Below are 141,794 nucleotides of genomic sequence, written 5' to 3' on the forward strand. Positions count from 1 at the left end.
CCCCTCAGAGAAATCGTGTGAAGAACCCTGACGTTGTACCTGAGGAAAACCTTTTCGCAGGTTCTGAAATACCATAATTGTCCGTCCCAGTAGAGTAGTGGTCCAGGGGGCATTATACCACGTCATCACGCCGCCACTGGTTCAGTTCTACCTGAGTGCCTCTGTTGCACATCACCCCCCATGTCTGTCTCAACTGTAGAGCTGTTAAAATCTAGTTAAAACAGTTCAATTATATCATAATTTGTGACAAAATGTAGAAAACACACACTGTTGCCCCTCTACTCGTGTTATTTTAAATATTTAAATGATCTATTTAAGGTTCTGTGTGAGAAGATGTGATAGTTTGAAACGTTTAAAAACTTTCGAAGCAGAGAGCAGTGTTCACGTTCTGCTTTTCGTTGATATAGTTTGTGTTTGGTTGAGCAGAGTTCTTGTTTTTTTCGATGTGCTTGTTTTGTTTCTTTCTAATAATCAGCCTTTCCACAGATATATAAAAAAAAAAGGCAGGATGGGAACGTTGACTCGAGAAATCTCATTTATAAATTTCCACTTACTTGCTTGTTCTGGAGCCTTCGACCGTCTCTCACGGTCTGCATCATCAGAAGATTGACTTGTTGGTTTGGTTCTGTTTTCAGAAATGTTGAGTATGTTACTTTTAAAAGAAGAAATAACATGATGGTCTTATAAATGAAAAGCTGAATTTCTGAACATTCAACTCCTGCTACGGCCTAACTTGGTCTGGAACAACCAGCAGCGTACAGTGGATAACGTCTTACTCAAATATTACTGCGTCAGTGACCTTTCTAGTAGTGTGACGTAGGATTTAATATTTATAGCCTCACTTTAAGCCAGTGCGGAGGAGACGCAGAGGCGCTCAGAATCTCCATTCAGCTGAGCGAACCCAATCTGCCGATAAAGACTGTGCTTCAGCAGAGATCTCCAGAACAACTGACGACTGTTTGTGGACATTTTAGTTCAGATTGTTTTGTCCAAGGTCAAGAATAAACTGTCTCAGGATTGTGAATGTTTAGTGGCTTCTGATAACTCAGACAGTGTTGTCTGACTTTACTTTATCCACTAAGACAGGGAACCAATGACTCAGTTAATGTTAAAACTGAAAGCAGCAATCTTCTGCAGGTTTATCTGAAGATAAAGACAAAGATAACTTAGCTGGCTTCTCTTGTGAGCTCCGGCGATTTTACCTTTTCAAGACAACATCAAGGGTTTCCTTTAAAGTGGATTTCCAGCATATTTGTATCCCACGGTCTTTCGGCATGAATATACATCAAATAAGCCATCGAGACAGTTTTCCCCGTTGATCACCTATTAACAGAGAAATCCTGGAGAGTCGCTAACAGCCAGACGTGGCTAACACTGATTAGCTCAGGGCGGAGCGCTGAACCATCCAAAACGTCTTTTTTAACCACTAATACAGCTCAAAATAACACCACACCTCTGACTTTTATCAACTGCCTCTCAATATGAACAAAGCCGGCTGCTTAAGCTTGCAGAATTGTAAAACCGTCTTTTTTAATAAACTCCGGGTTCTCTAACTACGTTGTTGAGGCTTTGTTCTATGTGTGAGGGACTCTTATCATGATGCTGCAGAGGTGTGGTGTTATTTTGAGCTGTATTAGTCGTTAAAAGAGACGTTTTGGATGGTTCAGTGCTCCGCCCAGAGCTAATCAGTGTTAGCCACGTCTGGCTGTTAGCAACTCTCCAGGATTTCTCTGTTAATAGGTGATCAACGGCAAAAACTGTCTCGATGGCTTATTTGGTGTATATTCATGCCGAAAATGGCCGTGGGATGCAAATACGCCGTAATCACACTTCAGTAATACGTGGAATTAATTTCCACTGTTACGCTGATGATACTCCGCGGTTTGTGCCTGTAAAGATCAATCTCAAATTATTAAATAAGAAGCCTAAAAAACTGGATGTCAAGTAAATCCAGATATAACTGAGATGGCTGTCATTGGTCCTGCTCGACATAGACACTCAACATTTTTACGTTACGTGAAAGCCACAGTGGGTTCTTTTGTATATTGCTGGTAAAGGGAGAGGTGAGGGAGTGGGCGTTCAGTCGGCTGCAATGCGCACCCTCACCGCTAGATGCCACTTACTGCTACTCACTGGTGCTTTAATGCAAGCCGAAGTGTCACACACTTAGATCAGAAACACAAAGACAACGTTTTAGTTCTTCCAAACTGTTCTACCTTCAGCTTGTAAGTGCTGCTGTTGAGACACGATGGAGCCTTGTGCAGTGAAGTCACAGAGCCAGATATCAGGAGGTGGCATCATGTGAGACATGTTAGGACTTCTATTGCGTCTGCAGCTGTTGGAGTCCGCCCTCAGTGACTCAATGCACAAACATTTCTCATCCACATTACAACTGAATGTAACAGTATTACCCATACATCTGTTTAAGCAACGGTATTTTTTTTTTTTAGAAGAATAGCACGAATAATTAAGTCAAAGTGCCATTCCTTCACATTTATTGATCTGGTTTTACTTTTGAAGCTAAATAACATTGCTAAGAAAAGTCTTTAACACATGGATTCAATTAAGGAATGCAAATCAAAAATACTCTAATCAGAAAAGGCATTTTTCTCCTAATGATGCCACTTCTATTCACTGTAATTCAAGGCTTTAGTCTGTGTGATGCCTCAGTGTGAATGTGAAGTGTTTTATTGTACCGGGGCGTGACATACCAGCCGTATCCCCTCGCAGGGCCTCATGGTACAGATGGTCCTACCCACAGTGTGACCTGTGAGGTTACTCGAGTTCAGTCAGGGCTTTATCTCACTCCACTGTGATAGCACATGGCTGCTGCCAGATTTGAGACATCTATATCTCTAATGACATACGAAGAATGTGTCCTACCTAACACAAAAAAAAAAAAACATTTTAAAAAGTGTGTTGCTCAGGCTTCAGAGTTCGGTTTTTGTTTTTGTCTTGTGTTGAACTTTATCCAGACGGTTCGAGCTATTTCAAGAGGAGGGATCGTGTTTCTGGGAGTTTTAGGGGTCTTGTGAAAGCTTGACTCTCTGTAAATCAAACCTTATTACATCATACATGCAGTTGAGCTCTCGGGGGGCCGCCCCCTTCACCGAGCCCCTGCCGTACCTCGCCGCTCATTGGCCACCTGTCGTGGGGCAGCAGCGTCTGATTGGATGAAAACGAGGGCAAGTCTGCACAAGACCTACTGACAGACTGACATGGAAAGAGGAAGGGAGGCCAGTTATGGAGACACAAAGGGATTAGCATGCATTCTGTACAACTGCACATTACATACATCAAGCTGAGTGTGTGTGTGTGTGTGTGTGTGTGTGAGCGAGGGGGTCGGTTGATCTTGTGTTTCATTTAACTCGATCTTCCAATATGTAAAAGTAAATTATTTCTTTTTTAAAATCACATCTTAACCCAAACCCTGGCTTTTGAATCCAGTCCAAGCAACATTCAAAAGGCTTTTTCACGTTGTCAAGGTTTCTTTTCTGCCTTTCGGTATTTTATTTGTCATGAAAATGAGTTCCTCTTTTAACACCTCGGGTTCACTGAGGACATCTGTTGGATCGGGTTATGCAAGTCCTCTTTTAACACACACTGTAGCTTGCATCTAAAGCTCAGCCAGGATACTTCCCCTTTCTCTCAGTCCCCGCTGAAAACAGCTCGCCGACCAGAATCTTAAACATACAAGAATAAAAGTTGTAATCTGTCTGAATTGTCCTTTGGAGACGTTCGGGGAATGTTTTAGTGCCTGAGACAGATCAAACTAGCTTCCATCCCGGGAGACTACACAGGGCTCTTTTGTTACGATCAGCAGATGAATGAGTTCTCTCTCTGCACATTTAGGAGTCTGCTGAACGTCTGTGGCATTTAAACACATTGGTAAATCACACAAGCTGCAGCACTGCTTTGAAATAACAGTCTAAATCCGATGTTGAATGTCCTTTGTTAGAGTTTATATCAAGAGATCTAATTGGGTTTGATCCGTTGCTATCTCTGGCTCCGTGTTTTCACCCCCTCAGCTGTAAATATAACCCAGGCGGGGAAAATATCACTGTCAGGCATCGGCCGTCGCTATGCTGCAGGAAGGTTGACCTCGTCACGACTTCTGAGTCAGTTTTGGTATTTATCCAACATTTCAGCCGGCCTGCATGAACCTGAGAAACCCAGTCACCCAGACACAGAAATAAAATATGAAATAAACTATTTGCATATGTTTTTTTTACAGCCACATTAAATAAACCAGAAGAGGCCGACGCTGGAAAATGCAGGTGCAGATATCGTAAAAGATAGAATATTATAAAGAAGATTTAAATGTGTTTGAATTATTATTTGCATGAGAAATAGAGAGTTGAAACGTGTTGCTGAAAGCAAACTGTCAGCTGAAGTGTAAGACATGAACGCAACGGAAACTTTGACGTCGAGTTGACGTGAAAGCAGTCGAGTCGTCAGTTGAATGATGAATATTGTCGTTACAGGAGTTGAATCATTGGCTGAAGATGAAACACTTAAATAGTTTTAAGTGTCAGTTGATGTTGAATGTTACAGGTGAAAGCAGTTGAAGCGCAACGACTGAAAGATCGTGAAGTTGTTATTTAAACGCAGTAGGAAGTCGAGTTGCCAGTTTGTAGGTAAACACCGAAACACACTGAAGAAGAGTGAGAGCTGAAAGTGTCAGTCGATAAATCTCAGCCATAAATGAACCGGAGGCTAAATGTGTGCACAAGTGTGATTATGTACGCAGAATTTCCAGGAGCAAATACTGAAACGATATGAAAATGTTAATATATTGCTCCTGAAAGATTGTAGTTAGTTGTAGTTTAAAGTGTAATTCCGGTGCAATGGTCTTTTTCGGTACTTACATCCTTCAAATAAGCCATCGAGACAGTTTTTTTTGTGTGTAACAACTATAAACGGAGAAATCCGGGAGAGTCGCTAACAGCCGGACGTGGCTAACACTGGTTAGCTCGGGGTAGTACGGTGAAGGCATTAAAACGTCTTTTTTAACTACTAATACTGCATAAAATGAAGCACCAACAACGTAGTTAGTGAACCCGGAGTTTATTAAAAGAGTGTTTTAAAGACTTACCTACTGGCCCCTGTACCAGCTCCTCTCATAGTAAAGTCCATTCAAGTGGATTACCAAAGTCAGTCCCAAAGGAAGGAGCCCATTGGTGCTTTGTTTTCTGTGTAGGGACTCTTCTCATGCTACTACGACCCAGAAGTGCTGACCAATCAGAGCAGACTGGGCTTTTCAATAAGGGCTCTTAAAGAGACAGGCACTGCAACAGAGCGTCTTATGTAAACAGGTTCTTAAATTACAAAAATGAGCCTGAAAACAAGTAGAACAGTTCCCCTTACAGTAGGCCCCATTTACACGCACACGGTTATTTTAAAAGCAGAGACATTTCCCTGCGTTTGTGCCCTTCGTTTACACACAAACGATGAATTCGCCTGTGAAAATGATTCCAGAGTGGAGATTTTGGAAAAACTCCAGTTGCACGTTTGCATGTAAACAGAGAAAAACCAAGTTTTCAGCAGCCGATGTCACAGTACTCACCAGAACTTGCACCTGCGTCACAGGTGCGACCATGTTTACATTTGCATTTGGCTGCACTGATCATGGATCATTGGCAAACATGAGCTTGCGCTTCCTTATACACTGCCACCCATAGGTTCGGCATACTCTTGACAGCATACACACTCGGGTTAGTGTAAACGGAGCCTTAGTGAAGTGTTAGAGTTGGTGTTGTCTGTGTTTGCAACCAACATTTCAGCCAGCTTGCACACGCCTTTAAAACTCGCCCAGACATGAAATCTGGGCACAGTTGAGAAACTTCATTGTGTGTTTCTCCAGAAAGGTTATTTAAAAAAAAAAATCTCTGTTTGTTGCGTCACATCATAAGAGATGTCGGTTCCTCACCAGCAAAAAAAAAAAGATAAACCAGGAAAATCCTCTAAAAGCTTCAACAGACACTCTGATATTGGAAACCTGACCCCCGTGTTTTCTGTGGATTGTAGTGGTTTCCAATAGCTCCGCTGACAACAGAGAGCTTTGTTGTGAGGGGACGACACTCACACACACAGCAATGCCATTGTCTCGCCTCTTGTCTTGCAGATTAGATTAAATGCAGCAACTGTCCGGGGATGGACACGAGCGCCGACCCGCAGAGACCTCGTGTCTTCATTTGTCTGTTGCACCCGCTGACCGTGTCACAGAGGGCTGCAGGGGTGACCCCGATGGTTATCACCTGGTAATCACAGTTAAGGAGCAGAGAGCCACCGCTGTATAGACTTACAGTGGGGGAACACATCTTATCCTACTTTATACTAATACAGCTGCATCTTTGGGGTGAATATTATACTTTTTATTCCACTACATTCATCAGACAGTTACGTGATCTATAAGATTTTTCATACAAAACATTTAAACTTGTAAAATATTATACATTAATATATATAATACACGCTTTATCCCACAGCCTCAGCACATTAATGTGGACCTTTTTTCCTTTTTGGTATCTTTTTCTTAGTATCTTTATTCTTACTTACTTATTTACTACTATATTTAAACAGGTCTCCTTTTCAACAGTCCTGCTTTTGTTTTATGGGTATGTTCTGTGTGATTTCTCTGTTTGTAAGCAACTTGGACCCAGAATTTCCCCAATCTATATATCTATCTATCCATCTATCTATCCAGCTATCCAGCTATCAATCTATCCATCTATCTATCTATCTATCTATCTATCTATCTATCTATCTATCTATCTATCTATCTATCCATCTATCCATCTATCCAGCTATCCATCTATCCATCTATCCATCTATCTATCTATCCATCTATCCAGCTATCCATCTATCCATCTATCCATCTATCTATCTATCTATCTATCTATCTATCTATCTATCCATCTATCCATCTATCCATCTATCTATCCAGCTATCCATCTATCCATCTATCCATCTATCTATCTATCTATTTATCCATCTATCCATCTATCTATCTATCTATCTATCTATCTATCTATCTATCCATCTATCTATCCATCTATCCAGCTATCCATCTATCCATCTATCCATCTATCTATCTATCTATCTATCTATCCATCTATCCAGCTATCCATCTATCCATCTATCCATCTATCTATCTATCTATCTATCTATCTATCTATCTATCCATCTATCCATCTATCCATCTATCTATCCATCTATCCAGCTATCCATCCATCCATCTATCTATATATCTATCTATCTATCCATTTATCCATCTATCCATCTATATATCTACCTATCCATGTATCTATCTATCTATCTATATATCTATCTATCTATCTATCTATCTATATATCTATCTATCTATCTATCTATCTATCCATCTATCTATCTATCTATCTATTCCAAATTCTGCTTTACGTATATCTTTCAGATGCGAATCCGAAACAGTTTAATTTCTTATTGTCTTTAATAAAACTGACAATACTTATGTACTTTTACTAGTAGCATTGTGCATGCAGGACTTCTACTTGTAATTTTTTTTTTGCTGTATTCCTTTTTCAATAAGTGTGTTTATTAATGTTCATAATAAATAATCCCACTTCAACAGGATATACAGTAATATAGGTGCAAAACCAAACTATCACAAACATCACAGGGCAGTGGCATGTGTTGTCTACACAGTCCGAAACGTAAGTAATTTGTCAACTCCCTGAGAGAAAGGCATTTCAAATAAAAAATAAAAAGAGCAAAAAACAAACAAAGACAAACAGACGTATAATAGATACGTGGTGATTTTGTTTGTTGTTGTTACATACAGGGGGAAAATGAACACACACCATAAAAGAGCTCCACATACCGTTAAAAATTAGATAATCACCTTTTAGGTTTGTGCTAGTTTTACATAAATAAAAGCTCTCAGTGTTTTAGGTATAAGTATACAGAGCAGCTTAAAGCCCCACCTTGAATCTATATGCATGTGTACATTGTGTAGATAACAGAAGGTTGTGTTGACCTATATTACCAGCAGACAAGGGAAGGCTGAGGGGGACCGTTTGCTCTGGGAGACGCTCCGTGTCAGGCTGTAAGCTGTTCCAGCTGGCGTCCACACCCACTCTCCTCTTACATAACCCTCCGACATCCCTCCCCTATATGTTCGGCACGAAGCCCGTACATACTGATCCTGGTGTAGTGTTCACCAGCGATGACAGTGTGGCATGTTTGCAAGTTTTCTCCTGTGAAAAACAAAAGAGGGCCTCATCGTGGATTCAGTATTTTATCCTCCCATGTCAGAGGAGTAACTTTCACTCGCAGGGAAAGCCCCTTGTAACCCAAACGACCCACGGATCCTCAGGTCTTATCATAAAGTCGAGGATGAAAAGCTTGGGAGTGGGGGGCTGTGCCTCTGTCGTAGGGTTTCAGTGTGAAAGCCTCCACCCAAAAGAGAACAGGGTGTTCCCGGCTTCACGTCCATGCTGACGAGACAAAAGAGCTGATCTGAAGCTGAAAGACTGGACGGACAGACACTTTAGGATTCAATCTGTCCTTTGTGCCATAATCAAAGTTTAATCCAGAGGCCTCGTTCAAATGTCAAAATAATAAAAGAAAGTGAAAAGAAACATAAGTCAGTGTGCAATGAGTGTCCAAACACTTTACTAAAAGCACCAAAACTCTACTCAAAGAAAGGCTGTGCATTTAAAATCCTACTTCTTTATTTTAACACATACTTCTATTTTTAAAAATGGTTTCACGTTTCCATTATAATAACCTTAACAATCTCTGTTTTCATTCCTTTAAGCTGCACTGAACCGTGTTATAATCTGAGATGGTTATCGTCCCGTGAAAGTCTCACTCTGATGCAACGCTAATCAAACGTAAACGCAGAATAATGCCTCCTTTATCAATGTTGAGACTCACTCCGTTGACGTAGAACGACCACAGAGAGATACAAAACATTTTGTGTCTCTGAGTCTTGGTGTCTTGCTTTTATGTAGGAGGGGTGGGGGCGCCCATTTTCTCATAATGCGACCGTGGCCTAGGCTACTTAGAAGCACAAGGGCCAGATATTCATTGATAAAGTTTAATATTAGAATATTTGAAAGCACGTCACACTGAATAAACAATGTAACCATTAAAGTACAACTTGAGTCTTTTCAGACCTTAATCAACACAGTGATAGCTGGTGACTGAAGATAGGAAACACAGTGAAAGAAGAATATAACTTTAATGTGGAGAGACTTGGACTTTCTAAAGAAGTCTGTTTTCTTCTCGGATGTTTTCTGCTGCTGTCAGCGAGACGTCGAGCACAGAAATGTTAATGACATGAGTGAGCGTGCTGGTTCTCATTACGGCTGCAGCACAACAAGGCAGCGTGTTGTTGGGTCCGAGCCGATGTGCACAATGATGTGGGCTTCACCGGCTTTTACATGAGACCATATCACACCATGGCAACGCCTAGCAACACTAAATCAACTGCATGTCGCATCCCACAACAACAAACCTGTTTAAATCCCAAGCAACTGTCATCTTGAGACCAATGTAGACACCGACTGGACGGCCCCTTCAAGCTCACTTGGTTGAATAAGTAAAATGACTCAAGTACTGTACTTCACAACAGTTTTGAGTGGTCAAAAGCTCTGGAATAAAAAGCTTGTAAGTGGAACTTGATCTTGCAGATTTTCATTAGGTTCGTGGTGGTGGTGTTGGGTTTTTAATGAATAACAGAACACTTTACTGTACAGGTAAAGGTACAGGTACTGTACATTATTCTTATTAAGTTCATGTCAGCGGAATAATCTTCACAAAATGAACACCACTTTTGTGATTTTTGACTACAACCACCACTAAGCTGATGTTTAACGTCCCGACAACCTCTGAAGTTCCATTCAGCCACTTGTTAGCAATCATCCTTTTAAAAGCTTCAAAATGCACAAGGATTTATTTATCTTTTTCTATGTATTTATGAATGTATATTTTATGTCGTAGAATGAAACGTTGAAATCTCTGAGGACATTCAAAACACCCAGTGCCTGCTCATTTCTGGTTTTAGGACTCATTTCTTCGTGCTTCTTCTCGTGTTAAATATTAAAAGCAGGACTTTTGCTTCTAATGGAGCTTCTAATAACGCAATATAATACATTAAAGCCTGCTGGAGGCTTCTTTATATAAATCAAACATGTTCTCTATTTATCCGAATCCTCTTCCAATTTCAAGCTGACACATATTTGTCTCTTTTGTTTGATTTCCCAACTTAAAGGTTTACTGAAACGTGACTGGATATTTAAGCAAACAGTGAATGCACTCAGATGTTTACTCAGGGAGCCGCGCGGCCACCATAGGAGAGTGCAGATTAAGAGCAAACAGGGCGTAGGTGTGGCTTTCAGGCATATATTGGTGCAGTGAGTGCACTGCTAAAAAACGTATAAACCTTTATTTAGACTCCCATTATCGACCCTTAGACGTCACCTGTATCAGGTTGATTTGACCTACCTCGTAAAGTAATAATGTCTGCTCTGTCTGGGGCTTTTTCCCCGTCAGGTAGGAGCTTTACAGCTGTTGAGCAACAGACAGTGCTGCTGAGGTGAAGCAGTTCGCTGCCAAAGAAGGGACAGCAGCCGCTGCAACTGGCTGCCAAGTCTGTGATCACGCAGCCTCATGCTGGCAGACAAGAGGGGCAAAGACCTGCCAACCGCACAGAGCTTCAAGGGGCCTTTCAACACCAAATGTCTCCCATGTCCAAAGGTCTGTCGGTCACGTTGCACTGAACCCAAAAGCCACTACGACAAGCCAGCCCGGATAAAAATAACACTTACACTAAATTTCGGATTTTTCCGAAGTCCCATGCACGTGCAGATAAAACGCCATTTAGCTTTTTATAATGTGGACTTTGAAACAGTTTTCCAGGCTGCACATCCTCCTCTCAACCCTGGAGCCATTTCAAGTCTGCAATGCACTCTGTGGTTGCAACGATTTGTTCTCAGGTTTCTCAAGACATTAACGTGACTTGGGAGACAGAGCAGTATTACAGAATATCAGTGTCATGGTGCAAGCACTTTGACATTTGTTTGTCTGGAGCGGGGAACGGAGAAAACAACTTTAACGCACACATTTGATGAAATATCTGATGATACTGACTGACTTCACACTTATAAGAAGCTTTTTTCAACTGATTTTTCTTAAAACCAGAATAATATCACCACTGGTTGGGACAGTTTAAAGGAGTAGTCTCATAAAGTTAGATAAGAAGATTGATTTCACTTTTATATCTGTCTGTTAAAGATAAGATTACAGACACAGTGCTGCTGCGATAGAGACGATTGTTATTGGTTTAGAGAAATACAATCAAGCCAGAGGTTGAGGGATCTACAACGATGCACAGCAACGAAGCGGCGGTGCTTACTTGGTCAAAACAGTGGTGGCTGGGTCATAAACTTAAATTACAGCTCAACAGTTCACTAAAATGCATTTCTGATGGAAGAAATGAAACATGAGTTTGGCAGATTTGACTGGATCCCCGGCTAGGTTAGCTTAGCTTAGCATAAAGACAGGAAACAGCTAGCCTGGCTCAGTCTGAAGGTAACCTCTTAAACTCACTAACGCTCGTTACTGATCTCATTTGTGTAATCCATACAGAAACTGAAGAATGAAGGCTAACCGTTTCCTGTTAAATAGTGTTTATGCTAAGCTAACTAGCTTCTGGCTGTAGCTTCATATTTAACACGAGTGGTATTCTTCTCATCTAAGCAGATTTCTTAAAATCCAAATTCCTTAAACTTGAGCTTTCAGTTTGGATTCAATAATAAATAAAATGACTCTTATTTGTAGATTTGATTGCTTTATTTGGTACATATACATTTATAATTGGCCAACAGTTTTACTTGCAGCTTCACACTCAGCACTGCGCTTTCTTGGGTCCTGAGCAACACACGTGCCGTGATATAGTTGTGTCCCCAGGCAACGCTACAGCATTAACTAACAGCTGGTTATTTCAGGACCAAGCTATTTCTGAAACAAAAGCGTTCATGCTCAAGAGTTTCTTTCCTCATCTGTTTTTCAATGTACAGTAAAAACAATGGAGAGCAAGATGTACCCAGCACGCCAATCTGCGGTGTAGCAGTTTATCAAGTGCTGAAGGAAGTGTAGTGTTTTTTTTTAATTAGTTTTTGGTTAGATCCCTGAAATAAGCTCCGCGGTTAACGTGTTTTGTTATATACGGAATTTGCAGCTTGTTCGTGTACGTAACGTATTCAACAGGTTTGCAGGACATCGTACGAAAGGTTCTGCACACAAATTTGTACAATATCTTACGAAACTGAACGAAAGTCGAGAGACGACGACAGACCAGAAGTGGTCCGCCACAATTAGGCACCAAAAATACCGTTATATGACCAAAGTTTGCCTTCAAACAGTGACAGTGAGGGTTAGGCACGAAAACCACTTCGTTTTGTCACTGTCATTTATTACGTGTCATGCCTTTAATATGTGGAATACACACAAAATAGTGTGCATTACTTTTCATTGTTACATGAACGAAAGTTGCATGAGAACAGCCTGACGTGTATTAAAGGGTGGTTGCTAAAAAAGTGGCTAATTCAGACTACGATCACGCTGAACACGCAGAATCAGCTGGGAGCTAGTGGGTGGTGCAGCCGTTGGCTCTTTACTTACTTTTACTACGTCAAAAATCATAGAGTGGGTGTCACCTGTGAAGACTATCCTGCTGAACAAAACATATCATGACACGGCCACAGAGCTTATGTTCTCCAATAATCAAATCAATAAAATGGAAAATTGGCTTTTTGTTGAGGGGACCAGATCAAGCCTCCACCACAGTGACTTCCTGGTTGATTAGATACAGAAGTACCAAAAACTGCAGTTCCTAGGGGCAGGTTTCACAATAGAGCAGTTTCTCATTGACCCCCATGTTAGACGGGCTGTTTTCACGCGTGATTAAACCTGTTTAAGGTCTGGTACAAATAAACATTCTCATCTGTATGTTTAGGTCATATCTCCATGACAACAATGAGGGAGGTTAAAGCGGCTAGTTTTTATTTTATCGGAGGTTAAAGTTTATGAATAATTATGGGCGCGGCCTCTTGAGTGACAGCTAGCCTCTGGCCCTCACTTCTCCTCGGAGGTAAACGTCAGCCAGATGGACGTATCTCCCTTCCCCCGACGTCACATACATGCCCTTTTATGGTAAAAGAGATGAGGCGGAGTCAAAGTCTGACAAGCTGGCGGCTCCTGTAGGCGAGGACGATTGGATCAAGTAGAGAGAACGGATAATCCATTTTTTATTCAATCTACAATGTAGAATGATGCTCATCCCTGCAGCACTCTGAAGGGCTCCCTCTCAACACACAGTGTGCACATAACTACTAATAATTAAAAGCCCCATAGATCTCAAGAGCTCACACTCAACACTGCACTTCCTTGAGTCTTAAGCCAAACACCCGCAAAGTGTGAAGTCGGTCAGATGAACGGTTGTTGAGGAAATCAAAGGACAAACCGACGGAGGGAGACTCCATTTTAGCGACATTTCTGTTGGATCAGTTTCAAATATTGTAAGAATGAAAGCCCTGGTTCTTTCCACATTCACCGCCCGACCAGCTGTCACCAGATTGGTTGACCCAGTTTATCTGAGAGGGCTGAGGCACACTGACCAGCACTGCCATTTTAAATTTGCAGCCATTTGTATGGCCCATTGTGAGAGGGGAGAAAAGAGGAGCACTGCAGTCTCACACCACAGGGCTCATGCAGCACTTTTCATGCAAACTCTTAAACCCCGGGGCGCTCGCTGCTGCTGCTGGCCAGAGGAGCACCGGTTTGTTTGACCATGTCTGCCCTCCGCTCGCTTCCTGGATGCCCTTCATTACACCACTATCTCTTAATCACCGCTGTGCCTTTGAGAGGAAAAAAACCCCTTTGCGACCGGATTGGCTGCTCTACGTGGAGCTGTTGCTAAGGGGAGGGTTTCACTCAGTGATGGATAGATGTGGCAGCTGGTGGGGGAAACCAGTCCGAGCATATATATCAATTTAATGTTTAATTTATACTCCGCTGCCATCGTGTTCAATGTGAAAAAGCAGCAGAAATGTGATCGCTATCCTCTAAATCTCAACAAACTCCTGCAGAGGGTTTAAAGATCACGGTCTCTGTGCCACCAGGCCGATATTTATTTATAATCAAGTTTATTGTCTCACCAGAATAAAGTCTTATCACTTCTGATGGGTCAATGCCTTTTACAGCCTTTATTACCCTATTTAAGCGGTTCCCACAATTCGAGAGGATTAGTGGATTGTAAATGTCAACAAAATGACATTAGGATGGGAAATAGACTGCTGAGGGGCATGTAACACCCTGAGTAATCGTTGTAGAGGCAAAGTTATGTTTTTGTAGTTACTAAAAATAAAAATAAGGTCTGTAAGGAAATATGCAGAAAAAATAACCTCAAACCCTTAATTTTATGTTTTTTGAACGTAATGTTCTGTAAGTTATCAGCTTCTTTGTGAAGAAAATGGAGCTAAACTGCATCTATTGTTGGCAAAAAATACATATTTGCTTTACTGCACCCTGAAGGAAAACAAGCTGTGGGGGATTCTTGCCTATCAGCACAAGAGGCTGTTTGCATGAAACAACAATTATGTAAAATGTGTTCACGTTAAATTCAGCTCAAGAGCCATGACCTCTAGATCTTCTCCTTTAAGTAAATCCTCAGGAAAGCACTTTTAAATCCTTTAACTGCTCCATGACATAATGCTGCTTAACCTGCTCTACATAAGAGGAACAGTGAGCAGAGTTATTTGTTGTAGTTTTAATGCTTCAGCATGTTAAAAAGCATCCCGTCTCTCTGCAGCCGCGAGCACTTGTTTCCTAACTGAAGAGGAAAAAGCAGCAACACCTGACACTTCCTGTTAGTGACAAAAAGACAATATCCAAAAGGTTTAAGTTTTACTGCTTTAATATAAAATTTGAAATATCCAAGGACAGACAAATGAGTAAGATGGTGAAACATGATGAAGCATTTAAGCAGTCAGTCAATGGGGAACAACTGAACAGGGCATGGATGTGTACAAAAAGTCAAGGCACGCCATGTTACAGTAATAAGTGGAAAGAGTTAAAACCTCAGCAGGTAGGAGCCCTTCAGCTCAGCATTAAAATTATTTTTAAAAAAGGAGGGACAGAATAACCAGCATTCAATTTCTCCTACAGTCAGAAACCTTCTTTTATTCACAATCTGGTGACAAATTTGAACTTGAAATGAGAAGAGCAATAAGGGGCGGTCGAGTTTCTGAATCGAGTGCTGCGCTTCATCTGGACTTGGGAACAGATTCATTAAAACCTCCACCGCACTGAAGTGTCAACCTCGGCGCTGACAGAGGGACACGTGCAGGCGTCACTGGTTTCAGGGATGTTTTGGTCGGGGGGGACGTTCGGAGTGTCGCTACAGGAGTGAGAGAAGCCACAAAGTGGTCGCCCTGGTCAGTTCACTGTCCATTGAGATCTATTAGGAAGAGATGGCGCCCTTCTCAACACATCCCATTGTGCAAGTCAAGCAGTCCGAGGGGGGGGGGGGGGGGGGGGAAGAAAAGTGTAGTGGCTTCTATCTCATGAAGTTTCCTCCTCCGATTTCTCTCTTGTACCTGTTGGTGAGGTGGTCGGCTTGCAACGTGAGCTTGGACAGAACCCCAAACAGTCCCCTGAGGTGATAGTGAAACTGATTCTCCAGGTCTGTGTTCTCGTCAGGGTCCCGGGTGACTGACTGCTGCTGCTCCTCCTGCTTCACCGCCATCTCCAGGAAGCTGGCGCCGCTGCTCATCTCCCTCTTCAGCAGGCCCCACTCCATGTCGTTCTTGATGGACTTGAGGAGCAGGTAGTGCTCGTACATGTCCCTCTGCTTGTTGGGACACGGCGGTTCGTGATTGTTGTTGTTGGGCTCCATCTCGCCGGCCGCCTGTTCCTCCAGGGGCACGTCTCGGAGCAGGCTGGGCACCATGATGGTCTCGTCCATGTTGTTGGCAGCCGCTATGAAGCGGTGCATGACGTTGATGAGGGAGTGCTTGTTGCTGGCGGAGTCGCTGATTTGCATCATGTTGAAGGCTTTAGGTTGGCTTGGTTACGGTGTGGAGCTGGCAGGTGGTGATATTAAGGCAGAGCCGTTTGGTGATCTGCAGGAGGACGAGAGGAAACATTAACATGGTGCACACAAGAGATAGATTTGCTGCAAAATAAAGACTAATCCAACCTGGTGCACTTTGAAACACAGGTTTACAGATTCAGCGAGATGCAACCAGTTCACTCACAGACACATACACACACACACACACTCTCTCTGGAGTGCAGCCAGGCAGGAAATATGATGTAACAGAGGAAGCTTGTTTCTCGTCTCATCCTCAGAGCCTAACCGGACTTCTAACACCTTAAAAAAACAAAACCACAATGCATTTCAACTACATGATGAATAAGCGCCTTCCTGTTGCCGCATTGTAACACCCCACTCACGTCTATGACCTTGACTTCCTGGTTTTAACGTCAAAAAGAGTAATTCGCGTCAGAGGCCTTGACTAAAAAGGATGCAGACTGACCTGAACAATGAGGTAACCGGAAGAAAATGTTTCCTTGACTTGCTGGAGGGGGTTAACCGGGTCTTCTCGGGCTCTGCACACCACCAGCCGAGAGGGAAAGTAAGAATTTCCTCGGTGGACCGGTGGCTGAGATCGCTTTTATAAGGGAGAAGCCGGCTGGGGTGGAAGAAAGAGACTAAACTCCGCCCTGCTTGTAATTTCCTACAGAGCTGATTGGACAACCTGCAGGAAGGAGGCCGCGCTTCAGAGCATCTGATCCAAAACGGACCAATCAGGCGCCAGATCACAGCTGCCAGTCAAACAGTATTTGTGCAGGTTCGTCTGCAATTATCGTCTGCACCCTGTTTACCTCTCAGGCCGTTTGGAGCCTGAAGGCAACACGGGTGCAAGTTTGCACAGGGACTCCAGGTGTGTCGTTCACCAGGTGTGTTTGTTTGTCTTTGCACACACAAAAGACACTAAATTATGCAAAGTTCCCTCAAAAGTCAAGTTGGTGTTTTACCTCATGTCTCCACATATTATGTTACACCGCCACCTGGTGGTTGGAGTTTGTTAAATCAGAAACTCACAGACACCAGTCATGGTTTTACAACACATATCATGCATGGATTATTAAATAAGTCTGCAAAATGACCTCTAACTGGAACATTTTGGGGGGTTTTATTTACAAAACAGCCTCATGTAGACTGTTAGGTACCTGAGAACATGCTATATTGTGATAAATATCATTATTGAGAAATGAAGTGACCTATAGTCATTCACATACATATGTAATACTCATTCCTACAGTCTCCAGTTATTCTAGTGTGATATGTTGGCCTTACCTGATGGTTTTAGTTTGAAAACACTCCTCTCTCCACCTTCAACACAAAGTAACGCAGAGGCTCAACCCTTCAGGTTTAAGTGCAGGTATGACGGCAGAGGTTGTGACCTGCAGCAGGTGCATTTAATGAAGTTAATTAACAAAGAGGCGTTTGCAGTGTCAGAGCATCACTATGGTTACATTATTAGTTACACCTGTGGTTTTTCAGGAGTGGAAAACAAAACCATCTCACAGTTTAGATGTTTAAGATGTAGTCTTTATAAAGACAACCATCCAATAATCTACAGGAAAAAGGTGAATATTAGTGCAAAGTCTAGACACACATAACTTTGTTTTAAACTTCCCTATCTTGTTATGCATCCTTGACATTTCAGTTGCTCTTTTATGGATCTAAAAAATTAGTTAATTTGTGTATTGTGCTAACGTGGCTGAACCGTCATATTACCAAGGTGCTGAACCATCTTTGGTGGTATCAGATTTATCAAAACTTTATTGATCCCCTGAGGAAAACTTGGTTTTGTTACATTTGCTCCATTTTAAAGTAAAAATAGATACATTATATAAAAATAAGAAATATGTAGTCTGTACATTATACCATAATATATAACAACTCTATATATGGAGACAGGGAACATGTAAAAATATGTGCATTATACTTATTTTTATTATAAGAACATATTTCTATTTCCCATATTTATATAGTTGCTATATATTGTATTATAATGTACAGATGTTTACATATTTCTTCATATTAAAGGGAAACAGATCAGAAAGTACTTATTGTAACATAAAACTTGGACTCAAAGACTAATGTGATGAGTTTAGTTTGGCAATATTTCAATATACTTCATCAGGACTTGGCCACCAGGCTGTTATGTTCTAATAACATGGTCACACTGTGATACATGGGGTTTGCTGTATGTTGCTAAATAGGGGTTAAAGGACCTTTAAGAGACTGTGATTATTATGGGAAGCTACGTTACGCGTGGAGCACGTGTTAACAAAACAAGGAAGTGTTAATCTAGACATGAGGCTGAAGTAAAACGTCTGTGCGTGTCTTTCACACGCAACAGACATCAAGGTTTGGTTGCCGAAATTTAAAATATGGTTGCCACCTTATGTTTGAGTAATAAAGATACAGAACAGAACAGTTATACAGCGGCACAATAATGAAATGTGACGTAAAAGATGCAAAAATGTTTTCATTTCCTTTCTTGTTTTCTGTTCATGTTCATCTGGTCAGCCATGTTGACGGGTTAGAGCATCTTTTCACCCCACAGTCAAACTACTTCATTTGTGTCGCTGTCGTCTGTAAAAGAGCATCATCGTCACACGAAGTTATGACTGTAACAACATTTAAATATCACTAATGCAACCAAATGTGTTTATTTTGCTCTCCTTATACTTTATATGTTAAAAGTGGTTGTCAAAGGCAATGGTTTGGTTGCAAGTTTCTCAAAATGGCTGCCAATGCCAACCTAGCAACTGTGACTGGGCCCTTTCTGCAAAAAGCGGGGAACATTGGACTCTTTCTGTAAAAAGCGGGGAACATTGGACCCTTGCTGTAAAATGCGGGGAACATTGGACCCTTTATATGTAAAAAGCGGGGAACATTGGTCCCTCCCTGTAAAATGCGGGGAACACTGGACCCTTTCTGTAAAAAGCGGGTAACATTGGACCCTCTCTGTAAAATGCGGGGAACATTGGACCCTTTCTGTCAAAAGCGGGGAACATTGGACTCTTTCTGTAAAAAGCGGGGAACATTGGACCCTTTCTGTAAAATGCGGGGAACATTGGACTCTTTCTGTAAATAGCGGGGAACATTGGACCCTTTCTGTAAAATGCGGGGAACATTGGACTCTTTCTGTAAAAAGCGGGGAACATTGGACCCTTTCTGTAAAAAGCGGGGAACATTGGACTCTTTCTGTAAAAAGCGGGGAACATTGGACCCTTTCTGTAAAAAGCGGGGAACATTGGACCCTTTCTGTAAAAAGCGGGGAACATTGGACCCTTTCTGTAAAAAGCGGGGAACATTGGACCCTTTCTGTAAAATGCGGGGAACATTGGACCCTCTCTGTAAAAAGCGGGGAACATTGGACCCTTTCTGTAAAAAGCGGGGAACATTGGACCCTTTCTGTAAAAAGCAGGGAACATTGGACCCTTTCTGTAAAATGCGGGGAACATTGGACCCTCTGTAAAAAGCGGGGAACATACTGTAGGACCCAGGGAACATAGGTACACTCCCTAACTCAAAAGTCTTGATGTGATTACTCTGTATGTGTGAACGCATGTAAATAAAGTCAGTGCATAGAACTATTCTGTTCATTTTGCACTTATTGAATAAGGGAACATGCTATACCGTGATATGAAATTACCTATATCAGGATCATCAAACCCAGTGTTACAGTCCCGTCTCTCCAGCTACGGCGGAATATGACAATTAAAGCTGGACAAACATTCATTATCGACATATCCTGCTGTAGATTTATATAATCTTCATTTGTTTCAAGTCTGCATTACCAGAGTTGTAACTGAGTGAAATAAACAGTGAATGTATTTATAGTTCACCTCACATTTTCATACTACACAATACTTGAGGAAGTATCAAACTGAAAGAACATCACCAACGCCCTGCACAAAGGTATCTCAACTATCTACTCTCATATCCTTAGATATTATGCTGAAGTTAATTTCAAAGCATCCCTGCATGATGAGAAACTAAATGTCTTTCAAGTGTTTTTCATTAAAATCCCTCGTGAGGCCCCAAATAATTGAGTCAAGTTAGACTGTCTAAATATCGTTTTTGCATCTTTTCAGACGCGTGTAGAAGCAAACAGCTGTGAGACATCCTGAGCTCCCGAGCATGCACACTGTTAAAGATACATTTCACCTTTATTTTTATTTTTTTCAAGTATTTCACATGCATTCACAAGAGAATAACAATTTAACACTGAAGACTGTGATAAGAAGTTGGCTGGGCGACTGTAATTGGCACACCTGACTGCAGGCTCTCTACAATACTGCCTACGTCGTCCGTAAGGCTCGTTTTAAAGTCCTTACTGGGAATCACACGCACCGTACAACTCGCTGGCTTATGATGGTTTAAACACACAAACAGAAATTCACTTAGTGTTGCAAAGAAGTTTAACCTTTATCAGCTTATGTCTAGATTTAATCTGTTCAGCTACAGACTAATTTTTTTTTATAGCAAAATTACAAAATAAGGCAGCTGCATTATACAAAGACACAAGAAATGGAAATGCTGACAATTGTTTGAGTTAATTAACTCAAATAAAAGTAACATCTACGTTTAACATAAATCCCTAATTAAATCCGAGGAGTAACAAATGATCTCCAAAATGTCCAGGTCCCTTTTAAGTTTTTGGTCAAACACAGCAGATAACGTCCCTTTTTTTGGATTTCCTTTCACATTATTTCTGCTCGTTTGTCGTTGGCGAGACTGAAAAAAAAGAAGAAGCAGTGAGTGTTTTTCCCTCTCTAAAATAATATAAACTACGACACGCACATAATATTAAAATCACAGGAGATTATTTCAACTCGGTTTGCGTCGGGAGCTGCCCTTCAGTGACCTGCAGAGACAGACGGAGAACACGTCAGACAGGTTGAGGAACTCTGGATCATTGAATCATGAAATCGCTGCTGCAGTTTCTTGGGCGTGACAGTTTAAATATTGAGCTCAGTAGAAACTGTTGATGATTTTGTCTCCCAAAAAGAAACCGACAGCAGTTCAGAACAGTTCACTTCCCAAAAACGAGTCTCACCTGCGGAGCGGCACTGTTAGACCATCTCATACTGGTTGTTGGTTATGTATCGAGACAGGCAGCAGGACAGGAATATCCCGATGAGCTGAGAGGAAACACATTTAACAAAATGTAACTTCATCAAAAAAGACACAATTCAAAACACTCGAAATTCATCCTGAGGAAAAGTGCGATATTTGGACGCAGTTATAGAACAAAAGACTCCTGCTGTCTTCACCAGCAGTCAGAAATATTTAATAACAATCTTTCGATAAACAGACCATCAGGTTATTCTCTCTCTCTCTCTCTCTCTCTCTCTCTCTCTCATATGCATGTGTATATATGACTACATTAGTGCTCAGATGGGCTATAAAAAGGGTACATACAAACCATTATTCAAAGTGAAAACGAAGGTGAAAGTTGAAGTTATTACCAGCTGTTGATGTTGTTTCTGCAAAGCTACTATCTGGTTTAACTTTGACCTGCTGTGCTTTTACAATGCGAGGTTGATTATAACCAACATGTTAGTGTGGTCACGTTTGCTTTTACAGTCGTATCATCAGGTTGTAAAACTCCTCGGTCACTCCTCCCTATTTAATAGACAGTTTATTATCTAGTGAGCAGTAAACTGAGATTTTAAATACAGTGCACTCGTTTGATTAGAGGTCCCACATAATGCTCATTTTCTGGTTTATTTATATGTGTTCTGTGTCTCTACGAATGTTCAAAAAACACATTATTAAATGCTCTGTTTCAGCGCCTGTCTCTTTAAGACCCAGGAAAAAATAAAACAGTCTTCTCTGATTGGTCAGCATTTCTGAGCCTTCTACATCTGCACTCTCGGTGCCTCTGTACTGTCATATCTGCTGGGAAATGCTATATTATCTGACCCAACCGCTGTTATTCAGAATGTTATTTGTTTTAGGAATCCACTCAATTGACGGATTAACCGCAACATTTCTATAAAGGCTCATTTATGCTCTACGTAAAATACTCATACAGATACGAACGGAGCCTTCTGTCCGTACTCCGCATTCATTCATTCATCTTAAACCGCTTGTCCCTGTCGGGGTCGTAGGGGGCTGGAGCCGATTCCAGCTGACTATGGGCGTGAGGCGGGGTACACCCTGGACAGGTCACAGTTTATCGCAGGGCACATAGAGATGCACAGAGACAGACAACCATTCACACCTACCGGCAATTTTAGAGTCATCAATTAACCTAACACATGCATGTCTTTTGGATTCCTGCAAGCTTGCGGATGCGTACTGATACGGACAAAACATTGCGGTCCCACCGGAAATTGTGGGGGCAGTGTCTGGCGAGCAAGGAGCGAGCAAGTCATCCAAAGCCTCGACGGACATCCTGAAAAACTGAAAGTGATGTCCGTCGTCAGTTTCTCTCACCTGTAAAAGCAATGCCTGGAATTCTCCGTCCACACTTTGGGATGTATTAAGTGAAATCACAGACCATCGGCGTCTACAAGGCTGCCCGCCATTTTGCCTCCTTCTTAACAGACGCAGGATCATTATCTCCTCCATCGTGCCATGTTTGTTGTTCATAAACTTTTTTTTTTCTCCAAACTTTATTGGAGTAACTTCTAGAGGATGTTTTGCTCAATGTCCATTCCAACGTAGACGTATGGGGGCACGTTGATAACGTGCGTGTCTATTCACGCATGAAATGGGAGCATAAATTAGCCTTTATCTGCGCTTCAGCACGGCCCGTTTGTTCTTATTCAAAGGATCTGAAAGAAACCCGTGATATACCTGGAAGAAGGCAATCCCAAAAGAGATCCCTGCGATGATTCCCAGGTTGGACTCCATCACCTGTGTCACCTGTGTGAAGCAGCCCTACAGCAAACAAAACATAAGTGATTACCCTGCCTGTTCCTAAAAACAAACTTGAAGTCATTACAACTACACAATTGTAGTGGTGATGTGTGGCAGTGAACGCACTATTGTGTAGACTTCGTTCCCAGCCTTCTTCAGGTCTTTCAGGGTCTCCGGTGTGCAGTTGGTGTTTTCCTTACAGCAGCTCACAGGGATGCCATTGTCTTTAAAGTACGCCGTTTCAGCCCAGTCAGTGTAATTGTTCACCCCGCAGCAATGCAACTATATGGGAAAAAAGGTGGCAACACAATTATTACAATGTTGTAACAAAATGACAGAAAAGTGGATAAAAAGATGTTTTTAATAATGAAAAATAAAGCAGCTGGATATTTGATGTCTGGTCATTAAACAGTGAGTGACGTTTTGACACAAAGCTTAAAGAGGCCCTGTTATGCTGGTTTTCAGGGTCATATTTGTATTTTTCAGGTTTAGGTTTACATGCTTCGATCTTTAAAAAGCAAATTATATTTCTCATTGTGCATCGCTGCAGCACCCATGCAGCACCTCTGTGTGGCAGGCTCTGTCTGAGCTTCTGCCCCCCCCTCATTGAAAGCCCAAAGTGCTCTGATTGGTCGACCGCTTATGCTGCGTACGGGGAAATGTTATGCTGCTTATGATATACAGAGTCAGTTACATCAGCAGCTGAAAACAATGTTTATATGGAAGCTAGCCAAGTCCATGATGACGTTAGTTTTAACAGGTTAACCTCCAAAATAAAAACCAAAACAGCATTAAAGAGGCCGAATTCACAGCTTACAGTTTGAGCCTGTGTGTAGCAGCACGACCAATAGGGAAGTCAGGATTCTTTTACGTAGACAAATCCCGGAAAATCCAGAGAAATCTCCAATAGCGACCCAAACGGCCACCATGGCTCACGTCTACATGCAAGTACTTCCTTATTTGACACTCTGGTATTATTAAATGTGACTATAAAATATTATAACTACATTCCTAGTCAGAAAAGACGGAAAAGCATAATAGGTTCTCTTTAATGTCTGCTGCCCTTTTAAAATGTTCTTATGTAAACAAGAGTTCTTTGGTTTGTACAGTGAGACACAAACTAAGTCTGATAAGAGAAACACCATTGGAGTAATGGAAAACCTCCCACTTACAGTCCTCTGGATGGTGTCAACTGCAGTGCTGCTGCTGTCTGTGGCATTGTAGGATTTCACAGCGTTTGTGTAGGCAACACCTAACTTGGCCTTGATCTGGTGAATTCAATAAAGAGATTATAGATGTAAGTGAGGAGATGTTATCCATTTTTAAAAAACTAATGTTTTGGAGCAGTAACTGACCTCGTGTCTGAAGACGAAGCCTGAGACACCGGCCACAAGCTCAGCCAGGAACACCAAGGTCAGGAACATGGCATACTGGGAGAAGCAGGAAAAGGAAAAGCAGTTAAATAAGATCACACATCTGAAGGGAATGAAGTAACCGCACTTTCACTGACCAGCTTCAGCATCCACGGGCTGCCGCGGCATGTAGCGAAGCAGCCGAACAGTCCGAAAATAACGATGGTGGCTCCGGTCCCGATGAGGACATATGGTGCATTGGTGCTCTCCTCAGAGGCCAGAGAGAAGTAGGCCTCCAGGCTCACCTTCCCCCACACGCCGACGGCCAGCAGGATCACACCTGTGAACTGAGGACAACAGCAGGGAGAGTCAGCTCCAGGATCAAAGAGCCAAAGAGAAAGATGAGCCAAAACCTGAGATTAAAGGCTCAACCACACCGCTGCAGGTATAGTTAAGTAGCTCAATTTTGAAGATTTACGAACTTGTAACTGGTTCCAAAATAAAACCAGATATTGGATATTAAACTGCAACAGAAGAGAATTCATTTTGATGATGAAATCTAATGTTGTGTCATGGTTATTCTGGCCAAAATTAATGTGATTCATCCCGATAATCGTAAAAATATACTTAAAACCAAAACGCACTTTTGTTAAGATATGTAACACCGACACAGATCTGTTTTAGTGAAAAGTAAACATCTTAAATAAAGTAATCACAATTCATAAAGTCCCCCTTATTGAAAATGTCATAAAAAGGTAAAAATCACATCTTAATGGACCTGCAGCGATCAGAGAGCCTAATAAATGATCAAACGTGCATTTACGGCTGTGGTAGATAAATACAAAGCGATGTTAATTGCAACAAACACATTCACTTTCTGCTTCTTTTAACGGCCTACATCAAATCAGAAGATGGATTTTCCTGGAAAATAAAATACATTTGGCTTGATTTGAGCTGTTACTTTGGGCTGTGGCCAAATTAATGTTACGGTTGGAGGAAAAACCGAATAATTTCACTGGTGAGGATATTCACGAAAATTGGAAGGTTTTTTTTATTGAGATCTGCAATAATAGTGATTATATCCCGTCTCTAACTGAATAATTTACAAATGAGACACGTAAGCAAAAGTGCAAAAACCTTTAACGCCAACACGGCTCTATAAATATTAGGTTTTGCTCTGAAGCTGTGATCATTCATACTCAGATGGACCTGTGCTCTGCACCGAATCTGGACAAAATCAGGGTTAGTTTTAATTAAGAACCACGATGAATCCAGAGAAAAACAAACAATCCCCCTCATTGATTTCCTTTCTCAGTGGAGGAAACGCAGATGAAGAGAAGCAGATGAGCTACAAGGCGATGGACCTCTGACGCACGACGTGTAATAAGTCTAAATATAAAACCTCTAATATTGTTTGCCATTACCATATCTTTGAGAAACTCTCCTTTTGTCAGTCGTAATATAGATTCAGACGCAGCGAATTACGTATTTACCCGTCAACATTTGAGTAAAAACACACCTGGGATAGCCCACTAGCTTCAGTCTGAGGTTTAATCATCTCAGCATCTTTTTCCTTTATGGCTGCCCGCACAAGTCATTAGCCTGAGGGGAAGCATCAGCTCCACCAGCCGAGAGCAATAAATTGCCAGATAAAAGCACTGACCTGAACTTTGTGTTCGCAGCAGCAGCAGCAGCAGCAGCAGCAGCCTGGGACGGCTGTTTGTTCAGTGCAAAGATTAACAGGGGGAGTAACGAGAACTCATTTTCTTCTCAAGACAGGATTAAGGTTCTTACGTGTTATAATTACAGCTGCAGTTAGTTTAGTTATTCACATTGATTAATGGAAACAGACATATTCAGTTAACGGTCATAACTGACAAAGAAAAGCGTCAAATTAGAGCCTAAGTCTAAACTGTTTTAATAATCGATCAATCTTGAAATTCTCTAGTCGTTGCTTCTCAAATATGAGCATTTTCTCATCGTCTCACGTGACGATTAATCTAAATTTATCTGGGTTTTGATCTGAAAACACATTTGAAGACGTTGCCTCGGAAAGAATTACGCAAATTTTGTACTAACATTAGAGACAATGTTGATGCTAATTAGGGATGCTCGATATTGGCTTTTCTGCCGATATCTGATATTCTGATATTGTCCAACCCTTAATTTCCGATACCGATATCACCCGATACCGATATATGCTGTTACTGTTAGTAGGTGACACTTGGAAATACTTCCAAACCACAGACATCTCATGCACCGGGCGAGCAAGCTTGTTAGCCACGGTTAGCAACCTACGACTCTAGCGCGTTGTTGTTGTTGTTTTACGTCATCAAGCACGCGCCTGTAAACGTCCCATGTTGCATTCATGCAGACTCGGAAATGCTCAAGCCTACAGAAAAAACATCGGTTGTAAAAATCCGATACCGATAATTCCCGATATTACATTTTTAACTCAATATGGTCCGATAATATCTGAGGGCCGAAATTATCGGAGGGCAGATATTATCGGACATCACTAATGCTAATCCTTTATTAATTATTATTAATCAATTCATAATATGAATTAACTCCAGTTATTTACTAGCACAGATAGTTTTTAAGTGAGTGTGCAGTAGATCAGTTGTACATTAAAATGTTCCTAAACTAGTTTACCTCACACTAACATGCAGGGCCGGAGTGGGACTCATTTTCAGCCCTGGAGTTTCATACCTCAGACCGGCCCACTTTAGATCACGACCTATTTTATTAAAATAATGTAATTATAACTTTACATGTTAAGCAAACAATAGCGCACTGTTCTCTAAAGCCTTGTAATTCCTACTGTAATTCTTACTATTACTTATGATCAAAAGTATAACTGGCCACTACTATCATTGGGGCAAAGAAAGTGGTTTTATTGGAACTGATGCTTGCTTGTTCACACACTAGCTCACCTGTTTCTTCCTCACCACTGGCTCCTGGCTCTGCCTCTGACTCTAAATCATAAAAATGTTCATAAATCTCGTCACAAATCTCCCCTTTTTCAAGTCAAAAATTCAAGTCAGTTTCATTATTGTAGTGCTGAATCCTCTATCATCATCAATTGCAATCTGGGTCCAATCAGCTCTCGTTTACATCTTCATGCAGTGTTTATTTACAGCCTGCGCGCAACGTGATTCCCGGCCAAACGCTAGCGATTGGTTATGGTAGATCCAGAGTGGCACTGGGCAGATCCAATAGTTTTAAATTTCAACAGACACCTGCCTTCCAAGTTAGTTAAAGTCTATCAATTGAGTAGGTCCAGACTCTCTGTGCAAATGAAATGAAGTACGAGTCTGGTAGGACCAGGCTAGGTCTAAACCATACTCTTCATTATCTCATCTCATCTCATCTCATCCTCATCCGCTTATCCTGGATCAGGTCTCAGGGGCAGCAGCTTTAGCAGGGGACCCCAAACTTCCCTTTCCCGGGCCACATTAACCAGCTCTAACTGGGGGATCCTGAGGCGTTCCCAGGCCAGTGTGGAGATATAATCTCTCCACCTGGTCCTGGGTCTTCCCCGAGGCCTCCTCCCAGCTGGATGTGCCTGGAACACCTCCCTAGGGAGGCGCCCAGGGGGCATCCTTACTAGATGATCCTGAACCACCTCAATATTCACTTAATGAGCAATCCTACCTGCACACTCTGGACCTGTGGGCTGATGGCTGGTGCTTGGTGATGCATCTTGTATCTGAGGGGCTACAAATCCCCTAAAGTTTGTGGCCAGTTATGTGGCGTTGCATCATAATATTATTTAAATTATGTAACGTTAGGTTAGACAGGCTATAAGAAATTATTATGCCAATTATTAGTAACATTCAGGGTTGCCACGGTATGCGGTATTACCAGTGGTTGAGGCCAACACCGAGTTATTTTGTATTATTTTTTTCCAGTAATAAAAAAAAAAATCCGGTCTTGTGTGGAACGCGGAAGACCGGTTCCACACAGCAACGCCGGTAAACAAACCCCGCGAAGCCCAATCCCTACGAGAGCTCCCCGTGCTACGGCCATCCGGAGGCGCACAGAGCTTTTGGCCGTGATATTATATATAAAATTATATTATACTATTATATGATCGTTATAAGACGCTGTCACCGAGAATTTGCGCGCTGCCAGACGCTGTCACCGAGTGTGAGAGGAGAGTTGCCGATTTTTGCACATTTGGCTGCGTCTGTCTCCAGAGCTTTTCTCTTTTTAATCCTCGCTTTTTCTGCGCCACCCTTGCTCTTTTGATTTTCCATTTTGGGTTATTATTTTCCTTGTACATCTGTGGTTGGAGCTAGGCAAACACCACTGAAGTGTGCGGACTAGTGCACGACACGTACGTTACATCAGGCTGCGTCTGTGTCTTGTTGGTGGGCGTGCCCTTAACCTGCGTCCGCGTCCCAGTTTCATTGGCATGATCTAACAGACCGCCAGCTCCCTGATATGACCAGCGACAGCGGTAACAGCATACACGTGATCCCCACTCCACTCAGTGCCATGACTGAACACCGGCACAAAATAAATAAAAATAATAATTGAACACCGGCCCTCGCGGCCCAAAAGTCAGACCGGCCCACCGGGAATTGTCCCGGTCCTCCCGATTAGCCACTCCGGGCCTGCTAACATGAAAGCCAAAGCTACCAGTATCTGAAATGCCTCTGAAACTGCCCAAAATGCTGGTTTCTGCAAATTATACGCAAGTCTGTGCACTGGTCTGATACCGCGTGATTCAGCCCTAGTTCATTTATGTTCTTTTCCTGTCAAACTATTTAATAAAAAAGTTCTATCATTCATTCTGTTTTTTTTTTTCATATTTTTCAAACTTGAGCAAGGCCATACAACAATGAAAGCAATCCTATCACAATCCATACAGGGTTAGTAGCATATGACTATTAAAAACTTAATATATGTTTTTTATTAATGCACTGGTAGATATTGGTATCGGCCAATACGCAAGTTCACATATCTGAATCTGTATCAGGAAGTAAAAAATGGAAAAACGGAAGAAACTGAACAGGCATTTGATAATTGATTTAGTTCTTTAATTAAGTTATTTCTTTACGAAAAAAATATTGTTTTGCATTCCAGCTGTTGCTAAATGTATACATTTTATATTTTCCTCAGCATTTTCTGATAGCAACCTGAGTATTTTTAACGTTCCAGTTTAACATCTATGCTAATTACGTTGATTGTACAACAAGAATGAGTGTTAAATGTTGAATTTTGATAATATATTACAACTAATCAGTAAGTTACAGTGTTAGTGAATTACTGTTGGTGAGATGTTTTTCTGAATCAAACAGAAAATACCGTTGATACTGTAAATCTGACCGAACACAAACGTCTGTTCCAACGGTCGGTATATTGTCTGTGAACCGATTAACCGTTGTTGCATTTTAACGTGTAATTAAGTTGGACTGTAGCGCAAGAATGGGTGTTAAACGTTCAATTTTGATAATATATCAATTCTAATAACCAAGTTACAGAAAAGTTAAAGTTAGAGAAACTAGCTAACGGCTGTCAACCGTTGATAAATCTGACCGAACACAAACGTCTCAAACGGTCAGTACATTTCGGTGAGTCGGTTAACCGCTGTTGCATTTTAACGTGTAATTAAGTTGACTGCAGAACAAAAATGAGTGTTAAATGTTCAATTTTGATAATATATCACTTCTAAAAACTAAATTACAGTGTTAGTGAACTACCGTTGGTGATGTGTTTCTCTAAATCAGACAGAAACTAGCTAACGGCTGTCAACCGTTGATAAATCTGACCGAACACAAACGTCTCCAACGGTCGGTACATTTCTGTGAGTCGGTTAACCGTGGTTGCATTTTAACGTGTAATTAAGTTGGACTGCAGAACAAGAATGAGTGTTAAATGTTAAATTTTGATAATATCTCACATCTAAAAACTAAATTACAGTGTTAGTAAACTACCGTTGGTGGGATGTTTCTCTAAATCAGACGGAAACTAGCTAACGGCTGTCAACCGTTGATAAATCTGACCGACCACAAACGTCTCCAACGGTCGGTACATTTCCAACAAGTGCTTCGTTGTGTCAACACAAAACCAGCTCCGCTTTAACTTGAGGGTATTTTCCCAACACATTTAACTCCGTGTGTGTGTCCCTGTCGTGATTTGAGGAAATGAGTTTAGCCTTGTTGGCACCGCCGCCGCCGCTTTGAGCCCATTGTTGTCCCCCATTACATGACACGCAGCTCACCCAGAATATGAGGCTGTAGGAGATGAGGAAAGTCTTCAGGCAGGTGATCACCGGCTTCGTCTGAAGCCGTCGAGACGGCGGCGACATGGCGGCGTTTGGACTTCAAACTGCGGGGAAAAGAGAGAAAAGTTGCCTGCGCCCTGTGAGGGGGGACGGAAAAAGTTCAGGGATGAATCCGAGGAGAGGGTGGAAGTGTCGTCACTAACCCACATTCACTTTCCTGAGGGGAAAAACGGCCCCGAACAACCCACAGTCAAGTCATTTGTGTTTACCGACGTTTATCCTCCTCACGGCCACCGTTCTTTCAAAATAAAACACACCTTTTCAGAATAAAACGCACAAACACAGCTTTCAAATTTGACACTTTATTGATTTAATACTATATTAAAATACAAACTCATAGGAAAACTCCCCCCAAAATACATCTGTGTTGTAGGCTATATGAAAAGAATAGACACCAGAGATGAGAATATAATAATAAAATAAAAAACTAATAATAATAACAACAAAAACAGTTATAATACATAACATAAGCTGGTGATTCATTTGTGTTTTTATTTGTGGCTTTATTTTCAACAGCTTTATTTAAAAGGAGTTGACATAAATACATAGTAAACAGGGAACAGTAGAAAAATACATGTAAATGTGCCAGAGGTGATGTTTATTATACAATATTATACATATTACAAAAGTCTATCAGCCTTTTCATTTGCTGATGTGGTGATTAGCTTAAATTTAAGTTATATTTCCTTTGAAAAAAACATAAAAACAATGGGTTTTCTTAGACATTTACTTTTATGAATATGACATTTTGCAAGAAATCAAAACAGATTTATTAAAAAGTGACATTTTCCTTCTTTCTTAGGGTAATTATGGAAACCAAAAACAACATTTTCCCCCCCAAAAAATAAAATCTATAGTGAAAAAGTCATGAATACATTTGCTAAAGTCTGCACATAGTTTTTTTTAGTGTAAGAGCAATATTTGCGTCTTATTAATAACTTTCAAATGAATCATTTCCCGGATTAATGAGCTGTTTGAGGGGCGGGTTTATAGAAATGTCTCTATCCCCGTGTGTGCTGAGGCGGTGGGAGGAAACCCACCAACACCAGAGGTCCGACAGCGCCACCAGGTGGTGTTTGACCTTTAGGGTGAAGCAGAAGGATCCTTTTTCAAAAGCTGCGCAGACTCTGGAGTGACGGGAGCGCTCCTTGTTCTCAGCGGGGATGATCAACTAAACTTTTTTCTTTTCAAAAGTCGTTTGCAATCCCAAGATCCACCCTTCTCTGGATTATAACTTTCTGTATATTCCGGTTGGACTCTGCAGTGCCATCTTTGTGTTTCTGACATGCTCCTCAGCCGCTTTGTTGCTTTGTTCATTTTATACTTCTCAGGTGAGTCCAAACTAATTTCTTTTTGTTATTCTTCATCATCAAGCGTCATGATTATTTTGTACATTCAATCAAACGTTAAAACCCCTTCCCCGCAGCACATCTCAACAGTTCTAACAGCTGTATTAGATGCAGATGTGCTGCATTTTTGAGGCATGTTTTGAATGCAAATGCAGCCCACAGCTCCCTCCAGGAGCAGCAGAACACAGTGGAAATGGACTCAAATGAAGCTCGTAGTTGAGCTGCTTCCCTCTTCAGGAGCCCCTCTGCTCTGCTGACCAGGCAGTTTAATTACAGCTCGTCTCCAATCACAGCCTGTTAATTACTGAGGAGTCCCCCTCTGGGCCCAGTGTGTGAAAGCCTTCGTTTAAGCCTGCACAGATAATAGTGTGGCCTGAGATCCACGCAGAGGCTATGATGATAATGCAGAGGGATTTAAAGGATGCTCACCTCTGTCAGGGATAAATGAAGCCGTGTATGTTTGTTAAACTACCCACACACACACACACACACATATCTGGTGTGACTCATCCCTGCTGCATGGACTCTGCCTGCAGCGAGCATGTCTCCGTACTGTGATGTGTGTCAGTGTCCTGGCATTCTACACTTTTACGTACAATACTGCTTCACAGGCATGGGAGGACTGTGAGACATGGGCCCCTGACACACAGACGTGTCAACGGCCACACCATCTTTCCTACCCAGGAGCACGACTTTGTGATGCTTCAGCCTCACATCTCACTGCAGATTTGTGGTCATTTTGTGTGTCTTTGTGGTCATTTTGTGTGTCTTTGTGGTCATTTTGTGTGTCTTTGTGGTCATTTTGTGTCTGTTTGTGGTCATTTCCTTTTATATAGTGTCTGTGCCCATTTTGTGTCTCTCTGCAGCCATTTTCTCTCTCTTTGCAGTTATTATGTCTGTCTTTCTGGCCCTTTTGTTATTGTATCATTACCTATTTGGGCCTTCAGCAGTTGTTTAAATGAAACCATATGAAAAGAGAGAAATGTCTCAGATAAATGCAATTACTCAACAGTCATTTGTTCAAGCAAAGATTGCCAAACTTTTGCTTCTTTTCTTGGTCATCCACAACAGTAAACTGAATGTCTTTGGACCATTTTGAACTGTCAGTCGGACAAAACCAGGCATATGAAGATGTCAGCTTAGGCTGTGGGACATTATAACAAAACCATGGATGGATTATTGAAAGAACCATTGGCACATGTGTCCAATTGTACAAAGTAGCTTAAAATGGTCAAGTAAAGAACGAGTACATCAATTCTACGGCCCTTAGGTTAATGTGCTTAGTCGCCTTTTATCCCTGCAGTTCATGTGATTAAAACACCGACTTAATTGGCAAATGCATGATGGTGCATGTCACCTGAAGTAATGTCTGTTCTTGAGCCCTGCAGCGTAGACCATCGGACAGATGAGCTTAGCTTGTTTATTTCCTCTGTGACTAATTCTCTGCGAGGGGGACTTGAGAAATATTAGTCTGGGGAAGTGGAACATCGGGCTCATTATGAGGAAAAAACGCTGACGATAGGATTAATCTGCACAACACTGGAACAATCTGAAGCAGCTCCTCCAGAGAAGGGGAAGTTGAGTGTGATGCATTTTTATTTTTCATAATTAGAAACTGTGTTAAAGTGAACTTTGTTTGGCGGAGGGCCAGAGAACAGGATGTTGAGCCGAAGCAAAGGAAGCAGCCCGTGGACTGCCTTGAGACGGGGGTGGAGGTTGACGGACTGGAAAGTTTGGCACTCAGCTCTAAACATGGAGTCATTTTGGGGATTTCAAAAGGGATAGTGTGTCTGAACCACAACTGCTGAGGGAGGGGGATCCACAGTGAAAAGGATTTACTGTGCAGAAAGGCACAATTTAAAACGAAGGCCACACAGGACACACACACTTCTGCTTATTACATAAAGAAAGAGGAACAATCTCCAAGTTACTATGAAAACCTAAACCTATGTCCTAATTTGTGATGCAAGTTATTGTCCAAAGGCCAGAAAACACTATGATATAAAGTCTAACATACTTTCTCTGCCCTAATATCTACGTTAATTTTTGTCTCCTTCAAGAAAACAACATAATCTGCATAACATTTGTAAAACATCCATGTTTTTTTACCCTCTGGAGTTCCCGTTAGCATCACTGATTGCAAATCCAGGTGTGTATGGACTGGAATGTTATTGCGTTTGTGTTAAAGTAAAGTTTTGGGAACAAAAGAGATTGTGAAGAGAATCACACACAAGGTTTGTTCAATGTTTATGTCCGACTTTTTTGTTTTTTTAGCCGGTTCTGGGACCACAGTATACGACAGTTACAATGACTTTGTAGAAGAAGACAACACTCCTCAACTAGACTACAAAGGTGCGTATGGAAAAACATGATATGACAGTAATATCAGAGCGTATACAGCACTGCTGCCTGCAATTTTGCCTTCTTATAAGTATAAGAAGCAATCATGACTATATGTTTTTGTGTTAAGATGATAGATACATTTGATTTGTATATGATTTAAAAAATGAATCCGTTGATAGTAATTTCATTCTAAAAACATCAACTTTGCTTGCATTCCTATTATTTGTCAGAGTTATAATATCAAATAAGTCTCAGATTACATTTACCCTTCATATTTTGATTGTCTTGAACATCGTTTGCACAGAAAATCTTTGGGTACGGCATGTCTGTTGCCCGCACCATCACCAATAGCAGATAATACTTAGGTGCCCTGCTGTCTACCATCAGAGCTTCACACAGTTTTTGAGTTTTGCTTACTTTTTAAACTTAAGTGTAAAAGTTTAATCGATTTAAAACCTTTATGTCTGAGATACAGTAGTGTGAATGCATGTGCTTTCTTTGATCTGTTGTCCCTTGATAATTTGTTCTATTCTGTAACTTTCATGTGTTTGGTATTATTTTATATGTTTCAATAAATCAATCAAACGCAGACCCGCACTGGTGTCATTCTCCGGGTCTCACCAATGGAGAGGTGACCTGCCACTCCCCTCGAGGCGGGGCCCACAGGAGCACGTTGGGCACCCGCTGTGAGATGAGCTGTGACCGAGGATACCGACTGCTGGGGAAGAGCTCAATTCAGTGCCTCCCCAACCGACGCTGGTCTGGGACAGCTTACTGCCGCAGTATGTGGATGTTGTCAATTCCCATATGACGATGAATCTAGTGATATTCTACTTTTTTCTTAAAACACACCATTACACTAGTTTACATCTTCCTTGGTCACAATAAACATGGGCACACCTTCCTGCTGCTGTAAAATATTAACAGTGCACACAATATGTATTAATCCGCTGCTGAAAAAAACTTGTGTCATGGTCGTTGTGTTGTTGGGCAAGACACTTCACCCACCTTGCCTCGTGTGAATGTGTATGACTGCTGTATGTTTGAGGAGGTGGTCGGAGGGGCTGTAGGCGCTGATTAGCAGCCACGCTTCCGTCAGTCTGCCCCAGGGCAGCTGTGACTACTACGTAGTTTACCACCACCATGTATGTCTGTGTGAATGAATGGAACCTGGACTCTGTAAAGCGCCTTGAATACTGAGAAAGACGCTATATAAATCTAAGCCATGATAATGATGAAAAAAGTCCCCAACTAAAGATTAACTCGTGTTTGAGTGTCATTTGTTAAAACTTACAGTGTCCAGCTCTTTTAAAAAAGTTATGTAGCCTTCTTTTGAAAACAGAATTATTTATTCATGACCCGTTTTTTTTAAGATGTTCAGTAGGCGTGAATGGGCCAGAAAGTATCAAGAGATGGACTAACACGTTGTTGGTTTTGGTTTTACACGGGAAAATATAGAATATCAGCAGCCTCGTCCTTTAAGATATTGATACTGTGATTGTTTCGACCCTTACACTCAACATGCTGTGTTTGGTGATGTTGCTTCAGGGATGCGTTGCCATGTGCTGCCCCTCATTCCATACGGCAGATACACCTGCACCAATGGCTTCATGGTGGACTCTAGGTGTCAGTTTATCTGCAACCCCGGCTATCGCATCGAGGGGGAACACTCACGCACCTGTCAGCGCGGGGCCTCATGGAGCGGAGTACAGCCAAATTGTGAAGGTACATCAAAGTCTTGCAGATCGATGTAAAGTTAACCAGACTCCTTTTTTCCTTGACAGAGTGTGTAGCAGGCTCAGTATAATAGCTATACCTCCCTGTGTAACATGACCTGTTGTGACACAGCCTCATGAATCACTGACTGCTCCTCAGGTGTGCCCCAGGGATCTATTCTGGGCCCCCTTTTTATCTTATATGTTAACGACCTTCCTACTGTATGCCCTGATGTAATGACTCAAATGTATGCGGACAACACCATAACTTATGTGCATGCCAAGACAAAGAAGCAGATGAGCAGCAATGTCTAGTATCTCTGACTGGCTCACTCAGTCCTGTCTAACTTTAAATATTAGCAAGACAACATGAATGTTCTTTGCAATCAGGAGGAACAATGTCCGTCAAAAAATCTCAGACTTTAAGTACCTTGGGATGACCTTTGAAAAACAGGCAAAAAGCATCATCCATACAGTTAACCTGAACCTTAGGAACTTTAAATTCAACTAATTGGCAACATATGCTGCTAAGTTTGTACCCACCAAACAGGTAAAATCATTTAAAGCCCATGCACAGTTTATACAAAAGAAGTATCAACATATTGTACAAAAGATATATCTATATCTATATATAAATATGGTGTTTCTCAAGTTCTGAGTGTATTAATGTGGTATTTTGGAGGAATTTATGACCATTTTTATCAATTCTGAAGGGTTGCAGAAGTGGTTAAATTTAACAAATGCTATGGACCCGACAATTTCTGCACATATGAAACAAAATAAAGCATGTGAATGCACTTCATAAACTTCCTCAAAACCTAAACATGATTATTTAATAGGATTTAGTGAATTAAAAAATAATTAAATTAAATAAATTAAATAATGTAAAGCAATTTGGATGGCTTTTTATGTATGCACCAATATAAGAAAAGGGTCGCAACCCGCCATAAAACTAGAAGGAAACCTAAACAAAACACAATGTTTGTTTATGATTTATGGCTAGAAGAACTTGACACTGAGTGCTGAGCTGCGTCTCAAATTAATCTTCAGGTTCCCAGCGATCAGATGATGTACAGTACACCACTTCTATGTGGCCTCCACTGTTGAACTGCTATCTCCTCCTAAACACCCCCTGCCCTCCCTAAAAAAGACAAAAAATAATAACAGTTTAAAGCCAAAAGTCTTTGTTGAACTGTCAAACCAGAGGTTTAATTTACTGCCATAACATGGACCTAAACTCAGGCCGTCTCTGTTGCTGTGTGGTTTTTCATTCTTCTCTCACAAGCCAGCGTTTCCAGTGTCTCAGTCACAACAAGCGTATTTCCTGCTCCTCTGTTCTTTGGACTGAATCCAGAGCTGTGGCCCGCTGTCCTCCAGTCTTCATCTTCTGCTCTGTGTGGCTGCTTCAGTTACATTCATTTCCTTCCTGCAAAATCTACAATATTGTTGTAATTTTCCAATTGTTTATTTCAGATACTGATCCTCCAAAGATCAAGTGTCCTCCGTCCAGACTCAAGGTCGCAGAGCCTGGAAAACTCACTGCTACGGTGACCTGGGAACGCCCCACTGCTACAGATACCGCTGATAAATCACTCGAGTATGTCGCTCCTTCCCTTCATTTCCCTTTACATTTCACCTGAAAATGTCTTTAAACACCCTGCCTTCACCGTCCTTGTCTCTCTGCAGTTTGATATTAGTCGGCCCGGAGCCAGGCACCGAATTTAAAGAGGGAGTGAGCATCATCCGATACAAAGTGTACGATCAAGCCAGGAACAGAGCAGCCTGCAAGTTTATTGTACGCGTTGAGGGTAAGTGGATTTGTGAAATGAGTTTAGATACTACACTTTACCTTAAAAGTCCCATATCGTAAAGAGTTTTAAATCTTTAAAATGTTTTTTTCATTATAATGCATGTTGAGGTGCTATGCATACTGTGAAAGATTATCTATACTAAAGATACTGCATTTCAGGCCTCACCAATGTAATAAAATAGTAAACACTGTGTTGTCCCTCAAGTGAGAAGATGTCCAGATCTACCTCCCCCTCTGCACGGCTACATCACCTGCTCCTCGGATAGGAATAACTATGGTGCAACGTGTGAATACCACTGTGACGGAGGATATGAGCGAAAGGGCGTCTCCAGTCGTGTCTGCCAGTTCAACCGTAGCTGGGGAGGAAACCCTGCCGAGTGTGTTCGTGAGTCTGCGCGAAGGTTGCACTCGTGCTGATGAATTTGCAGCATAAACATAATCGTATACATGTGTGAGAAGTTGTAATGCAGGATGCAATTGTGACTTTGTGTGTTTGTAGCCATGGAGATTAAATCAGATGTAAAGACAGTCGGCGCTCTCCTGGATCAGTTTTATGAAAAGAGGAGGCTGCTGATCCTGTCTGCGCCCAACATATCCGACCCAGACTACCAGCTGCAGAACATCATGATACAAGTGAGGGAATGTTTTTGCCGCTGGTGTTTCTAAGGAAGTTTAAATAAATAAATAAAAAACTCAAAATCAGTTTTCCCTGTTCCAACCAGAAATCAGACTGTGGATTAGACCTGCGGCATGTTACCGTCATCGAGCTCCTGGGCTCCCCCCCTCGTGAGACGGGGCGCATTAAAGAAAGTCTGCTCAACTCTGAAGTCATCGAGGGTTTGAGGTAATAGTGAGATACTTCATCACTTAGTTATTCAGCAGTTTCATGGTTCTTTCTGTGTGTGTGTGTGTGTGTATCCTGAAATGACTTCATATATTCACATTAACAGTTGTTTCTCCTCACTCTATATTAATGTCAGGAGCTTCCTAATAAAAAGGGGTCCTCTGTGGGGAAAAACCCACTTGAAGGATTAACACAGTTAAAAATAGCAACATAATAATAATTCCAGGGTAGCAGTAATGGGGTTTTGACAAGACTGACAGAACTTCCAGTAAACACTGGCTGTTGCACTCATCAGTTTGCACCAGGCATGAGCATGTAGGGACTAGTTTATCTTAGAAGAGGCAACGATATAGATTTTTTTCCACCAACTGTGTAATTTGAGTAAGGGGCGCTGCTGCTCACTTTTTCCAGACTGGAAAATATCTTTAGTCTCTCCACTGACACACAACTCCCACAGCTGAGTGAGGGCAGCACACTGAGGCACATTCTTTGAGTGTGGTGCAAAGCACTCTGGGAAAAGTCATCACTAGGGCAGAAGAAGAAGTGTTTACATCTGAACAGGGATCTTCAGGGCTTATTGTCAAAAGGATATCACCGTAAATGTAAACAAGAGAGCATCACAAAGATAAGATTACAGCTGCACTCATGCATGTTCTAATGTTATTAATGGATAAAGTAACTGTGTGTTGCCTACAACATCATGATGCGATAAGTATCACATAATACACATTGATTTTGAATCATGATTATGTCCTAGGCAGAGGCGGATTAATGCACAGGCTGGGGCCCCAGGTGTGTAGGGACCCTGGATTGGCCAGACTATTTTCTTTTTCTTTTAATTTACTACACTGGGGTAAAACAAAATTTGCCTCCTATTGGGGCCCTTAGAAACGTTTAAAAAAAAGTCAATGATTGGATAGACATGGGACACATTTACCCAATCACCTGCCACAAACCATGTGGCCGGGTTCATCAGGTCAGTTTTGACAGTTAAGCGACAAAATGCTAGAAAAGCACGACTGAAAGAACTACAGGACCATGATCTACTGAAGAAAACTCCCAAATTCAAAGGATTTTCCTCTGTTTTAGCCGTTTTTTCTGATAAAGCATGATTATTAATGTGAGGGGCCCAGACAAACAGTTGTTTAGGGGCCTACCTTAATCCGCTACTGGTCCTGGGGCTGGGTATTGCCACTGATTTCCCAAAGTCCTTACTTGTGAGGAGCCACATCATCAATGATTTGCTGTCATGTTTGTTTTCACCTGATGAATGTACGTCCAATGTTCACATTTTTCTCTGTTTTGGTCTCCACCCGACCTCTGAGGGGAATATTTGGTTCTTTAGCTGCCAAATGCTCCACTATGTTCACCAGTTAGACGCTAACTTTGTCCGTCTGCTGATCGTCCTGAGCAGGTGACATATTGTGGGTTAATCTGAGAGTTTTTGCTGAAAACAGCTGCCTGAACTAAAACTAAAATAGTAAGTAACCAACCAAAAAACATGGAGGTGAAAGACTTTATAAAGCTCTGTAGAGCTGAGGGAAACTGCAGGCAGATGATAATCATGTGTTCAAGCACCTCCTTAATCCCTTGTTATAAAAATATCGATTACAGCAGTTTAAATGATATTAAAGTACGAGATGGTGGATTGTTCCTTTAATGATTGAATTTGTGTCTCTCTGTAGACAAGTGTTCAGAATCTCCAGATCCTACTTCAGCATGTTGCTGCTGGACGAGCTCGGGCTGGACCGGGAGCGCTTCATCACCCCGATGGCGTCGGATGAGCTGTTCTCTTACATCGACAGCTTTGTGCTCGATGAAGAGGAGCGAGAGAGGCTGGAGCTCCACAGGGACTTCTGTGACTAATTCAATAAAACCTCTCGGGTTGCCACAGCGATAAGCTCATCAGTATTACTAAACACAAGATGAGGAAGGACAAACAACCAGAAACCAGGTCCAGAGGGACATTAGGAGGGGAAAAGAGGAGAAGAAGGCAGTTCCTCCCCTAAACAACACTGAAGTGCGAGCACGGTTTTCTCTCTGGAATAATCATCTGAAGGCACCAGGCCAGAAAATACAGACCAGCTTGAGTAAAACGCAGTAGTGAAGAAAAGAAATACATTTTGAAACAGATATACATAAAATTAGGTTGGATGAACGATGTGGATTAGTATTTTTGTCAAGGAGCCTCTGATCTGACCTGAAATGAGAACTAAATCCAACAACCACTTCGACAAAAGACTCCTGAGGAACACTCGACAGATTATTTTTAAATCCAGCTGGTATGGACGATCAGGCATGTCTTTGGGTTTAGTCAATTTTTTATTGGGTAAGCAGAATATTCATGGCAACCTCGAGGTAAACACGGCTCTGATCACACTGTTAAAGGTTAAAAATCTGCATTTATATCTGCAAATAGACAAATTTAATAATTTCAAATAATGATTTTTATGCAACTTATATAAATATATAATTTTTACATTTGTCGCACGCAACACCAAAGAATTTTGTATACAGTTTCATAATGACTTGTCTTCCCACGCATCAGTGTCTGTGCACAATTATCAAGGAAACGGTGACACATTACAACAGTCGTTCTCTGCTAAGTGTTGTGCATGAATTTGGATTGCAATAATATATATACAGCCTGACAATGTTCTTAAAATAAATCCGGAGTTTGGCACGTTTTCAGCTGTGACACCAGTCAGCAGTCGGTGCTAAAGATGAACCCCATGCAGGGAGGCAGGTGTGAGCAGATGTGTGTTGGTTCACTTCAGTAGACACGCTTCTGGTCTGACAAGCTTTCAAAATACAATAATCTCATGCTTGTCTTAGACCCTGCAGCTTTTCATTTCCGTCTCTGGATTCTTTTCGAGGGTCCGGGCCTGTGCGTCGCCCTTATTTGCCCTTCATCATAGTGGAGCGCAGTGGAAGAGTGCCCTCTGCCCACGAGTCGGGGTACTGCATCATCTTCTCCCACAGACTGACTTCCTCTCCAACTGAGTCCATGTTCACGTCCTCTTTTCCGCTTTTTCCTGTGCCTGCAGGACAGAAGATTACACGAATGTTATCCTGAATGTAAAATGAGTGCAGAGTATTTTTTACTATTAATGATGGCAAATTCATTTTCCTCACAGTGAAGCCTTGTAGGAGCTTCAGCAGTAATCTTAAATTAAGCGTGTCGCTCTCACAAAGGCAGTTAAGCTTTGACAATAAAACTATTTAAGGTAGAAAAGGGTAGATATGGTATTACTTTCCCTTTTCACTAAGATTAATTAAATTCTCCTTCACTCCAGTGTTAAGCCCACATCTAGAGTGCAACATAAAAACCCAATCCAAATCGATTACTACTACAAAAAGGTTGAAGCAGTATAATTCAGATTGAACTAAGGCCAAAGCAACACACAAAAGAATCCACCTCTTGAAAACCTGGGTGAATCAAAGACATCTGACTCCTTAAATTAAATGCCAGCTCACCCCGACAGCTTTGGTGCCATTTACAAATGTGGATTAATCTATTTACGCTATGTTACTCTCGTTTAAACAGCTGAAAAAACAGGACTAACAAGATCTCACAGAATAGAAACTGTCTCCAAGTAACAAAAGTAGAAATACCTGATTCATTCTCACATGCAAGTCCTGAAAGCCAGGTGAAAAAAAAGATTTATTGAATTCTATCTTTTACCTTCTCCAGAGCTGAGACGCACTCCTCCCAGGAATTCGTTGCTCGACATGGCCTCTCTGTCCCACACGGTCAGCTCCAGAGAAATCCCCTTCAGCTGCTCCAGAGCCAGGTCCTTGTACACAAATGTGTGGTCATAGTGGGGGTTCAGGTTCTTCTTCACGATCGGAGTCTTCCTCTTTGTGGTCTTTGCCTTAGTTGGTAACAAGTACCTGCAGAACCACAAACCCAGAGTTAAGTTTTGAAAAGAGAAATGCTTGTATATATAAACAGTCATTTAGAGAGTTAATCACTGACCCTTTTACAAAGCTATCTGAGGTGCCTCCTGGCTTCAATGGCATCAAATTCTTTGCCTCTTTAATCAGAACGTGCAGTTCTCCCCCTGCATCGGTCACCGCCTTTTTGCCTGAGGAGAAGAAGACAGGCGCTCTTAGATAATTAAGGCACAGTACCAAACACAGTCAGAGCTTCTGGCCATAGGCTTACCTTTGATTTTCTCACTTGGCTTTTTAGGTGTGACATACTTCAAGGAGACCACCAACTCTCCTTTGTACTGAGCAAAAGCTGAAGCTGGCACAGGAGAGGCTGACTGTTTAAGAAAAGTACATTATATGTACAAACAAGAACCACCAACAGCAACACAAACAACGGCTGAGGCTGATATTTGAGCATGGGAAACCAAATTTACAATGTGCCAACTAATGAACACTTAACATAGAGATGTTCATTTGAACCTTTGAATTTTGATAAAACATAGCATACCTGTTTAATGTTGAGAGTTTTCAGCTTGACTAAACATGTTCTCGCTTTCTAAATGACCCCGAACACATCATATATATCTTAATATTTATACATAACACTGACACTAGGTTATCTATGAGAGCATTGACATACAGGCCAGGCTCTACCAAACAGCCAATCAATAGCTTCACCTTGTTTTGATTTGCTTTGACCTTTGGGCAGAAACCAGTATCTTCATCATCTGATCAGCACTGATTAGTTCTGTTAAAAATGGTACATTTCTGCCAATGGTTTCACAATCTTTGACCTGTCTACAGGTCATGGTAATGCACTATGAAACACAACAGTGTGACGTCAAAGACAGGGAAGACGAAGACCGCACGTAAGTAAACATGAATGCAAACAACACAGGTTTCAAAACTTTTAAAAAAGCAAATGGAAATCCAGCAAATGTTGTATGAGGAAGGAAATGCCTTCAACACGTTTGTTGGACCACAAGGATAAACAGTGTGAGGAACACTGAATGTAGACAGAAACATTGTTCTCCGCGACTTTAAGTGTTAACATAATTGTGTGTACATAATGGATAAACAAAAACAAACAAATCCGTCCTGCACAAGAACTATCGGACTTCTTTGCTGGTGTTGTGTCGAAGATGTTCCCTCGCCAAATAGGGTTTAAAATATTAGACAGCGATTGGTTTATGGATTAGTGATGTACCAACTAAAGCTTGTACGAGTTTGACTCTCAGATTTTAGAGAAGTGCATTTGCCTTGCTCAGATATAAGTCAGTATAGTCGATGTCAGACATTTGCGGGGACATAGACGGAAGAAAAAATACATTCTTGAGTGGAGGGGATTTAACAGAGATAAGTTCCTTTTATCTACCTTCGCCATGAGAGCCACGCGGTCCTCGTGCGGGGAGTCGAGGTCTCGGGTGTCCAGAGGGATCTCCACCTCTCCAAGGAAGGCGTTGCGGCTGAAGCGACCATAATGCCAGACTGATATCGACATGGAGCGGGTGAACAGCTGAGAGCGGCTGATAGAGTACTGGTAGTGTGAGATGAGGAGGGGAAGACCGAAAGGATCAAAGGCATGTCTCAATACTGAAACCTTACATAAATGTAAAGATCTGGTGCTGAGGGAGGTTTAAATAAATCATGGAACATAGAGTAAAGCAGAAGATTAATTAAGATCTTAATTGGGGCTGCATCTAAAATCTTCTTAATAATCACCTCCTTCCTCCTACAGTCGTCATTCTGTACAAATTGATTCACCCAGCTGCTTCTCTTTCAGCTGTTTAATTTGTCACTGTACTCAAACTGACTCTACATTGGACCAACATCAATATTTGACAACAGCTATTCTAATCTGCAATGTCAATATCAACCTAAAAGTCTCTGTAGGTGTGGTCATTATTTGCAGCAGGCATGGCGCAAGGTCACTAATCAGGGAGTGTCATTAAGTCAACAGGATAAGGTTGACATTTGCTGCACAGTTAGAAGTGCCAGTTATAAACCATCACCTTCAGTGTTTCTTTGTAGACAGGGTTGACTGCGTTTCTTTTGATGCTGGTCTTCCTTTTGCTCTGGCGAGATTTGTCAGGAAGCAGATAACATTTGACATAACTGAAACACAGAGACAAAGAGATATTTCAAACAGTGTTGCCTCCCCCGGACAGGGCTACTGGTTCTTTTGCTGCATTTGTTGAAAAATATCTGTTGACATTTAGTTTCCTGTGGAGCTCAAGTAATCACCTTTGGGATGTGATTATCAAGACTTTGGTAAACACAGCAACGTCTTATCTACACTGATCAAAGCTGTGTTAACATCACTGAGGGGGTGTGTGCAGTACAGAAATGTGTGGTTCAGAGCCACAAGCTGCACTCTGAATGCCAAAGTTTGTGCTCCACATAATGGGTTTACAGCTACCCTTGTTAAAAGTGTATGTTTTCAATATTTACGGGTGGGAAAGCTGCCGCGAGGCATCACCGTAGGCCAGCCCATGGCACTCCTTGATGAAGACATGGAGGCTCTGGGTGTGTTCGTCGTAGCTCATGGAGAAGATGAGGTCTCCGCTCACCTCCACACTGTCAAAGTCTCCTGCTTCACTGTAAATACTCATCAGGCTGCCCAGTGTGCTCTGGAGAAACACACATACGCCTGACCTCAATAGATAATCAACAGTCCCTGTGTTTGTTCCAAGTTTCTTTTATACCAAATATTGACTTTTAGATAGTATTTGGACCAGCGTGCTCAAAAGGCCTAATGCTGCGGATCACAGTTTGAACAGATATAGATTAGAAATAACGTGGAGAAAGAAGAAACAAAAAGGGACAAACAAATTAGCAAAGCGTTTTCTATTATTATCTAAATCCAGAGTGACAGTGAAAGTCATGCTTGCTCAGCTTTGCTTCCCCCTGAGGCTTTAGTAGCTAGAGAAACATTTTGGTAAACTTGAGTTGCTGGAGGATATCCTGAGGTTAGAGATGTTCATTCAGATTATCTAACATCGGTTTCCGTTCTGAGAGACATAATGAGCGACTCTTCAATGAGCCTTTAGAGGACTAATGCCAGCTGGGAGAAATGTCAATACTTTACCCTTGAGCTGTGCAGACTGTAGGAGCTTGAAGCCATTGTCCTTTTATGAAAGCTAACCAAAGTGTCGATATCTTCGTCCTCCTCTCCATCCTCCTGTGGTAACATAACATTTAGAAGGCTCATTAGAAACGCATTTTAACCCTCATTAGATTTGTGTTGCCAGCAATAATACAGCTTGTGTTGTTACAGTCGATTTAAATAGCATTTGAAAAGTTCAACTATCTGAAACTGTAAATGTCACGCTTTAGAGGATGGGTTTCAAAGATCTACCTGAAGTACATATAAACAGTATAAGTCTTGTTGAGGGCGCTGAAAAATGACAATAACACAAAAAAAGAAATAGAAGGATTGGTTTTGTGTCCCAACACTAAGGTTTCCTTATTTGTGACTCTCAGAATGGAAAATGTTTAACTATAAAAACAAGAAAAGTGTACTTTCAAGCATTTCAGTTAATGAAACATTTTGAAAGACTTTGTTAAACTTTACACACTAACAATTTATTTAATTTTTTTAATTCTTTTATTGGCATTTCTCAGCATCACATTTCCCTAAAGCAAGTTTCAGGCATACTGCTATATGCATACATCATATACTTATGTTTGTCTTGAATTGCCTCTTTTTAAGATTTGTGCAACAAATATAGAAACAAGAACACAGTTAAAACATCAATCCTGTCTTTACCGCATAATCACAGATTTGTAAAAAAAAAAAAAAAAAGAAGTTTGGCTTATGAGGTGTCACATAGTTCCCAGACACAAATAAATCAGTTTCATGACAAAACAGTATATCAGAGTATGGAGAGTGAGGTTCTTACCTGTACGTCTAGTCCTGGTACAGAACGGCTCCTGTGGCCCATTGAGGTCTTTGACGCATCTTGTCCGTCACGCAGGTCCAGTGTCGATACATACTCTGTTATAAACACACAGACCAGCAATTAACCTGCGACACATGCAATGTTTTTTATTTGATTTTTGGAAGAAGAGAACTGCACATGAGATGCTAACCAGGAGGGTTTGGGGCTCGTTTGACGCTCTTCTTGAAAAGTCTGTCAACGTCTATCTCTTGGCTCGCACTGACCGGTTCTACTTCCGGGGCCTGTAGTGACAGAAATGGGCCGTCACAGTCACAGAGAGGAGATAAAATGATTTGAGACAGAAACATGATCATGTCACTTGAAAGAATCGTACAATGTTAGCTTCCAAGTTGACGCTGTCAACGCTAACGATATCTTCTTTGACTGGAGTGGTCAGACTGGAAACAGTGGACCCTGCTGGGCTGGACTGAACTGAGCGGTTCTCTCTCCTGTGAGGTGAAACAAATCCTTATAAAATTACAGCCACAACCTTTTACATTCAAATACATATAAAATAACGTTTTTTTGTGTGTGACCTAGTGTTTACATGTCTACGCTCTCATCCCAGTTCATGCACTGACGTTTCAGGCAGACGATCTTCCTCAGAGTGTCAGAAACGTCCATGTACGAGTAAATCATTTAATCAAAAGGTGCTGTCCTGTTCATGATCTTTTTCGCTTCTGAGGACTCAGCATCTAAACCTCAGGAAGTTGGCCGTACTGATTTTGTTTTGTCTATTTTAAGAGATCACAAACTATAAAGTTCAGGTGCACAAGAAACACGTCTCCCCCCCACAGGTCAAGTTTAATTGAAAACTACATAGAAAATGCTTCCTTTTTGCTGCAGTTTAAAATATGCATTTTTTATTTTTTATGTCTCCACTGTAACACTTTTGTCTTATTTTAGTGTTTAGTGTAATTTATATGTAACTTATTTTAGTGTAAACTATGACATTTAGAATTGCAAATTCAAATTCCAAATGTAGATTTAAAAAAAAGTATTGGGATTACTTATTTATCTTGTTATGTAACAGATTTTGAATTGCAATGCAGTCTCTAGTACACTGACCAGCTTTGGGGCAGGAGGGCCAAACACTTCACCTCCTGCCTCAAATGTTGCTTTGAAGTTACAGTATATTTAGGGTGAGTTTACCTTTGATGCTCAGGGGACACATGGAGAGACTCAGTGTCTGCTTTACTGCTGTTTATACTGTTGTTTTCTGCAGACTCTGTGTCACTGCGTGTTGACTTTGACCAAACTTCCTCTTTTGTTTCAAACGATTCCCTTGAAGCAATTGATCCTGAATTCTCGTGTGAATGACTGCAAAAGAAAACACAAGACAAGATTCAGATGTTCTTAACCTCTGAGATACCTTTTACATTTCTAAAAGCTGATGTGAGGAATAACGACGCACCCTTTGTTATCTATCATCACGTTTCTCTGCCTGACTCGCGGCAGAGGAACGGGAAGATCCTGGTTTATTTCAGTATTTCTCAACAGCAATTCTCCCGTCGTCTCACGTTTGTTTGCTATAACACAGAGCACATAAGTTAAACCACGCCAACACCAACACATGCTCTCATGTTACTGCAGTTTTTAACATTTCTCTCCTCCTATTGTTCACATTCCAGTGACTGCGGGCATTTCATTAACCCAGTGCTGAGAGCGGTTTACATTCCTGGTTGAACAGTCGATACCCACTTCCTCTTCCTGTACTCACGCTGAGGTCTCTTTCTCAGGGAGACTCGCACTAGGTCGTGTCCAGGCATCGTGGAGAAACGGTTGACCCTTTGATCGTAGAACCAGTCCCCCGTCCTCCTCTTCAGATCCCTAGAATCCAAAATGAATACTCTACACTCATTCATTTTGCAACAAATTGTGTTCAGAGATAAATCTATTACAGTCAGCAACACACGTTACTGCTGGCAATTGTGAGGGATGTTTGCACCTTTTAAATAATTGTTTACAATAATACAAACTTCAAGATTATAAATACAAGCACAAATACGACTAAATACAGACTTTCTAGGGATTTCTGCTCCGTATCTGCTTTCAAATGCACATAAACCCTTTTTAAAATGGCCAGAAATCCCAGGAACAGATCAAAACCAACACTAGTCATCTGTGTAACCAAAGTCTGACACATATTTAACATAACACACAAAGAGAGAGAAAAGTTATGAAACAGACTAACTGTAGGCAGCAATTTTCATAAGTCATCTCACGTTTCCGTAATAATTATTTACATAAAACTACTGAAACTACTGTCGTTAAAATATGTAGGTTATCTCGGTGTTAATGGACATGATGTTTGTGTTTATTTAAATACAGAGTGAGTGCACACTTGCCTAGTGAAAACAGGCCCTAAACATCCGTGATAAAGTGACAGTTTCAGCAAATATGAAAAAAACAACAACATATTTTTCATATAAAAAGTTACCAACATTATCTTTAAAAGGAGAGTAGAAAGAAAACAATCTCTTACAACTCTTTGTCGCACACGTTGCACAACCAGGATCCTTTGTCGAGTACTGTTCGGCAGTTGTTGCACACATCGTGATTGCAAATCCTGCACTGGCTGGAGAAAAGCGCCAGTCGACTCAGGGGCTCCAGACATCTGCCACAACTACGCTGGCTGTATTTTCCACTGCCACGTTTGGCCCCTTTCCTCTTCACATCCTGCAACTCTGTCTTCAAACTCCTGAGACACAACCACAGAAATATTAAAGAAGAAGAGAAGTTGTCCTTTGGCAGATTTATTGAGCACAGAAATACAGAGTACACCTTCCTTATGCAATAACGTGTGAGTGTTACATGATGTATAATATGTCCAAATCGAGGACTGGTGCTGTGCACAACGGTCAGTATTACAATTATATACATATACGACACTTATGTTTTATAGCTGAAACAACTAGTCGATTAAATGAAGATTTATTGTGGAAGTAATTTTCTTAAGCTTCGGCTTTTCATAGTCTTGTTTAATAATAAATGGATGTCTTGTTTTTAGACTTGGGACCAAACAAAACGTGTAATTTGAAGATGTCGCTTTGGGCCGTGGGGCGCTGTTACAGAACAAAACACAAAATAGGTTTCAGATAACTTGATGATAAAAATGAATCGTTAGCTGCAGCCCTAAACTGTTTACTGGCTGATGTTCTCAGTTGTGCATTACATCAGACAAACTTTACACATGTAAAGCAACTCCTTTAAAAACTAACTTTGTCAGATTCTTGAAAACAGAATATAATATCTGTTTTATATCATTACGATACAATTCCATCGATAAACGACAATACTGAATTAGCTCCCAGGCTTAAATCAAGCTAGCGCACATTGCAACATAAGAACCTGTAGAATAAGATTAGATATTAGATCTACTGTGTCTTTGTGGTCCACTACGTAGCCCCTAGTGTAAATTTGTCTTTGGCACCCAGCAACTAGGGCTGGGTAATGTTTGAGTTTTTTGATACTGTAACCAATAACATGCCTGGATATCAGTACTGATACTTTCCACTGCCTCAGTTTGAGGAAATAAACACGTTTCCCCTTTTTTCAGTGCAGTGTGTAATGTTGTCTTAATATGAGCAGCTCTACAAGAATGTCTTCATAAGAAATAGGAAAATTAGAATAATTTACACATATACAAGATCGTTATCATGAACAAGTAAACCAGATGAAAATCTCACTACGTTTATGAACTTTTAATTCAAAATAGGTTAAATAACCGGCCGTACCAACAACAAGACATATAGGTATTAAACCCACGTCACTACCTTGATCTAACATGCCAGAGGCTGCTCACAATGGAGACCTGCTACGGATATGGGTACGGCACGGTGTGAGATTTACATAATAACACATTATTAAGTTAAAAAAATGTTATGTTAAAAAAAGTCAAAGCATATACTAAATCATTTTTAAAAACACACAAACCACTTACAGTAAGTAAGTATGTACAGGGTTCGTACACCTTTTCAAAAGGTCATATTCAAGCACTTTCAAGGTCCAGTTTCAAGATTTTCCAGCACCTTACAGCTGATAAAATAACAAATTTCTACATATACATACCTACATACATACATAGTGAAAATGATTATTCCACGTTTTTCATTTTAGGCTCGGACTTCTTTTATTTTTACTTTAAAGCTACTTGTTTTGAAAGAAATGAAGAATTTTCAAGCACTTTTCAAAACCTTAAAAACATTAAAATTCAAGCATTTTCAAGGATTTCTAGCACCTGTGCGAACCCTGTATATACTTAAAGTACCACTGTGTAGGATTTAGGGGTATCAACTGGTATAATTTAGTTTTTCAAGCGTAATCACCCGAAACTGAGATTGTGTCGTTTTCGTTAGCTTAGAATGAGCCTTTCATATCTACATAGGGAGCGGGTCCTCTTCCACGGAGCCCGCCATGTTGTAGTCTGTTTAAATTGGACTGGTGGTTTCCCCCTTTGTGCGATCTGTTTGGGCAGGTATGATAACAGTATCTGACATTTGGGACGTCTTTTAGCGCAGCTCCGGACCCAAATGAACTCTGGAGCGGGTCGTTTGTGGTGGGAATGTTCTCTGAGCCGTGCTTTGCATTCTGGGATGCGTAAGAGCACGCAAACTGTAGCAGGTCGTGTAGCAGAATTAGCAGCTAGCTAGATAATTTCCTAGCAACGTTTCTCTCAGTGAAATATGCACTAAACAGGACGTTCTTCCCGTATTAACTTTCATTCTCCCGCTCCAGACACATCCGACCAATAAGCGGAGAGAAAGTTCTCGAGGCATTTATTGATGCATTTTTGTTCACTTGAATTTTTCTCTCTGATTCAGACCATTCCTTCAGTTTAATTGATTAGCAATAGCTTGCATCTTTTGTTACCTTTATCAATGATAAGTAGGGAAAACTAAATAAGCAAGTCACCCATTTAGTACAGTTAAGAGGAAGTGCTCTCTTCTCACCTCACGCGCTGCTCTTCAGCCTGTCTCAGCTCCTCGTCCCGTTGCAGCACCTCCAGGATCAGCTCCCGCTCAGAGTCAGACAGGAAGCCCAGGTTGATCATGTCGGCAGCCTCGGGCATCGTGCCTTTGGACCATGAACGCCTGAGCACAGGTTCACTGGCTCGGCTCAGCTCAGCTCAGTCGCATCGAGAAGATCTCCTGAAGACAAAACGTCAGGAATTAACTCTCCACTGTGTTACTGCAGCAAAAGCTGGATCCAACACTGACAAAACCTGTATTTGAAAAAAGTGACAGATTTAGCATCATGAAAAAAGCCTTGAGGGGTGTGCAGCACTGTGGACTTTAGAGCATCCAGTTTGTCTTTGCAGGCAAACTAAGCCGTAAACTCAGTGACTTACGATGATGACTGCTGTGGTCGTAAACAAACGACTGAATGAAACAAAGCGACTGAATGGCATTTCTGTCTGTCGTGCAGTGAAGCCTCAGTCAGTATTGCAGCTTTTTGATAACAGTTTTGAAATACAAGAGTTGCAGTGTTTGGAAAACCTTATGTCCATCCCTCAAAGTGAAGGTCCGTGGGAATCTACACAGCCAACACTCTGGCATTTTTTCCATTTAACGCAACGACAGGACTTCGTCTAGAGTTTCGGAGCAATCTCACGGCAGAACGTAGAGATGATAAATGACTCAGAGGAACCAGGATGCTAGACGACTGAAGAGAGCCTCTGCCAAGGGGGAAAGGTTGTTTTGAGTGGGACGGGCAAAGACAACATGAACTTGGCTGCCATGTCAGGTTCCCACCCTAAGGATACAGAGAGCCGGGTGGAGTTCAGCAGCTCAACAATTAGTTTAATCCCAACATCAGGCTTGTCATTTTCCATGTTCCCATCTGAAACTTTACGCTCCATTTGAAATGCATCAAAGGGAAATAAAGTAAAGGGGAAACTGGGCCTGTTAAGCAGCTCACTAATCAAAGGGAAAAGCTTCAACTCAAAACTGCTTTGAAAAAACCTGAAACCTCCTTAGTTTCCTCATTGTTTGAATGCCTGTAGCAAACTACCTCTTCTAGTCTAGTATCACAAGTTCAATACCTGCAAGGAAACCTGTTTAGGGGAAACTTAACCTCTAAGGAAGTGACGCAAGCGAGATAACACTGGAATAATACTTTAAATGCACTAAAAAAAGAGGGTATTAAACAGGGAATTCATTTAAAACAAAGGTAGAGACGAAAACGTGTAGCAGCATAGCATGTTGTCTTAAAACTGTGAATGACATTAACATGATTTAACAGACACGTAACAGCAAAGCAAGTGCGTTTTGTTTTTGTTTCTGTTTTTCGAAATTGCCGTTTCCAAGATGAGCCGCGTCTCCAACGGTCGGACGTTGACGTACGTTACGTTACCAACTGAAATTAACGTTAAATGAATGCTAACGTTAGTCTACGGTGCTCGCTTTAATAAGACTGTGAAGGCGGAACATTTGTAGGGAACAATTCGCTTATTTTACTACGTGGATAAAGAAGACAAACACTACAAAATAGAGTCAAGGTAATTAAATTAAACGACACACACCTGTCGTTACAAAAAAGTCGATTTAACCGCCGCTACCAGGCTCGCGTCGCTACGGGCGACAGCGAAGATATTCCTGACAGAAAACACAACAAACACAAGACGCACACACGCGTTTTTTTAAGATAAATGTCCGTGTTTTCACGAGTTTACTCACTGTGTTCGGCGAACACGACCATACTCCTGCCTTCCCCCACTCCGTCTCCCCCTTCGTCTTGCCTCCCTTCTCCGAAAGCTGTTGACTTTGGTGGCTGGAGGAGACGCGACTACCGGAAGATAAGGAAAGTTTGCAGCAGCCGGGAGCGCCTCTCCCTCTGCACATTTTCCATGACAGGTGCATTTCCTTTAGCTCTATTTACCGCAGGAGGGCTGGATGTGGAAAATGTGACCCGGTGAAACAGTCCATTAATTCGCTCTGCTCCCTCTTTTACCCTCCAACACAAACAGGTACAGTCTGGAGACAGTTGGATCACACAATAAACGAGAGAAATGCAGCATACAAATAGTCACACACAGCAAAAACACAGTCAAAGTTGTAATATCACACTGTAGAAATACTTTGTTAAGAATAAAACAAATATTACCATCAAAGTGTACTTAAAGTGCACAAAGTTAAAGTTCTCATTGTGCCGAATGGCCCATTTCAGAACAATATATTTGTGTGTGTTACAAATAAAAGTCCTGCATTCAAAAATGTACTTAAATATTACCATCAACATGTACTGAAAGTGCACAAAGTTAAACTTCTCACTGTGCAGGTTGGCCCATTTTAGAATAATATATTATTAGATTATGATTATTGATAGATTCATGTAAATATCTCTGTAATGTTGCAGCTGATAAAGGTGGGGTTTATTTGTATTTACTTTAGATACTGCTGTGTGGTTTAATCTATAACAAAATATTTGATTTGTTGATAATATTTTAAGTTTAAGTAAAAGTATAAAGTAGCATAAAATGGAATTACTCAATTAATGTACAAGTATCTCATATTTATACTTAAGGCAAGGCAAGGCAGCTTTATTTGTATAGCACTTTTCATACACAAGGCAGACTCAAAGTGCTTCACAGCACAACATGTCATGAATTCAAATGCATTACAGAAAGACAAAGAGAATAAAAACATAGACAATAATAAAAACAGTGCGGACGTTAAAAGCGCAAAGATTTAGCAGAAAGCTAGTTTTAAAAGTGGTCAGAGTGGGTGAAAGTCTCACATCTTCAGGAAGTTTATTCCAGCTGTTTGTTGCATAATGACTGAAAGATGCTTTCTCTTGATTTGAGTTTACTCTGCGAACCACTAACAGATTGGTCTCAGAGGATCTTAGTGATCTAGAAGGCTTATGTAGTGGGAGCATATCAGTGATACGTACAGTACTTAAGTGCAGTACTTAGAAACTCTCCACCGATGCAAATAGTGATGCATTATTACTATAGAGGGGGAAAAGCAAGTTTAGTTGTATAGCACAATTCAACAACAATGTAATTCAAAGTGCTTTACATAAAACAAAAGCATTGGGGAAAAACACATAAAAGTTCATTTAAAACATGTAAAATATTGTTAGTTACAGAAGCTACAGTGTAACTTACTACAAAAAACACATAAAACATGTAAAATATTGTTAAAGTTAAGTAAGTTACAGTGTAATATACTAAAAAAACACATAAAAACCTGTAAAATATTGTTAAAGTTACAGAAGTTACAGTGTAATTTACTAAAAAAAACACATAAAAACCTGTAAAATATTGTTAAAGTTACAGAAGTTACAGTGTAATATACTAAAAAAACACATAAAAACCTGTAAAATATTGTTAAAGTTACAGAAGTTACAGTGTAATTTACTAAAAAAAACACATAAAACATGTAAAATATTGTTAAAGTTAAGTAAGTTACAGTGTAATTTACCGAAGAAAATATAAAAGATTTAAAACACATAAAAGGTCATTTAAAACATATAAAAGATTGTTACATTTACAGAAATTACAGTGTAATTTACTAAAAAAAACACATAAAACATGTAAAATATTGTTAAAGTTACAGAGATTACAGTGTAATTTACCGAAGAAAATATAAAAGATTAGGAAAGGTCATTAAAAGGTGTGTGTCTCTATCGTTCCCTATACACTTTTCCGATGCGTATGCAAAGTGATAGTAGAGCACAATGTTAAGCAAATTATTATGAAAACTCAACACAACAGTTTTAAAGTCTCTCCCTGCCTTTAACAAATATCTGCATTACAGGGCTGGACAACCATCTTCTAACCACATAAAATTCATTTCATATCTGGATAACAACACGTATCACGATATTGCATGTTTCCTATGTGTTCATAGTTTATATGAAATAACCCAAATAACCTTATACTACTTTAAAATTAAAAAAATGTAACTAAAATAGTAGTATTTTCTCATTTTATCAAGAACTTTAGTGCAAAATGAGGTGAAATTCACGCACACAGTGTGGAACGTAAAAACAAAACAGCAATCTTCAAATGATATTCCCTCAAAATATTCAGACTTTCTGAAAAAACTGAGTGGGACTATTATCTTAATTATATATCTCAATAAATAAATGATCACACTAGATTATGGCCCAGACTTAATGTATTAATAACATTCTCCCTCATGGTCTCTCGTTCCCATTTTGCATATCATCTTATTTAAAAACGAGTGTCTGTGGTGATTTAAATATCATATTAATGACTGGCTGAGTGATTCTTGGATAGTTGCTCTGCTGTTTTGAGTCCTAACTGATTAAATGAGCCTCTGTGCGGTTATAGACTGAGATGTGGAGCTTGACTGAGAGAGGACAGAGGTGACCCTGGATATTTCTGCTGACTTTGTATTTCATATGATTAATACTGCATTAAAAATGAAACTCATGGGCCCTCACTCTCTCAGAAAAACCAACCGTGTCCAATACTATTTAGTCTGCCAGTAAAGATTAAGTATGTCCCAATATGTCAAACGCAGTATGCCAAAAATACCAGGATGTTCTGCTGCAGCTGGTCAGATTTTTCAGCGTGCTTTTCTGGTTATACTGACCCTCAATCCTTTTTGCAGAATGAGCAAGAGGTTCAACGTTCAAGGTGACAGTTATATGCATACTGCGTGCAACAGTGCGTACTGTAAGGACAGCTGCAAAGTGTAATCGCGGGACAAAATCATCCCAGGGTCTTTTTGGGCACTTACATACATCAAATAAGCCCTCGAGACAGTTTTTTCGTGTATGAACGATAAATGGAGAACCCCGGTAGAGTCCTTAACTGTGACGTAGCTAACACTGATTAGCTAGGGGCAGTTCGGTGAAGGCAATAAAACGTCTTTTTTAACCACTAATACTGCTCAAAATAACACCAAACCTCTAGTCCTACACAGAATTCAAAGCACAACAACGTAATTATTGAACCCAGAGTTTATTAAAAGAGTGTTTTAAAGACTTACCTACTGGCCCCTGTACCAGCTCCTCTCGTAGTAAAGTCCATTCAAGTGGTTTACCAAAGTCAGTCCAAAAGGAAGGAGCCCATTGGTGCTTTGTTTTCTGTGTAGGGACTCTTCTCATGCTGGTGTCATTTTGAGCAAAATTAGTGGTTAAAAAAGACGTTTTAATACCTTCACCGTACTGCCCCGAGCTAATCACTGTCACTCTCCTGGATTTCTCCGTTTATTCATACAAGGTAAAAACGTTCTTGATGGCTTATTTGATGATGTAAAATGATGTAATTTGGAGCTCCGTATTGCATGCTCTGTGTCGTAGCTGCTGTTTCCGCTGCTCATCGTTTATCATGTTTGCCACCAAAATTATTATCATTTTCATGCTCTGTCGCCTTGGCTGTGCTTGTTTCTGTGGTTCTGCTGTGTTGGCTGCCGTGGCCTATAGGTCGTGTTCACATTGCTGTAGATATTATTATAGTTACTGGAAGTGTGTCTATCTCTGCCTTTTCTCTCTTTCTCTCTCCTTTTCTTCCTCCCCAACCAGTGCAGACAGATGTCCGTCCTCCATAGAGCTGAGTCTGTTCGCTCCTGCCTGTTAAAGGGAAGGTTTTCATTGCCACCGTACTCTACGGGGGTATTGTTGGGTCTATGTTAATCTTAAATAAGTCAGTGTGTTCTATACCTACTCTGTAAAGTGTCCTAAGATAACTTTTGTTATGATTTGGCACTGTAAATAAAATTGAATTGAATTGAATTGAACCGTCTGCACCCTCCACAGCAGACACAGATGGGTAACAACAAGAAAAACAATGTTAACAGTCTTAACGTCTTGGTCCACCACACCGCTTTCTACTGGAAAGGATGAAGACCATTCATCCATGAGACATTCCCTTATTTGGGTCCAAGATCTCCGCATAGCTGTTCAATCGGGGTCAGACCTGCTGACTGTGAAGGCCATATCATATGAGTCACATCATTTCCAGGCTCATGAAACCATTCAGTGACCCCCCCCCCCCCAGGGAGGCAGCATAGGCATTCTGTTTCTGCGTCCATTATTCAGGGTTTTCCTCTAATTTGTCACCTCTCTAATAACTCAGAAGTGAAACAGTAGACAACACACTCTTGAATTCACTAATCAGTACTGATTCAATGGGCTGCTGCCTCCTGAAGTTCTAAATACTCTCACCAGCCACTTTATTAGGTGCACCTGTCCAACTGCTCGTTAACGCATATTTCTAATCAGCCAATCACATGGCAGCAACCACATGCATTTAGACATGTAGACACGGTCAAGACGATCTGCTGCAGTTCAAACCGAGCATCAGAAAGGTGATTTAAGTGACTTTGAACGTGGCATGGTTGTTGGTGCCAGACGGGCTGGTCTGAGTATTTCAGAAACTGCTGATCTACTGGGATTTTCACGCACAACCATCTTTAGGGTTCACAGAGAATGAGTAAAGATCCAGTGAGTAGCAGTTCTGTGGGCGCAAATGCCTTGTTGATGACAGAGGTCAGAGGAGAATGGCCAGACTGGTTCAAGCTGAAAGGCAACTCAAATATTCACTGGTTCCAACAGAGGAATGCAGAAGAGCATCTGTGAACACCACCACCTACTTTCTGTCAGGGAGGGAACAGCAGCAGAAGACCACACTGACACTTTATTAATAATTAATTACCTAATAAAGTGGCTGGTGAGTGTATTTATTGACAAGGAAGAGCAGCACTGTATGTTTGTGTTCTATTAATGTTTTTGTGCGGACATTTATAGATTTTGGTGTTCCTCTAATAACCAGCAAACCTATGAGTCACATCCCAATCTAAAGCTTTTGCATTTCAGCCAACCACTAGGGAAACAAACACCTGAGGGAAATTCATTGCGTATGACACAACAATGAGGTGCCCTTGAGCAAGGCACCTAAACCCACTTCTGTTGCCCAACAGATAAGGTTGTGATGTGGCTTGGCAGCTTCAGATGGGATTATATTTGCATGAGCGGAGTATGAGTCAGGGCATTTTATTTGTGTTTAGTGAACCTGCCTTGGACAAATAAAGTTTATAAAAACACTGCAGCAGCTGCTCTCACGACAGACGAAAACAACAGTTGCTTATTTAGTTTAGTTAATCGTTTGACAGGGACAGAGTAAGCTAACAGCTAATGATATCTGAAGTCCCTGAGCAGACAGACAACAATAAATACAGCATTAAAAAACATAATGTGTAAGAAAAACATTGAGCAGGCGGACAAAGAACAGTAAATACAAAAAACAAACAGGACAATACATCACATAATTAATAAATATGTTCTGATCTGTCCATTAATTTCTCCAGCCTTAGTGTCCACTCTGTGTTCATCTCAGCTCAGGATGGTCTGCACTCTAGGTCCAGCACAATGTGGTGAACATGAGGCGCGTACGACTTCACATGTTCTATGTGTCGGTTCACTGTTGTCCACCGTGCACCGGAGATGTCCTCTAGAAGAGAGGCGATGCGGTCAGCTGTGTCATCGGCCCAGGCCTGCCACGCCTCTCTGTCAGCTTTCTTCCCAGAAATCCTCTGGGTGGCCTCATCGATTGCTGGAACGGCCGCTGCGTTCAGTAACACCGAGGTCACATTCTGGTGGATGTGCAAAACGCCGCCAGTTCTTCTCTTCAGCAGTCGACAGGCAACAGGCCAGCCGTCCTCAGAGCTCGGTATGAGACCCAGGTTCACTCTGTCAGCAATGTCACACAGCTGGAGCTAAAAATGAAATAAAATCAGCTCTTTAATACAGATAAGATAATCCATTATTAGTCCCACAGTGGGGATATTTGCGTTACAGCAGGATAGAAAATAAATAACAAAAGGATCAATAACAGATGCAAAATACAAAATATAATAATTGGCGTTAAAAAAAATTACAGTTAAAATTAGCTTAAACAGGGTAAAGTGACAGTAAAACACAAGAAGGGATAAATAAACAGACTGGTCAAGTGTGTGTGTGTGTGTGTGCGTGTGTGTGTTCGTTACTATTTATATTTTTAAAGCTGCAGTCAGTGCACAACATATAATTGTGCTTAACATAGAATAGATTGACTTTCACCTGTGAAATATTTGGTATTCTGGACTGGAGATTAAAAGACGGCAAGTGTGATTTTTAAACCAAGAAACTTGTACTGAGCAAAATGATGCAGAATACTTAGATGCTTTTTACTTTGTGGACATTTTGGAAAAGAGCAATTCAAATGTTCCAACACTGTGATGCCAGATATGTGCTCGCTGAAAAAGCCAAAACAAAACAAAACAGCCAGACTGCACTGAGAATAAGTTAGCTACATGTTTTCTTCTCCACCTTTCTCATAGTTAATAGTTACGGCAAAAATAATATTAACCGTTTAAAATCTGAGTTGTTTTCTTGTTGATAGATCAAGTTCAAGTTTCATGATATAAGATCTAATTTAAAGGGTTGAAATGCAAATTCAGAACTCCGTGATTTAGTTCAAATACGTTTTAAGTATAAAAATAAATCACAGAAAGAAACAAAACTATTCAAAATTCAGTTACCAGACAAGTGTGATGTCAAAAATATATTATATATATTCGAGTATAGCTTAACATCACATATATATTTTTATGAGCTGAAATAAAATAAGCTTGCAATCAATTTAAATGATAGAATTAAAACTATCACATTATCAATGTATTATCACAATATATTTTACCATGAAAATGAATTAGTAGAACAGAGATATACAGTGTTAAAACCCTGATAAACACACTGTAATAGTTGAGCCGGATTTTTAAAAATGCAATTTAATTATTGTGATAACTCAGAAATACCATTTACATCTTTCTGTGCAGTTAAAGTCAACACAGAGATGTGAACTAATACAACCACTAGAGGGCGGATGTCCACACTTTCTTCTCTGTGTGAAGTATTCAATAAAGACAGAGCTGATACTGTAACTTGTGTGCAAACAAAACAGGTCACATGAGCAGCATGGGGTGCGTATGAAAACGTTACTTGTCGGTTGTCTCCTTGGTGAACAGTACAGCGGTCAGACACCCTGTTTGTCACAAGGTTTTTCTGTAAAGCTTCAACGGCGTCTGGGTTCCACTCACAGGCGTGGACGTGACTGGCCCCCGCGTGCACCAGAAATGGAAGAGTGAAGTATCCGATACCTGACACAAGATACAGATCATTATAACAATTCATATTATGTTTAATTGCCAGGAGGAAGACCCAATGTGTGATTATGTGACTATTCACCTTTTTTTATTTTAATAAACCAATAGAGCGTATAAACTACACCCTTGTCTCGGGGCAAATACGGCTGAAATGAACTTTTTCTATATGATTAATTACTACAGAGGTGCAAAAGGGTTAAACATAACTAAAGTGACAGAAGGGCACAGTTTCAGTAGAATTACACCTAAACCTGGACTAAAAGACAAATGCATCGCAGATATCCAATGAAACATCCTCAGCTTGGATTATATTTAGAAATTTAGCACATGTGTTTTATTGTTTACCCTCTTGGTGATGCTTAAGTAAAAAACAATTCTACTGAATTCTTAATCAATGATAAATAAAATAAAACATTTGTCAGTTACCCCACCTGCGTACAAATCCACCACAGTCTCCCCTCTGCAGTCAAATCCAGCCACCCGGAGCTTCTCTGTTATGTTTCCAGCTGAGAACATGCACCGACTTACATCAAACTCATACCTGAAACAAAAAGTGAAGATATATTATGAGCAGAGATGCACCGATCCAGTTTTTTACGATCCAATCCGATACCGGTACCTGGGCTGAGCGTATCAGCCGATACCTGATACCGCCCCGATCCTACTGTTGAATGAACGAAGCGTATACCTGTCTGTGTGAGTGAAGGCTTCAGGCCTGACATAAACATTTAGCCATGTTATATTGGTAAAAATTGGAAAAAAGGTAAACTAACACAGACATAAATGTACTTAATATTATTTATTAACAAATAAAGTGTACGTTAGCAGCAAAATAAATAAATATCACTTCCGTGTAAAGTCCACTGCAAACAGATATTTCAAAATGTAAAATGGCCATTTTATAAATGTATAAGCCATTGTTTGTTGGCTATCTGAAACCGATGGCTTAATTGACTTGCTGTGTATGATATTAATAAAAAAGAAATGACTGGGGTCGCGGGGTGCTGGAGCCAACGAGCGTAAAGGGGGGGTACACCCTGGACAGACGCCAGTCTATCGCAGGGCACATAGAAAAAAATAGAGACATTCACATTCATGCCTTCGGGCAATTTAGAGTCATCAATTAACCTAAACACGTCCTTCAGATGTGGGACGAAGCCGGAGAACCCGGAGAAAACCAACGCAGAACCAGGAACCCTCTTGCTGCGAGGCGACAGTGCTAACCATCCCACCACTGTGCCGCCCTATTCATCCGATATCCGATCCAGCTAATTAGTCAACAAGGGAGACAATATCTGATGCAGGTATCAGATTGGTGCACTTCTAATTAAGAGTTTATTTTTGTGCCCGCCTTTTCAGTGAGCAAATAAATGACTGATTTATTAGGACTGAGACATACCTAATCCCATTGTCTACATGTCTGACCCAGCTGTGCTCTCCTAACAGCATCGTCACCACGGGAGACCTAAACCCATCCCTGGATATTCGACTCATCTTTGCCAAACGCTGCGCCCCCAGTCCTTTGGCCACTGCACTCCAGAGCTGTTGACCTAAAAAAAAGTAAAAAAGCAATCAATAAATGTCCTCAAGAATGATTCTGAACACAAAGGTGTGTGGTTGAGTTTGAGAACAGTACCTAATTTCTCCCACAGTGGCAGGGAGAAGCAGGTGTCTCCCAGCAGGAGCAGGTCTCCGTGCCTCTGGAAGCTGCGCGGGAGGTCCCCCCTCAACTCCTCCGCCCATCTTTCACCATGAGACTCCAACAGCTCCTGGAGGATTTTCTCTAGTTTATCACCACCTGTCCTTCCTTTCCTCTTCTTTTTTGACCGCAGAGGGGACTGTGGGGAAACAAGGACAGACATCAGGGGATACATCAAAAATACTTAAGAGCTGCAGTATTGTACTGTGTCTGTTGCTAATTGTGTTTAAGGTAAACCCAGCTTTATTTACCTGACTCCAAACTAGTTCACAAACACCGTCTGAAGCCACCATGGCTCTGAGACACTGCAGATCAAGTTGTTGCAGACAGGATGGTAAAATGGGCAAGAGGACTGTCCCATCGGAGTCTTTCAGTAAACGCAAACTCAGGTCCAGAGCTTTGTCTGACTGTAGGCATCTCCTATAAAGCATCATTGTAGTATTATTAAAGTGAGAACAGACGCCACGGAAAACAAATTTAACGTCTGTCCACATTGTTCGTATACTCATTTTCGAGAAAGTAATTTAAGACTAGTTTCTAGGAAATTGTTGTAATTTTTTTCTCCTAAAAAGAAAAGGTTATCTAGAAAAGAAAGTTTTGGGGCCTGGGGCAAAAATTCATTGGTGACCCCTCGAACCAGCGTTCATCACCATTATGTAATAAATAATCTGATACCAAGAAAAAAATAACAAAAGTGCAGGTTAGGTATTTTCAAAATATGAACATAAACATTAAAAAGAACTTGTAATTATTAAATAATAAATATAATAATTCAAACATATTAATGTTAAAAACTGAAAAAATGGGAGTAAAAAAAGATTTTCAAGAATGCAATTAAAGGCTTCTAAGAAATTGTTCTAATTTTTTTCCTAATAATAAAAAATAATCTAGACAACCAAGTTTTAGATTAGAAAAGTAATCTCATAATAAATAATAAAATATTAATAACAACAAATACTGAGCTAGAATTGCCAGTACCACGCTACAATGGCTATTTTTTTCACCGTAAACAAGCACATTATTGGAAGAGCCTAAAAAATAAACAAACACATTAAACATATGCTAGTTAATTTAGCTTTCCGCAGCTGTTTACTCATTAAAGATTACCTGAACTGCTGTGCGTGAAACTGCGACACACGAAGACACGGCACAACCTCCATTTACAAAAAAACAAACAAACAAATCAACCGTATATTATATTTGACGGTTCAATAACGCTATTTTAAGCCTACAAGAGGAAAATACAGCTAGCCGGTAGCTCTGTTCTACAATTACACACAGCGTTTGTTTCTAGTCGGACTGTTATTCAGGACGCACGTTTCAAAAATACGAAACTTTATCGACACACCAACGGTTAACTTGGAATCTCAACGGTTACGGTTAAATCAAAACCGCTACGGGTTTAAGCTTGAAGAGGGCGAGCTTCTTATTAAAATATGATGGATACGCCTTTATTTTTATTTTTACATTTTTGTTATAAAACGACGACTCTTGTAATTTAACAAAGAGGAATAAATCAACAGCAGTTTGGACGTGAAGTTGCCGTAGAAGTCGATAGATGGAGACAAACGGTTCAACACACGGGAGGTGAGTTAACGGTCAGAGGCTGTTGGGGCCGGGGGCAAACATCCACAGTTGGCCCTGTAAACCACATAAATATAAACATTTAAAACGTGTAATTAATATATAACATAAATGTGTCGCCAGGCGGACGCGATAGTTGCTATTCGGCTGTTAAGTCTGACGTAACACCCTTTCAAAATACGATTTCCGGGTCCAAACATGTCGTTGAAATGAAACATTAAATCCGAACACAAGGCATGGCAAGTTTATTTGTATAGCACAGTTCAACAACAAGGCAATTCAAGGTGCTTCACTTAAAATATTAAAAACATGAAACATATACATTTAAAACATAGAAAAGCTGAACTAAAGCATATAAAAAATTTAAAAAGCATAAAAGGTAATTTTTAAAACATAAAAGATGGTTACAGTTACAGAAGTTACAGTGCAGTTTACTGAAAAGCACCGGCAAATAGAAAAGTCTTCAGTCTTGATTTAAAAGAACTAAAGGTTGCAGCAGACCTGCAGTTTTCTGGGAGTTTATTCCAGATTTATCGAGCATAGAAACTGAACGCTGCCTCTCCATGTTTAGTTCTGACTCTGGGGACATGGAGCCGACCTGTCCCAGACGATCTGAGAGGTCTGAATGGTTCGTAGCTGAGCAGAAGATCTGAAATGTGTCTTGAAGCCATTCAGTCCTTTGTAAACCAACAGAAGTATTTTGAAATCAATTACAATACTGTTGCTAACTCGGACAAGCTGCCGTAGCTGACTGCATGTTTACAATGGCAGCTGTCAGTGTCGAAACGATTTCTAAAGAGGCTCTTAACTTTTGGAGCCAGCCAACATGATTTAATATCGCAGAGGAGCCTTCAGAAAGTTCAGCAGTATGCAATGGAGCGATATGTGCAATATTTTGAAGTGGAAATGGATGAAAAACTGAAATTAGAGGCACAGGTCTTCAGATCGAACGTCCATCTTGAAGAAAACAACATGAAGACCAGCATTGTTCTTGTACAGCAGGGTAACAATTTGTACCTTAACAATTGTGTCAAACTGGAGAAGAACTGACATGTAGCCGGATGTATTTGTTTACTGGCATAGCATTTCATTACAACGTTATAAGGTAAAATAAACCCTGTTGCTTATCCTCTCGTGATACCGCATATGGCTGTTGCATGTGGCCAAGGCCCATCGTTTGACCATTTTTGCGTCTTAAATCACAAGTAAAGCCCAGCAAACAACAATAATGGTTGTCTTTGGAGTTAAATGCTATTGGTCCGTGAGCGTTCAGGGGCGGGGCTGAGCCAAAGGTGAATTACGATCAACTCTGACGTCAGATAGACATCTTTTTCCTCCACAAGAAAGAGGTAAAATTAAAATTACTTTATTTTTTTAAAACTCAGATCTGTTCAAACAACGGGGAACACGGCACTGCAGCATTAAAAATACAAGGCCTGGACCAGCTTGGACCCGGAAATCTTATTTTGAAAGTGCGTTACCTCACAACTTAACAGGCGGATCACCTCTATCCCGAAAGATCCGGTCTGCCGCAGTTTCCGGTCTTTTCGTGTTGCTTTTTACTGGATGATCCCAGCGAAGTGCATGAGGAACATAAGCCAAAGGGATAAGAATGGAGAATTCACTTTTATATTTTGTATTTTACGATTTGCTGCTAATTTATATAAATATCTCTTTGTGTTTGCAAGATATCACATTAAAGGGTCACTTGTGATTTGGTATAACACATCAGATAATAAAAAATTAAAAAAGTTATAAATGATTTACCAGAGGTCAATGTCTATGGCTCCAATAATGTTGGATTAGATAAAATACTTTCTAAGATTTCACATTTGTGTTGTTGACATGTTCACTGTCTCAACAGTTCCTGTTTTATTGGTCTTCTTTGTAGAACTCATTGATTATTAATCCATGGACTCCAGTGCTACACTAATGTCATTTTGTAACATGTGTTAATGTGTATTGTAGACGTGTTATTGATATGTTAAAGTTATCTATCTGCCTTTTAATCATGTTAGATCCGTCATAATCTTAACCTTTCTGCTCGCAGTAAGATCAAACTACCTCATCCTCTCTTACCTCTCCTTATGTAATGAAACGTGGCACCAGATTTGAAATTCTGACTTTAAACTGGCTGCAGTCACGAGTACTTTTGAACCTGAGTTGGCAGGTTGGTCAAAGGAACATCTGACAGGTCTTGTTTTAATAATGTCGTCCTCTGGAGCAGATATAAAACCGCAGGGATCCTGCCTGACGGAGACGTACAGTAGCTTTTCTGCCTCTGCTCTTTACCTTCAGGACAGACTGAGAGTGAAGGATGTTTGGTACGCTCTCCGGGTCGTTTATGGTCCAGCCCTCCCCTGTGTGTCTGATAAAGTGCCATCTTCCAGCCTCTGCGTAGCAACAGGGAAGCTATAATGGCTGTATGACTGCTGAGCCAATATTGAACCATCGCAATATCAGTTTTTATGTCTTTCCCCAAAGAGACGCAGTGTTACAGGAGCTATTATACAGCTCGTATGGTCAGTGTAAATGTCAACAAGCACATAACCACACAGATTTCAAGTCATATAAGCTCATGCAGTGTTTACAGTTACAACAGTAACAAACATTAAAGTCTTTGGTGACTGCAGTGTGGCTTCTGAATGAGACATACTGGCTAAAAATGGATATCCTCAATACAAGATCAATAATGATAACCTTCTGGTTAATGATTACATCAGAAGTATTTATCAACTGGAAGAAATTTCCATGACTGCTTTGACAAAACCCCCAAAGGGCCAAATTATATTTTAGATATCATTATATATAATAATTATTATATATTTTAGGCCAAATATGTTAAGTTATAACCCAGGACTTCCATGAGCTGGGCTTGTTACAGATGCAACATATCGTCATTTTTATCATCATTATAATACAAAAAACCTTTGCAAATATTTGAGCTAGTAGTATTTGATATATATATATATATATATATATATATATATATATATATATATATATTTATAAGAGTTGTACATATTTTGAATTTTGTAGTAATTTTTGATAGATCATAATCTTCCTTTTGTATCCACACATGATAAAATGTCTCCCTCTTTAATTTGACACACACAGTTCAGTGACCAACATATATTGAAACTACTAAAGTGCTCTGTAAAAAAAAATCTGTAATTTGCAATCAAATGGAAAAAATATGAATAGGATTCTGTCATGTTATTTTTACGTCTTTTTCCCACGTTAACACCTGTAGATGATATCATTAAATAACTCATATATTGGTTTAGTTTTATTTTATTCCAGCATGCATCATCAGGGGTACAACAAAGCAACTCCTCCCTGTATTTTGCCCACAATAACAATGTTATCACGATAAAGTGATTGTGTAAAACAATAATCTACGATGCATCACGATATCTTTGTAACGGAAGAAGAAAAAATACCCCTAAAAAGGCTATGGCATCGGGATTATGCATTTATTTATGTATTCTTGTATTTATTCATACATTTATTTATGCATTTATTTATTTATTCTTGTATTTATTTATACATTTATTCATGCATTTACTTATTTATTCCCGCATTTATTTATACCTTTAATTATTTACTCTTGTATTTATTGATACATTTATTTCTGCATTTATTTATTGATACATTTATTTATGTATTTATTTATTTAGTCTTGTGTTTATTATTACATTTATTTATGCATTATTTTATTCATTCTTGTATTTACTTATGCATGTATTTATTCCTGTATTTATTTATGCATTTATTGAGACTTAAGTCATGTTTAGTCCTCCATAATAGGCTACTTCTAAATACTTCGTGTAATACACCACTAAATTCAAAACAAAGAACACAGAATCAATAAAGTTGGATATCACATATGAAAAACAAAAATCAAACTATACACAACACGAGACACAGGAAATGCATCACATTGGAAAAGCAGGTGTTATTTCCATAGAGGTTTTAGTGAAAGGTGATTTTCTGTGAGCACCTCTGCAGTGTTCACACTTTAAACTACACACGAAGCAACACATGAGCGATTAATGCATCCGGTGTCTAAAACCCAATTATCCACATGAACACACTCCTTCACGGTCTCCTCCCTCGGGTGATAATCCAGGCGAGCAATCCAGCATATTAATGTGGTCTAAAGAGGACCTTCATCTGTGTCCTTTGTTCCTTATGGTTTCACCTGCCCTGTCCCTTTAAGATGAGACATTTCAATCTAGGCGTGTTTCCTGCTGCCATTGACTAAACCCGAGAGCTGGCATCCTGCAGGGGGAAGAGCATCCAACAGCTTCACGTGTTTGCCTCCACACAGGCGCTTATTTCTTATTTCTGAAGGTTTTTTTTATTTATTTTTATACACTAATGCGCCGTGGACACATCCACCAGCATGGTCACAGTGTAGTGTCTCACGATCGTTTATGATTTTACCGAGATGATATGAATGTCAATCGGTCAAGGTCCGCGCTCCCGATGCAACAGCCACTGCAGGATTTCCTCGCTTCTGGTGGGAAACATCTGTCGCAAGCGTTTGGATGAATTTCTAGTGATATCTTTTTGTGTTTTCTGTAATATTGGCTGGTGAGAGGACTGGGATTTGCCCCACTGTGGGAATGACATGCTGCAGTGAAAAGACGGGGAACTGGGAATAATAATGGATTAGAAAACAATGAGGATGTGACTGCGACACTTTTTTAAAGAAATGCTTTTCAATCTTCGCCTTGTGCTGCAGTCTTTAACAAACCTCAGTAAGTGATGCTTCGTTGTTGTGCATGTGGACTGTGTCTCATTGAGCAGCGTTTGTAAAAAAAACCCCATCATCTTATTGTCTGAATGGTTTCCACAGTTTAACAGCTGACATCAACCCAAAGAAGGACTCGGTCTGAACCATGTCGGCGGTGATGATCACACGAAAGGTGCGAAAATGGGAGAAGCTCCCGGGGAAGAACACCTTCTGCTGCGACGGCCGGGTGATGATGGCCCGGCAGAAAGGGGTCTTCTACCTGACCCTGTTCCTCATCATGGGGACCTGCGCTCTCTTCTTCGCTTTCGAGTGAGTTCATTTCCTGTCTCCTCTAATGAAATGTTGAAATTGTGATTTGCTCCAGAAAGTCCTCATAAGTCACTTTAGGGCTCCTGGGTATGGAGGTCTAAACATGACTTAATATGCATCTCAATAAATAAATTAGAAATGAATACAGGAGTAAATAAATCAATGCAGAAATGAATAAATAAATAAATACAGGAATACATTAATCAATGCAGAAATAAAATAAAATAAATAAATTATAAATAAATACAGGAGTAAATAAATCCATGCAGAAGTAAAAAATGAATGAACAAATAAATAAATGCTGAAATAAATGTATAAATAAATACAGGAATACATGAATCAATGCAGAAATAAAAAAAATATATGCTGAAATAAATGTATAAATAAATACAGGAATACATGAATCAATGCAGAAATAAAAAAAATATATGCTGAAATAAAATAAATAAATGCAGAAATGAAAAATGAATAAATGCGGAAATAAATGAATAAATCAATAAATGCATGAATGAATCAATGCAAAAATAAAATAAATAAATGCTGAAATAACTAAATAAATGCATGAATAAATGGGACCTCCTACCTCATTAACATATGGACACAGAAATACAGAAATTAATGAATGTAGGTTAACAAAATGCGGATATATGTTTAAGCATTTATTTATACATTTAATTTATTTATGTATACATTTATGATTGCATTTATTTATTCATTAATTTGTTTTCTATTTATGTTTTTATTTATTTATGTTAACATCTTTTTTATTTTTTTATTTATTTATGAATTTGTTTATTTATTCATTTATTTATGCATTTATTAATTTAAACAGAAATCTTCCATCCTTATATCTTGATAACAATAAATATCACAATATATATCATGACATGTATCACGGCATGTATCACGACATATATCACGATATATATCACGACATGTATCACGATATAGCATGCTCTGCGGTAATCCAATATATAAATTGTATAGTACTCTATAATCACATTGTAAAGCCTATTTTTGTTTACTCCTGTGTTAATCTATTTTCTCATTTATTAAGAACGTTAGTACAAAATATAAACTCGATTTTTTTCACATTAATATGTGTTTACTATATAACAATATATATCATCATTATTAATTTATCATGATATGATTCCATTGAAAGACGAGAAATGATCAAGTAATCGCCCAGGCCAACGATTAATAAATTATCTGCTGTAAATAGTTGATTATAGTTGTTCCAGCTCCAATTGTTAGTCTCATCTCAACGATTTCAGATTTAAGTGAGAGCAAACATTAATTAAAGGTAATGTGATTCTCTGGATCTGTGTTTTCTTGTGCAGTCTCGCTGTGAGCGGATCTGTAGCCTTCATTTGTAACAAACCAGAGTTTCTGTTTTGATAAGCTCCAGGACAAACTGTGGATCCAGGATGTTCAGAATTCAGTCCCTGACAGAGGAAAGGTTTATGATTGACCACATACTGAGGTGTTAAATATTTAATAGCCCTAGCTGTCCAGCTTCTGCTCTGGTTTAAGAAAAGGAGAGCAGCTTTTGTTGTCGTCTCAGCAGTTCTGTCTCAAACTCACACAAACCCAGTGGACTCATTAGCGCTGCAAACACTGGCTCGTGTGCAGCATGTGAACCCCAATTCTGTCAGCTGAGGCTGCACAGAAGATTGTTTTTAAAATGTAGAGCATGAGTCTGAATGATGATCATAAAGCAGCGCTGCTTCTCATTTAGACTGCATTCATTTTCTGTCTTTATCCCACTTCCTCTTCCTTTTCTCGCCAGTTTTTAAACCAACAAATGAGGCGCAATGATTTAGCACAAAATCCTGCTCTGTAACCCGACTTGACTGTGGGCGTGTATGCAGCAGCAATCTGGCCAAATGGATTTGGAGCGTAGCAGAGCAGAGAAGTAGCTGCTCTCACAGAGTGCCAGGCCCTTCCCATCTCTATCTGCTCTGCACTTTAATGGCCCTCTGCTTTTCTTATGAGTCCGGACAGAAGGAGCTGTTGTCCGGCTGGAAAACAAAGAGAGAGGGAGGGAGAGAGATGATACTTCTCACACTGAGCATCCAGAGCCCAGAGGAGGCATTGCGGTGACTAATGGCTGGAGGGTTGTTAGCATGCTATGTTCATATTACAGTTGAACATAATTATATCTCATGGGGGGATGGTTATTAACGTGGCGATCTGGCCCAGATAACATAGGGGTAATTTTCCAACTCGCCATGATACGGCACGTAGATACATATCTGATTGAAACCGCTGACAGAGTAATAGCCTTCTGCAAAACACTCTGAGCTTTAATGCATCAACAACCTGCATCATTTGCAACACTATGTTTAATAAAACCAGCCTTTCTTGGTATGAGTATTCTAGATTAGAATATCCTCTGCCGTTGATAATTCCTGATTTAATTTGAATATTTATTGAACATGTTAAAAAATATAATACAAACTAAATAAAGCGAATGAGCCGTAAAAAGGAAAGCAACAAAAGAAAAACAACCAAATGGTATCCTAAGAATCCCATGCGATAAATACATTTCTCAAATAATATAATGTTCAAAAGGGATAGGAAGAAGTTAAAAACCTGTCTGGTCCTACCCGCTATTATTTCCCAGGCAACATAAACAAATTGCTTGTTTTGTCTGAGCAGCAGTGAAACCTCAAAGATGTTAAGTTTAACACCATATATGAAAGTCTTTATTATCATTGTATTGTATACAACAAAATGTAGTGCAACTCCTTTGGTGCATAATAAAACAATATAAGGACAATTCAAAACAACAATAAAAACAATTAAAAGGGGTATCAAAACATTAGAATACAAGAATTAGTAAGCTATATACATGGAAAAAAGGGGGTGGAGATAAGTGGTTGCATTACTGTGGTAATAATTATTATTTTACTTGTATGATAATAGCACATAGTAACGTAACAGATACAGATTAAAGGCATGATGGTACAGGGTCAGGCTTTAGGATGGTGGTTTATGTGCATCTTATTTTGCGTGTTTATTTTGGTGATAGCTCTGGGGAAGAAGCAATCCCTAAGTGCATTTGTCCGTGTTTTGTGCGACCTGTGGCTCAGGCCGGAGGGCAGAAGGTCAGACAGGTGATGGCCGGGATGTGAATTGTCCTTCATGATGTTGACAGCTCTGCTGAGGAAGCAGGAGCTGCCGATGTCCTCCAGACTGGGCAGAGAGCCGCCAGTCCTCAAGTAGCACTGAATTTTTGGCATTTTGTAGAAGTAAATATCTTCAAAACTGTTAAGGGATTGTCTGGGTGAAGTTTGGTACAGACATTAAGCCGCCCCTTCAGAGTGAATTGTCATCACTTTGGTCGTCCCCTGGTCCCCACCATCAGGTCAAAACTGTTCTTGTTTACAGCCTCAGCTGTACTTTGTTTAATGTTTAGCGTGATTAACAAACATCTTTAGTAGAAGATAAGTGAAACAATTCGTCTGTTATTAATCCGGTCTCTAAGTTGTGACATAACTCCCTTTCAAAGTACGATTTCTGGGTCCAAGCCTCGTATTTCTACAATGTCGCAGTTGTTTGAGCAGATGTAGATGTAATTGTAGATGTAATAGATGTAATTGTCATTGAAAAAGTGTCTCACTGAAGAAAGCAGTGATCGTAACAGGTTCAGCCATTGCTGTTGTTTTGACAGAGCAACAAAAGTGTCTTATGTCAGACTTAAAGACCGGATAGGGCTGCAACTCATTATTATTTTAATTATCGATTAACCTGCAGATCATTTTCTGTTTAATTGATTCATTCAATAAAACAACTCCCAGTTTCCAAGTCCAAGTCAGTGAAATCTTAAATGTCTTGATGTGTCAGTCCAAAACCTAAAGATATTCAGTTTAATATGATAGAAAACAGAAACATCCTTTTTTACCATATTTCATAAAAAATGACTTGCACCTCTAGTTCCAATCAATAAATCATCTAATAACATTGATTAAAACCCGTACGACAGTCTACTGCACAAAAAACACGCATGACACTGCATCATTATAATCTAATTTAAGAAACAAAGGTTTTTGTGTAAACTGTAGATCCGTTATCGCGTCCACTGTCTTTGTAGTGTAGTTCTCTTGTTGTGGAAGAGGTTTGGGCTTGAAGTTGAGCTCTGAGCTGCACCGGGACGTTGAACAGAGAGGGCAGTGTCCTGGCGTGGGCTGGCTAACATCCAACACGGGCCGAGCAGACATCTCACTTTTATCACCAGCCATCGTCACCCCATGCAGGGAAAACTCTCTGCGCTTTAATTTGTGCTAAATTGCGGAAACGAGCAGACGAATACACAAACGGAAAGGCCCATGAGGAACAACTAAACAAATTATTCAGTGAGGATGATTTTCCCTTTACAGACTCAATTTTAGCACTGTGCCTTATCATGTTTATAGTTTACCTCTGCTGTATGAAAGGCTTTAGAAACATGTCTGTATCCGCAAAAGGCTTCCTCACAGTTGGATGCTCACTGGTTTGGTTCCTGTTTGTGTAAATGTGAATGTGGTGTGCATGCATGCATACATGTCCACGCGGACTATGGAGCTTGGATGAAGGAACTAGAAACTGGAACACAAGGACAGTGTGTCATCCGTCTGTCCACCCCAGGACGCTGAGCTACGAGGCCAGAGAAGCATATGTGCATGTAATGAGATGTGTGTTTTTTGTGTACTCTACATCCGTACATGCTGCGTTCAGTGTGTCCGGCTGACCACCCATCCTCTCGTCCGCTTCATAAAATGTGAAGATGTATTGAGGAGAAGTGCAGAGCGTGCGGCTGCAGTCAGAGGAGATCTGGTAACCGACCCCTGAGCCTCCCTCAGCATCTAACCCCACCCTGTCTCTCTGTTAGCCAATCAGAAAGCAGCTTCCAGCCCTGGCTAAACGAGCAGTAACATGATTTATGCCCTATTCAGAGTACACACACCATTTACAGTAAGAGTGATCTACAGGCTTTGTTCTCTGGATGCTTCTCTGGCAGGAGGAGAGGGCTGCTTTTCTGTGGAGGGTGAAGTGATCGTTGTGCCCACATCCTGTCGCAAACGTTTCCTCACTTTGTATTCATCTATTTGGCTCGAAATAGATGCTCTGCTCGAAGAAATGTATGGCGATGATTGCATCTTTAGTACTGCTGTGGAATCACTGGTGTCGTGTTTCATGTGGCTGAAATTAAATCATCAGATTTAAACTTATTCTTCATTTCACTTAGTGAATATTCTGTGACGCAACATCAGTAATCCTATCTTTAATCCTGATAAAACGACCATGACCCAGGCTCTCATGTTTCATCTCTCTCATATGGTATTTAAGTGTTGCGTAACAAGGAAGGCTGATTTAAACTGGACAACAGATTGCATCATCTGGAGCTTCAGCCTCTTTGTAACTCATCATACATTGGAGTAGGATTTCAAACTGTTTAAAAGGACGTATTTCTGGTTGAGAAATGAGAGTCTCCTCATGGACCATTGCATTCAATTCACAGGGTTAAAGCAAATCTTTGCATGTACTGACACAAAGCTGGTTGAAAAACTGCAGTGTCCCTTTAAAGTCCCACTCCAGACACGTGTTTGAGTATTAAAAATCTGCTCTGATATGATTCATATTTTGTTTGACATGGATTTCCCACATAGTAAAAAATAACTCAGATCCCAGGCTAGAAGCAAATCTTCTCTTTCTCCCTCATTGAGGAATTCTTTGCCTGGCCTTGCTCCCGCCCCTGCTGCCCATGCTTGTGTTTGTATTCGCGGTAGCTTGTGACTCTACGTTGTAGCTTCTACCGGAGGTTGGCGAGCAGGCCCGAGAACTAAACATCAGCACGCCAACGGCTCATCAACATGTAACTGCCAGTGGCTGACAGCTATGACGCCAGTGTGTTTTCTTTCTGCACTGACAGTCCACTCTGCGCTGGAGGTTTCAGGTTTCTTGGTGGTGTTGTGTCGAAGTTGTTTCCTCGTTGAATAGTGTTTCACATATTAGGTTTATGGATTAGTGACATACCAAGTTAAGCTGCCAGGGATACGTTTGAATGTCAGGTTTCAGGGAAGTGCACAGATAGGAAGATAAAAACAACTCTCTAGTGACAAACTTTGCTCAGATACAAGTCGCTATAGTCAATATCAAACACTTTAGAGGATGGAAATAGAAGACTTTAAGTATTTTCTTTTAAGCAAAAAAATAACTGGCAATCTTTGAAAAACCTGGACGGTTGTTTAAAACTCACTTCAGCTCTGAAGGTATTTCCAGATTCCTCAAAGTCTCTAAAACCCCTGGATGAGAAATATTCTGTCTTTTGCAGCTAAAACAGATTTTTTAACCTGTTTCTCAGGTTGTGACTGTATTTTATAATCCAGGTAACCAGAACTGACATCCTTGCTCTTTTTGTGAAAACTATACGACCGTGTTTATTTCCAATGAAAACATAATAAATCATGTATGAAATTATGAAAGAAGCCTGCACAGCACCAAATCTTGAATAGTGGAACGGGTTCACGGTAAAGAAAACAAAACTCCAGCGCTCACAAATGAGAAGTCGTCTTATTTATTGTGGGCGAAAACAAACACATTTCAGCTCAAAGCCCGCTGACGACGGCTTCAATGTGTGATCAAAGATCGTCGGGTATTTGTTTTTCAGATAATGGTAATACATGAGAGGCATGATCACAACTGCGGAAAAGAGCATGAAATCACCCTCTTCTCAGAATATTTACCAAGTTGGGTAATGTAGTGGTTCTCTGCAGGAGGATGAGGACAAGTAGAGTCTGAGTCAGTCTGCAGATGTGTGTATGACAGAGGGCTGTTACTGAGGCCCACTGTGGATCTGCCTGCACAGCAGGTGCATAATTCATCTGTAGTATGATTCATTCAGATCTGCAACAGCTTACAACTGTTAAGTATTAATAAAGGAAGGGCTGAAATGTTCAACAACAGATTAAATCCTGGCTTCGGTGGTTTTATTGCTGAGAAGTTGAAGTAATTTTAATTCAGCAATATCCTTTTATTACTTTAAAAGCTTCTCATCTTTGAGCTTGTGTCATCTGAGTTAAGAGGGGGAATCCTCTGGATCAAAGTCTGCAGTAGACACACCCTAATGCCTACCCCAGCACACACACACACACAGACACACAGACACGCACACACGCACACATACACACACACACAAAAGTGAAGGCCAGTATGTAACTTATCTCTTTCTTATGTAACACTGAGATTGTTTTATATTAATATAATTACTATATTTTATTACCGGACGATTGCAGGTTTCTCATCTAATGTGGTGCCATTATTAAACTAAAAAAGTCATTTAATCTCTATATGCAAAGAGGTCTGGGCCCAATGGTCACTCTTGAAGGTTTTTTATGACCGTGGGGCCCATTAAGCAAACAAGATATTTAGCACATGGCAGAAACACTGAAGTGTAATAAAAATATATTTTTATATATCCCCCTTGTCAAAACCTACTGCCTACCTTACCCACAGAGCACCTTGACTGCAGACAGAGTGGTGCTTGAATTGGTTGTGTTATGCTAGCGTTGGCTAATGAAGCCGTTAGCGAGAAACAGAGGTCTGATGAACTCACTTCTTTCTAACTGCACACCCCAGATTTTTTTTTTTTCATGTTCAACCTTGCAGTCTTCAGCTCCAACCACATGGACCCAGGTGACATGAGTTTATCAGTTTATCAGTCTTTGCACAACTTCCTCTGGAGACACAAAAGTACAAGTTTTTATCACATATGCAGAAGAACTTTAACCCGACTCCGCCAGATAGATTCATTCACATTTGCTCAGCATATCCATCTGGTAACTCTCGTTTGGAGATCTTTTAGGTAGATGCGGAAATACCGGTTGCTGATTGGATAAACCATCTGTCTATCACCAACATACGGGCAGAACCAACCAATCGGATCAACGAAGCGTAGGATGTACTTACAGCTCCGAAAGTAAACAACATGTCTGTAAAAGATATTTGCCGTTTGTGTAACGCAAATTTACGGATAAAAGGCACAATTTCAGGTGTCCGGTCCATATTCCAACAGAAGGATCCAAGAGAAAAAAGCAATAGCTGCGCTCATCTCATCCGCAGAAGCCGCCATTTTGTGTACACTGAATAGTCGCTTCTCGATGCGTCACACTTAAACCTGCCTCAAAACCAAACGCTGATTGGTTCGGTCACTTGGCAAACTTCTCCAAATTTTCTCTGGCGTACGTTACCAGACTTGATGGTCTCACGTGGCTAGTAGAACTTCCCAACACCTGTAAACCGACGGGAAAACTGAGTTGGAGTTTTACTTTAACACAGTTAAACACAGTTCATGTTGGCTGGGGTACCTGAGTAAATATACTTAGTTTTGGAAGAAAGAACTCAGATTTGCACCACTTTCAATGAAACTGTACTCTGTCTGAGATTGCACTTGAATTATTTTATTTATAACTCTTTTATTCGTCCTACCTGTGTCTTTTTAAACTTCATTATGTAAATCACTTTGAGTTGCCTCTGCGTGTAAAACGTGCTATATAAATAAACTTCCCTTGCCTTTATTGTGAGCCTCAAAGGAGAAGCAGAAAGGAAGGAAATGTGTAAGTGGCATGTGAGTGTCACTTGGCGGTCTGATTGATCGCCTCACTGATGAAAACACCCCCCCACATGGAAGCGGGGCCTGATTAAGTCCAGCTTTTTTCTGTTGTGTCTGTGGTGACTGATGAACATGCGGCGTCACTGTGCCAGCGCAACTCTGCTCCTCAACAGCAGAGGAAACGGTCACATCCAGGAAGGACGTGGAGAGCCTGATGGGAAGCGATGATTGAGTGTGCCTCCAATACTTACCAGTCATCATTACGGGAATTACGCTTCATCGACAGACTGCCTCTCCTCGGTCTAAATCCACCGGCTGCTCTCTGCTCTAAACAAATGAGCCAAACTTCACAGGCCTGGTCCAGTGGAAATTTATATTGATTTGATCTCTGCTTCTGGTTTCAATGATTGTGAAAAAAGGCACTGCAGGGAAACTGCTCAGACCAGTTCGGCAAGTGTTGTGTGTTGTGTTGTATCAGTGCACAGGTATGCCGACGTACCTGCATGGTGTATCTACATGAACAGGTGTGACTGTACAGGTAGACTTTGTTCTCTGCTGTGTTGTGCTGACTGGCAGTTGTTTACTCAGTTACATCCCGTAGATCTTAAACTTACTTTGAGCTGCGTGTGTGTGTGGTGAGGACAAGACAATATTATAAAGGCACCGTAAATGATGATGTAGATAATTGCCAGAGTCCAAAATTCAAAGGTAATCAGTTTTAAATGATAAAACAGAGGGAAGTAACAAATCCTTACTTCTTGGAAGATGGGATATGGAAAGTTCCTGATTAAACGCCTAATTGTCTCAGCTTATATTTTGTCAGATGTACAGTGAAGTAAGTATTTGCACAGACACACGTCTTTTACTTGTGTTGGCTCTGTTCTCCAACACATTGGTCCTGAAGTTTAAAAATATCTATAAGAGTAAAGTCTGATCAAAAAAATCCCAACTAAACCAGAAACAATCACAGTAATAAAAACATGCATTAGTGCTGCTTTCAAGCAGTTTTGGCCACCCAGAATAATTTATTGGTCATACTCATTTATGTAACTGTATCTGCAGTGTTTTGGCTGATATGTGATACAGATAAATGGCGGCTGTCTGATGGGATCTCATGTTCCACACAAATGCACTTTGTGTACCAGTTTTGCATAGAAAATCCTTATAACTTATACTTAAGTAACCGCTCCTAATTATAAGTGATTTATCTATGAATCTGCTGATTATTTAGCTTACGTTTTTCATTTGTTCTGTAAAAGGTTTTGTCCAGATCCAGAAGATATTCAGTTTATTATCATTTAAAAAAATGACTTAGTCAATCAATCGATAATCAAAGTAGCTGCAGATTTTTATTTTGTCAATCCACTGATTGATTTATTTAATCATTTTTGCTCTGTTTATACTGAGTTGTAGGTATAATTTACTACAACAAAAAGAGAATAATATCTAAATGTATTTGTGCAGTAAATGTAATGTCGGATGAAATAACTGATGTGCGTTTCTCACTGAAAATGTCCTTTCAATGGTTCAAACTTCCATCTTCCGTAAAATGAAGCAGAGTGTTTGTCATCTGTGTGTGCGGCCTTTATGTCTGACATGCAGTACACAAGTTTGTACAGTAACATTAGCGTTGCATTATGAATATATGATCCCAGCCACTTGGGAGGGAGATGAGGCCGGCCACACAGTTTAACTATTAATAGCTTCATGCAGAAGCCTTCGCTGCTGCTGCTGTTCTGTTCTGTCGCAGCACTTTGCACTGCAGCTCACATCTGTTATCGCTCTGAGCAGCAGGACTTCTCGCTGGAGCCCTGCTGGCACTAATCTGAATGGCCTGGAGTTATGCAAATGTTTCTCTGCTCTTCCTCCAGAAGGTGAGGGGAAGGGCTGTTTTATTTACGTCCGTGAATTCAGCACGGTCCAGAGACAGAGTGGCTCTTGTGGTTCATGACCTTCTGCTCAGAATATGTACCTTGTTGCCATGCCCTCTCAGCACATACTGTCTTTGAGTGTGATGCTATAATATAAAATATTTCTTTTGCAATGAAATTTAGGGCTGCAACTAACAATTCAAATGATCCGGTAATTATTCATCGTTTTGACTATAAAATGTCAGAAATGTTTGAAAAAATGTCCATCAAATCCCCCAGATCCAAGGTGACAAGTTTCAAAAATGATCTCATTAAAGAATCTGGAACCAGAAAATATTATGCTAACAAATCATCAAATCAAATAATTGCTGATGAATATTCTGGCAACCGTCAAATTGAACAATAAATGAATCTACTAACCGTAGCAGCTCTAATCGTGACAAAGCAAGACACGGAAGTTTTCACTCACGGTTCTGTGTATTAAAGATAAACTGAGTAACTACTGACAAAAACTGCTGCTTGTGCCTTTATACTGGATCTGTATCCGCTTTGTTTTCCTTCAGATGTCCGTACCTGGCTGTCCATCTGTCTCCTGCCATCCCAGTTTTCGCTGCCGTGCTCTTCATCTTCGTCATCGCCATGTTGCTGAGGACCAGCTTCAGTGACCCCGGGGTGCTGCCGCGGGCTCTTCCAGAGGAAGCCACATTCATCGAGATGGAAATTGGTGAGTTACAGGAAATGTTAGAGATATCTTGTCTTTACATTTAGCGTACTTTTGAGTTCTCAACCCTCTATGCTTTTGTTTAAAATATTCTCCCTTAAAACTTCAATAAATGAAATATTTACTGAATAATCATTATCAAAATAATTAAAAAAAACATCTGTATGTACTATCTATTCTAAGTTTAAGAGGACTGTGTGGTGTGGTTTGATCCGATGCACTGACCGTGACCAACACACAAATACAGAAATCTCTTATGTGAAATAACAAAAAGAAGATTGAGGAAATGCGTGTAGCCTTTTAAAGATCTGTTTAACAAGCTTCTGTGTTGCAGGATCACACATACACTCTGCTTTGGTGACATATAGACATATATCTTAAAGCTGGTATAATCCGTATTCTTATAATAACAATTTATTAAATCACAGTGTTCAGTCGGTGTGAAAGGGGTCGCTACCTAAAGAGAATTATCGCCTGGATCTGCAGGTCCCTGTGGCTTTATGCACTTTACGCTGAACACTGTGAAAGTAGCAACTAGATAGTGAAAAAAGTGGAGCATTTAGCAGCTAAAGAGTCAAATATTGTTCTCAGGAGTGGGAAGAGACCTAAAACAGAGCTAAAAGAAGAATGAATATTCGACCTACATTCATCAGGTGGGCAGAAACTGGCTGGATGTAAAAAAGCGACTGTATATGTCAATGTTGTCCAACTTGTTTTTGCTGCACCGTGTGGCCAAAACAACAAATACTTATTGGAGGTTTATGTATTTATTAGTATTTGGTCGGGATGTCACAATATGAGATTTTGATATTCTGATTATTGTCAGAGGAAATAAAACATTTTCATGATTATACGTCAGGGAATAATTTATTGGAAACTATAGAAGGAAAAAGAAACAAGCATTATTTTGGTTCAAATGCAAATAAAACATGTCAGCTGACTTTTATTGAAAAAAGAGGGTTCAACAAATACAACTGGAGTTACATGCAGGTAACTACTGCATTTCTCACAAGGTTTAGAAAGTAAACAGTAGCACGCTGGGCAACAATGCAAGAATCAGGACAGCACAGATATTGTGGCTTCTTCAGTTCTTACGGTTATGAAATCGTGACGTTATGTAACCGTGGTTATGGCAAAGTCGCTTAATCCCAACATCCCTAGTATTTAGAGAAACATTCAAATCTGGGTGGAAATGCAACATTTAAAAGAGTATTTACGTTTATAAACACATTCATTTCTTTTGCCATTAATTGCCATTAATGCACATCAACAGGTAATTAACATCACAAATGAATACAAAAAATCCTCTTGAGATCGGGTCTCATCTGTCACACACAGATAGCACTGTAAAGGGTATAGCACATATCTTAAATTGTTCTTTTAGATAATAAAAAAATAATAATAACTGAGAGTGTAAGTGTGGGGCAGGATAGTCAGTAACTGGGGTCCACCTTCCCATGAAAACAGGTAGTTTTAGCTGTAATTGGGCAGTCATGTATGCCATCATGTAGACATGTTTACTCTGTAACCACTAAGTGATCATGGAGGGTCAATTCATCCAATTGGTAGCAACAGTTTTTCTTGCAATCATCAACAAAATATATAATATATAACATTGTTCTACTAAACAGTTGATCGGGGAAACACAGAGAGTCCATAGGAAGGTCCACTGCCAAAATGTTTTCCAGTTGTTCTTTGACATATTTCCAAAATATTTGTATTTTCAAACTGTCCCAAAATATAAGGTCCCCGACCATACTACAGTTCCTCCAGCCTTTGTTGCTGGGATTGTTCTTGGAAACAAAAGTTGTTAGTGGTGTCCTGAAGAACCTCTGCATATCCATTTAATTTTGACTAGGATTATAAATATACCATGGTTGTGTGAATCTACAGAATGCTTGTTAGCACAGGATAAAGTCTGCAATGATGTCAGTTTATAGTGACAACAAAGGAACAGCCCAGTAGCATCTTTATTTAGGCATCTCCAGTAATAATACTGAGATCCACTGTCAGGTGTGAAGTGGCGTGTGGTCTCACTTCTTCCTGTGTAATTGCAGTTTAGCTCCTCACCTCGAAGTGTGCACGGTTATTCTGTGCTGCCAGTGCTGATGAAGCCGCCAGGCACAAATCCCTTATCTACAGCCATTCAAATGTTTAGTTAACAACTAACAGATGGTTATTACAGTTCATGCGCTGTTACATCATCATCGTCTAGGTTTTGTGTAAAATGGCGTCCAAATTAGGTGGAAGTAGCTCCATTGAAAGTATTTTGGAGGCATAAATACTTCAGCATATATGCCAGTTACGCAGTGAGCAGAAAGCCTCCATCCTGTTGGTTTATTCATGTTAGTTGTGCTTTACGTTGCTGAAGGTTGGTTGTGCTCGTCGGTGGATGTAGTGCTTAGTCTAGCACACATTCATTACAAGGGATCCTGTTGTCTCATTACACAAAACAAACTATACCCTGACTGTATCATAATGACAACTAAGTCGTTTCAAACAAAAGATAAATAAGCCTTGTTGTCTCAGAGCCGCTGTCAAGACTCTCTTTATATCTGGAGGAATGAGCTTTCCTCCTGCAGTATTTCTGCACCAGCCCTCCCTGTCTTCCTGTGTGGCTGTTCAACGTTCACTCTTTGTCTCTGTTAAAGATTCACGGTGTCCTTCAGCCATCACTCGTGCTCTCTCGCTCCAGTCAAGAGGCATGGGTCGGGACTGGTCTTTGGTTATGACAGAGGAGGGCTGTAAAAGCAAGGCTGGGGCGGTCGGTCCTCAGAGGACGGGTTAGCTTGCAGCCAGCGCTTCTCTCATCATGACTTTGACTCATCCCCCGTGCTCATGGCTCGCTGGTCTAACTGACTGCAGCTGTGATGACCTGTACAGCTCCTGCATGTAGTTTATGTGAGAAAGTCTCATTAGGAATTATTAATGTGAATAGAGCTGCAACTAATTTATTTAATGGATTATTTCCATTACTGATAAATTATTGAGCGTTAAGTCTTTTATTGGTCATATAATTATCAAAAATGCTCATCACTAGTTCCTTAAGCTCAAAGTGAAGTCTTTAAATGTAGTTTCTTTTGCAAGATCAGCAGAATAAAACCCAAATATATTTAATTTAGGGGAGCTATATGCAGTAAAGTGATAAACATGTGCGAGTGCAGGCACTTAAAGCTATAGTTGGTAGTATTCAGTAGTTCCATTTTTGCTGAAACTGTCACTTTATCCTGACAGCACAACAAGACAGTTGATCTGTGAAAAAGGCATGTATCTCTACCTCTCTGTCTGTCTGCTCCAAATGTCATCTGCTATGTTCACTGCACCTGACCGACAACCAATCAGAGCGGAGGAGTCTCTGACGCATTAACTGCTCTGAACTCCGATCAAACTGTGAAACTAGGCAGCGCTGATAAAACACGAATCACTGTTCTGTTACTGTGTTGAATATTTTGAGCATAAAGTGTTTTTTCAGAAACATATTTTAGTTTCTGTATATCCGTCAAATTAGAAAGTTTATCCTTTAAACTTTCTCATTTTACACTCAAATATCTTTCTAAAAAGACTTTATGCAAGAAATATGCAATACAGTGACAGAATATCGGTTCATGGTTGATCAGAGATCAGAGAAGTCATTGACGCGGCACCAGAGACTCCTGGCTCCAGCTCTGATTGGTTGTTTTTCTTCGGGCGCGTTGGAAACTAGCAGAAGGGCACAGAGAGGGCTCTGGGAGCAGACAGGAACAGAAGATGGAGATAAAGACGATGGCTTTTTCTTTTATAGATTCATTGTGTGTCTGCCTTTTCATGCCTTTATTATGAAAGGACAGCAAGAGGTTGAGTAGGAGAGAGAGGCGGCGACATGCAACAAAGGGCTGCAGGTCGTAATCGAACTCAGGCCGTTGTGTCAAGGACTTTAAGCTTCTGTATACATTTCTCTAACCCCTGAGCCCCCGCACGCCCCAGATGTATGACTTTTTCACAGATTGCCTGCCTCATTGTGGTATAGTGACAGTTTCAGTAAATATGAAAAAAAATATGGTTTTTGGTAAAAAATGTGCATTTGAAAAATATGCACTAAAGCAGCATAAATGAAGCACTTGGTTTAACAACTTCCATCCCACACTTGTAGCTCTTGTACAGTATGTTTTTTAATGTGTTGGAGTAGCTGTTTGCTGATAAGAGCGTGGGCGTGCTAACAGATAACAGCCAGCTGAGAAGGCTGCTATGGAGGATGTCATTGTGAGGCCGAGGCAGGCGCGTTGATGAAGCTCTACGTTGCTCAGTCCCCTCAGCCTGTAAGCCACAAGTCCCGAGGGGGAATGCTAATAGCGGGAGAGGCTTCCTCTTGGAATTTATAACGCCACTAACAGAGAGGCAGCTTTGCTACCCGAGGGAGGGGCAGCATCCCCCCGTGAGTGACGACTCCTTAATTTATTCTCTCCTGGGTTATCCCGAAAGCCACTAATCTTACATTCACGAGATGCATAATGCAGAGCCGTTTGTGCTGTCAAATCCAAAGTAAATTTCACAATCTTTATGTCTGTAGGTGCAATATGGATGGTTTTAATACAAGCTTGTAAATTTTCCACTGATTTATTAAGCAGAAACTGTTTTGTTTAACAGAGAGATTTGTACAAATGATAAAAATGCAGCTTGGTTTATGTCGATTTTCTTTCCTCATCTGTGAACTCTTTCTCCACAAACAGGTCAAATTTTCATTTTTATTTTTTTACTTCATTTAATTTTCTAAATGGGATTATTTATTGCAGATATTAATTATTATTCATTTATTTTCCCCCCGTTTTTTCTCCCTCTTCTATCTTTTCTTATATTTATTTTTATTCATTACCTTATTCACTTATTTATTTGTATTTTGTCATCTATCTATGCCATGCTACTGTATGTGTGTATATAATACCATACCACCTGCCTCTCATGCACACATGAACGTCATCCCCTTTTCTCTCTCTCTTTTTCCTGTCAGAGGGCCACAAGTCGGAGTTAAACTCTGGCCGCTGCAGCAAAGTACCACATTTCTTATCTTAATTTATCAACAGAAAGTCAAATGAGCATGCTCGCTCTTTTCCATCAGCCTCACATTCACGCTCTCCCTCCACAGCATGTTAATGGTCGATTTCTCTCTAACAGTTTCCCTCTGGGGAGACTCCAGCCAGCAGCCCTCGGGTCATTAGCCAGCCTCTCTTTCCTCCAGAGTTCCTGCAGCGCTTCATAATCAGAAAATATCTGAATTGCCAAGAAAAGTGAATGTGTGAGAGTTTCATTTGGTTGGAAAGAAACCATCTCACGTAAAAAAGATATATTTCAGTGTTGGGAAGGTTAGCTGAAGCCCAAAGGATTCTGGATGCGTTTTAGTGTTGCTATAATAATAAATAATATTAACAGCTCAGCAGCGATTACACATAAAATCCACCATCATCTATACTGTACCAGACCAATGTTGTCATTCACTGACATCCTCAAGGTTCAGCTGTCAAGATTTACGTCCCATTTCTTCTTGTCCTTGTCACTGAATCTCACATTTCTCACTGCCTGTTTAACACATTTCTGCATTAATGAACAGTTTTTACTTCCTCTCTTCAGTAAAAAAATAAAAACTGATAAAAAAGACTAAATAAGTGGCTTCTCCTGTTTCCCCCTCTCATCAGTGGAATATTATACACATTAGGGATGGGACAATAATTATTTTTGTTGAGAATAATGATTTAAAAAAAAGCTCACAGTCAGTCAATTGTGGTGAATTCCCATTATCAGGATAATCCTGAATATCCCCACGAGTGACTTAAACAGCAAATTGAATGCAGTTAACTCTAGTTTTTCCTCTAACTATAACGTTCATTTAAGTTCAGATCAAGTCGTAAAAGTGTTAATTTGCAATTAACATCACTTAAATTCTGCAAAATCTATTTGGCGACCCAAACAAGATCTCCTCTGACAGGTGTCCTTATTGTCATTATTTGTGAAAACACTGTGAGGTGTTCATTTGTTGACAGTTTGTGGTATTGTTGTATTATATTGTGATTAGATAACTTCTATAATTTCTAACTGTGTGATCGAGATTGCTAATGAATGTCTTTTGTTTCCACAGAGGCGGCCAACGGGAACGTCCCCGCAGGGCAGCGACCCCCGCCTCGAATCCGCAACGTTCAGATCAACAACCAGATCGTCAAGCTCAAATACTGCTACACCTGCAAGATCTTCCGACCACCTCGAGCATCTCACTGCAGCATCTGTGACAACTGCGTCGGTAAGAAACGTTCTCTGATCTGCCGTCACACGCTTTACAAAGTGAGAAGACAGCTCATTGAAATCGGTCTATTTCAGGCTTTCAGAAATAGAAAGGTGAGTGGTGTTTGTGGGGAAAAATAGCTTCCTGATGTGATGATTATTACCAAATTACCTCTCTGCATTCAATAATGAAACAATGTGAAATCATAGCTGTGTGTGTGTGTGTGTGTGTGTGTGTATGTGTGTGTGTGTGTGTGTGTGTGTGTGTGTGTGTGTGTGTGTGTGTGTGTGTGTGTGTGTGTGTGTGTGTGTGTGTGTGTGTGTGTGTGTGTGTGTGTGTGTGTGTGTGTGTGTGTGTGTGTGTGTGTGTGTGTGTGTGTGTGTGTGTGTGTGTGTGTGTGTGTGTGTGTGTGTGTGTGTGTGTGTGTGTGTGTGTGTGTGTGTGTGTGTGTGTGTGTGTGTGTGTGTGTGTGTGTGTGTGTGTGTGTGTGTGTGTGTGTGTGTGTGTGTGTGTGTCAGAATAACAGTGTTTGAGGAATGTGTCTGAAGGGAGATTAGACTCATAGGCGATGAGAGGAGACAGTGGAGGCTCAGTCAGGAAATAAGTGCTCAGTCATTGTGAACACTGGTTCATCTGTATCCACCTGCTGTAGAAACACACACACACACACACACACCCACACACACACTAGTGTGACACAGCACTATGCCTCAGTCCCTTTTTTACTGCAGTCATATCTTTTCTTCCTGAAAGTATCATTGTTTACAGCGGTTAAAGTCTGGCACAGAAAATGGAGCATAATAAAAAATGGCCAAACTGCGTCGCAAAGTATATTTGTTTATACCCGGAGCCTTCTCTCTGAATGCACCACACAGTTGAAATAAAACAATAACTATGGAGGAAAAGTGATCTCTCGGCTCCAGACCTTTTTTTTTGTCAAATGGACAATGTTGCAGTTTGGTTTGATTATCAAGCTCGTAAAGTGCTCTGAGCTTTAAAGCTGATGTAGGTGACGTCCCGTGAAAAATGAGAGGCAGATGGCTAACGGAGACTGTAGGCTTCGCACTCCACCTCTTTGACCATTTTTTGATTAGTTGGGAGCGACGCCAGACACTGCCAAAATGGCAACAGCTGGAGATGTGAGAGCCACCGACTTTGAGCTTCATTTGGATTCTGCAGAAGTATATGGCTGACATGACGGAGACTACATTTTTATCAGTCTATATCTACAAGACAAAGAGTCTAAAGCCATGCTAGCTGCTCTGCGAGGCTGCACTTTGAGCTCAGTGCTGACAGTCACGATGCTGATGTTTAGCAGGTACAATGTTTACCATGTTCACGCTCATAGTTTAGCGTGTTGGTTGAAGCCAATGGCCCATCTGACAAACACTTCCATCTCTAGAGCCAAGAATTATAGAAGGAGGACTACAAAAAATGTTCCTTGATTGCTTACCAAATACACAGACACCTAAAGAAAGCACAGAAACTTCTCTACTCTGTAAATAATTTAAAATGATCCATTTATTTTGACCTTACATCTACAAGCTGCTTCACATCTTGCATTACTGCCTGGGTATTTACTGAATATATTGTTGTGAAACTCCATCCCAGCTGTCCGTTTGACCCTTCTCTGCTTTCATCTGGCTCTCCTCCAAATTATAGCCGTAGTCTTTCACTAAAGTACTGGTGTATTTTTAACACTGGATTTCCAAAAAAAACTCCTTTTTCTCTTTTTTCAGACCGTTTTGATCACCACTGTCCATGGGTAGGCAACTGTGTGGGCAAAAGGAACTACCGATACTTCTACATGTTCACCCTGTCGCTCTCCCTGCTCACCATTTACATCTTCACCTTCGACATCGTCCACGTGGTGATGCGTGAGTATCCTGTCGGTTATTTGTCCCATCAGAAGGAGAAAACATGTCTGTTAGGAGGAGGAGGACGTGGGTAGTTACAAGAATGTGACAAAACGAGAAGAACGACCTGAGACACAAGCTCACTAGAAGCTTCTAGTGTACATGTGCTGAAACTATGACCTAACTCAGACCAGATTTTCTTGCAGCGTGACATGACATGACATGACATGCAACTGACAGCTTGACACGATTACTCTTATATCCTCTTCCTCCTTCTTCCTCGTTCTGCCCAGGGCAGACAGCAAGAAAGCAGAGAGGCGAGGAAACCGTGTCTTTCTAGTCAGGATAATTAGCTCTGGGCTTGTTATCGTAATTCTAGAGTAATTGGTGCCTTTTCAGTACAGAATAAATGAATAAAGGAAGCAGTGGGAAGTATTTTCTTTTTAACGTCTCTCTGTGTTGCTGTGTTCACAGGTTCAGTGGATAATGGCTTTTTGAACACTTTGAAGGACACACCTGGAACATATCCTTTTAAGCTCTGACCACAGTATATTAGCCATTAATACAGCCGCCCTGTGGGCCATGTTTGTCAGGTTTCCCACAATAGAAAATGGAAAAACATCAAGATCATTTTCAAGTATCACACCCCGACTATGAACGTTCCCTTAAACTCACTCCAAACATTGATTATCAAATATTAGCTTAGCATCTGTAACTAGACCAGGAGGCAAGCTTGGATTTCTTTACACGTTCATTTTAGCCTCCAAAACCTGCTAAAGTGTAAAGACGGACATAGGTACTCCATACACTCCCCCCTAATTAGCTCGCTATCTACAGTTCATAAACTGTGCTCATCAGTTGGAGAAGCTGCTTTAGTAAAGTAATGACATTCTTATAGTGGATCAACTGCACTGAATGATCAGTTAATAGTAACTGAATATTTTATTGACAAAACTAAATTCCAACTGGTTATTTTTTTTTATTTTATTGCACAGTAGAAAGGGTCAAAACCTCCTGCATTTAATCTTTAAAAAAAAAAAAAAATTGTTCGGCTTTGGTTGCTTTTGCTGAGCGCCACTGGCTTTAATCTTGTTGCATAACTGTTGTCGTCACCTGCTGTCCAGTGTTTAATGAGTGACCACGTGTCAGACAAAAAACATCTGCCGCTGTTTTCTTAACTGGAGTCCACTGTGCTGGAGGTGTTGGTGTGTTTCTTCACCCTGTGGTCGGTGGTGGGACTGACCGGCTTCCACACCTACCTGATCTCCCTCAACCAAACCACCAACGAGGATGTGAGTGCATCTCCCTGCATGACTAATGCCGTCACATCTACAGTTGGTTTTAACTTTGAATAATCCTGTGAGGCACAATGCTGCGCTTTGTGTCTAATTTATTTGTTTTTCACTCTTTATGCAAATGAACCATGAGTTGTACACATGGACAGACAAGATTAACTCATTATTTTGTTAGTTTAGCTTTCGTTGATATTATTATCATTATTACTACTTTATTACTGGCAATGCATTCATATAGGCTAAATTTGTCTTACTAACTGAAAACAGCAGTAGATAAAAAGCAAAAAAGAAATAATCAAACTTTCAGTTTACCTTTAATTGAACATATACACGAGTCTCCGTTGTCCAGACTACAAATTTGATTGTGACATCTTGGTTTCCCTGGGCCAAAACCCAGAAGGAGGTGATAATGTACCTGAACCATTTTATTTTTGTTTGTTTTTTAACCAAAAAAACACCAGAAGAAGAATAACATTGCACTGTATCAGTTTTGTTGCTTGGTAGCTAATACTGTAGAGACACATGCACTTGGGCTTATAGTAAAAAATAGGGAAAGGCTGTTTACACCCTGGTACAAATATCAATGTAAACTATTTGTACCCAGGTGTTGTTAGCCAACAATGCTATTTTCACCCATTTTGCCTAAACCTAAGTCACCTATAAGTAAGTCGCTCGGATGAGGGGTCGGGTGTAAATGGCCAGATCGCAGGGCAAAGGTTAATTTTCCCCGGGTGTAAATAGACACTGCGTAAAAAATATCCGGTAGCTCTGCGATTTGCCCAAGAATCACGAAGGGGCTAGGTGCAAATGAACGCGAAACTGTGACCTAAATATTCAGGCACTTTTTTGCGCTGCTGATTGGTGCAGTTGCCACCATTATTTTCAGCTACCTAAACAGTTTTAACTCTGACTGCTTGTAAATGTACCATTAACGTCATGTTGGAGAAAAGTCCTGCCCCAATGATCATTCTTCGATGAGATAAAGAATGCTGATATATCTTTAGATGAAGATTTTAAATTTAGATTTCCTTTCATGTAATCGCTAAAGTTCTAATAGTCCTAATGAAGATAAAGTAGAGTCGTGTGCGTTATCAGGCAGCCCCGTTTCACGTGGCTGGAAAGACAAACATACATCACAGAGGTGTAAACACTACGATTTCTAAGACTACAGAGCTGTTTCCTTGACAACGGCCCGGCCTCTTTCAGCACTGAAGGAGGGAGGGATGGTAAACTGTAACTTGTCAAACAAACGGCTATTATATTGTAAACTTCATTAAAGCAAATACAGAAAAAACTAGAAAAACTAGAGATGTGACGGGATCACATCAGCTGCGATGCCAAATCAGGCCAGGGGGCGTAAAGCGCTGGAGCAACGGCCCCTTTCCCTACTTCCTACCCCCCTACTTCTGGACCACACCCATCTTTGACCTCGGCCTTCATTTTGAACTACACACCTGTAATGTTTTGGGACTATATCTTCATGGTTGTGACCCTATTGCAGTGTAAAAATGTGACCTCAGACAGACTCAAAAACGCCTCCGTGGTGGTTTCTGCTATAGTAAGTGTCTCCAGAACCACATTTCCCCATGTCAACACACACACACACACACACAGAGTGACATGATGAAAACAATACCTGAGTAAACAAGAGAAAGTCTATTTATAACTGCAGCTAAAGCCGAGACATACTGCATGTGGTTTTTGTTTATCTTTCCCTTTTTTAAAGGTCCTGTGTTATAAAAAGTAAGATTTCCATTTATTTTTTAGATATATTATAAAGCAGCTGGAGGTGTTATATAAATACTGTGAAAGTATCAAAATGCACACAGCCCGTATTCAGAAACTGTGTCTTTAAACGCGCCGTCAGGACTTCTGTACAGTTGTGATGTCACAACTGTAGTTGTTTAAGCAATAGCTCACGGCAGGTCGCGGTTTGTTGTGATTTTATCGCAGCTGAGGGGCGTTTTTTGGCCTGACACGAAAAATCTTTATTAAGTAGAAAATATAGAAAAGTTATATTCACTATATTTTTATTAATAAATAATAATGGCCCTCCTGGGTTGAGCCTGACTGGACTTTTTCGAGAGACGGACGCTAAAATGGAGCATTTACAACATGAGGTATATTCAGACGGACAGTATGAGAAAAATAATGTGTTTTTTTGGACATTAAAGCTTGCAAACATGTGATTAGCATAATATGAGACCTTTCAATCAGATTTGACTGCAGGCAGACTGGACCACATGGAGAGACCCATCTTTCTATTCTGAATATGTCCTATTTTTATCCAGTTCTGCCACACGGAGACCAAACGTGGCCGATACAGAAGGAACACTTTTATTCTGTTCAGAGGCGAAGCCAAATGACAAATTGGCTGGTAAATGCTTGGACTCCTCTCTGCTCACGAGCCGCCGTCTTCTAAAGATCTAAAAATATGCACAAAGAGCTGCTCTTCATAGAAACCGACGATAGAACAGGGCTGAAAAAAGATCAGAACAGACCAGCTGGTTTCTGACTCTCCACCTGTCAGCTGCATTTAGAAGACGCTCGTGAGGCTAAATGAGATGAGAAAAAAGTATTGATTGCTTGATCAAATGACCACTGAGTCATTATTGAGTCACGCCTATTCAGGCTGATGTGAAGCAGGAGATGAGAGGTGGTGGTGATGCAGCCGGATGAATCCACAGAGGGAGTAATTTATGTTGTCTGTGTATGCGAGCGTTAACCGTGTGTGTACTTTGTCGGAGGCTTTGTTAGTTTAGATCTGACTGCAGAGGCTCTGAAGAAGCAGAGAGCAGCGGCAGCGGTGGTGGGAGGTTCTAGATGGCTGAAAGCAAGAGTGCACTCATACTTTGTTGCAATGATTAATTTATAATTCCCCCTTTTTTTTCTTTCCTGTGGGAAAGCTGGCCTCATTTTTTTGACTTAATCAGTAATGCAGCTCTGCAATGTGCACCTACAGTAGAGTGTAACGCTGCTGAAACAATGGCTGTCAGCTCGGCCACTTCGATATTTGTGATTGGCCTAATAATAGATGCATCGATACCTGCAGGGGCTGGGCACGCTGCCAGAAATACTGCTGTTGCAGAGAGGTGGAGGTGGAGGGTAAGGTGGAGTGGGAGGTGGAGGGGGTGAGAGGAGGAAGATAGAAATGGTGGGATAACGGCAAACGAGAGAAGGCACCTTGAGTGTTGTAGCTGCTCTAGGCGCTCCCATAGGATGACACATGCTCTGTCAACTGTGTCTCCTACACACACACACACACACACACTCACACTGATACACACACACACACACACACACACACACACACACACACACACACACACACACACACAGACTGTTGACCTAGATCCACTGCAACTAAAAAAAGAGCAGTTTTCTTTTACTCACAGGGTCAGTGAGTACAAACTCACGCTGTTCAGGGGTCAGTTAAAATACATCCATCTACTTTTTTTCTTCTTCTGCGTGTTTTTTGTGTAAATAAAAATATACATTGAGTTCTTTAATGTAAGTGCATATCAGAATGTGGAGTGAAGTGGACTGGAGGAAGAAATCAAACACAGTAACAATATCAGACAGTTTAAAGAGATATATGTAAAAAGATAAATTGTGAGGTATAGAAATGAGAATATGTAAGATGAGGAGGTAATGTAAAGCACGCTGATGGGGATATTGTTTTTCTTTTTCACATTCTTGGGTAGTGTTGATGATTGTTAGTATAGAGTAGTGGTAGGACGAGACAAGCATAGTGCTTCTTCCCACTCTATGTTGAACATATGTCAATTTAAATGTTGGAAATAAAGTGTAAACAATTCCACTGAATTGTTATAGTGCCTTTTTAGCTGAATATTAACTCATTATTGTTATAATTACTATTATAATTAACTTACTATTCATTGCCAGTGGCTTCCTTTGTATGAATTCTCAGATTTCTCAATGAATTATTAAAGTGGATATAGTGTTGCTGTGCTCGTTTGTGCCCGTTGGCACATAGAGTTCCCATTAAACCAGGAATCCTTAAATCCCTGACAAGATCCTTTTTAGTAGGTCAAAGCCAAGCCTGTGGGAAGAACATCTAAAAACAGGAACTATGCTTTTGAATAAGGTATAAGCACTGGGAAAATGAGGGAAGGTTTTGCTGCAGCAGTGATGAGTGTTTTTTTTCTTTTTGCCCAGATTAAAGGATCCTGGTCGGGAAAGAACAGAGTCCAGAACCCGTACAGCCACAAGAACATCATCAAAAACTGCTGCGAGGTGCTGTGTGGGCCGACGTACCCGAGGTAACAGAAACAGAATCCCACATCTTTCATGTTTAGTTCATCGCCATGGCGTCTATATGAAGCTTTTGCTGCCTCCCTACTGTTATCACTGCGCTCTGTATCAGTGCCTGTGATAGATGAGACTTTTCGATTCGTCCCTCTCCTACACTTCGTCCTGGTAAATAACGAGCAGGATGCAGTTAGTGACTGACCGCCTTGTCTCACTCTCCAGCGTCTTAGACAGAAGAGGACTGATGCGGGAGGATTCGCCTGTTTCAGCTACATCTGCTGCACCCCCCTCCTCCAGCAGCAGCAACCCAGTGTCACAAACGACGGTGAGCGCACACACACACACGTACACACTTTACCCTCCCCTTTCACACACTCCTCTGGCACTAAAGTGGATTGAGGCCGCAAAGCACAGCATAGTGAATACAGAGCAGGCATAAAAACAGAGTCCAAACCTATGACAGAGTGCCGTAGAGAAGAAAGGATGTGTGTGAGAGGAAATGGAAAGCACTTTTCTTATCAAATCATTAATATCTCGACACTCATGGATGGGGAGACATCTCGTGGCTCTTTACATGTTGATCCATTTCTAACTGTTAATGTATTAACAGTTAAATAACTTGCTTCTTTGTCATATTAAGATAAAAACACGATAGATCATGTTGACATTCGCCACACAGGTAATGCTGAGCGACAAAATGAATAGTTCTAACTATATAAATATCTACTGTATATATTTTAATGATTCTATGTTGGAAAAACCAGCAGGCGAACTGCGTTATGGCAACGTTAGTACTACATTATTATTTGGACAGCGCTTTACATTCTCATCTTCGCGTGTTTTGTTCATTTTGCAATAAAGTTCTTAATAAAATGAGAAAATACAAGGATAGACTTTACCATGTGGTGATTTTATATAGACTATTTATTAATGGAATTACCAGAAAACCAAGAGTCCAAGAGTGATAACAACATTTGCACATTTACATTCATTTCATTTTCATTTGTAAACAGGAAAAGATCAAAAGTAACATGACATGTTCATTGGCTTGACTAAAAAAGACAAAATCACATTTCCATCTTACTCGTACCTGGGTATTTGGGCGGATGCTGGGTGAAGAAACTGAAGGTTGGACTGGTTTTTTATTATCGAGGGCTGCCTTAATTTAGCCCTTAGGAAAACACTTGTGCAGGCATCCTCTGTGCTGCCGGGTTGAAGAACTACACCCAATATATTTTATTACATTTCTTAAAAGTCTCCATTACATTTGGGATGTAAATCTGGACCGTTTGGATGCACCACAAGGCGGTAATTCTAGTTCTCTAGCAGCGATGTGTGCAGGTTTTTTAAAAAGAAAACAAATATCTTATTTTGTGTTCCTAGGACTTTGTACTAGTGTTGTATCAAAGTGTAAAATTGTGGTATCATGGCAACCGCACCTAAAACAGTCGTCCAGTTATAAATTATCATAAACAACATGCTTGTTGTTGTGTGTCCATGCCTGCAGCTCAGTTTGTCATCATCGTCTCTCTCTCTCTCTCTCTCTCTCTCTCTCTCTCTCTCTCCCCTCCGCCTACAGAAAACCTCAGCGCCGCTCATCCCCAACGAGCACACACCTGATGATGCCAAGCCGAGCATTGCCGCCTCAGCAGAGAAGAGCGCCTCCCCCAAAGAGGAACTCCCTCCTGCTCCAAAGGTCCCGCCCCTGGCTTCACCCGAGGCTGACGCAGAAGCACCCGTCGCCAAGGACAAGGCCCATTAGCTGCATGATGGGGCGGCTCTCGTCGTAGCCACTCCCCCCGGCATCCTGCCTGGCCAGGAACCGAAACATTAATAATCAATGTGTGATTACTGTGCGGGTGACTCAGTTATTCTCCGACGCCCGCCCTACATTCCATCAGGAGAGCGGAGTTTCTGCGGCAGCTCCTCCTCTCCCCTCCTCTCCTCATCAGTAACTGCAGAGCTCTTTGATTGACACTTACTCCTGCAGGAGGGGGAGTGATTTAATGGAAAGCCAGCAGCTTCCTCCGTCTTCTGAACACTGCATGGAAAAGACACGCGGGTGGAGAAGCTGCTGGAAGAAGTGTTTGACCTGTGGGTCGCTCTGATTGTCAGTACTACTTTTGTTCTTTATTTAAAATTGCATAATGACATTTATTGTGAGAGGCCAGTTCAAATATACTCCTGCAAGTGTCTGGCAAAGACAATATTACTTCTGGACATGTAAAAAACGTCATACATACAGTCAGTTTTTGTTGTGTGCGCATTACATGCCCTATGCAAACCATGAGAAGGCTGGGCAGCTTTTAGAGGAGTGTGGACAGAAAGGACATGCAAATCCTTAGCTGAGATATCTTAAATGCTCCTTCCAGGCAAGTCAAAATCTACCTTGTATTCTGATATTGCTGCATTCAGTACTGTTGTTTCTTATGTGCATCTATTTTTTATTTAAAAGTGATCCAGACCAACGCCTGTCCTTCCATTTTTATATATCAAGGATGAAGTGTGACGTCGGTGCTCTGAAAGTGCTCAATGCACAGTTAAAGTCTTGAAACAGGAGACGCTCAGTCCCATTGTGTGAGAGGAAAAAGGCCTGACTTCTGATGATAGTAGACACTAGAGCCGCATTTCCATCAAACACTCTCGGTGTAGTACCTTTTAGAACATGTACCTAAACGCTTGATCTGTTGTGCATTTCCACCGCTGACGGTACGGAGTCTACGGAAATGAGCGTATAAACCTTTTCATTGCTCACTGCTCCATCCGCCTCTCACTGCATTTCCTCATCTGAACATCTGCGCAAACCGACAGACTGCAGTGTTTTCTAGCTCCACCTATTAGTGCCGGATCAGTATACAAGGTGTGTCAACGAAGGGGTAATGAAAAAATAGGATGCAATGGTACCAACCACAACTTTTGACAATGGAAAAGCAAAAATAAGTTGTAACTAATTGAACTGAACCGGACTGCTCGGTGTAAACGAGGCTGCGTAGTAACAGTGCCTTATCATAACAGCCGCACCATCAAATGCAGCTGAGGTCGACCGACAGAGGAGCCGTCGAGATCCGTTCTAACCACTGATGTAGTGTTCAATGAGAAATGCCAACGTTCATACACTAAGTCCAGTTGTTCCCAACCTGGAGGTTAGGACCCACCATAAGGCGTTAGATGGTTTAAGTAACAGTTTGATATTTTGAGAAATGGCTTATTCACTTTATTGCAGAGAAAAGATCAATACCACCCTCATGTCCTGTCATGTACAGTCAACATGAAGCTAAAGATGATAGCTTAGCTTAGCTTAGCTTAGCATAGCATACACACTGGAAATGGAGGGAAACGGCCAGCCTGGCTCTGTCCAAAGGAACAAAATCAGCACCCCAAACACTCACTAATTAATACATTAAACTGCATGTAATCATTGTGTTTTTTAATTTTTTTGGCAGTTTTTTTTTTAGCCTTTATTGTTTAGGACAGACAGGAAATGGGGTGAGATAGAGGGGGAGATATGCAGCAAATGGCCGCAGGTTGGAGTCGCTGCCTCGGCGACCTTCAGCCTCTTTATGCGAGGCGACTGCTCTAACCGCTGTGCCACCGGCCGCCACCATTTAATTAGCCTTAGACTTCTCTTTATTGATCCTTTGGGTTGAACTCCCGCAAGGAAATTGAGTTTCCAGCAGTTTACAAAAACACAGAGAAGGTATAAAAAAAATACAGTATACGATAAACAATGAACTCTTCGCTAAATAAATACAGAAAGTATTAAAAAAAAAAAAACAGTAAACAATAAACTCTTAGTTAAATATATATGAGGTAGATGTAAGAATACAGGTCAAATAAAATTCATGGAAAGTTAAATCAGATAAGTTAAATGTAGAGGAAATGTATAAGATAAAATATGTATGACTGTATATGACAGACTTTTGTTTTTGTATGGCGGGAACTCTTTCTTGACTCCCTGATGTTTTCACACTTTTGTGCAGATTTAACTAAATCAATTGTGAGCTTTAGAGTTGCTGCTGGTGAGCCGTTTCCCATCGTTTCCAGTCTTTATGCTAAGCTAAGCTAACCAGCTGCTGGCTTCTTATTTAACGCAAAGACATGAGTTGAATCGATCTCTCAGCAAGAAAGCAAATAAAAAAGTGTATCCCCCAAAGTATTCATTTTGATAGGATAGGAAATAAACATGATTTCGGATTTTTTCTTATGAAATACAGTGATTTGTTTTCAACCCTCTTTGGTTGAACTGGTCCCAGCTGTTAGATTAATGTAATAACTGGGGTTTAAGGGGGTCACTGGTCTGAAAGGTTGGGAACCACTGACTTAGACCTTGAGAAGCAAAGACTAAGCAAAGCCATTGTTGAATTGTAAATAGTTTTAGCAGGAAAAACGAGGAGGAACGACTGCAGCGGGGGTTTTGACGTATGAGCCGGTGTTAATGACGCTGCCTAATCACACTAGAGCTGGTCTTCCTCCGAGTCCTCTCTCTTCCTGCCGTCTTCCCTCTATACAAACATATTTAACTCTTCTCCTCCTCGCATCTGTGCTGTGGCGGTCCTCCCTACAGTACGCCCAAGGCTCTTTATCGCTGTTATTATTTTTCACACATCCACAGCCTTTAATGTGGCCGGAGAGTTTGTTTTGTGTCATCACCGATCGCTCGAGGGGACAGCATCCACGCAAACAGAGAAGAGGGAGAGAGAGAAAGTGAAGCTTATTCTTAGTATTTAAACTAGCTGATAGCAAAGGGTCTTTAATAGTGATTGTGTTGTGTGAGAGGCAGAGTTGGTGTTTGTGAAATATACTCGTGTAGAAGTCCTAGTGTGTCAGCTTTGTATCAGAAATCTGCCCAAGATGATTTACAATGAATTTCACCTGAAGATTTAAAAAACATTTGCAAACGAGTGGAAAAATAACTTTAGGATGCTGTTGGATTAGTTTCACTGTACCATAAGATTGGTGGAGCCGTTTTGAAGACACCTTGGATGGTAAAAGATTAATCCTGGCCAATATTTTTAGCTGTTGCTTCATCTATTGATGGTTTTCTTGATTTTATGACTGATATCAGAAAATAAACACGTTAGTTAAGTTTATTTTGTCCAATCAACAAGTCCAAAAATGTTAAAGTAACAGAAAATCAGTAAATATTTACATTTAAAAAGCTGGAGCTAGCACATTATGGGCATACGTGCTTTATATAATTGTTGCCAATCAATTTTCCGTCGATCGACTAATCAATGAATCGACCGACAGTTTCAGCTCGTGATTAATCTCCGCACTCGGATGAGAAAAGGAGAAATAAGTGACACTTCTCTGTTGGAAGAAGCTGCGGCAGTATTGTTTCTGTGAAGTATAAAAAAAAGTGACTGAGTGTTTGGAAAATAAGACGTTCTACACATAGGCTGTATAATTATTCATATATGTATTATACAGTCTATGATACCAAACCAAGAACAGGTTGGTTTTTCTTTTTTAAAGTTGAATTTAGTGGCTGATGTTTGTTTGCGGAGACTTCGGTGTGTTTGATCGATTTGCGTCGCTGTCACCGAGAAGCAAGAATGTATGATGGATATTGGATAAAAGAAGGGACGGAGATTGAAGTTTAGCTTTGTGGACTGCAGATCCGAGTGGAGCTCTTGTACGTGTGATTCCTGTGTTAAAATGCCATGACGTGGTCAGATCTGAATGCTCTGATCGATCTATTACATTGCATTGTGTAAACAGATACAGAACTATACTCTTTATTTATGTTCACTTTGTTTAGCATCAGCACTGTGATTATGTGTGTTTCATTCAACCTACTTCACTTCTTTTTACATGATCAATGTGTCTGGTAAATAAACAATATTGTCTTATTATTGTTTGTCTTTTAAAATACGTTTTCTTCGGGTGGGAGATACTGAGGCCCAGAGAAATAGAGAATAGAGACAACGAAAAACAACAAACGCAGTAAATTATTAGAAATATGAACTAGTCACAGTATGTCATCAAATATATCATAAATAAGTCAAACCTTTTTTTTTATGACTTAGGTCATAGTATATTATGTGATTAAAATATTATATAAAAAGTAATTATGTGATTAAAATATATTAAACAAATATATTATGTCATTAAAATATAAAATAAAAAGGTCATATTATATTATGTGATTAAAATATTATTAAAAAGTAATTATGTCATTCAAATATAAAATAAAAAGGTCATATATTGTGTGATTAAAATATTAAAAAGTCATAAATTGTTATTAAAAATATAAAATACATGTAAATATGTCAATATAAAATATAAAGGTCATAGTATAATATGTCATAAAAATATAAATAAAAAAATATGTCCTTAAAATATATAGAAAAGTAATATATTATGTTATTAAAATATAAGGTAAAAAGGTCATATTTTTATTAAAAATATAATATATATATATATATATATAAATAAATACGTCACAAATAAAAAAATACAAAATATAAAGGTCATAGTATATTATGTGATTAAAATATAAGATAAAAAGGTCATATATTGTTATTAAAAATATAAAATATATATATAAATAAACACAAATTAAAATAAATAAATATAAAGGTCATAGTATATTATGCCATTAAAAATACAATATAAAAAATCATATAATATGTGATTAAAATATAATATAAAAAGGTCATATTATATTATGTTGTTAAAATATAAAATGAAAAAGTCATATCGCTCTAAGAACTGGAGTTTTTGCACTTCAGATTAAAATATGAACATCTCAGTGAATTATCTTTATTAAAATCATATTTACAGCAGCTGTTAACCTCAGAACTGTGACATGAATCAGCGAAAGTCGTCATAACACATCAAAGCAAACCACTGAAAGTCACAATTAAAATTCCCGTTCCATGAAAAACACCTGAACGTATTTTACATTCATATTTGTACGACACTGCACAACAAGAACACGTTTAATAAGGGGTGATGTGGTGATGTCATCAGGAGGAGACAAACGTGCTGTGACACTGTGGAGCACAGCGACCATCGTGTTCATTACACCGTGTTCCCATAAACCAGTCCGCTCTCTTTTAATCAAGACATTTTTACAGGCATCACTGTCCACAGAGTCCCATCACTTCTCAGGACCCTTCGTCCACCGTCAGCTCCTGCAGAGCGTCCAGCTGCTCTGTTTGGTTCTCCTCCTCCTGCTCCTCTGTTTGGTTCTCCTCCTCCTGATGCTCTGTTTGGTTCTCCTCCTGATGCTCTGTTTGGTTCTCCTCCTCCTGCTCCTCTGTTTGGTTCTCCTGCTCCTGATGCTCTGTTTGGTTCTCCTCCTGATGCTCTGTTTGGTTCTCCTCCTGCTCTTCTGTTTGGTTCTCCTCCTCCTCCTCCTGATGCTCTGTTTGGTTCTCCTCCTGATGCTCTGTTTGGTTCTCCTCCTCCTGCTCCTCTGTTTGGTTCTCCTGCTCCTGATGCTCTGTTTGGTTCTCCTCCTGATGCTCTGTTTGGTTCTCCTCCTGCTCTTCTGTTTGGTTCTCCTCCTCCTGCTCCTGATGCTCTGTTTGGTTCTCCTCCTGATGCTCTGTTTGGTTCTCCTCCTGATGCTCTGTTTGGTTCTCCTCCTCCTGCTCCTCTGTTTGGTTCTCCTGCTCCTGATGCTCTGTTTGGTTCTCCTCCTGATGCTCTGTTTGGTTCTCCTCCTGCTCTTCTGTTTGGTTCTCCTCCTCCTGCTCCTGATGCTCTGTTTGGTTCTCCTCCTGATGCTCTGTTTGGTTCTCCTCCTGATGCTCTGTTTGGTTCTCCTCCAGCTCCTCTGTTTGGATCTCCTCCTCCTGCTCCTCTGACGCCTCCTCTGCCTCCTCACCCTGCAGTTTCTCCTCCGTCTTTGGTTCCTCACGTACGTTCTCCAGGTTCTCCGAGCTCTCGAAACAGCCAGAGTCCCGCGGCTCCTTGGCGTTCTGCCCGGATCTGTCCTCCTCCTCTGGCTCTGACTCGTCTTCAGCTGCATGGGGACGAAGAGAATCACTTTTTAATACAGAAGAACTTCCTGGACTCTGCTTTTTATTATTGTTTATTTTAACAAATGTACAGTTTCTCATTATAAAAACAGCTCCAACTTACTTCATATAAACAAGGAAATGTAAAATGATGTTCATGTTGACACTCAGATGGGCATATAACTATAACATTATTAATAGATGATAGAAGCTCATAATAAAGGAGTTAATCATATCTAAATTAGAAAAAATAATTTTAAATCCATTAAAACTAGAGGGGCAAACAGCCTCCTCCCTTGTCTAATAGATTTTTAATAAAAAAATCTTTCTCTCACTGATCCGTAAACTCAAGTGACCAAGCCCAGCTTCACACTGTGAGAGAAATGCTGCGAAAACGGAGCCTGTGAAATATAAAACTATGCAGCTGAGGTAGAAAAAACATGATGGTAGCATTAAGTATTCCACAAAGACACGTTTTTACGTAAAACTGATGTCTGAGTGGCACAAAGTGACTCTGAAATCAGCATTACTGAGACTTTTCCCTCAGTTCCATTGAAATTCTCATTGCAGCATCGTTCTGAAAGGTTACTGCAGCGAGTGCACCTACAGTCTTTGAGCAGTTCAGAGGCGTTCAGGATCTTGGAGCGCTTGTCTGGGTCTGTGATGTTCAGCTCGTTGAGGTGAGACTCCTTCAGCCCTGCAAAGTCCTCCAGGCTCTGGAAACCGTGCATGGACAAAAGAGAACTCAGCTCCTGAAACACAGGAACATAAAACACGAGCTTTTAGACGGATAACCATGATTATGACGGGAACCACAGAACAAGGGCGCAGGTTTCTGTTCAACATTGGGGGGGGGGGGGGGGGGGGGGGTCTGGAGGTCCACCGGGAGAAAATTTTGACACTTAACGTCCTGCACTAAGGGGGATTTTTATGCAACAATTTATGGCACAAAGGTGACAATTTAAAATCTAAATCCCATCTAATGACTCTATAAAACCTATACTGCAGCCAGCCACCAGGGGCGATGGTGAAGCTTTGGCGTCTTCTTCACATACGGTCTAGGTATGTTGTAGAAACTCACAGTAAGACCGATGCTGTCCAGAACCTCCTCCAGGGATTTGGGTTTAGACTTGGATCGGCGGTTCTTGCTGTTGCAGCGTCTCCTCCTGGACGGGGGGCTCTCGTCGGGCAGCAGGTTGACGTAGATGAACTTGAAGGAGCCCATTTTGTTGTTGAGCTTCCCCGTCCAGGTCCCCACGGGAGGCTTCTCAATGATGTAGATGATGTCTCCTTTCTGTACGAGAGATGACGCACGAACATCAGGCTTAGTCATGATTATGACACACGGATAAAAGGACGAATTAAAGACAGACCTTGAGAGCAAGAAACATCATCCAGTTACTCAAGATAACAATCACTTACGCAGACGCACAGCAGAGGAAATGAAAAGCTGCTCAAACACCAGACTTTTCTCTCTGTGTGCTCTTGTATACTTTGCAAAGCAGTGACACAACCACTACTGAAATGATCCTGTTCTTGTTACAGTCAGTAATGAGTCGTGTAGCTCCAACTCTGCCTTGAGGAATAATAATCAAACCCTTCTTGATCCACTCGGTTAACAAGCTCCCTGGAGGACGACTTGAAGAGTCTGCAGAAGAAAATCAGAGACAGTGAGGTCGACTCCCGCCCTCTGAGACTCACTTGGAGTTTGAGCGACTCCACGTCGTACGGGCTGGGAGTGAAGTCTGTGTGCACCAGAGCTCGACCACAGAACGGCCCGTTGTAAGAGACGCCGTTCTCCTCCAGCCTCATGCTGTCCCTCTGGCAGTAGCCACTGTCCAGGCTCTGTCTGTCGCTGCCTGAGGTGGACAGATAAGAAGCACGGTCAGATTCACCCTGAGCCTTCACATACGTTTGGTTTCTTTGCCTGTATGTCCACAGCTTTCAAATATCTGCTTATTAATAGGAAGAGGAGGGCTTCAGTGTTTGAGAAAGATGAACACTAGGTTGATCTGACATTCTGAGCTAAAATGTCATTTTTTTAAAATGTTGCACGACCAATATTACAGGATTTTATCATGTTATTTCTTTGTCTAACTTCTATTTTGAGATGCTTTAGGTTTGCATGTTTTGGGGATGTAAACAAGAAGTAAACAGAGTGAGCTGTGGGCCACAACTTCAGCTCTAAATTTGTTTACATTTTGGCAAATTGGTACAATTAAAAGCATCCTGAATTATCTTTTAGCAGTTCCTGTTTGCACTGTTACTATGGATATACACATGGGTTCATAGGTAGGACGCAGGGGACACGTCCCTCTCAATATTCAGTAAATTTGTCCCCTCTGAGTAAAAACATGTAAGTACCTGAGGGCTTTTATTTTGAAGAACCGCTAAAATAAAACTCATAGATGCAACAAAGCCTCCAGTAAAGTCAGGGGGCAGTGTGCAAAGTCAAAAGCTGCGGTTCAAACCTGCCATAAAACGTACATAAGAAGTGGTGTTGAGGCTCTGCTTTGGTACATGGAATAAACGCAGTAAAAGCTGCTCTGACAGCCTCAAATTAGAGGGAAAATAATAAAATATAATGAATAAAATAATTTAACTAAAAGGCCAAATTCTAGTCCGTCAACTACAACAGCGAGCATTAGGATCACAGTTAAAAAATAATTTATATTCTAAGATTTGGAGACTTGAGTAGTAACAGAACATGCTTCTTTGAGTCATATTATGATAGTTTTGTATTTTGTAGTTTTCCTTTACATAAATAAAACATTAAAATCATTAATTGGTGCGTAAAAATCCACCTGAATGCAGGAAATTGAGAGTATGATGCTCAAAATGTTCTGGCAGTGAACTCCCTGACCCCCTGCTTAAAGCATTTCTTCACTTTCTGGCATTTTACACTTTTCTTTTGTAACCTTAAAATGCTCCTAATAAGCGTATGCCACACTAAAATGTAAAAGAAATCCACCAACTCTCATGTAACGCTTTGGAGGGAAGCGTTTGTGAGACATGCAGATATGTTTCCCCCTCAGTGCTGAAGGAAATCTGCACCCTTGGATAAACAGACAACTGTCATTGGACTTTGATACTGAAGAAAACTTTAAACATGTGATGATTATCAGGAGACTTGTGCACTGAAAAGGTGTTCTCGTCAGATTGTACAAGTAGAATAGTGGACATGTAGCGCCTTTCTAGTCTTCTGACTACTCAAGGCGCTTTCACAGTGTTTGTCACATTCACCCATTCACACTGATGGCAGTGGACATCTACATACCATCTAATCTAATCATTCACACCACACTTACACACCCATGCGCATTTCAGTGTCTTGCCCAAGGACAATTCGACATGCGGACCGGGGGAGGTGGGGATCAAACCACCGATCTCTCTAATGGAGGACTACCCACTCTTCCACTGAGCCCCAGTCGCCCCAGCAGATTGGTGGACGTTCATGGACGTCAGTGATAAATACATCATCTTAAAGTGTTAGTAACTGAATCTAATTCTAACATGTGAATCATGTCTGTGTGTGTGATCTGAGTTTTGACTCGGCTTCACAGAGACGCAGGTGTGAACTTACTGCCTGAGAGCTGGCGGGTGATGGTGCCGGGCGCGGTGTCCTCGGACCCCGAGGAGCACACAGACGTCCTCTGTCCTGCACTCAGATCAGGAAGCCAATCAGGAGAGACCGGAGACAGCTCCTCGCCGCTCTCACCCTGGAGACACAGAGGACACCTTCAGTCCACTCAAACAATAATTAATGAGTCTGAAGCTTTTCTTAGGAATCGTTTTTAGCCCTGAAAGTGACAAAATATAGTAAACAAATATAATCAATAAGGAAAATGAATGAGTAAATGAAATAAGCTAAAAAAGATAAACGGAAGAGTAGAATAAATAATGTTTACGTTTATTTTATGAACTTTATGGCAGTTAAATGAAAAGCTTTATATTACTTTTCACTCTCAATTTCAATTATTTGACTAACAATATTATTTATTTATAAATGCTTAACCTTTTACTACCTTTGATCAGTGATTATAATTTAACAGATTCCTTTTTTAATTATAGTTTTTCCCTCTATAACACACAACAACGTCAACAACACATCATTTGTAGTTTTTAAAGTTTAGAGCTCTGAACTTAACCAAACTTTGCTAAATGTTCAAGTGAATGTAATATTACTGTGTAAAAATACTCCATTACATGAGAGCAAACGTGCAGAAGTGTTATCAGAAAAGAAGTGTTATCAGAAAATGTGCTTAAAGTATCTAAAGTTTAAGTATTCAATATGAAAAATCTCTTCTTTACTTCACTGTACTTTATATTATCAGATGTGTGTCACATTTACGTGTTTAGTTTTAACTTCTTTATATTGTTGGTTAATTTATTCTACAACAGCACGTCACAGTCTAATAAAAGTAAAAAAAAGTACAATGTTTCCCTCTGAATTGTGTAGTAGAAGTGTAACATGGCATAAAATAAAAAAATCTAATGGAAATGACAGGCACTTGTATTTTTAATTGATTTCAGCAGCTGAGTAAATGTACTTAAGTGACTTTGCACCACTGAAAATAAACCAACTGAGACTTTCTGCTTTTATTTTGAAAACCACATTTGTCCACTAGATGGAGACAATTTAAATCTTTTTGTAACAACAGCAGCTTTTATTTATAGGATGTAAAGATGGGGTTTTGTATCAGCGATCATTTATTGTTCAAGTATTATTATTATTATTATTTAAGATGCTGTTTAAAATATATTGTTACTGTGACTTGAGTGTAACTGATTTTACCCCTTCTTCAGCCAGAGCCTTCTGCACCATCTTGGAGGTTTTGCGGGTCATGGTGCGTGAGATGACGTTGCGCCATTTCTTCCCCAGTTTGCTGCCACTTTTCACTGCTTCCTCTGCCGTTACAGCCTCGGCCACCTGAGAGGAGAGTGAAGAAAAGAACATTTAGACTTATATTTGTTATTGTTTTTAATTGGGGGCGGTAGTAGCTAAGTCCATAGGTGACTGGGCTAGGAACTAGAAGGTTGCTGGTTCGAGTCCCTGTGTGGACCATGAATGGAGTGGCTGGAGAGGTGTCAGTTCTTCTCCTGGGCACTGCCGATGTGCTGTTGAGCAAGGCACCGAACCCCCAACTGCTTGGGTTGCTGGTCACTGGCAGCCCCCTGGCTCTAATATCTCTCCATTGGGTGTGTGTAAAAATTGAATTTTCATCATTCGCGGGACAAATAAAGGAATTCTTCTTCTCTCTATCGTATTGCCGATACTCTGGATAACAGGCAACAATAAGCCCTGGTCTTCTTCTTCTTGGTGTCTTTTCTTAATTAATTAGTTATTGTGTCAAAATGGATCAGTGTAAACATGTATAATAATGTTTTTGTCTGTTGCATATTCACACAAACTGTTACGATTTGTTCCTTATCATGTATAACCAAACATAAATTCATTAAGAAAATTCACAAGTTAAAAATATCATCAACTATTTAAGGACAGTGTTATGAAATGTGCTTCAACTTAATTTAAATAAAGCGACGTTTGAGTGAATTTATAAAACTCTCACTGTGGTTCACACGAGCATCGCTGTCAAGAATTCACAAACTAGAAAACCCACAGATTTTGTGGTGAAGGGGGTTTACACACACACACACACACACAGACACACAGACACACAGACACACAGACACACAGACACATACACACACAGACACACACACACACACACACACACACACACACACACACACACACACAGAAACACCCACACACAGACACACACACACACACACAGACACACACACACACACAGACACACACACACACACCAAATACACACACACACACACACATACACACGCACACACACGCACACACACACACACCATACAGACACACACACACAGACACACACACACACACATACACACAGACACACACACGCTCATACACATACACACGCACACACACACACACACACACACACTCACACACACACACACACACACACACGCACACACACACACACTCACACTCTATTGCGGCCAGGTGCTTGAAAGCAGCGTTACAAACATAACTCTGTCTGCAGCCCGACACTGTGGGCTGGGAAATGAAAGCTAATGATGTTTTCAGTATTTTTATGGAGGCACTTAGTTTCACCAAGCGTTCTGAGGACACAGAGGTCGAGTCTTCTCTCATTTACAGCGGAACGTGAAGCAGAAGTGCTGTTAGATTTAGGGAAACAGAAGGAAAGCTGTATGAGACTTTTTAAACATTCAACATCATTTTGTGGCTTCAACAAACTGGTTTATGTTATCAAAGTAAAAGACTATAATAGTAAACTGTAACAGGGAGTTTACTTGTGTGATTTTGATATGGTGCTCTGTTTTATTAAAGTTTTTAGTTTATTTGCCCAAAGGAAGTAATAAAAACAGAAGTATATATTAACAAACAGCGTAAATTGTGCAGGTGAGGTAAGAAACTCCAAAGTGCTTATTTACATTTATCATAACTAGTGCAGTGTCAATTCAATTCAATTCAATTCAATTTTATTTATAGTGCCAAATCATAACAAATGTTACCTCAGGACACTTTACAGACTAGGTATAGACCACACTCTATGACATATTTATGATAAACATAGACCCAACAATTCCTCTGTAGAGTACGGTGACAACGTAAACCTTCCCTATAACAGGCAGGAACGTCAGACAGACCCAGCTCTGTGGAGGACGGACATCTGTCTGCACCGGTTGGGGAGGAAGAAAAGGAGAGAGAAAGAGAGAAAAGACGGACAGATGGACAGAGAGAGACAAAGACAGACACAAAGACAGACCCGTTCGGAGCGGGCCAATAACCGCTCGTACATTCAACTTCACACTCGACACTCTCTGGGGTCCTCAGCAGTTCACCTGCCGGGTGTGAAGTCGGTCGGATCAACGGTTCTAAAGACACGTGAAGGACAGTGACACATACCTGCTGCACACAGGCAGAGATTTCTTCCTTTATAGTTTGATGATGCTGTTACAGCGCCACATGCTGTCCACTCAGACTTCACATCTACACGTGTCCATCAAATGTGGTTGCAATTGCACAAAACGCTTAAGAGATATGACATTTTGTAATATACAGCATTTGAGTAAACTTTGACGGCCAACTATAACAAAAGTAGTGACAGACCGATACATCGGCGGCCGATATTTTCAGCGGGCTGCAGCGTTCACCGATTCAGCATTATTTACAGACAGGCGTCCACAGGCAGCTCCGTGTTGATAGAGACGTCCTTTTTAAGTTTAATAAATGTTCCTTTTTTAAAAAAAATTGAGACTCGTAACATTTTTCATCATCATCGTGTCATTTTTATGATGTTATTTGAGGGAGTAAAATTCAGAATGGGCTCCAAATATCGGTTCAAGAAAATCGCAGTCCATATCGGTCATCTGCTAAGGGCTGATGAAAAAAAATCGGTATCGGCATCGGTCCTAAAAAACCCATACTGGTTAAAACTGTATGAAACATCAAAAATGTGATCTTTTTCCAGCCTGGTCCAGAGACGTTCTGTACCAACTTTGGTAATTACTGCTCGAAATTTGTAGGAGGAGCGACGATAAAACAGATTTGGACGTAATTAAAATGATCCAAAAAACAATCTAGATTGAAATGGGTGTGGCTTAGAAAAATGGACAGATTTGTCTGGATCCGCAGAATGTAGAATTACGCAGTTAATCAAGAAAGAGCTCATCAGATCACAAAATTCCTACCAGCCGACGAGCAAAGGTCGGGACAAAGTGTTGTAGAGGAGGAACCGGAGCTCGCTGGAGCAGTTTCTCTCAACAGTCCCCCGTCATCTCATTTTCATCAAAGCTGTTGAAGGATATTTTAGTCTATATTTTTAATCCTGTTCCCTTCAATTACCTAAGTTTAGTGTATGGCTTCAGAGTGTAGAGCAAGGGTGTCAAACTGATCCAGTAAAGGGCCGTGTGGCTGCAGGTTTTCATTCCAACTGATCAAAAACACACCTGGTCCAACAAATCAACTGTGTGAAGACAGTTCAGGTGAGTGAGTGAGTCGAGTCAGGTGTGTTCTTGCTTGGTTGGAATGAAAATCTGCTGCCACACGGCCCTTTACTGGATCAGTTTGACACCCCTGGTGTAGAGGAACGTAGAAAAAAAGAGATTTTGTTTCTGAAACGTACGGTTGAAAAATAACCGTCCAAAATGTAAAGGTTGTTATTGTGTCCCCACCATCTGGACACATTTCCAACACAGAGCACATCACTGAGCCCTCAGCAACATTAAGTACGTCGATTTAACTGTTCTCTAGATTCCTCGTTTTATAATTATATACTATGGATATAGAAGAAGAAGAAGAAGAAGAATTCCTTTATTAGTCCTGCGAATGGGGAAATTCAATTTTTTTTTTTCATGTTACACACACACAGGCCTGAAATACACACACACACATGCTCAGACAGGACCTATATACATGCAACCAATGGAGGGATGTTGGAGCGAGGGGGCTGCCAGTGACTGGCGCCCCAGGCGGTTGGGGGTTTGGTCCACACTCCATTCATGGTCCACACGGACTCAAACCAGCAACCTTCTGGTTACCTGCCCAGTGACCTATGGACTGAGCTACTACCAACCCCCATATGTGATATGATTAGATATAAAAAATAAGAAAAAGAAAATAAAGTAGTAGTAGTTATAACTCAAATTCTCCCGTCAAACTTAACATTAACACGTTTCCGTGCACTCGTGGGCTGTGCTCATGACTCTGTCTCACCACACCAAATGATTTAGACTCTGCATTAAACAGTGAAGAGAGGTAACTGTCTGACAAACACACAGACAGGGCTGCGACAGTTTAATAGAGAGATATAAATGCATAATATTGAATTAATCCTCTGGGGGAGGACCTTCTGGTTAAATGCTTCTGCAACTGTCTGTCTGACACGGAGGCTCTCTGCTTGAGCGCTCAGCGGACATCCTGTCTGCGTGCTGCAGTCATCTGGGCTCTGTGCAACGCTTCTCGTTCTTACTTCCTCTCCTCTTCTACACTTCTACGCTTATTTGTCCTCCAACTTCCACTCAGGGTACACAGAAGTCAAACGTTAAGTGAACTTGTGTGTTGGAACATTTGCCCGCACAGTGCAGCAGTGTGTCGAATCAGGAAGCAAAACTGTGCACATCTGTAACTGATAACACTTTGTCCTTTGTGCACTTTGGTATCAGTGTCTTTCAGGATCTGGATGAAGTGATCACAGCAGGACAGATGAGGAACAACGTGATAAACCTTCTGCCTTTTAGGAACTAAAAACTTACGTACTTCTACGTCTCACAACTGTGATGTATTGTATGTCAGATGGCGTGTTTGGGTTTGAGTCCAACTTACGTTCTCCTCCAAGGAAAGCTCCCTCTCTAACGCAACAGGAGAGGTGGGTTTGTGCTTCATAAAGTCCTTGAAGCTGCTGGACCTCTGCAGAGAAAGCTGGAAACACACAAAGAATTACATTAATATTGAAATCATAATAAGAAAAGCTCAGAGCAAAATGGCCAACGTTAAACTTTCACCACAAAGCAAATGGTTAACAACGAAAAGTCATTTACAGAACAACTTCAGACACGTCCATTTGTTGTTTGGTGGTTTTTTACTGTAATGCAACACTGATAACACTCATTTCAGTTGTACACACACACACACACACACACACACACACACACACACACACACACACACACACACACACACACACACACACACACACACACACACACACACACACACATACACACACACACGTTCTTATCTCCAAATGTGTGAACAGGATAAATCTGCAGAGGGATTTCTCAGAAGGAACAACAGTCCTTGTGTCTCCTCACAGTTCAAAGATAAAGTCATGAATCTGGGTCACTAACATCTGCACGTTGCTACTGGAGCCGCGTCTGAATCATCTCATAAAAGTAGTTTAGCAAGAAGGAAGGGATGGAAATGATGTGTGGGGATCCACGAGTCCCAATAAAAACTCTGCATTATAAGACCAAAGACACATAACGGACAGAAAAATCTAAATGTCTAATAAAGTGCTTTTAATGGATTTTCTATGTTTTATTCTCTCTGAATTTAACTGTCTTGTTTTTTTGTGACTATCTAGTTTATGTTTGCTTACTTTAGTGTGTTCATCACTTGTTGTTTTGTGATTTCACCTGTGCAATCTGTCTCTCACATGACATGTGCTGTATATGATTTGCCTTGACGAATACATAAAACAATAACTGGATTTCATCACTGAACTCAATGCCAGTGTGAAGAGACGTGTGTGTGTGTGTGTGAATAAACCCTCTGTAACATTCTCTGCACTGAATTCAAAGTTTGGAAAAGACTTATTTTCATTATCGACTTATTTGAGAATCATTTTTCTGGGTTTATCGTTTAAAACATCAGAAAATAGAGAGGAACGTTTGTCGTTTTCTCCAAATAATTAAAAATACAAATTAACAAAACTCCATCCTCATATTTGAGGAGGTGGATCTTGGGGATTTTCAGGCACCTGTGCTTTAAAAATGACTTAAACAATTAATTATTTAATTATAAAAATCTTAGTTACACTTCGGTTTAACTTAGAGATTCAGTAAATTTCTCCACAATGTTTTCATAATAGATTATCTGTGTAGACTGCTGACTAATAATCACTGAAACTGTCACTTTATCCTGACAGCACAATGAGACAGTTGATCTGTGAAAAAGTCATGTATCTCTACCTCTCTGTCTAACTGCTCCAAATGTCATCTGCTAGATTCACTGCACCTGACCAACAACCAATCAGAGCGGAGGAGTCTCTGACGCATTAACTGCTCTGAACTCCGATCAAACTGTGAAACTAGGCAGCGCTGATCGAACATGTGTTGAATATTTCTCACAGGTGTTTTCAGAAACATTTTTTAGTCTCTGTTTATCGGTAAAATAAGAAAGTTTGTGGGCGGGGCTTTGTTTTGGCTCAACTTGGTCACAAACGTTCTTATTTTACTGATAAAAATAAACAGAAATATGTTTCTGACAACACTTTATGTGAGAAATATTCAACACAGTAACAGAACATTGATTCATGGTGGATCAGCGCTTCCTAGTTTCACAGTTTGATCGGAGTTTGACGTTGAATCAGAGACTCTTCGGCTGAGTGGTTGATTTTCTTTGGAAACTAGCAGATGCCATTAGCAGCACCCAAAAAAGAAATAAACACACAAAACAGCTGCTGATTATCTGTCGATCAACTAATTAAAGAACTGAATCTCTCAGCACAAGTCTGCATGTCACTTGCTTAAACTGAAGACTTATTTTGAACCAAAAAAGTCAAAGTTTATGTTCTTTTGCATAACTTTCCCATCCTCCAGTGTCCTTTATCTCTAGTGGAAACTTTATCTAATTTTCCATATAACCACACGCCGCTGTGCATGATCTTATCATCCTTCTCGAGTCTTTGTTGAAACCACAGGAAATGGGCAAAGCTTGAGCAACCGCTGGCAGCCAATCATTGCAGACGGCTGACGGTATCTGTCTGTGTCTAACCTGAAGACTTTAACCACCAGCACAGTCTTAATAAATTACCTACATTATTATGAAGCTATGAAGAGTTTTACAGTTAATTGTCTGTTTTTCTTGCCACACTTCTCCCTAAAAAGCCACAAAGCTTTCAGATAAATCAATCTTCTATTAACGCTGATACTCGCAGAGCAGTGACTCCTGTCCTGGAACAATGACGCTCCAGCCTCGATTATCACCGGTGACAACTGTGTTCGGAGATGATTGCCGAGAACAAAGACAATGTGATGTGTAATGACAAGGCGTGAATGTCACCACAGGGGGGTAGATGTGGATGGAAAGTAAGGGCACTGGTGCTGAGCGTAGGAAGCTCGTTTTCATGGTGGCTGCTGGAGCCGAAGCCGCAAAGACTGTTATGACTCAAAGTACATCTGCAGCAATGATTCACCCTGCCAGAATAGAGGAACTTTGCTTTTCTATAAAAAAATATGTTGAAGCCAGAGCGCATTTAGACACTTTTAAAAAGGAAAAAAAAATTACAGATGGTACTGAGCTTTAAGTTGTGTGTGTGTGTGTGTGTGTGTGTGTGTGGGTTCCTTCAGCTTCACCACAAACGCTTGTACCAACTTGAGCAGACATCCTGTGTGGAGGCGATGTGCACACAAAGACAGCTGTGCGAGATGTTGAAATGCAAACATCAAGTGTTTGAAAGTATCTCATAAAGACCTCTTCACAATCACAGTCTGAAACATTTTACATTTACAAAAAATGTGAGCAAATTAACTTCCGAAACAACCAAAAACTCACCTTCTTCTTCTGCACCTGCACCTGCTCTTTCTCCTTCTCCGAGGCGTTGGAGGGCTTTCGCCTCAACATCTTCCTCTCCAGTGGTCCTTCAGAAAGCTCTCTGGAGAAAAACCTGTGAGAGCGATACACCGGTCTTAATCAGTGAGGGTTTCTGTCACCGTGCTGTCACTGCCACAGTTGTCAGATTAAAAAAAGAAGAAGGTAGAGCTGCACTCTGCTGCAGAAGCTGAGAGGAAGTCACGTGGCCACAGGAGCTGAAGAGGCAAACCCTGTTTTCGGTCCTCTGGTTTACACACAGGCTCGTGGCTTTTGTTGCATGTTTTTCTCAGCCCTGAAAATGCTCTGTGGCAGACTGAAACGAAACACACGGAACAGGTCATGAGAGTGTCATCACAACTCAGTTTTCAGATTAAAAGGTTTAAAAGAACGTGTTTTCTTCTTCTTCTTCTTCTTCTTCTTCTTCTTCTTCTTCTTCTTCTGTGAATCTTGCTTTAAACAAGTCCATTTGTTATGTTGTGATCAATCCCCTCCCTGGTTACTCATATTTTCCTTGTGTTCAGATAAAATCTCTCTAAGGGATCATCGATGAGCATGTGTTTTAAAAGTAGATGCACACGATTTATCTACTGATCCATTTAAAACAGCATCAAAGTCTGTTTTTAACAGAATATTCTCTGCTCGAGCTCACCTAAAAGCAAAATGACAACGAATCCTTCAGCTTCACCTGTTCACCTGACTTTAAGTTTAGATAAGACACTCGACTGAACTCCTGTTACTAAAGACATATGAACTAAACACAGACTCTTGCCTCCATCACAGAGTTGTCGCCACAGAAGAAATAAAGAGGAAACACTGAAGAGAGAGACTGAATATAGTGAAAAATACAACAACCGGATCGGATATCGGCTACGATATTGAGTAATTACCTGGATCAGATATCGCATGAATGAGGCCGCTCTAGTCATTTCTTTTTTATTAATATATCCCACAGCAGTACAGTTACAGCGATCTAGTATCTTCATTTCTATGTTTGCAACACCGGTTAGGGCTTTATATTACATTTTAAAATATCTGTTTGCAGTGCACTTTACATGGAAGTGTTATTTATTTATTTTTGCTGCTAATGTACACTTTGTTCTTTGTTGATAAACAAGTACATTTATATGTGTTAATTCATTACCTTTATTTTAAATAAGGCTAAATGTTTATGTCAAGCCTGATGCCTTCGCTCACATGCAAAGGTAAGCGCTTCATTCATTCAACAGTAGGACCGGATCGTCATTGGCCGATACGCTCAGCCCAGGTATCGGGTTGGATTGGAAAAAACTGGATCCGTGCATCTCTACAAAGTACATAACAAGCTTTATTTAACTGCATATCACTCTGTTACAGTGGACACGTAAGGACCATATACAGTATGTCATGGAGGATAATCTTGTCATATCACCCGAGCACAGTATAGCCTAATGTATAACCCTTTAAAATGATCTTTAATTAAGTTATTGTTTAGAAAAACACTCATTTTCAATTATTGGTGCACAGTTCTCATAGAAAGGCCTATTTTCATTCCAGTTCTCAATTGTTGCTCTCTATAATCTGTATCCGTCTCAAAACTCCCACATTGGTTGAGTCCTATTTAAAAGCATGTCATATCTTGCTGCAGTGTCACTGTAATTATAACATTTCTACTCCAACAGTTTTCAACCTCAGCAACATGTTGGAAGTATGAAGTTAAAAGTCTTTTTCAGCTTGTTCTTTAGCCACGGCTCTCAAAACGAGCGCATATTTTTCATATTTGCCTCCTGAAGTGTGGAAGTGAAAGAAATCTAAAGATGACATATTTAGAAATTCGGTAACGGCTTTGCAGCTGCAGCAGGGGAGTCCGCCGCAGCTACAGGAGGTCATAACAACAACAACAACAACACAAACTTATTATCACACAGTCCAGATCATCCAACAGACGACTTTTATACAAAAATGTGGTGCATGAGACAAATGAGTTGTTGCTGACACTGTAAAAACCTCCAAAAGAGACCCACTTGAGTGAGTCACAGGAATGTGTGCGCGTTTAAAGGTACACTCAGCCCGCAGGACTAGGCAAACACTGGTAGAAGCAGAGGGGGAAGTTAAATGTAAGTCAAGTTTAGCTTGTTATTTTGGTGGGGTAGCAAACCACATGATAAGAGCAGCGTGCCCTATTTTAGTTTCCTGTCACTCGACTGAAGGTTGGCAACAAACTGATCCGTCTGCAGATCTTAAAGGGACGAAAACAATAAGCAGCAGGTTTTGATTGCACCTGAGGTTACCTGAAACCACAGAGGTAGCGCTGGAAGAAGTATTCAGACCATGTTAAAGTAGCAACACTACACTATAGAAACATAAACAAAATACTCCGTTACAAGTAAAAGTAATGCATCCGAAGTGCTACTTCAGTAAAAGCACTATTATAAAATATAGTTAAAGTAACAAAAGGTGAACGCCGTCTTTCACAATGTTACAATATCATTATAGTGTTAGATATACATATTATCATGGCTGAGGCATTAAACCTGGAGTAGGCAGTTTATTGTTGGTGTGGTCGGGGAAAAAAATCCAAAATAATTCAATTCAATTCAATTCAATTTTATTTATAACGCCAAATCCCAACAAAAGTTATCTTAGTACACTTTACATAGTAGGTATAGACCACACTCTCTGACTTATTTATGATTTACATAGACCCAACAATTCCCCCGTTGAGCACACAGTGGCAACGAAAACCTTCCCTATAACAGGCAGGAACGAACAGACCCAGCTCTGTGGAGGACGGACATCTGTCTGCACCGGTTGGGGAGGAAGAAAAGAGAGAGAGAGAAAAGACGGACAGATGGACAGAGAGAGACAAAGACAGACACAAAGACCGAGACAGAACTTCCAGTAACTATAATAATATCTACAGTAATGTGAATATGACTTATATGTTAGGGCAGTTAATACAGCAGAATAGTAGAAACAAACAAAATAATCTCTCATCATATTGTAATTGAAGTGTTCGGAGAGGAAACTAGACTCCTGCAGCTCCTCTTTGCTCCACTTCAGAAAACTTGAGATACTCTGGGCAATCAGGTCATTTCAGAGAGAGAGAGAGCGTTCCCCTTTTACACTTTTTACCTACTGCAGCTTTAATGTAGCAGAATTTTGGTGTAGTTCGTTAACATGGACCTAAATTATGCTACTTTATAAATGTTTGGGAAATTTGATAACAATACGTCTTTTTAAAAACAAGTGATGATGTTATTAATGTAAATATTTATTTCACATTAATAGCTGCAGTAAAAGGTACAATATTTCTTTCTAAAATGTAGTGGATAACAAGTGTAAAGTACCAGATGAATGGACCTAAAATTGCACCTACGTACAGCCCTTAGGGGAGTTTTTGATTTTGACTTCTAGTTATGAAGCAATGTTGTCACAACAAAGGCAGAGAAGAAGCCTAGCTAGCAAACACGGATGTAAACAATACAGGATTTCAAACATATACATACTTTAAATCAGTTTTGCAGATGTTTTATGGTGAAGGAAATGCATCCATCTTTTTTTTTAGACGAAATAAGTGAGTAACACAGAAGATAACTTTTGATTGTTTTCAAGAAAACTCCACAGGGCGGCTTTACGCTGCGTAAATGTCTTAAGCGTCTTTCCTTCTAGATGACTCCATGTTAAGATGTTGAGTTTTAACAGTAACAAAATAACACAATAAAGACTTTTCATCAGAGAACAATGATCTCATACACGTTGTTCCTCTTTTTCAGGGCCTCTTCACCACAAACTCCAACGCAGAGCGGATATGGATGAATATGCCATTTGTGAAAGCTGCCCAACTTTCTGTTTCAGATGTTTCTTTATGTGCTTTTAGTGATGTTTGTCAAGAAGAGCATGCAGAGACGCAGGGTGTGGTGTGATGGCTGCACATTCACACCTTCAACACTCGCTCACAGAAAAGTTGTTAGGCAACCATGAACTCTTCACATGTGGAAGAAGAAAACCGCAAGATCGGCTCACAGCTGTTTACATGTACAATTATGCAACTTTCCTACATTCAAATGAACTGTTCTCATAACTAGACCTATGTTTTATATTAGGCTGTCAACTCAAATTATCCCAAATGTTTCCAACAATGTTCAAACAAAGCCCCCACCGCAGCGACTTCCTGCTTGATCCAGTCAGGAAGTGCCAAAAACTTCAGTTCTCCAAGAGTCCACTAGGGGCAGTTTCATAATTGAGCAGTTTCTTATTGACCCCCATGTTAAACAGGCCGTTTTCACTGCATCATTAAACCTATTTAAGGCCTGTTCCAAAAAACATTATAGTCTGTATGTTTAGGTCATATCTCCATGACAACACTGAGGCCGCGGCCTCTTGAGTATAGACGAATGGTGAGCCGTTTGTGTGTTTCGACATCTAGCGGTGGTGCCATTACTGCAGTGGCGTCTTCGTCCAGTATGCGCACAATTGAATGGGAGCTGTCATAAGAAGTGTACCTAATACTTTTACCTGTACTTTTTATGCAGCATTACTTTTGACAACGATGTCTAGGAAGTCGGGTAGAAACCTGCTCAAAAGAGCTAATTTTAAATACTTGAAGCCTACTTTGGGGTTAATCCAGGAAATGATGCATCATATTTTCTAAATTGAAGTAACTAGCTGTGTTTCCCTCTGAAATGTAGTAGTGTGAAAACCTTGCGTAGTAGAATATGAGTTGAGTAAGAACCTGAAGTGCAGTAGGTAAAAGGGTAGCATACCTTTGTTCCCCGCTTTGTTTGTGACTTCAGATGTTCCCTGCTGTTCACAGAAAGGGTCCTATTTTTCCCCTGATATTTCTTCCACAATCAGTGCCTAGTTCCCCGACAAATAGGCTTATGTAGACCCTTACCCTGCCCCTCACCCTAACCGTTACCTCTAGCCGTACCAAAATGCTGAATTAAACCCGCCAAGGCTGAGGCTTATGCGACAAGGAAACATAGGGATGACCCCCTTAAGGGTTCCCTACAGAGCTTTCCAAACTGAGCTGCAAAACTTTTATAAATTTGTCAAGTCAAAAAAGTCATAACATTCATAAGTCGTGTCCACACCTTTGTTTTAAAGAGTGTTACTTTAATAAAATAGAAATTATATCAGCAGGTCATAAAAATGTCCAGATTAAAAACAAAACAAAAGCCAACATCAAAAATCACACAACAGCTCGTTTTAAATGTTAAAACACCACATCAGTCATTTAACACCCAATTAAATTACCAAACAAATAAAATCCTTTAATTAAAAAAAATGCTACTGTAAATTGCAGTGCATCTCCCGACCTGGTTTAGCTGCTCAACAGAGACTGCATAGGGGTAACCTTAGCGTCAAGTCTGCTGTGAATGTGCAAGAGGGACGAAGATGTTTAGAGGGTGATGTGGAGGAGAGCGACGGCGAGAGCAATGAGGGTCAGCGACGAGGAACAGGCAGAGGCAGGAGATCCAGACATCATGAAGGACTCTGTGTGTTTGAGCATCCACTCCTTCTCCGCATGTTTCCCCTGTTTGTCCAGCTCAGGACCCACCAGCTTCCGGATTGTCTCATAGTATTTATTGAGCCACTGAAGCTGGAGAGTGAAAATACCAGTCAATGAAAGTTATAAACAAGCCTAAAGTTGCACATAAACAGGTATCAAGTATCAACAGTACACAGAAATAAATATAAATATATAATAACACTGCATTTTCCTGGTCTAAGGTCAAATAAGGTGTTCCACAGGGATCAATTCTTGGATCACTTCTGTTCTGTTCTGTCACTTGGTCATTTAATCAAACTAGTTAAATTAAGTTGCAGTTTAAATCCAAACTGTCCAGGCTTAAATCATATATGAAGTGGAGACTTTGAAAGAATATAATTTAAGGTATTAAGTGTATTTTTTTGCAAAACATTGCTGCTTCACACATATCTCTTCAACCTGCCAGCACTCACAACAATCACCACAGTTTCATGATTAGTGTCACGATTCAGCATCCGACAAAATGTCTCCGCTTCTGTTCCTGAGTTATGGCGTCAAATAATAGATAGAACGATTATGATGTCACAGTGAAGTTGACCTTTAACCTCTTGGATTTATGATTCACGATTAAACTCTTGAGTTATGGACAAAAATATGTCAAAAAACAACATTACTATGCCGACAGTGGTGGAATAAGTACTCATGATGTTTCTTAAGTAAAAGTACCGGTAGAGAAATATAAAATACTCCATTACAAGTTAAAGTGCTCCAATCAAATTCATACTTAAGCAAAAATATTAACAGCTAAATAATTATAATATACCTTATTAAACTGTTATTTTTGTTGCATTAATGTGAAAGGAGCTTTTTTTGTTTGTTGTTGTTGCAGCTATTCCAGGTGTAGCTAATTTGAACTACTTTTTTATGCATTGTACGCCTATTTCATGTTCTCTGATTAATCTTCAAAGTCATCAGCAACTATAGCTGTATTTAATATAGCAAACTCAAAAAGTACAATATTTAAAACGTAGCATAAAATGACAAACACTCAAGTAATGTACAAGATCTCAAGACTGTGGGTGAAGTGCCACGAAAGTTGATGTGAAAAAAAAACATTCACTCGTTAGATAAAGAGAAAGAAAACAGAAGTTAATGTCACACGTGGTTTTGTTTTCTCAAAGAAGGTTCTGACGTCCGAAACTTCGACCTGAAGTTTAAACGGGGGATTTTAGAGGAAACCAGCGCTCTTAAAGCAGGAAAACGAAAGACTTGGTTGGTATCAAACACTCTATATTAGCGCAGCTCTAAGGATGCAGATTAAAATAGGAAACTGATTTTTTCTTTGGGGAAGTAAACTAGCATTATAACTTGTAACTGGAAATATATTTAAGGTGTTGGGTAACATGTTTTATATCTCTGTTTTTTAAAGGAAATGATGGTGAAATTACTGTAACTTGTCAATACACAATTGATCATTTAGTCGAATATGACGTCTTACCTGCTCCGAGCTGAGCAGCGAGGTGTCAATCAGTTTTCTGTCGTATGGAACCAGTGACACGGTGTCAAAGGTCAGGTAGTTATGGCCGAACTGAGGGAAACAAAAGCACATTCACCAAGAAATTACCTTTGCTTATATCGTTCATTAAAAAGGGGAAATCCCTGACATGATTCTGGATTATCAGTAAGGTTGTTTTGTGTCTACCTTTGTATTCACAGGTACGATCACAACCACGTCTTCAATCCGGATCCCAAAGTCGTTCTCCTTGTAATATCCAGGTTCTTAAAGAAAAGGATTGTCCGTTTTGGTTTCACATTTGAGCCATGAAATGCAAAGATCATCATCCTTAAAAATGATCATTATGTCGTGTTTTTATCTGTGGATTTATTCTGGAAAAGAAGATCTCACCTATGGACGTGAACATGCCGGTTCTGAAGGGGATGTTGTTGCTCTGAAAGCCGACTGGCCCTGGAATTATAAAGTTATTAAAATATAGAAAAACAAGGGATGACAAACCTTACAAATATTTTAGTTTTTTTTTTTGTTTAGTTTAGAGAGTTTATTTCGAATATGTGAAAAAACAAAATTATCATACATTAATAGGCAGTCATAAAGAAAAGGAAAAGTAAATGTACAATAACAAAGTATAACAAAGTAAACTGAAAAAATATAAATTCTGTTTATCTGAAAAGGAGTGGGAAGAAGTATAAACGTATTTAATTCCACCCCTTTTTAATAAATATTACTGAAATAACACGTACTGAAATATTTAACCTAATATCTTTATAGTAATAATAACAATAATATTAACTTCCATTTGTCATTCTTCAATTATCCTTGTTCTGTATCTAACAAAGCAAAATTAATTTGTGTACATTCAACTTGTTTAATCAATTACTCCATTAATCAGCAACTATTTTGAAAATCAACTGATCAGTTAAGTCATTTTTTAAAAGAAAACTTCAAACTTTGTCGCAGCTTCTCTGGTGTGAGGATGTTTTTAAATCACCGTGAATTTAATGTGTGTTTGTTGTGACTGTCGATCCGACAAATCAAGACATTCAAAGATGAAACTGTGGTGGACATTTTTTCTACTTTTTGTGACATTTTAACAGTTAATTGAGAAAATGGCAGATGAATCTTTAGTTACAATAATCGCACCACGGTGTAACAGCGTTCAATTTGATGTAAAACAGCCTCTCGTGCATCATAATCACAATGCTTTTATCACAGATCACTGAAATCTGCCTGAACTCTGTTTTAGTGGGGTGGATTTAACCTTTAAAGATGAAGAAGTCACTTCATTGAATGCATTAATCTATTTCCTCCTGCTGTTGAATAAAACATTAAAAAGAAAGCATACACTCATGAACTCCGAAGTAGTTTCCAACACCATGGCCTGTGCCGTGGCCATAGTTCAGGCCCACTTCCCACAATGCCCTGCGACCCAGCATCTCCATGTTCACACCTGTTGATGAACAAAAGCCACACAGGGAGCTTTAATTAAACACTTTTCTGTAATTCATCCACTCAAAATGATAGAAAGAAAAGTGGGTCACAAAGTGGAGAAACAGGGCTCTCTAGTGGTGGAAGTAGGAGAGGTTTCAGGGTTTTAAATCTCATTTAAAACAACAAGAATGTTTTTTTTTATTCCCACCTCTTGTCCCTGAGGGGAAGACGGTTCGAGATATCTCAATGTTTCCCATGAGCACTCGAGTGAAGGCCTCCTGTGAAGCGACATGTGTTGTTACTGATAGAGAAAGACTATTTCAAAGGAATACTTTTAATTAAGGTTTTTGAAAGAACATTACTGCAGAGATTTTTACGGCCAAAAGTCAAATAAAAAAGGTTTCTTGCCTACTAAAATAATGTCAATAAGATAAAAACAGAGACAAAGAAACTCAGCTGATTAACTTTAGTGTGGATGATTAGCCGTGTCCCTTCAAACATTCACACTTTCATATCTAAAGTGCTACCTTTTGCATCGGTGTGGGTGTCCCCCAGTGAACTGTCCGAGTGATGTCGGTGGTCCCGTCTCTGGTAGTAGTGAAAGACACGACGACTCATTTCAAATGCAACAGATGTGACGTGAAACTGGAGAGTCTGTGAGCAGAGTGTGTTTTAACTCACAGATACTGTCCGCCAGAGTCCACCAGGTACATCTCATCAACCGTCAACCTCCTATTCGTTTCGTTTGTAGGGCTTTAAAAAAACAACAACCCAAAAAACAGGAAATTGTAGCAGCGCTGCAGCTTCTCAGGTAGTTTTAATGGGGGTGTAAATGAAAACATACACTTCAGTATCATAATATATTGTTTTTGTGATTCTGGTTTTTTGATTTGTGGTTTACGTGCACAGAAAATGGCCCTCGAAACATTCACACTCTCAGGTTAACATTGAATCTTTGCATGTAGTGGTTCATTCTGTGTTGTTTATAGAAAGCAGAGTTATAACGTATCTTCAGCCGTTTGACTCTTACACTCCAACGTAAAAACGTATGCGTACGCTGCTGTGTTCTGTGTACTATGACACGAAATCAAATTAGATTTGTTTTCACAATATGTCACCTTGCTTACAGTATCACAACATATTGCAATATATTGAATTGAAACCCCTGTATCATGATACAAACAGTGTATCGGCAGATTCTTGCCGTTGCACGGCTCCAGTTCTAACGCGTGTGTGTGTGTTTTAAAAGGTTTAGCACATTAGCTGCTAATAATTGCTGCTGAACTTTCTCTTTTGTAGATATCTCTTAGGTGTTTTTTTGTTTTCCATTTCTTTCAAATATTTTTGGAGGCATTTTTTCCTTTTGCCTTTATTAGATATCGTCCATTGGAGAGCTCACAGGAAATGAGCCGAGAGCAAGAGGGGGATGACAAACAACAAAGGTCTCCAGCCAGATTGGAAACTGGGGGCGTTGTGATTTTATGACCAGGATGTTAAACTCCAAGGCCACAAGAATGTGTCTCTATCCTGTCTGTGGGATTGAGCCCTTAGCCTGTTCCTCCTTCTGAAAATGAAAAACCGTTCACAAATTAAATTAAATTCAGTAATTTTACAAAAACAGCTCAGCACTGTAATAGCAAACGTTACTGAAACTGGAGAAAATCGTGTATTTGATTGATGTTTATACACATTTGGTGAATTATACAAAAGGACAATGCACATGGGATATACTCAAAATAAACTACAGTGGCCATGTTCATCCTAATGACAGATGATCACCAGCAGTTCACTCTCAAAGACACCAACAACAAGAGGTGTTCGAAAAAGGTTCAGCAGTAACGTAGGAACCACATCCAAAACCACTCCTGCGGTCAGGGTTCGTTCACCTTTTCTGAGGTCAAATTCAAGCACTTTCACGGTCCATGTTCAAGCTTTTCCAGCACCTTACAGTTGTGGTTAATTACATATCTCTACGAATACATATAGATATTGAAAATTATCATTATTTTCATTAAAATCACCTTAAAAGAGATGGAATTATGTTATAAACAACTAAAATTGTTTAAACTATATTTCTGTTCTATAGCTATTTGTTGTGAAAGAAATGTGGATTCAATTCAAAGCATTTTCCAGCACTTTATCTAAAATCCAACGTTAAAATTCAAGCATTTTCATGGATTTCAAGCACCCGTACGAACCCTGTACGGTCCTTTAAGAATGTTGCAGGCTTAAGGCAGAGAAGAGATCATTATAAACTGTATATGTTTTATATAAATTATAAAGAAGAAGTCAGTAAGAAGAGGAAGAATATGAATAAATCTCACCTGTAGTGAGCAAGTGCAGCATTTGGTCCACTTGCAGAGATCGTCTCAAAGCTTGGGCCTCTGCTGTCTTTCTGTTCGCTGTAATGATGTTTATATTACTTAACTGTGATAAGGACAACTATTCTGATTTTATAACATGTTTTCTTATCTCTAAAACACTCTTATTCTGACTTTCCTGAAGTAGCAAAGCACATGTTCAGCAAATACTGTCTCTCAGCTCTCCTCCATCTCGTGTGCACTCACCTGCGACACGTATTAACGTATTCTGCAGCAGTCAGCTCGGTCTCTTTCCCTTCTGGCACTGCCTTCTCCAGCCACATCAGCAGCTGGATGACCGCGACCGCATCCCTCACCTACACAGAGCCGAGAGAGAGTCTCGGCATCAATCACGGCAACGCAAAAACACACAGACTGAAAATTTTACATGACATGTTGCACGGCTGTTTGGGCATCTTTGGACAGGATAACAAATGTATCAGGGTTTGCGTTCACTGAAGTGTTCAAGCTCTCGATGAAAACGATTCATATATGTCCCACCGATTTGACAGTGAAGTCAGAGATCTACAGCAGATGTGAGCTCTATGTGTGCTCATGTGTGCATGTACATGGAGGTGTGGTTGTGTATAACCTGAGTGTGTCTGTGTGCACATGACGTACGTGAGCGTCCCTCAAGATTCGCTGCTCAGTCTCATCTTTCACTGCTTTGGTCGTCAACACAGGAGAGTAGGAGCTTGTCATGAGCTTCTCCTACATGATGCAAAAAACACAAAACAAACAATTAACACAAAATAATAGATCCTTTAATGCTCTTCATTCCTAGAGAGGCCGTGTCCTCTCATTATAAAAAGGAGGGCAGACATTTCTGAAAATATTCCCAGTAAAAACTGTTTTGAGCACTGACTTTCAAACACTGCATGGATTAATATTATTTAACAGGACTAAGGAGTTATTTCGTATCTGGAAGACGTTTTTGGAAGACTGTACATCTACTGTAGGCGATCAGCAAACAAAAATATAATAAATAATAACTTAAACCTGCATAACTTGATTTTTTTTGGCCACTTGGGGGCAGTGAGACAAGCTGTAAACACAACACTGACACATTATCACCTTATAGAGGAAGGCCTAAAACCCGGAAACGAGTTAGTGTTGGTGACGATCATGCGACCGCATTTTAATTCACAGCCTAACATGAGATTTTTACATCTGCTGATCGCATTTGTAATTCATTAATGTGTTAAGTATCATAGACTTTTATTTGCCTGCAATAAGGAAGTTATTACAGCGAACTTGTTGACACATCCAGCAAACACAGAGCAGCATATATTTTGAGTGACATTGTGTCTGACGTTCACTCTCCTTTAAGCTTTGTTTTTGTTTCCACTAACTAGATATTTGTCTCTTTCACGATGTTGAAACTCTCCGTAAAGCTGACGGTTACTGCAGTCTGGTGATAAATCTTTGTGGGTTTTTCACCCCGAGTGACCACATTCACATTAAACATTCTCCTTTGATTCATTGTTCATAGAAAAACAGTAATTAGTGCAGCTGGATTTTGTCCACAACATCAAAAATATCTATTCCTGATTTGCAGCAGCGGCCATGAAGCGACTCAATACAGCTGCAAAAATACAGATTATTATACTGTCATTGTACTTATTTACACAGTGCAATGCATTGAATCAGAACAGAATAAAATAGAAATACTTTATTGATACATTTTCTCTGTTTTTAAATAGAAAAAATATAAGAGAAATGATAAGAATGAACAATTACACTGAATAGAAACAATGGATAAAATAGAATAAGAGATGTATAATTATGCACATTCTGCTGCAGTAAATATAAACTTGTATTTGTAAATAGAAGCAAGAAATTGGAACTGTAAATTAATAAAAAAAATGTGCATCACTAAAGTTACAATACGTTGGAGATAGAGATATATAAGATGATATGTGAAATACGTACACTACAATACACCTTATACAAGAGTTTAAAAATGAACAGGGCTGAAATGAAAATGAAGTATTATACAATATAACGTAGATGCAGTATTAATATAATAAAGGAGTATATCACAGGCAAACTGGGGTATTGCACAGTTGTATTATTATTGTGTTATTATTGCAGTATTGCACACAATGATATTAAACAGTTGCAGATATAAATAATGAATAAATTATTACGTGTTAAAGCAGCTGGCTGGTGAAAAGGTCCAGTGGAGTAAAGTAAACTTAATGAAATAAAATGTCCGCATACCTCTGGTGTAATGAGCTCATAAAGTGCGTAGTTTGTGTACTCTGTGCCGATCCACACTTTGACCCCAGCCCCCGCCACATACGTCTTCAGATGATCTCGGACAGTGTCGTAGCTTTTTAGCTGCACACAGAGAGGCCCGTTACAGGAGGCGTTCAGGTACGCCCTCAGTTCCTCTGTCACTCTGTCCGTGTGGAGGAAGAGCCTGGGGGGATGTGGACAAGATGTTAAATGTCTTTATATCCTTGTGTATGTGAGGGACAAAGGACAACAAAATAATCACACATGTAATCACTGAAAAATGGACTCACCAGATCTGATCCAATGTGAGCAGAGTGTAGGAGTAGAAGAAGGGGTTGTACGGGATGTCGCTGCCACGCAGATTGAACAGCCCTAAAAATCAAAGACACACGCAACCTGACTGTCATTCACGTGATCTGCTGCATCCACCTGCTGTTTATATCGCTTCTGTGTGACAGACGTGACTTCTTCTGTGCCCCTGCTATTGAAAACAGACTCGCTAATTCACAAATCTGAAGTCAGGAAAGGTCTGAAACACAGAGGTGCTGCTGCGGTGGTTATTAGAAAGACGCTTAGAACATCTTGTGCTCATGAAATCAGTTTAAAAATGTGATTACTGCTGATAATAAAGAATTATAATTAAAATAATGTTAACTGTATATCAGCCTCTTTGCCTCACTGTGCCTCTTCTTCTATCATAAGAGCGTTGCCCATTTAAAAAACACATCTGTCGTCTGTTTCCTATATTTTGTGTCACTTTGTATTACAGGTACACTTCCTGTCAGTGTGATTACTGAATTCATAAGCCTTCACGTCAGACTGCGTCTCCTCAGGCTACTGTTTCCTCCTGAAAGCAGTAGTTTTATTCATGCTTTGTTCGTCTCCTGTCGTTTCATTTTGATGCACACTGGTGACATTAAAGCTAAGCGGCCATTTTGCGCCCTGCAGCCACGAGGTAACCAACCATTTGGGACTTTTACGCCATTTTTGAATCTTTTCTGTGTCCTGTTTTAATATTATCAATCTTATTATTTTATTTTCAAACCACTGTTTTTTCGTCACTACTGATAATTTAAGCATTTTTTCTTCAATATTACTACATTTTGTGTTTTGAATGCGTCTTTTCTAAAGGCAATACTGAACACATTATGTTTAAAATAATCTTCTTTTTGCACTGATTTTAATAGTGGGCTGTAGTTCTGCACATTTAAGTATTTTTTCCAATTTATCTAAATTAGCGCTGCAGTAGCTCAGTCCATAGGTGACTCGGCTGGGAACCCTAGGGTCGTCGATTCGAGTCCCTGTGTGGACCATGAATGGAGCGTGGACTGGTGGCTGTAGAGGTGCCAGTTCATCTCCTGGGCACTGCTGAGATGCTGTTGAGCAAGGCACCGAAATTGCTCAGACGCAGATCTATTGGCAGCCACCTCGCTCTAACATCTCTCCATTAATTGCATGTATAATGGTCCTGTTTGTACATGTGTGTGTATTTCGGGCCTGTGTGTGTGTAACCTGAATAATAACAGAGTGAAAAAAATTTCCCCTTGCGGGACTAATAAAGTAATAATTCTTCTAAATAAATTGTCTTGATGAGCAAATCGGTTTCTATGGTGAACTACAACAACTATAAACTCACATTAATGAAGTTCACACCAACTGTGTTTTTCAGCGAATTTCAGTTGTGGTTTTATATTGATTTTTCTAAATCATCACCATGATGTTTTAAAAGTCTGAGGTACTTACAGGCGGTTTCATCCAGCGCTGACAGCAGAAGAGCAGTTGGTTCGTATGGATTGTTTCTTATCTCGTTCCGTATTTGCTGCACTTTCGTCTGCCAGGACCTTTCTGCAAACACACACAAATCAAAACTCGATGCTCATTTCTGTTGGACGTTGAGTTTATTATGTACGTCCATGTTATGTATGTTAATTCCTATTACTGTAAACCTGTGTTCATTGATTTTGTTTTCCTTAAGGGGGCAGCACAACCACTATTATAAAATACATATTTTTAAAGTAATTATGACATTACGCTACAAATCTTTATTTGTATTTTTCAGCTCCTGTGAAACTAACACATGTAGTCAAGCCTTTCAATATACAACTCACACACTCACACACACACACACACACACACACACACACACACACACACACACACACACACACACACACACACACACACACACACGCACACACACACACACACACACACGCACACACGCACACACATCCTGTCTCTCTGCATAATGTAGTGTTTTTCCTGCATGCCTCAATCAGCAGCATTAGGAGATCTTGGTACAAACATGACTTGAATGACAAACCATACATTTTGATACTGGATACCGTGGAGGCAATTTGGTCTTTGCTTAAAGGTATTGAAATTTTGTACCCAGCCCTAGACAGAGTAACAATATTGTTCATTTGGAGTCTTGTTTGTACCCAAAACTCTCTCCTTTCAGCTTTGTTTGGTCTCCATGAAATAGTTTGACCATTAAGCTTTTAAATGCTTGACTTCATGTTAAAGCTGAAGTTGATAACTTTTTTTTTTTTTCCATGTTTGCTAAAACTGTCTCTATATCCTGACAGCACAATGAGACGACTTATGAATGAGTCATGTATCCCCACGTCCACCTGCTGCTCCTGCTCTCAGGGTCCTCTCACTATGTTCCTGAAGACCTCTGCTTTATTCCACCGCACCCTAACAACCAATCAGAGCCGAGGAGCCTCTGACGAAGTGTCCACACAGCACACTAAAGTATGTTTCTGAAAACTGATCAGCGTTGCCTAGTTTCACAGTTTGCACCAGAGACTCCTCTGCTCTGATTGGTTTCTGTAGGTCAGGCGCGGTAAAATCACAGATCGTCCGTCTCATTGTGCTGCCAGGATATAGTGACAGTTTCAGCAAATATGAAAAAAACATACTTTTCACAGAAAGTTACAGACTTCTGTGTCTGTGGGCCGTTTGGTGCTGAACCGATAGTGGGTACAGTGGGTTTATAGCATCTTTTGGTCGATTGACCCATTGTTCATATAAAAATATTGATTAGCGCAGCTCTAAGGATGTCAAAAGTAGTGACTTCTGTAAATGTGATGCTTCCACTTAGTGCAGACACACATTAGTGATTTTCCTTTGACATTCCTGTCGTCTGCAAAGTGATCATCACTTTAAGAACTCTACCCGACTGCCAAAGCTTTCATATCCAAACTATGACACAGCTTTTATAAAAGACTCACTTAAAACACACGCACACACACACACACACACACATACACACACACACACACACACACACACACACACACACACACACACACACACACACACACACACACACACACACACACACACACACACACACACACACACACACACACACACACACACACACACCATTAGGTTTATGATGCTCTCCATTTGCCTATTCCCTGACCATAAAGACTGACAAGTCCACAGTCGTCCAGACTACTTCCTTTTCTCGAGGCTTTTCCATTCTTTCAGAGTTAGTATTTGATCTGTCAGACAGCCATAAAAACATGAACAGGCTGTTAATGGCTGTTTGCGGAGCCGCTTATTGCTTTCTGTCCAGTTTGCAGGTATTTATCAGCACATAGATAAAGAGCCCCACCACACAGGCAGACTAACAGACTGAAGTGTGTGTGTACAATACAGACATATCACCCACGTATGACTCTGTCGGGCAGGCGGGTGAGGTTGTCAGGCGGGATGGACGGTCTTCCCTTCCACACGTGGTCGACCAGGTTATCGGGAATGGACTTGAGGCTGCGATTGCTCGACTCCAGATTGATGCTGTAGTCCCCCTGAGTTTCTAATGGAGGAAATTGCAGATGATTGCACACACTGAGGCGAATCAATCGCAAGCAAACAGCCTGTGTGGCGTCTGGAAGCTCCATCGATAATTTTCCATCTACATGGGCAAGCACTTTATTTATGTTAACCTGGACTGACAGGATGGATGGAGAACAGAGACTTACTGAGGGAGAAGAGGAAGGGATCAAAGCCGATCTCGCCGCCTGTCGGGACCTCGGAGATCAGCCACTCGGCTACACTGCTGATGGACACTGGAGGACATCACACACATAACAGACTTACGTTATTTTTCTTATTTCAGAGGAGGTGACAGAATAAATCCAGTTGATCTGCCTTTGCTGAATATTGTGATACATCATAGAAATTAGATGTGTATTAAATCAAATGAGAAGAAAAATTTGGATTTGAAGATCAAACAATAAAAACTGATTACACAATATAGTTTCTATCAGCTGCCCCTGTCTGTGACACTCACCCTCAAGCACATTTGTTCCCACTGAAGAAGTAACTCTTTAAAAACTGGTCACTAAAGAATCTCCCCCAAACAGATGGGCAAAACATACAGAAACATATAACTTCACCAGCCTTATCCTTTAAAAAAAGGCAAAGAAATTCAAAAACACATTCAACAACTGAACCACAAACACATATGTAAATGTAAATGAAGGAGGTAATGTGTACACAATAACAGCACTAAGTCATGAACATGCTCTCTGTAAAAGGATGAAGGTGAAGCCAATAACTCCAATAAAATGTAAATTATTTTTACAGCCCCAGAGATAACTGTTGTATTGTGTACGTATGTGTTGTATCTTTGCATCAAGTTTTTTTTGCCACCGTACAAATCCTCCACTGACGATTCAAGTCATACGGGATGAAACGGTTTAATGATAAACCGTGGAAAAATACCTGACACGTAGTATTACCGTTTTTGAATCTTAGCTGTCATTCAAATTGTGTTTGATTACTGCACTTACTTAACCGTCTCACAGATGTTTGTTATTTGTCAGCGCTGTGACCGCACCAGAGATTGTTCAGCCTTCTAAGAAAGTCTGAAGTGCGGTCGTATTTTGGTTTCTAAGAGAGTGGCGATGGAAACTTGACTGAAGACGACTACTTTGTCTGAAAGGAAGAAGATCGATGTGAAAGGCCGAGTTTATTTTGTGGTTTTCGGTATAAAACCTGGTTTGTGTCAGTTGTTTTTTTCGACACATTTTAACAACACCACGATAAGACTGATTTCAAATGTTCATACTGTTTCATCCCTACACGTTTTCCTTAATGTATCAGTGTTAAAAGTGTTTCAGTGAGAAAAAACATGCAGCGACTTGTAGTTTGCTCGTGAGCTATTTTTATCATATAAATCCTTTGATAATGGGAGCAGCATTTGTCAGGAGGTTTTTAGACTTGATTATCAAAACCAAAAATATTTGATTGGAATTTGTATGTCCTGCGTTGTCATAACAAGTAATCACAATGTCACCCCCTCCCCAACCCCCCACCATCTTTTTCCAGCTCCCAGTTGCAGTCCATCTGTCTCTCAGCTTGAACCCAGTAGCGGCTGTCTGTCCACAGAGCGGCCTTGGTCTGTGTAACTACTGCAGTGCCTGAGGAGAGAGGACGGCAGAGAGGGTAATGTTGACAGTGAATTATACACGACTATAAATGTCAGAGTTGACTTAGAACAATGCGTGATGGGCCAGCTAATCCTCAAAAATGTGGGTGTGTGAGAAACAGGAAGGAGAAACACTGAGATGGCAACATGGTGATGAATGGCAGAAACATAATCGGGGCTTACAATTATCATTCCACTGCTGTATCCTCACATGAGATAGATAAACTTACGCAGCAACAGCTGAATCTAAATTTTGTCTCATTCTCCACGGAGGCCCAGAAATTGTGACTTCTCTTCATGGAGTCTGGCGTAGATTTGGCCTGATGTAAACAGTACTTTACTAAGATGTCATCCGTCTTCTTATCCACTTACACATGCAACAGCTGAGTGAAGAAGTACGTGCGATCATTAATCTTGTTCTCCCTTATTGCCTGAAAATACATCCGATGAATGAGAAGGTGCAACGATGCAGCGAGTGAAAGCGACTGAGATAAATGAACGAGGAGGTGGCTGCATGGTGAGGATGTGGGATGAAAGTAGAGGAGCTGCATGACCGCGGCACTTAGATGTGGGGAGTTGAGTCATGGGGAGGAGGAGGATGAGGATGGAGGAGGATGGAGAGCAGGAGGAGGACGACGACAAAGAGGAGGAGGAGAACCTAGAGGCAGGAAGGGATTGTACCTGCGGAGCCTGTAAAGCCAGTCATGAAGGCCATCCTGGCATCACGTGGTGCGATATACTCACTCTGACAGGGAAACAGAGGTTAGCATCTCAAACACACACACACACACACACACACACATACGGTTTAAACCCAGATGAATTCATTATGACAGAGAGCAGATGTACCAGGTGAGCGTCAGTGCCAGGGATAATGTAGGCAGAGATATTCATGTGAAGCATTTGCGCTCGTAACTCCTGCAGCCAGAGAGTGGTATTTACTGCTGTGCTGGGGAGGTACTGTAACACACACACACACACCACACACACACACACACCACACACACACACACACACACACACACACACACACACACACACAAACACACAGGGAGAGAGAAAGAGAGAGAGAGAGAGTTAGAGAGACAGGCAGTGTGTGAAAAGTCTTTAGATTTAATTAAAGCCAGCAGAACTGCTGATTCATCCCTTTCTGTATCTCCCTCTAATCATTAACCGTAGTTCATGAGAAGTAATCATTAACCGTAACTGTATAAAACTCGTGCAACATGTTTCATGATGGGAAAATGCTGCATGACTTCTTTGAGGTCAATTACATGACGTCATTTCTGCAATTTTCTTTTTGTATTTGTATGCTTTGTATGCTTCCATTCACTCACCTGCGGGGACAGAGAGCAGTTCCTCTCGGTTCGCTCATATGGAACAATGCTGACAGCGTTTCCTGAAATGAGAAGAAAGCGGTGACAAAGGGAAGACCTTGGAAAGTGACACAAAGTAGCGACCGGGCTGAGCGGCGTAAGCATGTTTTCAGATCAGCGTAAAGTGCTGCCCTTAGCGGTGACTGTCAGAGCAATCTGCAGAATCAATGCAACTTAAAAGCTCCGGATTTAAAAGCAACACAAAAAAAACCCCAAAGTCACAATAAAGGACACTGGACGCACTCAAAGAAGGCAGCTGTGCAAAAAAATAAACAAAGATATCAATCATATTAATCGCAACTTGTCTAATAACAGTAATGCAATCAATCAAGAGAGTAGTTCAATCAAGTCCATGTTCACAGATGAATTATTAAATATTAGAGGAAGAGGCTGTGACAGAGACGTTTTCTCCTTCCAAGATGAAATTTCATGCAAAGAAATCCTGATGAGTAAACCGACAGGCACGGAAAGAGCAGATGGCAACCTCTAATGCATGCTATTTTAAATACATGAGGAGCGTCTGGCAAACGAACTCAATAAAAGTCTCAGAGGCTCGACACAAAAGAGGAACTTTTTACCTGTTAGTGCTGCCACAGACAGAGCCAACAACAACCAGCCACAGGAAGGCATCTTGGCACTGCGAGCCCGTCACGAACAGATCCACAGACAGAGTGGCTACAGAGCAGGTGCTCCGATGTGTATGCAGCGGTTGTGAGAAAGTGTGTGTGGTTGTGTGGTGAGAAATTGTGTGTGGGTTTCTGCTAGTAAGTCCTCTCTCTCTCTCTCTCTCTCTCTCTCCTCCTCCTCTGCCACTATCTTCTCTCCCTGCAGCTCTCAGATAGGAATCATGTGCAGTGGCTTTGAGAGTGGATCTTGGAGCTCAGGAACAATTCTTTGCTTTCTGACCTAAAATACATTGTTTCCAGCCACACTGACCGCCCGCGTGTTCTTTCCCTGAATCTCAATGTGTTGCACAGTGTTTGTTATTGTATCATGATGCAACTCAGAGGCTGTGGGTTGGGAATTCCCACTGAGATGCACGGTCATCTTTACCACATGATAAAATCAAACTAAAATGGGATTTTTTTGCAACAATAAGACATGAGCATTGCCAATGATGCTTTCAAAAACGTGGACAAGGCTGGTTTACATGCAGTGCAAATGTGACCGGAGATTATTTGTCTGAGGGATGGGATGTAGAGTTTCATGATTGTGAATTTTTGTCAATTTTGCACGTACGAGTATCTGTGTCTGCTGATCCAGAGATTGTAATCCTGCAGAGATTTCCACAGAAAGAGTATTTTTAAAACCTTCTAAACTGCCACAGAGCTTAAAGAAAGAGGATGAGGAGAGGAAGAGAAGGGGAGGATTTATTACAACAGCATATACAAACATTTTTATGTCTTCTTTTATTCTACTGTTATAAGTTTGACGTTGTTTCAAGCTTTCCCAGTTTAAACAGGTAGTTTGTTTTAGGGATGAACGCATTTTTGCTTTCGAGTTTGTCGAGAGTAAAATGTCGATATCACTCTCATGTCAGCCAGCAGCGGCAGAGCTTAGCTTAGCATAAAGACTGGAAAAAGAGGGAATCAGCTAGCCTAGCTCTGTCTTAGGTTACAACATTTGTCTACAAGCACTTTAAAAACTTACTTATTCTATCAGGTAAGATTTATTTTTTTTTGCCATTGAGCTCTTTAACAGAAATGGTTCATGATTGTTTGTTGTTGTTTGCTGCCGCACAGTTAATGTCCTTTGTACTTTCAACATCAGTTTGAGTTGTTAATGTGCTAACTAGCACTTTGAATCTGTTTCTGTCAGTCGTCCGGTTTCTCTTTTTGAACGACGAATACAAACTCTCACGCAGGGGCAGAACACACATGCTACTTGGCCATCAGCTGTAGTCTCTTTGCCGTGTTCAAGTGCAACTTTTTGGCCAAGACACTGTGAGAGGACGCAACTGTTGGCCTTTGGCGCCACTAGTTGCACTTTAATGTCGGGTTGAGTGTCTGGGCTTTAAAAGCAACAGTTCTCGTCTCACAAGGATTATGTGTGGGACTATTTCTTGGCGGTGTGCAGTGACTCTAGGATTTCAGTGTGCTTAGCCAAGAAATGTTGTTTTTTTTTTTAGACAGATGCAGGCTAGCTGTTCCCCCTTACTTCCAGCCTGTATGCTAAGCTAAGCTAAGCTAATGCAGCTGCTGGATGTAGTTTCATATTTAGCGTACAGATATGACATTACGTATTTGATTACGTTTTTTACATTTGCTTTCATTACTGTGGGTGTTTAATTTACTGCCATTTTAACTAGTTTTTTGTAAATCTCTCTAAAAATAGAGTTATGATTTTTCATAGTTCATGTTTGTGCACCTGATGTACGATCTACGGTGGCTCCACTGGCTCATCATGACTAACAAACCCGGCAGACCTTCACAATAACAAAACATGAGTTATATTCAGCTATCACAGAGCTGTGAATCTTAAATGACTCCATTTTCATTATGAGTAGATTGAAAAACATCTCAGTGAGTTATAAAGGTTAAACAAGGTTAATTTCACCATGTGAGATGAGCTTTGCTAACCCTTTTAATTAAAAACAGATTCCTGTGTTTGAGGAATGATGATTCTAATGTACAACTGGTTATCATTTGCTTGTATTTATGGAAGAAAATACCTTGAAATACAGTATCATAAATGATTAAAAATCTAGTGAATTATATGAAGATGACGCTGGATATACAAGACTTCCTGATTAATGTCTGACTCCTAAAAGCATAAATCAATGTAGTTCTTCTGTGTCACCCTCAAAGCTTTGTTACTGCTCACAGCAGTATTTTTAGATATAAAGTGACCCAGATATAACGTTGGATAGTTTATTATCACATTCAGTAAAAGGCCATGGATGCACTGCAAAATGTGTGATGTTTCTTATCAGTGCGGCAGAAGCACATATTTAAAATCTGTGCGGCTTTGAAACCAAATCAAACATGGCTCAGTGCAGCTCATATTTAAGAAAAAACAAAAATAAAAAGGGTTGATGCTTTCATCTTAAGAAGACAGGGGGAAATAATGCTGTAGGTCTATTGTGACTTACTGTTTACTCCATTTTACATTTCTTTTATTTTTTGACTGACTTTGATGGCGACCTGAGAGAAATTTGATGGGTCCTTTGAAAAGGATGAAAGAGAAATGTGCACAGCAGCTTCCTTCATCCATGACCCATCTGACATATTCACAAACAGCTGCAGATAATTTATACAAGCTTCTAATGTGCAGATGTTAACGTGCAGAGACTGAGCTGCTCCATGAGAAAAAGGAGTTCATTTTACTGTGTTTTATTTTGACACAGGACTTTAGACTGTTCAACTATGAGAACAATCTGCTACTGGCATCCGTGCTTGTCATATATCTCCAAAGTAGTGAGTAAAAAGACAGTTGTGATGAAAGGGGCAGGTGATGAACAGGTACAGGTGTACTGTGACCTGGAATCAAGCAATATGATTGGTTGATACCTGTATATCACTGCCATGACGTTTAATTCCTTTACACAATTCTCTATCACTCCGCTTTCATCTTTTTTTAGCAAGGTGCTCAGGACTTCCAGTCGTTACTAAGCAACATTCCATAGCAACGGCGCTTTATGGGTCATTTTTGTTAGTAAAAACGATTGATATTGGAATCTGTCCACCACTTTAACACTGCCATACTTTGTTACCGTTTTATAAAAGCAACAGCTCACTGACGCTTCGCATCTGTGCCTTAACAGCAATATAATCCCAATACACCACGGCCTATTGTGAGCTGTAGCTTAACTATTTGTTTTGCTATTATCTTATGTACACATAATTTGCTCTCAGGTCTCAGTTGTAAAAGAGATTGTGGCCTTTGATAAGATGTCCTGAATACATAGAGCTAACCAACAAACTAACAGACATACACACTGACAGACATGTTGAAGGCGCCTTAAGGACCTTCGTTAGGGGCCGAGGAGATGCCTTTGCAGCAGACAGGAGAGGTGGGTGACAGATTTGCTTTGGGTTCATCGTATTACATCCTCTATGGCCTCTTATAATACTCTTTCTGAAAAAAGATAAACAAAGAGGCTCCACTGTCCTGTTGTCAAGAGGAAATTGACAGAGGACAGGTTAAGCTGTGTTTGTAGCCATGCTGAGACCCAAAAACAGCACGATGGAAGCAACAGGAAATGATAAAGGAATGAAAACAGCAGCAGAGTGGTGAGTTTGAAATCACCGTTGTCAGTACAGAGATGTACGTTACACTGACTTCATAGGAGACAGCAAGTAAACATGGAGAAAGTTTGTACAAGGAAGTTTGCATGTCATGCTAATTTCAGGTTCATACTTGTATTTTGGGTTTCTAGAACATGTTTACATGCTTTAATGTTACAAAAAAAAATCCCCAACCACAGCGACTTCCTGGTTGATCCAATGAGGAAGTGCCAAAAATGTCGCAGAGTGTCCACTAGGGGCAGGTTTCATAGCAGAGCAGCTTCTCATTGACCCCCATGTTAAACAGGCCGTTTTCACAGCATCATTAAACCTGTTTAAGTCCTGGTCCAAAAAAACATTTTAGTCTGTATGTTTAGGTCCTATCTCCATGACAACACTGAGGGGGGTAATTTTTTTTGTACCAGGCTGAGTTTTTATTTTAATGGAGGTTAAAGTGTATGAATAATTAGGGGCGTGGCCTCTTGAGTGACAGCTAGCCTCTGGCCCTCACTTCTCCTCGGAGGTAAACGTCAGCCAGATGGACGTGTCTCCCTCCCCCCAACGTCACATACATGCCCTTTTTTTGATAAAAGGGAATGAGGCGGAGTCAAAGTCTGACAAGATGGCGACACCCGTAGGTGAGGATTGGATCAAGTTGAGAAAACTAACCCCAACGTAGACGCTACATCCATTTTTTATACAGTCTATGAAAAAAACACATTATTTTTCTTATACTGTCTGAATATACTTGTATTCATCATCCTCCTGAAACGCTCCGTTTTAGCGCCCGTCTCTTTAAGAACCCCTTCTGAAAAAGCCCAGTCTGCTCTGATTGGTCAGTGTTTTCGGGTATTCTGCATCTACACTTTCTTTGTCCATGCCACAGATGTATTAAGAGAACTACAACAGCCTTCGAGGCGGGGCCATGTTCATTCAGATGAAAGCTGCTGCTGGGCATGAAGCCAAAAAAGTTCAACTGCTGCTGCTGCGTATACTTTTGAATGGGGATTAAATTATTTAATTGTGCGACTCTTCTAAACTTTTGAAATGTTATCGGACCGAATGGATCAAATTCTGATAGTGAAACAAATTATTTTGTGTTTAAAAATGTTTCCACAGATCTACAGACGTCTCTTTCACCATGTGAATGGCAGAAGCACATATTTTAAAGTCTTAAAGTGTTTTTGGGTCAGAGGGCATCACATGACGGACTGGGGGGTTGCAATTCCACTGTTTGGCCACTCTGTGAAATTGGCTTCAAAGCCCGGTGGGATCCCTGGTCTCTGCACCGTCACTGAAGCCGCAATTTCTACCTAAATACTGTATAATATAGTTGTGACATCACAATCGCAAAAAAGTCCCGATGGCTCGTTAAAAGCACTGTTTCTTAATACGCGTTGTGGGCGTTTCTTTGATACTCTCACAGTATTTATATAGCACCTCGTCCTGCTTTACATTATGGGACACGCCAGGACGCAGACCAGAAAACAAAGAGACCTCTTAATAAAATATCCTAAGATATATTTATAGAACATTGTGTGCTATAAACAAAGGCTTGACACCATTATAGGCCTGTTTCAAATAAAAGCCTCTGCAGTCTTGATAACTGAAGGTCTTGTCCAGTATGTGAGAATTTATGGCATTCATTGGCGCCTTGACTTGGCTTCTCGCCGAACCTTATCTCACGCTTATTACCAGCACAGTGCTACAATAAGCCAGTCAGTTACTGCATTAGTCAATAGAAGAGCAGCAGTTTAATGATCTACCAATACTGAATTAATGATTCTTGCCCATATGAATAAGAAAATAAAGCATCACTAACCGAAGTCCCACTTGTTTCTTTTGTTTTGCAAGACTCAACTTAACAGTGACTTCAGTAAAGCCTCTCTGTTGTTTTGACTTTGGACCAAAACCGGAACTACAGACAGGAGGGAACTATGAAAAACAGCTGTTATCAATCGGCCATCATCTGTTATTGTGCATTGAAGTACGAAATGCATATGGGTCAATAAAACCTGACGTCATAGGGCTTGTTTAGTTTACATAATTACTTGATAACGCAGGGAACAAAGAAGAGTAGAAGGCCAATAAAAGCAATAAACAGTCACAAACCCATTGGGATTATGCAACTTTGACTCCAAGGTTGGAAACTGTTCATGGGAAACTCAAAGCTTCTTTGGGAAACTGAGTCATGAGAAAGATGATTTGACTTAATTGGAGTGAAGTCTCTAGTGTCTACGGGCTGGGTCGTGCTGTTACGTTCACACATGACATGTCACAACATTTATCCAAATCCACGATCGATCGCAAAGGTGACTCAGTGTGACAGGTGACTTTTAAAAAGTATTCAAAGTTAATTGAAAATCCTTTGACCATATCTGCAGCATAATTCACTACTCAGTTGTCCATCACGTTTAGTTTGTTCTGGACACTCAGAGTTTTGCCAAATTTGACCTAAATACACAGATTATTGTTAACGCAGTGCGCTGTTCATTCTGTTTTGACCAAAATATAAATCCTGGTTTTGCGACTTAGATGACTCCCAAACTACTATCTGCTGAGGGATTACTGTAAGTGTTTGTTGACCGTAAAGTGCATGTTGTAAGTTGATGTCTTGGCAGTTTTTCACTCACTGTGTGCAGATCTGCTTGTGTGCCATGTTTTAGCTTCTGCTGCCTGCTAAATTGACCTGTCTGCAGTATTTGAACTGGTTTAAATTAGGGTTGCGTACCGTTCACATTTAAACCAACAACAGTATTTTATCGGTACTTTATTCTCTCTGCATTAACAAAATTGCTATTTTAAGTTGTAAAAATAAATCCTATTTACTAAAATGTACACACAACATAAAATAAAGCGATAAAGCCCCGCCCTCAGTCATTGATTTGACGTGCATTAGTACTTGTTAGTACCGACATTATTCAGTCGGTAGACTTAAAAGCAAGACATAAGAGTAAAAGGCTTTAAAGTGTAAATCTATACACTACTGTAATTCATAATTTTTTCCACGTCCCCAGAATAAATTGGAGGAGACGACCAATTCCTAAACAAAGCACCAATGGGCTCCTTCCTTCTGGATTGACTTTGGTAATCCACTTGAATGGACTTTACTATGAGAGGAGCTGGTACCAGGGCCAGTAGGTAAATCTTTAAAACACTCTTTTAATAAACTCTGGGTTCACTAACTACGTTGTTGGTGCTTCGTTTAATTGTGCACAGACTTTTAGTGTTATTTGAGCAGAATTAGTGGTTAAAAAATAGGTTTTAATGCCTTAACCGTGCTGCCCCGAGCTAATCAGTGTTAGCCACGTCTGGCTGTAAGAGACTCACTGGGATTTCTCCGTTAATAGTTGATCAATGAAAAAAACTGTCAATTCAATTCATCAATTGTTCTGATGGCTTAATTGATGTATAGTCATGCCAGAAAAAAACACAGGATGATTTTGCGCTTGAG

General features: G+C 40.4%; 8 protein-coding genes across 9 annotated transcripts; 2 read left to right on the plus strand and 6 right to left on the minus strand.

Annotated features, from left to right (window-relative positions):
* Positions 1 to 14,941: 14,941 nt before the first annotated feature.
* Positions 14,942 to 16,706, minus strand: mid1ip1l (MID1 interacting protein 1, like). Its single transcript, XM_083915236.1, has 2 exons — positions 16,584 to 16,706; positions 14,942 to 16,166 (listed from the first exon to the last, which is right to left on the minus strand). The coding sequence occupies exon 2, from the start codon at positions 16,088 to 16,090 to the stop codon at positions 15,602 to 15,604; it is 489 nt and encodes a 162-aa protein (XP_083771362.1). The 5' UTR covers positions 16,091 to 16,166; positions 16,584 to 16,706; the 3' UTR covers positions 14,942 to 15,601.
* A 3,598-nt stretch (positions 16,707 to 20,304) lies between these two features.
* On the minus strand, positions 20,305 to 30,845 carry tspan6 (tetraspanin 6). The gene is made up of 8 exons (XM_083915053.1): positions 30,584 to 30,845; positions 24,510 to 24,698; positions 24,355 to 24,429; positions 24,172 to 24,267; positions 23,126 to 23,281; positions 22,937 to 23,020; positions 21,189 to 21,273; positions 20,305 to 20,996 (listed from the first exon to the last, which is right to left on the minus strand). The coding sequence occupies exons 1-7, from the start codon at positions 30,668 to 30,670 to the stop codon at positions 21,205 to 21,207; spliced, it is 756 nt and encodes a 251-aa protein (XP_083771179.1). The 5' UTR covers positions 30,671 to 30,845; the 3' UTR covers positions 20,305 to 20,996; positions 21,189 to 21,204.
* Positions 30,846 to 31,772: 927 nt separating this feature from the next.
* On the plus strand, positions 31,773 to 41,393 carry srpx2 (sushi-repeat containing protein X-linked 2). 2 transcript variants are annotated; one of them, XM_083914786.1, is made up of 10 exons: positions 31,773 to 31,977; positions 34,270 to 34,347; positions 34,929 to 35,120; positions 35,887 to 36,063; positions 37,527 to 37,650; positions 37,740 to 37,861; positions 38,069 to 38,248; positions 38,363 to 38,496; positions 38,586 to 38,707; positions 40,393 to 41,393. In XM_083914786.1, the coding sequence occupies exons 1-10, from the start codon at positions 31,932 to 31,934 to the stop codon at positions 40,571 to 40,573; spliced, it is 1,356 nt and encodes a 451-aa protein (XP_083770912.1). In that variant the 5' UTR covers positions 31,773 to 31,931; the 3' UTR covers positions 40,574 to 41,393. The 2 variants fall into 2 exon arrangements, with proteins under 2 accessions (XP_083770912.1, XP_083770911.1); XM_083914785.1 differs by lacking the exon at positions 31,773 to 31,977 and adding an exon at positions 33,921 to 34,144.
* Positions 41,394 to 41,532: 139 nt separating this feature from the next.
* Positions 41,533 to 53,366, minus strand: sytl4 (synaptotagmin-like 4). The gene is made up of 17 exons (XM_083914784.1): positions 53,262 to 53,366; positions 51,537 to 51,734; positions 49,070 to 49,285; positions 48,305 to 48,414; positions 47,999 to 48,113; positions 47,737 to 47,904; positions 46,919 to 47,033; positions 46,736 to 46,826; positions 46,546 to 46,640; positions 45,732 to 45,824; positions 45,095 to 45,273; positions 44,656 to 44,758; positions 44,019 to 44,180; positions 42,876 to 42,978; positions 42,687 to 42,795; positions 42,393 to 42,601; positions 41,533 to 41,748 (listed from the first exon to the last, which is right to left on the minus strand). Exons 2-17 carry the CDS (start codon positions 51,653 to 51,655, stop codon positions 41,606 to 41,608), a joined length of 2,130 nt encoding a protein of 709 aa, XP_083770910.1. The 5' UTR covers positions 51,656 to 51,734; positions 53,262 to 53,366; the 3' UTR covers positions 41,533 to 41,605.
* Positions 53,367 to 58,898: 5,532 nt separating this feature from the next.
* trmt12 (tRNA methyltransferase 12 homolog) lies at positions 58,899 to 63,583 on the minus strand (the record flags this gene model as incomplete). The annotated part of the gene is made up of 7 exons (XM_083915859.1): positions 63,511 to 63,583; positions 62,655 to 62,823; positions 62,341 to 62,542; positions 62,104 to 62,254; positions 61,136 to 61,245; positions 60,541 to 60,698; positions 58,899 to 59,276 (listed from the first exon to the last, which is right to left on the minus strand). Exons 1-7 carry the CDS (start codon positions 63,561 to 63,563, stop codon positions 58,899 to 58,901), a joined length of 1,221 nt encoding a protein of 406 aa, XP_083771985.1. The 5' UTR covers positions 63,564 to 63,583.
* A 4,718-nt stretch (positions 63,584 to 68,301) lies between these two features.
* On the plus strand, positions 68,302 to 99,705 carry zdhhc9 (zDHHC palmitoyltransferase 9). Its single transcript, XM_083915059.1, has 10 exons — positions 68,302 to 68,753; positions 68,852 to 69,058; positions 80,089 to 80,249; positions 86,353 to 86,511; positions 88,233 to 88,370; positions 88,824 to 88,870; positions 89,537 to 89,641; positions 93,824 to 93,927; positions 94,139 to 94,241; positions 95,496 to 99,705. Exons 2-10 carry the CDS (start codon positions 68,895 to 68,897, stop codon positions 95,676 to 95,678), a joined length of 1,164 nt encoding a protein of 387 aa, XP_083771185.1. The 5' UTR covers positions 68,302 to 68,753; positions 68,852 to 68,894; the 3' UTR covers positions 95,679 to 99,705.
* A 977-nt stretch (positions 99,706 to 100,682) lies between these two features.
* Positions 100,683 to 114,402, minus strand: sash3 (SAM and SH3 domain containing 3). Its single transcript, XM_083915233.1, has 8 exons — positions 114,236 to 114,402; positions 111,284 to 111,379; positions 106,682 to 106,816; positions 105,470 to 105,605; positions 103,588 to 103,745; positions 102,968 to 103,180; positions 102,494 to 102,638; positions 100,683 to 101,891 (listed from the first exon to the last, which is right to left on the minus strand). The coding sequence occupies exons 1-8, from the start codon at positions 114,302 to 114,304 to the stop codon at positions 101,029 to 101,031; spliced, it is 1,815 nt and encodes a 604-aa protein (XP_083771359.1). The 5' UTR covers positions 114,305 to 114,402; the 3' UTR covers positions 100,683 to 101,028.
* A 4,956-nt stretch (positions 114,403 to 119,358) lies between these two features.
* xpnpep2 (X-prolyl aminopeptidase (aminopeptidase P) 2, membrane-bound) lies at positions 119,359 to 134,809 on the minus strand. The gene is made up of 21 exons (XM_083915017.1): positions 134,693 to 134,809; positions 134,076 to 134,137; positions 133,588 to 133,698; positions 133,420 to 133,483; positions 132,626 to 132,730; positions 131,288 to 131,374; positions 130,978 to 131,121; positions 129,036 to 129,137; positions 127,583 to 127,664; positions 127,275 to 127,476; positions 125,673 to 125,762; positions 125,259 to 125,368; positions 125,016 to 125,093; positions 123,373 to 123,444; positions 123,219 to 123,279; positions 122,900 to 122,969; positions 122,606 to 122,710; positions 121,651 to 121,710; positions 121,447 to 121,523; positions 121,243 to 121,332; positions 119,359 to 119,855 (listed from the first exon to the last, which is right to left on the minus strand). The coding sequence occupies exons 1-21, from the start codon at positions 134,742 to 134,744 to the stop codon at positions 119,655 to 119,657; spliced, it is 2,025 nt and encodes a 674-aa protein (XP_083771143.1). The 5' UTR covers positions 134,745 to 134,809; the 3' UTR covers positions 119,359 to 119,654.
* Between the last annotated feature and the right edge of the window lie 6,985 nt (positions 134,810 to 141,794).

Source organism: Echiichthys vipera (assembly GCF_963691815.1).
Source record: "Echiichthys vipera genome assembly, chromosome: 6".
NCBI classification, from domain to species: domain Eukaryota; kingdom Metazoa; phylum Chordata; class Actinopteri; order Perciformes; family Trachinidae; genus Echiichthys; species Echiichthys vipera.

Bases quoted from the DNA above. Each gene is read 5' to 3' on its own strand.
- mid1ip1l (XM_083915236.1), bottom strand. From the start codon at position 16,090: ATGATGCAAATCAGCGACTCCGCCAGCAACAAGCACTCCCTCATCAAC.
- tspan6 (XM_083915053.1), bottom strand. From the start codon at position 30,670: ATGTCGCCGCCGTCTCGACGGCTTCAGACGAAGCCGGTGATCACCTGC. The intron at 24,699-30,583 runs GTGAGCTGCGTG...TGTTGTCCTCAG, and splicing joins CCTACAGCCTCATATTCTGG to TTCACAGGTGTGATCCTGCT. The intron at 21,274-22,936 runs GTATATCACGGG...GTTTCCTCTCAG, and splicing joins TTGGGATTGCCTTCTTCCAG to CTCATCGGGATATTCCTGTC.
- srpx2 (XM_083914785.1), top strand. From the start codon at position 34,093: ATGTTTTTTTACCCTCTGGAGTTCCCGTTAGCATCACTGATTGCAAAT. The intron at 34,348-34,928 runs GTGCGTATGGAA...AATCAAACGCAG, and splicing joins TCCTCAACTAGACTACAAAG to ACCCGCACTGGTGTCATTCT. The intron at 37,862-38,068 runs GTAAGTGGATTT...TTGTCCCTCAAG, and splicing joins GTTTATTGTACGCGTTGAGG to TGAGAAGATGTCCAGATCTA.
- sytl4 (XM_083914784.1), bottom strand. From the start codon at position 51,655: ATGCCCGAGGCTGCCGACATGATCAACCTGGGCTTCCTGTCTGACTCT. The intron at 42,796-42,875 runs GTAAGCCTATGG...TCTTCTCCTCAG, and splicing joins GCCAAGTGAGAAAATCAAAG to GCAAAAAGGCGGTGACCGAT. The intron at 41,749-42,392 runs GTAAAAGATAGA...TCTGTCCTGCAG, and splicing joins GCGTCTCAGCTCTGGAGAAG to GCACAGGAAAAAGCGGAAAA.
- zdhhc9 (XM_083915059.1), top strand. From the start codon at position 68,895: ATGTCGGCGGTGATGATCACACGAAAGGTGCGAAAATGGGAGAAGCTC. The intron at 80,250-86,352 runs GTGAGTTACAGG...TTGTTTCCACAG, and splicing joins ATTCATCGAGATGGAAATTG to AGGCGGCCAACGGGAACGTC. The intron at 86,512-88,232 runs GTAAGAAACGTT...CTCTTTTTTCAG, and splicing joins CATCTGTGACAACTGCGTCG to ACCGTTTTGATCACCACTGT.
- sash3 (XM_083915233.1), bottom strand. From the start codon at position 114,304: ATGTTGAGGCGAAAGCCCTCCAACGCCTCGGAGAAGGAGAAAGAGCAG. The intron at 105,606-106,681 runs GTAAAATCAGTT...CTGTGTCTCCAG, and splicing joins AGGCTCTGGCTGAAGAAGGG to GGTGAGAGCGGCGAGGAGCT. The intron at 103,746-105,469 runs GTAAGTTCACAC...TGTCCACCTCAG, and splicing joins CACCCGCCAGCTCTCAGGCA to GCAGCGACAGACAGAGCCTG.
- xpnpep2 (XM_083915017.1), bottom strand. From the start codon at position 134,744: ATGCCTTCCTGTGGCTGGTTGTTGTTGGCTCTGTCTGTGGCAGCACTA. The intron at 132,731-133,419 runs GTACAATCCCTT...CTCTCTCCTCAG, and splicing joins TGGCTTTACAGGCTCCGCAG to GCACTGCAGTAGTTACACAG. The intron at 121,524-121,650 runs GTGAGATCTTCT...CTTTTCTTTAAG, and splicing joins CGGCATGTTCACGTCCATAG to AACCTGGATATTACAAGGAG.